The sequence below is a fragment of the Mustela putorius genome, unplaced genomic scaffold, assembly GCF_011764305.1.
Source record: "Mustela putorius furo isolate JIRA1106 unplaced genomic scaffold, ASM1176430v1.1 tig00537295_pilon_pilon_pilon, whole genome shotgun sequence".
Lineage (NCBI taxonomy): Eukaryota > Metazoa > Chordata > Mammalia > Carnivora > Mustelidae > Mustela > Mustela putorius.
Genome location: NW_025422433.1, coordinates 1,035,811 through 1,157,706, shown reverse-complemented (window position 1 = coordinate 1,157,706; position 121,896 = coordinate 1,035,811). Strand labels below are relative to the sequence as shown.

Here is a 121,896-nt window from a genome sequence, read left to right as displayed (position 1 = left end):
ACAAACGATGTATTTTATGATGAACAACATAACACAATAAAAATAAATAAATAAAACGGGCCAAAGACCTTAGCTCACTAAAGAATAAATACAGGAGTCAAATAAGCACATGTAAAGACAGGCCACATAATATGTTGCTATAGACTAAATGTTTTATCTCTCTCCCCTTCACCAAATTCATACATTAAAACCTAATTCCCAGTGAGATGGTGTTAGGAGGTGGGGGCCTTTGGGAGGCCTTACATCATGAAGGTGGGCCTTTTCATATGGGATTGGTGCTCTTAACAATAAAAGAGAACACCCAGACCCTACAGACCTCCCTTTTACCTTGGGTGGTTACAGCTAGAAGGTGCTACCTGTTAACCACAAAGTGGTTCCTTACCAGACACCACATCTGCCAGTGCCATGATCTCGGACTTCCCAGTCTTGGGCATTTTGGTTTCAGCCCAAGTGGGCTAAGACATACATCATCATGAAAATGCAAATTAGAACAACGATGAGATTCCACTTCCTGACCATTAGAATGACCAAAATTCAGAACAAGGACACCAAATGCTGGCAAGGATGTGCTGAGGTAGGACCTCCCACTCATTGCTGATGGGAACACAAAATTGTTCAGCCACCTTGGAAGGCAGTCTGGAAGTTTCTTACGAAACTAAACATACTCCTACCATAAGATCCAACAATTACCCTTCTTCCTTTAAAGACCTTATAAACTATTCATGGAAGCAAGATATTTCATAAGAGGAAATGTATATTAAAGAAAATTAGCATACCCACAATTCTCAAGACATAGCATATGTCCTTAATATTTAAAATCAGCATATTTTGGTTGATTCACTTACAGTCATTTATGCATTCGCTCAATAAATTAACGTAACTTTTATGCCTACTAAGCACAAGGCACAATATTAGGCACTGCAGGGCAGGAAAACTAACCAGATCCTCCATTCCAAGAAGATGATACACCGGTATCTCTCTACATGCACACAAATAACTAAGAATCACTAAAAATGTGCTAAGTGCCATCCTAGATGTACAGGTAAAGGGTGAAGAGAATTTGGAGGTGGAAGAAATCATCTGTAAGCAGAAGCAAGAAGGTGATGGTATCATGAAGGTGAGTGTTACTGAACTACGTCTCAAACATCAGATACGGATTTCAGGTTAAACATGATACATAAAACAAAGGCATTTGTCTACCACAATGGCAGTAAAAGAATTTTTCAAAGGTATAATCTCACAAAGGAAAAGAGGTTGGGAAGGAAAAATGACAACAGAAAAGCAATGTCAAGTATTTTGGAAGCTGGAAAGGAAACTGGAATTCAGAGGGAAATCACCCATCAGCAAGCTCCTCGTGTCCACAAAACCACCAACCAGCACTGCGGTATCTCACTGTGAAATGAGTGGACCAGAACAACCAAACACCTGAGGAAAGCTTTTAACTCTAAGAGACAGACAAAAGCAAATATGAATAACTCAAATATAAGAGGCAATGGAAGGAGAACACCTCAGGTAACATTAAAGAGATATTGTAACCTTGAAACACAAACAATTACTAGAAAATTGGGGGTATATTTAGAGAACATAAAATAGTAGTTGAAAATTATATGATATAAAGGAAAGATTAAATAAAAGTTTTGAAAGGTTGTGGGAAATTCTTAGAAAGTAGAACAAAAATATAGATATAGGAAAGGAATAAAATAGATTAAAAAAATTAACATATCAGATCAGGAGACCTGTCAGGTTTTAGAGGACTTGACTAATAACACTAGTGTTCTCTTCATGAATTCAAAACAAAATGAAAAATGGACATAGATGCCAGAGAGATTATCAAAATGTGTTTGCATTATTGTTGTTAGAGCTGCTTGAAGATCACCGTCTATGTCATGCAATCGAATCATCTTGCTTTTTCTTCACCCCTGAGAGCACTTACCCCATCAGTTACTGGCACAAATGGATGACCCGCCCACCCCCATCCCCGACACACACACACACACACACACAGAACCACATGATGACTCTGTGCCCACAGGTCAAGCATCTGGCGAGGCGGAGCAGGATGAATCCTGAAGACAGGTTACATTCAACCAGAGACAAAGTGGCTGAGTCCAGCATGCTCAGCTCCGTTTGCAGCTAACCAATCTTAATTTAACACTGTATGTGTTTTTAAAAGACTTTTTTATTTTTTAGAGATAAAGGCACCCCTAGTGCCATATATTAATTGTACTTCAATTAAAAAAATATAAAATGGGAGTGCCTGGGTGGCTCAGTCAGTAAAGCGGCTGATTTCAGCCCGGTCATGATCTCAGGGTCCTGGGTCGTGGGGCTCCCACTCAACAGGAGGCCTCCCTCTCAGCAGGAAGTCTACTTGTCTCCCTCTCCCTCTACCCCTCCCCCTGCTCCTTCTCTTAAATAAATAAATAAATCTTCTAAAAAATAAATTTAAAAAATTTAAAAAACAATATTATAGGTTATACTTCAATTTTTAAAAAAGATTTTATTTATTTATTTATTTGACAGACAGAGATCACAAGTAGGCAGAGAGGCCGACAGAGAGAGGGGGAAGCAGGCTCCCTGCTGAGCAGAGAGCCCAATTCGGGGCTCCATCCCAGGACCCTGAGATCATGACTCGAGCTGAAGGCAGAGGCTTAACCCACTAAGCCACCCAGGTGCCCCTACTTCAATTTTTTTAATTAAAAATTTCAAGTCTACCAATCTGATAAATTCCTTTTTCTTTCTCAAAACTATGAAGGAGAGAGTTGAGATAAACTGGAAACATTCCCACATACATTTCCTGCCTGGTGAATGCACTGGAACTTCTTCCACTGTATTAAAAGCAGAGCTTAGAAAATAAGTGTTCTTCCTCCCTCATCAACATTCAGATGTGAATGGTAGAGTTCTACCTAGAAGGAATGTGAAAATACAGAGGAAGAGATCAGCCAATGAACTTATCTTTAAAAATTCCCAAACTAAAAGATGTGAGTGTCTAGCTATCCAAGCATAGCGAAAGGAAAAAGACCCACATGTGGTTGCATTGTTCATGAAATTCAGATAAATCAGGACAAAATGATCCCAAAGACTTCCAGAGAGGGAAATGCGTATATGAAGTACAATTACAATAAGGAAGAAATGGTCCTGAACTTATTCACAGCAGCTGCGGAGGTAAGAAGGTGAGGAGGAATGGAAGGTGATCTTAGTGTCCCTAAGTGATGGCAAAGGGCATCCGAGAGGTACGTGCGTATTCTTTGACGGACGGATGCACGCAGTATCATCACTGCAGCAGAGGGTACATGCAGGGGGGTAGTGGAACTCCAGGATGTAAAGATAACCTGAGTAACATGGACGATCTCAAATACAAGGTTAAGAAGTCTGAGCAAATGAAGATGCTTTCAGAAGGGCTGTGAGGTGATGGAGGCAGGACTCAGAGCATTTACTGCAGCCACGGGATGAGGGATCAAAGAGCAGGAGACTGGAAGCTGGGGGTTGGCTGGAAATTTGCAGGAGTCCAGGGAGAAAGGCTGAGAACGTCAGCTGGGAAGTCAGGAGACAGGTGTGCGTGAGGTGCCGAGAGAATGGAAATTCAGTGAACCGAAGGGGCATGTATGTGCACATTGATAGGAATATGTGACTCAACCAAAAAAGGTCTCCTGAGAAAGGTAAATGTGAAGCTTGGCTTGTGGGTCCCTCCTCACCAGAGGATGGATTCCTGCTTCCCCAAGACACCTCTAGGTCTACTTGACCAACTTCCCCATCACAAAATGTCACGTAACTACCTGAATTCATTGTTAGGATGGTTTGTTGTTGCTGTTTAAGCACCAAGGACAGGGACAGAGACAGATACTGAGGCAGAGGCAGTGGCAAAGGAACACTTCTCCAAAAAGAGAGAACAGAATAAGCTACATTTGCCAGAAGGCTCATGTATCTGAGTTGAGATGGAGAAGAGTAAAACGAGACCCCACAGCACCTCCCCCCAATCCTCAGTGCTTCCGCTTCTTGGTCATTGTTCATAACGTTTGATCTTCCCATTTGTCTTCAGGGTATCGCCCTTTAGAGAACCGGTCTTTAGTGACTTGACCTATTCTCTCTCCTCTGTCTCCGAGGTAGCAGGAACTTTCGGACATAATTCTGAAATTAAAGTAAACAAATGACAGCTCTTGGTCCGGCACAATGAGAAGTCACTTAGTTCATGGAGTCATCTCACCCTGCCTGATCTTGTTCAGAATCCGGAAACTTCATTTTCTGTCTCGGAACCAAATAAAACTGAACCACCCCAGTGCCATCTAGGCTGGGGTGCATAGAAAGAGATACCAGCAGAACACACCTCTTCTCGTCTGAACTCGTATCAAGCAGGTGTCATTAGCTATAGACATTTAGTTGGGAGAAAGTTTGCAAAAGGGTTGGATTCCAAAAGTCTGAGAGGGGGAAGCAGGTACAATTTGGCTGGGGGTCCAGTAAGAGCCACTAAGGGTCTTGAGACAGCAGGTAGGATGAATGTACTTCTGTAGAAATAGGTTCCAAGTCTGTGTCAAAGGCAGACAAAACCAGTTCTCATCCACTATGCCAGTGGTCCCGGAGGGGCTGTCATTGGTAAATGAAACTCCCTGGAGAAACAGTGTCCATCTCTCACTTGAAGTTCCAGTTATGATGATAGATTACATCAGTCTTTCCACCCATTAAGCCCATCTTTTTTTTTTAACATTTTATTTATTTATTTGACAGAGAGAGATCGCAAGAAGGCAGAGAGGCAAGCAGAGAGAGGAGGAAGCAGAGAGAGGAGGAAGCAGAGAGAGGAGGAAGCAGAGAGAGGAGGAAGCAGGCTCCCCACTGAGCAGAGAACCCGATGTGGGGCTCGATCCCAGGACCCTGAGATCATGACCTGAGCCGAAGGCAGAGGCTTAACCCACTGAGCCACCCAGGCGCCCTTCATTAATCCCATCTTAACAGCAAGAGAGAGTAGGATTTACACCAACAGTTTTCAGAAACCAAACAAATACTCCATTGGTGATGATGATAGGTTAATACATGCAGATTTAAAATAATTTAAAAAGTGCTTTGAAAGTAGGTTCCTTGCTAGGCAGAAGCCTGTCTCTCCCTCTGCCCGCCGCTCCCCCGGCTTGTGCTGTCTCTGACAAATACATAAAATCTTAAAAAAAAAAAAAAAAAAAGCGCTTTAAAGTCCAAAGCCTTACTAACTCTGTGACAATGCTTTTATCTCAACACTTTCTGCACATCCACAAAGCTGCCTCTTCAGGTGGCACATAGCTAATTAGATGCTGTCCTGATGAAGCAGTCACTCAGAGCTGAGTCGTGCAATTCTCCCTCTCCTGCCTGTTACGGACTGAATTGTGTTCCCCCTTTCAACCCCTATGTTGAAGCCCTTTACCCTTAACGTGACTATATTTTGTGATAGGACTTTTAAGGAATTAAGGTTAAATGAGGTCCTAAGGTCAGTGCCCTTACTTAGTAAGACTGGTGAGCTTATAGGAAGAGAAAGAGATACCAGAGCTGTCTCACTGTCTCTCTCTCCTTGAAAGGCCACGTGTAGACACAGCAGGAAGGTGGAGGCCTACAAGGCAGAGGAAAGGCCTCACCAGGAAACCAGCTCTGAACGCACCTTTATCTTAGACCTCTGGCCTCCAGAACTGTAAGAAGATGATCTTGTTGTGTAAGCCACCTGGTTTGTGATATTCTGTTACAGCAGCCCTGGCTGACTGATACACTGTGTTTCTATCAAAAGTATCAGGGAATGAGGAGAGGATGTCCCAGGCAAAAGCAGAGAGAGCCCAGGAGAGAGAGAAGAACAATTCAGTTTGTTCATTTGGCCTGTTCATTCTTCATGGAGAACTTTTCCCATAGATTTCCAAAGATTCATTTTACATTTTCCTCTTCCAGGATTCAAACACGAGTCAGGTGTTCTCTGGGCAAGTACTTTCTCACGGAAAACAAAGTTATCTCAGGCCCCCAAACCCATAAGACTAAGGTTTGAGATCAGTCTAAGTTGCTTAATTTTGTTTGACTCTGTGGCCAAAGCCTTCATTCTTGACCCTAGTAAAAACAGAAGACAGGTATCATAAGAAAGGCATGGTTCTACAATCAGACAGACAGGCTTGGGTTTGACATTGAGCTCTGACCTTACTCTCTGTCTGATTACATTACTGAGCCTGTTTCCTCATCTTCAAAGAGCTGATTATTAGGCATATTTGACAGGGTTGATTAAGTGAGAGTGTATCTGCAAACACCTGGGATATCGTAGACTTCCAATAATTCTAATTTGATGATAGGAGGGTACGCAGATGTTTCTGAATCAGTACAAAAGTGCAAAGGGCATTTGTTGACCTCACTTTTCGTTCAGCTATGTCTGTAATGGGGAGTTCTGCAAAGGTAATTCACTTGCTTCAAAATCACTTAGAGTACTTGCTAAAAGTATGCATTTCTGGGTCCTTCAGCAAACCAGAATTAAAACTTCTGGGGATGAGTCCCAAGACACTGTATTTTAACAAGCTCCCTAGGTGATTTAAATGCACACCCAGCTTAGGAATCACTGCATTATAGGATCATTCTATGCTTTTAACTGCAGAATTAAAATTCAGTTTCCAGTGGGGCTAACTTATTTAGTTCCTTGGGGACTAAAACCCTTCTTTGAAGACTGAAGACCTATAAGAAACTATACACTACTATTTCATAATTTAGTAGTATTTGGAAAACCATATATAAATCATAACATGCTGGATTCTCTCAAATCACTAATTAATTATATGGGAATTCAGAAAAAGGCTTTCAGCGTTGGGAACATTTTTCTTGGTCTTCCTCTATCCCTCCTCCAAAAAGTGAGGACAGGGAGGAGCTTCAGCAAAGTTATCACAAAGGAAGTTACTGATTTCTGGATTTCTCAGCTCTGGATCCACAGGAAGTCCCTTTCCTTTCTGTTTCCCCCTCTGTCAGTTCTCATAAAGAAACACACCCCTTTTCCTTCAAAGTGAGAGTTTTGCAGTCACAACTGCTTCGGAGTGATTGGATCAGAATTTATATAAGGAGCAGAAGGGGTTAGTGGCGGGAAGCAGCTTTCGGAGAAGAGGAAAAGCCTAGGCCCCACTGGGAGTCGAACCCAGGATCTCCTGTTTACAAGACAGGCGCTTTAACCAGCTAAGCCATGGAGCCCACACACGCGCCTGCGGTAGTGCCAGGTCTGTCCTTGCTGTTCGATGAAGTACAGTCGCCGGAGCGCGCACAGAGCCGGTTCCTGCGAGAAAGCGCACGAACCCCCAAACGTCGTTTAGTTCCTTGAGCAGGAGCCCCATTGGCGCCACTTGCGTGTTGGGGCTCCCGGCACTTGACTCAGCCAAGAATAACCCTCGGGGACAGTCAAGGCCACGCACTTTCCGTCCCCGGCTGGGATGAAGTCCTCCCGGAGCTCGCCGCGCTGGGGTTGCGCCCGTCCCTCGGAACGCGGGCGCGGCTCTCCCATGTCCGAAGCTACGGGCTCTCAAAAGGGGGCTTCGGGCAAGACTCTGGGGCCGCGGGATTGGGGCGCACTTCCGCCCCACAAGCAGTGACTCGGCCGGGGGTCGGGGGCCGAGAAGAGGGTGCGGGGTGCGGACCTCCGCGGAGTCAGTCACGCCGCAGTGTCACACCCGCAGTGGAGGGCTGGGGGCCGGGGGCGGGAGGATGAGGCGGATGAGGGGGAGGGGGCCCGGCACGTCCACCCCAAGGGGTTTCCTGGGTCCAGATACGACCCTCTTAGGGAGGGGAGCTATGTCGTCCCTGCGGACCACTGCCCTGCCCACTCGGGCACCACCAAGGCTTCACATCGAGGGCAACGCGCCATCAGCTCCCGGAGGTGACGCCTCCTCCCCTCTAACACCATCCTCTGAGGTCGCTGCCCTCCTGGGTGGCCCGCACCCCTTCCCCGAGGCCGCACCCCACGCCGTGACCCGAATCACCTCCACCAGGTCGTACCCAAGGCGCAAAGAGCGGGGCTTGCGGGGGACACCCGATCGCGCCGTTCGCCGGCGGGAGGGGCCTGGGACTCGGGGGTCTGAGGGTCCACAGGTGGCCCCTTAATCCCAGCCACAGGTGGCGCGCGGAGGGGTCGGGGCCGCCGGGCGGGACTGGCGGCGGGAGGAGACCCCCGGGACCCGCCCAGACCGCGCTGTGGGCTTGGGGCTGCCGGGACCTGTCCTCTCCTCCCGGGAGGATGCGAAGACCCTCGCCAAATTCAAACGGATCCCCGCCCTAAGCTGTGGGACCGTGTCCCTCCGTCTCTCTCACACATACGTCCGCACGCACAACGGGGACTCCAGCGGCGCTCCAGCTCGGGTGGGGAGGACGCGGGGATGGGTGGGGGGATGGGTGGGGTCCCCTCTGACTTGCTCCTGCAGAGCCGGACACAGCTCCCGGCCCTCCACCAGCCCGCAGCCAACCGCACACCGGAGACTCGACAGAGTGCGACCGAACCGGAACGCAGCCATTCCGCGGACACTCACAGGCGGCTCCGTGCAGACACAGTGACTCTGAACGAACCGCACGAAACTGAGAAACAAAGTTGGAGGACGTCCCTACTCGACCGCAGATTTACCATAAAGCGCAGTAATAAAGGCAGTGAGGTGGTGGTTTAAAACAAACAAACAAACAAACAAACAAACAAACACCGCTCAGTGGAGCAGAATAGAGCGCCCAGAGAGAGACCCGCACAGTGAACTGGCCGCTGAGCAAAGGCGGGGCACGGAGCCGACTCTCGGACGCCCCGCGCCCAACCACTGCGTGTGCGCACGCGGAAACCAAAGCGCAAAGAACCTAGACACAGACCTGATACCGCTGCCTTAAAAAAAAAAAAAAATGATTTTATTTCTCTGACAAAAAGAGAGAGAGAAAGCACAAGCACACCGAGTGGGAGAGAGAGAAGCAGACTCCCAGATGAGCAGGAAGCCTGCGGGGCTCGATCCAGGGACCCCAGGTTCATGACCTGAATGAAGGAAGACACTTAACAACTGAGCCACCCAGGAGCGCCTACTCTTGCCTATTTAAAAAAAGATTTTGCTTTATTTGACCGCGCGCGCGAGAGAGCATTCCATTGCCAAGAATGCACAGCAGGGGGAGTAGCAGAGGCAGAAGCAGACTCCGGGCTGAGCTGAGAGCCCCATGTGGGACTGAATCCCAGGGCCCTAGGGTCATGACCTGAGCTGAAGGCAGATGCTTAACTGGCTGAACCACTCCGGCACCCTAGATCATACATACACCCTGTACAAAATTACACTCAAATGGATCCTAGATCTATATTAAAATGTAAAACCATAAAATCCTAGAAAGTAACGCAGAGGAAAACATAGGTGACTTTGGGTTTAGTGGTAACTTCTTAGACACAACACCAAAAACACGATTCATGGCAGGAAAACCTGATAAGCAAGAGTTCAGGAGAATTTAGAATTTCTGTCCTGCAAGACACGACTAAGAAAATGAGAAGACACGCCACAGACTGGGAGAACATATTTGCAAAAGACATATCTGAGAAAGGACGGCTGCCCAACATATGCAAAGAACTCTTAAAACTCAACAATGAGAAAGGAAACAGCTCAATTTATGTGTATTTTTTCCCATCATGAGAACTGTGCTCTTTAATCCCTACCACCGCTTTACCCCACACTCCTACCGCCCCTCTGGTAACCATCAGTTTGTTCCCTAAAGTTAATAGTTTGTTTCTGGGTTTCTCTGTCTCTCCGTTTTCTCTGTTTGTTTGTTTGTTTTTTTTTTTCCTCTACTCATTTGTTTTGTTTCCTAAATTCCAAATATGAGGAAAGTCTTACAGTACTCGCAGGTCTGTGGCTGACTGACTACTGTCGCTTGGCCTGGTGCCCTCTAGCTGCACCCCTGCTGCAGGCGGCAGTTCCTCCTCCTCTCACCGCTGGCTCACAGCCCCACTGTAGGCAGAGACCACACCTTCTTGCGCGCCTCACGGGTCAGTGCACACTGGGCTGCTCCCATGATTTGGCTCTGGTTGGTAATGCTGCAAGTGTTTTTGTATTTCTTAGGTAAATACCCAGTAGTGTGATTCCTGGATCATAGGATAGTTTTATTTTTAGATTTCTGAGGAACCTCCGCAGTGTTCCACAATGACCGCACCAATCTGCGTCCCCACCAGCAGTGCACGAGGGGTCCCCTTTCTGCACATCCTCGCCAGCACTTGTTCTTTCTCGAGCTGTTGACGTTATCTGTACTGATGGGGCTCGGTGACCTCTCATGGTAGTTTTGACTTACATTTCCCCAATGACGAGTGATGTTGCGCATCTTGTCATGTGTCTGTTGGCCACGTGTCTGTCACCTTCGGAGCAATGTCTGTTCGTGTCTTCTGCCCGTTTTTGACCTGGGTTGTCTGTCTCTGGGGTTCTGTTGTATCAGCTCTGTATATATCTTGGACACTAACCCTTTATCAGATGTGTCATTTGCAAATATCTTCTCCCATTCAGTTGGTTGGCTCTAGCCAGAGGGGACGATTGCCAGGCCTTGAAATTCGGCTAAAATGTTGTTGGCCTGCCAGAACTGTGAACTTCCAAAGGGGATGTGGAAAGTCCATTCTGCAATGACTTAGGACAGTGACTCCTTCTCCCCCTTCAAGTGCATCCCTCTGAAGGGGGAAAGTCTACAATGGTTATCCTGGACCTGGCCCCCCGTCGCATTCTGGGGAGCAGAGACCTTGCGACTTTCACAGATCTCTAAGTGGACAGGAATTGTGCCCAGAATGGCTTCTACACAGAGCCTAACTCATGCCTGCTTGGGGGAATGTAGAAGCAGAGTTGGGGCTGAACGGAGCTGAGATGTGGGGGGATTGGGGTGGCGTGAGCCTTGTTTCACGTGGGGGAGGCGTAGGTCTTTGGGAAGCAGGGGCAGATGAGGTTGGCGGTGATAGAGTCTCCCGCCCCTTCACCCCTCCCTGAGAGCTCCATTTCCGAGTCACCACAGCCTGGGAGTAGCTGTCTGGCACGGCAAAGGGGAGCTTGAGGATGTGGCTGAGGCAAGACCCCGGAGGCGGGAAGAGTGTCCCGGCTTCCCCAGGTGGGCTCAGAGTAATCACAGGGTCCCTGGAAGAAGGTGGGAGGAGGGTCCCCGTCAGAGAAGATGTGACAACAGGAGCAGAGGTGAGAGCGACAGGGTCCTGTCAGGAGCCAAGGACCATGGGCAGCCTCTAGAAGCTCCTGGAAAAGGCAAGAAGGAAGCCCCCCCCCCCGGGGGCCTTTGGAAGGCAAGCAGCTCTGTCACCTCTCGGTTTGAGCCCCAGAGGGCCCATGCCCGCCTTCTGACCTCCGGGTCTGTAAGGTCATACACTGATGCTCTTTTAAGGGAGGAAGGCTGTGGTGGGTTTGTAGGGCAGCGGAGAGGCAGTCAATCCAGACTTCGATGCCAGTGTGCACGGCGACCTCAGCACTGAAAACTGCTGTGGCTCGCTGCTCCCCCAGGAAAACCTTGAAAGCTCGGGGAGGACCCTGGGAGCTGGCCCCGGGGCTGCGCAGCTGTCCCTTTGGGGAACTAGATCCGCGGGCCATCGTCCCCTCGGACCCGCCGACACACTTCTGCCCCAGACCAGGTGTGCCTCCCCGACAAAAGCCTCGTGCCTTCTCTGAGGCTCGAACTCAGGACCTTCAGATTATGAGACTGACGCGCTGCCTACTGCGCTAAGAAGGCACTGGCTCCCGCCGCCCCCAGCAGAACCCTTCCCGCCAGCCCGCTCCCGCTGACGCGCCACCTCTGCAAGGTCCCGCTTTTGTCCCAAGCCGCGCCCCCGAAGGAAGCGTGGGTGCCGGGCCCCCTGGGTGTCTGCTACCCGAGCCCCGACCCCTGATGGGATCCGGAGCTTATCCTCCATGACACCAGCAGGGGAGGGGGGCGTCCCACGTCGCCGGCCACCCCGCTCGCCGCCGGCAGACCCCGCGCTCGGCTCGGGCGCCTTGCGCACCGCTCAGCGTCACACGCGCGCGGGGTCCCGGGCCTGAGCCGCCTGCGCGCCGACCTCCAGGCCGCGACAAGGACCGGCGCCGCCCGCACTGCCCCCGACCAGCCGCGTCCCCGGCCGCAGCACCCCGACTCCCGCAGCGCGCGCCACGGCGGGAACGGGGGGCGGGAACCGTGCGACCCCCGCGGAGCGGGAAGAACACACCCGGGCCGAGGGCACAGCGCCCGGTAAGGCGGACGACGTCGTCACCTCCAGGATCGCGGTGCGAATCTCCCACGGGCCGTTCATTACTCCGGGGAGGACGGCGGCTGCCGGCTCTCGCCAAGAGACGGGGCGTCCTTTGACGAGCTCAGTCCTCTGTAAAATGGGTTAGCAGCTCGCCCGGCACTTCAGAGCCTGAGCCCTTGACACCAACGGATGCACGAATTCTCCGGATTGATGGAACAATAATAGTAACAGATATAGAAAAGCAAATCCAAGTCTGTGGGGGGATAAATATATCCATGAGAATATGAAATGATAAATACATCCATGAGAAAGGCTGTCACTGAAGTAGACAAATGTCGATGGGGTGTTCAGATAATGGTGCTGAGTAGCTGTCTAGGAAAACCACGCCCTGCCTATCACCTGCAACAATAAAATACATTTGAAATAGATACAAATTTGTGCACGCTTCCGCAGCACATATACTGAAATAGATACAAAATTTAAAAGAAGGGATAAAACCACAAATTACTAACATCCCTGAGACAGATATTTTTATAACTTTGGTGTATAAAACTAATTTTTGAAAAAATTCAGAGACAATTAAAGTGACATAACCCACTACATTTAGACAATATTCTGCTTAGATATACCCTCATCCTCTAGAAAAATACATAAGCAAGGTGAAAAAGTCAAATGAAAAAATGGGGGAAATGTGTAAGTTGTGTTATGAAGAGTTAATTTTCTTAGTATAAGTAAAGAAACCTCAGCAAGAAAAATTCCAACTTGCGGGGAAAACTTAAGGATATAAATACTGAGTTCATGAAGAGGGAGAACCAGGGTTCCTGCCTGACTCAGTTGGTTAAGTTCTTAGCTCTTGGCCTTAGCCCAGGTATTGATCTCAGGGCTCTGAGTTCAAGCCCCCGTGTTGTAAAGAAGAAAGAGGAATATTTATGAGAGTACTATAAAGTGTGAAAAGATCATTAGCTTTACTCTCAAGAAAAATTCAAAAGTGAAACTACAGTAGGATCCTCCCTTTTCCCTATCAGACTGGCCAACAAACAAACAAAAACTACTGTTTGCAGGAATGTTGCATATTAGCAAACAAGGTTGAGTTCTTTCCTATGGCTCCTGTAGCAAATTACCACAAGCCCTGTGGCTCAAAGTGGCAGAATCCGTATTTCCTCCCTCATAGTTTGAGAGGCCAGAAGTCCAAAAGTCAGTATTACTGGGGAGAAATCAAGGTGTTGACAAGGTCATATTGGCTATTGAGCCTGTGGGGGAGAATGTGTCCTTGCTTTTTCCAGATTCTAGTGGCTGCCAGTGTCCCTGGCTTGTCTCTGCATCTGTATCAACATACCTTTCCCCTTCTCTCTTGGACAAAGGGCACAAGGACATTTGTGATGACATTTCAGGTCAGCCTGAATCATACAGGATAAATTCCCCATTCAAGATCCTTAACTGAATCTCTTCTGCCAAGACTCCTCCAGTATTTGGCCATATAAGGTAATAGTTACAGATTTCCGGAATTAGAACAGAGATATCTTGGGGGGGGGGTGGTTTCAGTCTATGGCAGGTATCAACAACCTGATTCCTACACCTACAGGCAATGGATTACTTGGTCCTAACCTTAGTCTCCTCTGTGAAACGGGAATAATAATATAAACTTCCTTATGTAATATTGAGAATATTCTATGACTTAATACATGTAAGGAACTTATGGCACTATCTGGAGCTTAGCTGGAGATAAATGGCAATTAATTGTCATTAGTACAATGTTGGTCAGGGTGTCAAGGAAACAGTTGCTTCCCTGGAGCTGCAGGAAGATAAATTAGTAATATTTAGGGAAGACTAAGCCAAGATACACCAAAATTACCATCACAAATATGATTTGACTGAGCAACTGTGCTTTTAGAAAGTTCTCTAATATTGCGCCTTTCTGAAATGCTGATATAACTTATTGCAACACCATTTATATAGTTAAATGTGGCTGGTGAAGCCCAAATGGGGTGTTGGTGTGGAACTAGTTACATTTATAGGTGTATGTGCTGTCACGTTTTTGTTAATTGCGAACTTTATGAAGGCTTTACTCATTTCTGTAAAACCTTTTGACTTTAGGTCTAACTCGCAACATAAAGGCTGGCAGCGGTGGGATTCGAACCCACGCCCCCGAAGAGACTGGAGCCTTAATCCAGCGCCTTAGACCGCTCGGCCACGCTACCACACACTTGCCCTCAAGACGTTCTTCTGGATACTTTAAGTCTACAGGAGAGCTCCCCTGACTCCCCAGTTCTTTCTCTCCTGTGTTTCTCTGGATTCACTGCGGTGAGACCCTCGCAAACGGCACGGGTGGGACTTTCTCCCCGGGGGGCCCGCAAAGCCCCGAATCGGGGCTCCAGGCCCGAGGGTACAAAACCGAGGGCGTGTCCAGCCCTGGAGGGCGTCCCTGCGCTCGCACCGGGCGAAGTCGCGGGGGAAGCAACCTGCAGACGTGTACTTTCCGGGTGGGCCGTGCGGTCCCGCTGGACGCAGGACAGGCCCCCCGGGGAGTGTCCCCAGCCCCACCCATCGCGTCCCAGCCGTCCCCCGCACGGTTGAGGACCTAGGCTAGTCACTGAGACTGGCTGGCTCTCGCTTTCCCCATCTACAAAGTGACATGAGAAAAAAACTTCCCTGAAGAAGAGTGGCAGATTGATTTCGTCCGTTCCTGTAAGGGGTTGAGAGCATTTCCCAGTAAAGCTTTTTATCAATGTTCGTATGGGAGAATTCGGGGAACCGTTGGTGTCAAGGGCTCAGGCTCTGAAGTGCCGGGCGAGCTGCTAACCCATTTTACAGAGGACTGAGCTCGTCAAAGGACGCCCCGTCTCTTGGCGAGAGCCGGCAGCCGCCGTCCTCCCCGGAGTAATGAACGGCCCGTGGGAGATTCGCACCGCGATCCTGGAGGTGACGACGTCGTCCGCCTTACCGGGCGCCGTGCCCTCGGCCCGGGTGTGTTCTTCCCGCTCCGCGGGGGTCGCACGGTTCCCGCCCCCCGTTCCCGCCGTGGCGCGCGCTGCGGGAGTCGGGGTGCTGCGGCCGGGGACGCGGCTGGTCGGGGGCAGTGCGGGCGGCGCCGGTCCTTGTCGCGGCCTGGAGGTCGGCGCGCAGGCGGCTCAGGCCCGGGACCCCGCGCGCGTGTGACGCTGAGCGGTGCGCAAGGCGCCCGAGCCGAGCGCGGGGTCTGCCGGCGGCGAGCGGGGTGGCCGGCGACGTGGGACGCCCCCCTCCCCTGCTGGTGTCATGGAGGATAAGCTCCGGATCCCATCAGGGGTCGGGGCTCGGGTAGCAGACACCCAGGGGGCCCGGCACCCACGCTTCCTTCGGGGGCGCGGCTTGGGACAAAAGCGGGACCTTGCAGAGGTGGCGCGTCAGCGGGAGCGGGCTGGCGGGAAGGGTTCTGCTGGGGGCGGCGGGAGCCAGTGCCTTCTTAGCGCAGTAGGCAGCGCGTCAGTCTCATAATCTGAAGGTCCTGAGTTCGAGCCTCAGAGAAGGCACGAGGCTTTTGTCGCGGAGGCACACCTGGTCTGGGGCAGAAGTGTGTCGGCGGGTCCGAGGGGACGATGGCCCGCGGATCTAGTTCCCCAAAGGGACAGCTGCGCAGCCCCGGGGCCAGCTCCCAGGGTCCTCCCCGAGCTTTCAAGGTTTTCCTGGGGGAGCAGCGAGCCACAGCAGTTTTCAGTGCTGAGGTCGCCGTGCACACTGGCATCGAAGTCTGGATTGACTGCCTCTCCGCTGCCCTACAAACCCACCACAGCCTTCCTCCCTTAAAAGAGCATCAGTGTATGACCTTACAGACCCGGAGGTCAGAAGGCGGGCATGGGCCCTCTGGGGCTCAAACCGAGAGGTGACAGAGCTGCTTGCCTTCCAAAGGCCCCCGGGGGGGGGGGGCTTCCTTCTTGCCTTTTCCAGGAGCTTCTAGAGGCTGCCCATGGTCCTTGGCTCCTGACAGGACCCTGTCGCTCTCACCTCTGCTCCTGTTGTCACATCTTCTCTGACGGGGACCCTCCTCCCACCTTCTTCCAGGGACCCTGTGATTACTCTGAGCCCACCTGGGGAAGCCGGGACACTCTTCCCGCCTCCGGGGTCTTGCCTCAGCCACATCCTCAAGCTCCCCTTTGCCGTGCCAGACAGCTACTCCCAGGCTGTGGTGACTCGGAAATGGAGCTCTCAGGGAGGGGTGAAGGGGCGGGAGACTCTATCACCGCCAACCTCATCTGCCCCTGCTTCCCAAAGACCTACGCCTCCCCCACGTGAAACAAGGCTCACGCCACCCCCAATCCCCCCACATCTCAGCTCCGTCCTCAGCCCCAACTCTGCTTCTACATTCCCCCAAGCAGGCATGAGTTAGGCTCTGTGTAGAAGCCATTCTGGGCACAATTCCTGTCCACTTAGAGATCTGTGAAAGTCGCAAGGTCTCTGCTCCCCAGAATGCGACGGGGGGCCAGGTCCAGGATAACCATTGTAGACTTTCCCCCTTCAGAGGGATGCACTTGAAGGGGGAGAAGGAGTCACTGTCCTAAGTCATTGCAGAATGGACTTTCCACATCCCCTTTGGAAGTTCACAGTTCTGGCAGGCCAACAACATTTTAGCCGAATTTCAAGGCCTGGCAATCGTCCCCTCTGGCTAGAGCCAACCAACTGAATGGGAGAAGATATTTGCAAATGACACATCTGATAAAGGGTTAGTGTCCAAGATATATACAGAGCTGATACAACAGAACTCCAGAGACAGACAACCCAGGTCAAAAACGGGCAGAAGACACGAACAGACATTGCTCCGAAGGTGACAGACACGTGGCCAACAGACACATGACAAGATGCGCAACATCACTCGTCATCGGGGAAATGTAAGTCAAAACTACCATGAGAGGTCACCGAGCCCCATCAGTACAGATAACGTCAACAGCTCGAGAAAGAACAAGTGCTGGCGAGGATGTGCAGAAAGGGGACCCCTCGTGCACTGCTGGTGGGGACGCAGATTGGTGCGGTCATTGTGGAACACTGCGGAGGTTCCTCAGAAATCTAAAAATAAAACTATCCTATGATCCAGGAATCACACTACTGGGTATTTACCTAAGAAATACAAAAACACTTGCAGCATTACCAACCAGAGCCAAATCATGGGAGCAGCCCAGTGTGCACTGACCCGTGAGGCGCGCAAGAAGGTGTGGTCTCTGCCTACAGTGGGGCTGTGAGCCAGCGGTGAGAGGAGGAGGAACTGCCGCCTGCAGCAGGGGTGCAGCTAGAGGGCACCAGGCCAAGCGACAGTAGTCAGTCAGCCACAGACCTGCGAGTACTGTAAGACTTTCCTCATATTTGGAATTTAGGAAACAAAACAAATGAGTAGAGGAAAAAAAAAAACAAACAAACAAACAGAGAAAACGGAGAGACAGAGAAACCCAGAAACAAACTATTAACTTTAGGGAACAAACTGATGGTTACCAGAGGGGCGGTAGGAGTGTGGGGTAAAGCGGTGGTAGGGATTAAAGAGCACAGTTCTCATGATGGGAAAAAATACACATAAATTGAGCTGTTTCCTTTCTCATTGTTGAGTTTTAAGAGTTCGTTGCATATGTTGGGCAGCCGTCCTTTCTCAGATATGTCTTTTGCAAATATGTTCTCCCAGTCTGTGGCGTGTCTTCTCATTTTCTTAGTCGTGTCTTGCAGAACAGAAATTCTAAATTCTCCTGAACTCTAGCTTATCAGGTTTTCCTGCCATGAATCGTGTTTTTGGTGTTGTGTCTAAGAAGTTACCAGTAAACCCAGAGTCACCTATGTTTTCCTCTGTGTTATTTTCCGGAATGTCATGGTTTTATATTTTAATATAGGTCTAGGATCCATTTTGAGTGTAGTTTTATACAGGGCTAAGGCCTGTGTCTAGATTCTTTGCCTGTCTGTTTTTTTCTTTTGCACGTGGACATCCATTGGTTCCAGGAACACTTGTTGAAGGACTGTGCCTGCTTCATGACCCGCCTTTGCTCAACAATCTGTTGAATGTGTGGGTCTCTCTCTGGGCTCTCTTCTGCTCCATTGATCTGTTTATCTATCTTTCTTTTTTTAAAACCAACACCACACTGTCTTTATTATTGTCACTTTAGCGTAAATCTGCGCTCAGATAGTGACAGTCCTCTGACTTTGTTCTTCAGTTTTGTGCTGTTTATTCTGAGTCTTTTGTGTCTACATATAAGCTTTAGAATCATTTTGTGAATATTTGTGAACAACTTTCTGTAATTCTGATTGGGTTGCACTGAATCTATAGATCAGGCTGGGAGGAACTGACATCTTGATAATATTGAGGCATTTTATCCATTTATATGAAATATCTATTTATTTAGATCTTTTCTTTCTTACATCAGAGTTTTATAATTTACCTCATCTATCCCGTACATATTTTGTTGGGTTTATACATAAGATTTCTCTCTTTTTTTCACTGGAGATATAAATGATATTGTGTTTTTAACTTCAAATTCCACTTGTTCATTGCTGGTATATAAGACACAATTGACTTTTGTATATTAACTTTGTATCCTTTATCCTTTCCATAGTTTGATTATTAGTTTCATGAGTTTTTCTTTTTGGCACTTTGGGATTTCTATGTAGATAATCATATCAGGTATGAACAAAGACAATTTTATTTCTTTGTATACCTTTTATTTCCTTTACTATCTTACGGCAGTAGCTAGGATTTCCAGGATGATGTTGAATAAGAACGGCGAGAGTTGGCATCCTTGCCTTGTTCCTGATATGAGCAGGAAAGCATCTTAGATCTTAGTTCCTCGTCAATAATGTTAGTAGTAGGTTTCTTGTAGATGCTCTTTATTAAGCTGAGGAATTCCCCTCTATTCCTAGTTTGCTAAGAGCTTTTTATTATGAATGGGTATTGGGTTTTGTCAAACGCTTTCTCTGCATCTATTAAGATGATCATGTGATTCTTGTCTTTAGCCTGTTGGTCTGATGGATTGCCTTAATTGATTTTTCAAAATTGAACCAGCCTTGCACACCAGGAATAAATCCCAATTGGTTAGGTGTATAATTCTTTTTACACATTGCTAGATTCAATTGGCTAATATCTTGTTGAGGATTTTTACATACATATTCATGAAAGATATTGTGTTTTTAAATTTTTTACTGGCTACAAATGACCTCACAAGAAATTTTTTTTTTGAGGAAGACCTTATTGCACCTTAACTTTTGAAGGATAACTTCACTGGGCACATGATTAGGGTAGTTCTTTTCTATTAACACTTTAAATATTTCGCTCCACTCATGCTGGGTGTTCTCTGAGCTTCCTGGAAATGTGCTTTGCTTCTATCATTAGTTTGGGAAATTCTCAATAACTATTGCTTCAAATATTTCCTCAGTTCCCTTTTCTCTTTCATCTCCTCATTTCCCATTAAGCATATGTTATACCCTTTGTGATTTCCCCATATTTCTTGGGTATTCTGTTCTTTTTCATTCACTTTTTTTCCTCTTTGAATTTCAGTTTTGGAAGCTTCTATTAATATTTTCTCAAGATTGTTGATTCCTTTCTCATTTGTAGACAGAATTATAATGATGCAACAATAAAGGTCAGTCAGCCACCAATTTTCTTAATACTCCTCCTGTTCTATGCCAAAACCTTGGCTTTTCAAAAGGTCTCATTATCAGGATCTGGTACACAATGTGAATGCCCTCCTCAGATCTAAAGCTTTGGGTTGAATTTTTCCATAGGACAACTTTGTTCAATTGATCAAATATGAAGGATTAGGAAAAAAAAAATTCCAGAGCAAGTTTCTTAGGTCCTTATATCATACTCTCAGACAGAGCTACAGGAGTATGTAACTTATGGGGGGAGTGATCCTCAGAAGGCGGGACAGGAAACAGCAACACAAAGATGTAGCCTTGGATAAAGTCTGCCTTAGCCTGACCCTTGGAAAAGGGGGGTCTTGAGTAGTCATAACAAAGCAGAGTGGTCACTGAGTTAAGGGGTTTGGAGTTTTCTGCCTGTCCCTCCCATTCCTTAGTTATTGGTGTAGCTGATCATCTATTCTATGAGATGTCTCTAAATAGTCAAGGTCAAGTCAATGGAAAAGGTCACATGGATAAACCAGTGGGAGGATGGGTGTGGAGTCCTGAAAAAAAAAAAACAAAACCCAGAAAGGGGGAAGAAACTGTATTACTGTAAGACAACTAGGTAAGTGGAAGATACTCTGAAAATTTAAAGTGAAGTGTGAATGTCCCATGGATTATCTATTAATTTAGGAGACATTAGAGATTTTATTTCTTTGCTAGTATAAACCATTCATTTTGTTTCAATGCTTTGTATCAGTTTCCTAGAGCTGTCATAACAAATTAGTACAAACTGGGTGACGTAAAACAACAGAAAATTATTCTCTCATCGTTCTGGAGGTCAGAGTTTAAAATCACGCTGTGGGCAGGGCCATGCTTGCTCTTAAGGTTCTAGGGAAAAACACTTCTGTGCCTCTTCCAGCTGCTGAGGGTTCTGACAATCCTTGGTGCTCCTTTGTGGTCAAATAACAGACAACTCTGCCTCTGTCTTCACACGGCCTTCTTCCCGGTGTGTCTGAGTCACTGAGTCCAAAACTCCTTTTCTGTCCTCTTCCAAAGACACCAGTCCCTGGATTATGGCCCACCCTAATCTGTTATGGCCTCATCATGACTTGAATACATCTGCAAAAGCCCTATCTTCAAATAAGGTCACATTCACAGGTACTAGTGGTTAGGACTTGAACCTATATTTTGGGGAACACAATTCAACCCACAACGTGCTTGGAACCTTGGTCTATAAATTTAGGACAATACCTCAGAGGGCTATGGCAGTGGATAAACACCTGACACCCAGTCAATTAACAACAACAACAACAGTAATAATAATAGGCAGCATGAGAGTAGATCTTACTGATTGCTCATTTATGTGCAGACACCCTTGTAAAATATGTTGTGCGCCCCTGTAAACTATCAGGCACACCTATTGCAATTTCTGTCTCTCGTTTGACGACAGTGATGCCCATTGAGCTGAAGCAATTTGCCAGAAGTCTCCTGGCTGTCCGGTGGAGCTGCTGAGGTTGAACACAGACCGTGACCCAGGTCAATGACGTCCTAATCAAAACGAACAGAGGTGAGGTCCGGGCATAGCTGGGGAACACTTTGCTGATTGTTTAGTCCTGCTGTGTATGGTCCTTAGAGTAATACAGTAGCCACTTCACGACTATGTCTTATTAAAATATTAAAAAAACAATTTTGAAACGTTTGCCCATGATATTCTCCAAGAGACAGGATAACGTTCTCTGATGACCCTGCCCCATCCTACATACTCCCTTTATTATCTTCTTGCTTAACTTTCTCCATAGACTTCATCAGTATCTCATATACTTATGATTTTGCATATTCATGTCTTTATTTTCTGTATCATGCTAGGGGAATGTACGATCCAGGACGGCAATGATTTCTGTTAGCTGGGTTCACTGCTGTATTTCCTGCTCTTGGAAATATGCCTGGGCGTTTACCAGAGCTACGGACAGGGGATGGGGCGAAGTGCGTAAAGGCGGACAAAAGGTATAAACTTCCAGTTATGAGATAAATGTGTCCTGGGGATGTCACATACACCATGGTGACCACACTTAACAGTACTGTTTTATATATTTGAGAGTAGCTAAGAGGGTAAATCTTAAAAGTTCTCATCACGAGCGGAAAAAACCTTGCAACTAAACAGAAAGGAGGGGACGGGGAAAAGGGAAGCAAGCAAGCAAGCCCGCCATATAAGAGATCAGCGGTGAGTGTTGCTGGATTAATGGATGGAAGGATGGGAGACAAGAAGGCACTGAGGTTCTATAAATCCCCAGGGCTGAAACTAAGCCACCCTGGTAACTGGCAGAATTCTCCAACCTAAAAGTGTGGAGGTTCCTCAAGACATTGAAAATAGAGCTACCCTATGACCCACCAATTGCACTACTGGGTATTTACCCCAAAGACACAAATATACTGGGTGCCTGGGTGGCTCAGTGGGTTAAGCCGCTGCCTTCGGCTCAGGTCATGATCTCAGGGTCCTGGGATTGAGTCCCGCATCGAGTCCCGCATTGGGTCCTGGGATCGAGTCCCTCATCGGGCTCTCTGCTTGGCAGAGAGCCTGCTTCCCTCTCTCTCTCTGCCTGCCTCTCTGTCTACTTGTGATCTCTCTCTGTCAAGTAAATAAATAAAATCTTCTGTAAAAAAAAAAAAAGATACAAATATACTGATCAGAAGGGGGTACCTGTACCCCAATATTCACAGCAGCAATGTCCACAAGAGCCATACTATGGAAGGAGACCAGATGTCCCTTAACAGACGAATGGATAAAGAAGGTGTGGGTCATACAATGGAACATTCCTCAACCATCAGAGAGGACGAATCCCCACCCTTTGCATTGACACAGATGGAACCGGAGAGGATTATGCTGAGTGAAATAAGTCAAGCAGAAAAAAACAATCATCACATGGTTTCACTCATACGTGGAACATAAGGAATAGGGGAAGGGAGGGGAAACTGAGTGGGAAGAAATCAGAGAGAGAAAGAGAGAGAAACCATAAGACTCTGGATTGCAGGGACCAAAGTGCGGGTTACAGAGGGGAGTGGGTTGGGGTGGGGGGTAACCAGGTGATGGGTATTCAGGAGGGCACGTGTGATGAACACCAGGTGTTATACGCAAATGGTGACTTGTTGAACACTACATCAAAAACTAAAGATGTACTATATGTTGGCTAACTCAACATAATGAAAAAAAAATTAAGTTAAAAAAAAAATAATTCTCCGACCTGCTCTTTTCCCACAGCAACTTTGTCATCTCACTGGGACTGTGTCCAGGACATACTACTTCCAGCTGATCATTATTCCTAAAGTTTCCTTTGGAGGACTAACAAGGGATCATAATTACTTTTCCTTTTCCTCAAAATGGGAAGCATGCCCCGGCAAATATCTTTCTTTTTTGTGGGGAATCGTGGCTTCAGCATTCATTAATTTCTCCTACTGTGTGAAATCATTCCAGAGCCGGAGACTGCTGGAACCTAGGGAGGTTACACATGCCCGCACGCCGCGTGCTTTACTCTGTAGCAGGCTGTGGGCGCTCGAAACCCGGTAACGTAGAACGTGTGCGCGAGGGGACGGCGGCTCAGGTCACAGGCCCGGTTCTTGGGCCGCGGTTTGCATCTGAATTGTTGAATTGTTGGCGCGTTAGAATCGACTTCTTTTCAGGAGGAAGGAACTAGAGAAGCGGCAGCCGAACGGCTCCTAAGACACGCGCCTGGGCGGCGCGGCGGTGCGTTTGGAGAGAATCGTTGCGGATCAGGGGGTCTGAGGCAAGGGATTGCGCCCACGTAAAATGGTTTCCGGGGCGAGAGCTCCCGAGAAAACGCCAGGCCCTACTGGGAGTCGAACCCAGGATCTCCTGTTTACGAGACAGGCGCTTTAACCAGCTAAGCCATAGAGCCACCTGCGAGGCGCGCGCGGCTGGAGCGGCCTCACTGCGCTTGGACTCGGTGGAAAAGGGAACCTACGCTCCGGAGGCTCCGGCGGTTCCCGAAACTCGCCGCCTGCCGGGAGCCGCTTCCTTTCCGAGGGGCGCGCCGGGCGCAGGACGGGCGGGAGGCGACGTCTGGGGCGCCGTCCGCGGCGGACAGCACTTTGCTCTCATCCGAGGAAAAGCGCAACGGGAAGTCGAGGCTGTGCCGCGGGTGGAAAAGGCCTAGAAGGAAAACCTGTGATTTAAAGAGCACGTCCGGGCTCGGCGTGAAGGGCCGGTCCCGCGCAGCCCCGTGAGGGGAAGAGGCGCCGAAAGCTCCAGGTCTGCGCGGCCCGAGGGCGCCGTCCGGGCGCGGAGCCCCCAGCGGGAGTCCGCCCGGCCCTCGCGGGAGCAGCTGCCCCGGGGGAGCCTCTCAGGACAAGCGCGGGGGTGGCCTGGGCGGCGGGGCACGCGGGAACCTTGGAAACATCCAGCGACGCCAAAGAGCCATTTGCGGCTGGTTTCCCGCCCCTCGCCCACGTCTGCTCCCCTCGGGCTCGGTTTTCAGACCCGGACGGTTCCGCACCCGAGCTCGCGAAGGATGGAAGGTCTCTCGCTCCACCCCCGGCCGCACACCCCCGGGGACCCGCGCGCCCGGGAGGTCGCACCCCTCCCGCGGTGACCGGCAAACCTTCCCCGAGGTCGCCTCCCCCGCGGTGACCCACACCCCCCCGAGGTCGTACCCCCTCCCGTGACCCGAACCCCCTCCCCGAGGTCTCACCCCCGTGGTGACTGCAGCCCCTCCCCGAGGTCGCACCCCCAGCAATGACCCTCACCGGGTCCCCGAGGCCGCAGACCCACACCCCCTTCCCGAGGTCGCACCGCGGGCGCTGCTTGCGTGGCGCAGCGAAGCCGGTCGCACGGCGCGCCGGCGGGAGGGGCGGTGTCTGGCCCGGGGTGGGAGGGGCCTGGACTCGGGGGTCTGCGGGCGGGACGCCTGGAGGCGCCGGGCGGCGGGGTGCGGGGCGTGAGCGGGCGACGGGGCGAGGCGGGTTGAGGCGGGGCGCCGGGAGCCCGGAGCTGGGCTGGAGCCGGGGACTCACCCAGCGCGCGGCCGACCGTACTCGCGGGCTCCCCCGCGCTGCCCACCGGTGTGCTCCGCGGCGCGGCCGGCAGGGGACCCTCGGGCTGCAGGACAGAGCTGTGGTCTCCGTCCGTGCGGGTCACTCCGCTCCGGGCGGGCGTCGGGTGGGACCGGCACGTGGTGTCCACTCGGTGGGGTCAAGCGCAGGTCCAAGCACACGAGTCTGACTCTCACGGCTGCCGCTGGGAGGCCCCGGGGAAAGGCGGTCTGGACGCGCGCAAACTCCTTCCGCGTTTGGCCTTTGTGTCTCCGCAACACTGCAAGAGCTCCGAAGGAATTTGCGGGGTTTTTTCTTTCTTTCTTCTTCTTCCTCCTCCTCCCTCTTCCTCTTCCTTCCCCCCCCCCCCCTTTTGAGCTCATGGGCGTTAGCGGCCCAGAGCGCTGGGTGAGGGCTCCAGTCTCCAGTCTCAGGCAGATTCGAATCCCACCCAACGCCGGTCACTTCGTGCAAAAGCCACAGAGCGGTCTAGGGACAGCCCTTCCGGTCTCCCGCCGCGGTCCTTTGCCTCCTGGGGAGCTGATGGCTTAGCGGAGGCCAAGATGTCTCTGTCACAATAAATTAGGGATAATGGAGACCTGGTTAAGAAAACAAACTCGAACCCAAGCTCTTCCCCTATATCCCCTTTGTGGTCCTATCTTTGGTCACGATTTGGAGTCCCAAAGGTTAGGATTTTACTTTTGTAGAGCGATTCTATTTATTTAGTTCGTTTTTAGAAAGAGAGAGACAATGCCTGTGCGTAAGCAGGCGGGGAGCGGAGAGAGAAGGAATGTCAAGCAGGCTGCGCACTGAGTGGGGTGCCCCATGGGGGGCACGGAAGCATGACCTGAACCCAGACCCAGAGTTCCGTGCTTAACCAATGGAGTCACCCAGGCGCCCCCACTCTTTTTTTTTTTTTTTTTTTAAGATTTTAAGTATTCTCTACACCCAAGGTAAGGCTGGAACTCCCAACCCCTAGACCAAGAGTAACGCTCCACTGACTGAGCCAGGCAGGCACCTAGAGAATCACCCTTTTACTTGATATTTTCTAGGTTCTATCTTTCATTGTCCTACCTTTGTCTGAGAGAATATTCCTGTGATTCCATAACCCACATCTTCAGACTATCCACCATAGGCTGATAACTTCTAAGTATCCTTCTCACACAGACCTCTTTAGCACTGCACAGGATTATACACAGCTGCTGATAAGACATTTCCACCTTGAACTCACCCAGTCCTTCCTCTTGTGGCTTTTCTCCTTGTTAGCACCACAGTCCGGAACCTGGGGACTCACTCTAGATGACTTTGCATCATTCGTTCCCTCCTCACACACGTATCCATCAAGTGTCTGCTGTTTAAGCTCAAGCAGGAGCCCTTTCCTATCTAATGGTGGCAGTCTCGGCATTCTAAGTGGAACATACTACTGAAAATCATAATTTGATGTGATTAAGAGTTTTTACTAGAAATTCCTTTAACCTATCGATAAGCTAGCTAGTCCAAAGATAAAACTCTAGTTGTAATCTGATATTTGTTTCTAGAGAAGCTTATAGTCTAAATAGATAGCAATCTGAGTTTTTGACTGGACAGAAAATTCTGGATCAAGCTTACCGTATAGGATAGTTGAATTTGACCAAAAAATTGAGAAAGACAATCTTAATTGGTGGCATATAGTGTTCCAAGTTTGTTCCTTTTTTGCATAGAGGGAGTTGTAGATATTGGGTGGCCTGATTGGTGGAGCTGTAAAGGGCAGAGTGAGCCACAGCCCCATGGGACCCAAAACTCCATGGTAAGACTTTCACCCTCACATTTGTGCTATTTCTGTCCCCGCCCTGAGGGAACCTCTTAAAACACAGGATGGGGGCACCTGGGTGGCTCAGTGGTGAAAGCCTCTGCCTTTGGCTGGGGTGGTGATCCCCCTGGGATCAAGCCTCACATCGGGCTCTCTGCTCAGCAGGGAGCCTGCCTCCTCCTCTCTCTCTCTCTGCCTGCTTCTCTGCCTACTTTGTGATCTGTCAAATAAATTTAAAAAAAAAATCTTTTAAAAAAAAATCCCATTAGGGAGCATCTGACACAGGCTTTTTTCCCTGGGCCGTCTACTCTGGGTAGCTAATGTCAGGTGCACATCAACTACCCATTCTCTCTTCCACTGAGAGAGGACAAGTAGAAATAGAGAGTTTAAAGTTAGTTCACATTTTGCCTAGGGTTTGGAGATACGGTTTGCCAAAATGTACCGGCATAAACAGCTAAGGTCAGGAGGACGTGGTGGCAGACAGAGGGCATGGATTCTCCCCGAACTGCAAATTAGGACTCGATGTTGAAGGCCAGAGACCCTTGGAACTCTTAGAACATAGTGACTGGTTAAAATGTATTTTATTTAATTTTATATTAGAATTTTAAGTAGACTATTAAAGTCATAAGTGATTTTCCCTTCTTTGGTGGGAAGTCACAGTTTGAAATTCAGTTTTCCCTAATAAGGGAACAGAAAAATTGCCCTGCTGAATGTCACTGACTTTGGATTACCACGCACCTTTCTAAGTAACACTCACCCGCTTGCTCGAGCATATAATGCTTGATTCCATCTGTCTTTAATGTATTTTCCAAGGTACTAATGTCCTTAGTATCTCTATTTAACACAATTTGTGTATTTTTCCCATCTCACCATCAATTTGCTCATTAATCATCTGTACTTTGCACGTCTTATGAATTCTTCCCTTTGTCTCATAAAGCTTACTATCCACCAGCTTACTATCTACTGGCTTACTATCTAAGGGGGCAGAATCTCTATCAGGAAAAGTCCCAGATCCAAAGAAAATAACGTTTCTGACCTGACACTTGAAAGGGCGAGAGAAAGCTCTGTAGTCAGATGGATGAGTGGACCGGAGGGGTGGTGAAGGGAGAAGAGAAAATCAGACTTCCCTTTGCCTCCAAACCACATTGTACGCCGGAGTCTTTGGGAAGACATGCTAAAGGGAGATTGTTTTGACTTGTTAAAACAGTAAAGAAGACTTTATTTAAGGTTATTGCAACAGAGACCAGGAATGGCAGCAGGGGAACCAGACTGATCTCATCTCTGAATACAGCAGGGACACGTGGGGACTTACAGCCACAGGCAGAGAGAGGGGAGTGGACAGAACACCATGAAGATGACATACCAAGGGCAGAAGGGTGCACTGGCTCAGGAGGAGTCTTGGTAAAGGCTGGCCGAGGTCCAGGCCTGGTTGAGAAGGGGGATCAGAGGAGCCTGACCAAATTCCGGTTGAGGAGAAAGTCTGCCAAATAAAACACCTTGAATTTGGACCCAGGTGGAAAACACAAAGGTCAGAGACTGAGGCCACTGAAAGCCAAGTGGATGGCCAAATTGTCCGTGCCAACCCTGGGTCCTAGGAACACCTGCTGGCCGAGAGGGGGGCGGAGTGAGGCCGAGGCTGGGCGGAGAAGCCAGTAACCGCAGAGAGCACAGGGAAATCTGCCCTCATTCACCCAGTGACAATGGCAATGACAATATTTTCTGCATACCTCCATTCCCCAGGGCACTGGTCTTCAGACGTTAGCATGTCCTAGGACCTCCTGGAAGGCTTTTTATTTTATTTTATTTTTTTAAAGATTTTATTTATTTATTTGACAGACAGAGATCACAAGTAGGCAGAGAGGCAGACAGAGAGAGAGGAGGAAGCAGGCTCCCCGCTGAGCAGAGAGCCCGATGCGGGGCTTGCTCCCAGGACCCTGAGATCATGACCTGAGCTGAAGGCAGCGGCTTAATCCACTGAGCCACCCAGGGGCCCCTGGAAGGCTTTTTAGAACCGAGATTGCTGTTCTTGCCCCCAGCATTGTTAGTTCAGTGGGTCTGGGAGGGACCTAAAACCTGTGCTTCTCATATGTTCTTGGGTGACTCTTGCTGGTGGTCAGGGGTCATCACCTTGAGAATTAATTCCCTATCGATAAAGGATGAGAAAGGGGGAACGTGAGCGAACGAGGGGACTTGCCTGAGTACTAAACTGTTTGTGGAGGGTAACAGGAGGGTACCAGGTAGCGTCCAGGGCCTCAGGCGGGTTTGGGAGGGCAAGAGGGTGCGTCCCCACCCCACACCTGTGCTGCTAGTGACTCACAGCTGCCCCTTCTCCGGAGATTTTCGTTCAGCCCACGGAGCCACCTCCTCGGGTACATTGTGTCCCTGGGGCCTGCCGGTGATCTCATAGCCAATAGGTGACTGACCTGAGTTACAAAAGGCCATCCCTCTTCCTTCAAGATGGAATGCGGTTAGTGGGATTTATTCCGAAGCTAATCTCTAGCAGAAATCTCTCATTGTCTACTTTCTTCTGCCCTATCCTGCCGCACTGATTCCCTCTTCGGAAACCACCCAGGAAACTGTGGGTGCCTGGATCCTAGTCCCTGCTTCTGTCTTCTGGGAACAGAAGCCAAGTCGAGGAGGATTTCTGAGACCACAAGATAACATCGGATGTTCTCTGAGATGGACTCAGGCCCCCTTTTTCAGATCTGGGGACTCCAGCTATCAGAACAAGCACGGACTCTCCTGAAGCCCAGAAACGTCCAGTATTCACGCGGTCCTCAGAGCAGCCATGACGTCTATGCACTAACAGCCACGAGGGAGACTGCGGGCTGTTTCACAGCTCTGGGAATAGGTTGTTGGCCAGGGGCTGAGTCCTGTTCTCTGGACTTTCGGAACCCTGTCCCACCCAGGGACTCTCCTTGAAGGCTTTGTGATTAGCGGAACATTTGTCATTGTAGACACCTGTTCAGCGGTTTATGGGGTCGATTTATGTGAAAACACTGGTTTTGGAATCCGCTAGCTCAGGTCTATCTAATTGGCATGATAGTTTGTGGGAACCTCTGGTCTGAAGAAACAATGTGGCAGCAGTAACAGTGCTGGTGAGGTAATGGTGATCACGGTGACAGTAACTAACTACTGTAACAGACCGGAGCTCCCAAGACAGCCCAGGCAGTCTGCCTGCTTCCAGAAGGTTCTGTGCGTGGCTCTCCCTGGGACCAAGATCTGTTGTAGGGGTTGGTGTGGAGGGCAGAAGTGGGCACCTTTACCTCCAGATGCTCCCTTTGTGGAGACTTCAACATTTTCCTTGTCATTGTCATCATCACGGGCAACGTTCTGATCAGGTCTGCAGCCCCCACACCTGTCCCCAGCTGCACTCACCTCCCTGTGCAAGGAAATTTGTTTCTCACTTCTCTGGCCCTTAGGCGGTCCCAGGAGTGACCTTGGGTTTCTGTTCAGGGTCAGGCCCTGCTGGGCATCAGGAGGAGGGAACCTGGATCTCTCAGAGCAGATATGGGATGGAGCCTCCCCAGATGCTGGGCAGAACGCCCTCCAAAGGAAGCCGAGCCCCCCTCCTTCACTGCTTCAGGACTTCTCCATGGGGCAGGGGACGCGCCTTCGGGAGGATTCGCTTCGGCACAGCAAGTGCAGGCCTGCGGGGAGGCGGAGTCTGCACACTGTGCGGCCCCATCCTTCTTGACCGCCTATCTGGACCCTGGCACTTCCCATCTGAAAACAGCAACGGATTTGACCCTTCTGAGGACAGCTACGGGCCCCAGGGTGGCTCAAGAACGTGAGACACCCAGAAGAGAGTCAACGACAAGACACACTTCTCACACCACGGCGAGCTGGTGCCCGCTGAGTCCCACGGAAGCCCACATCCTGTGGGTATGGCCACAGACTGCCAGATTTTTTCCCCTTGCTAGACTCTGCTTGCAAGAAAACATCCAGGTGTTTGGAAAATGTTTTCCATGTGTGTCTACCCCCTCTGAATTTTGGAAGCAGCCCACTCCTGGAGGGGAGGCCCCAGGTCTCCGCAGACGCCAGGTCTTCCCCGAGGCCCGCATCGACACAGGTGGTCCCAGGTTTCGGCAGTGCCGGTGTCTTTTTGGAAGCTGGAGTCGCTTTCCTTGTCAGCCCCGGCTTTGCCAGCTTTCCCGTTGCCGTAGGAAGGTTAGGTCAGGGATCATTTCTGTTTGGGAACAGGACAGCGTCTCCCATTGACGCTGATAATTAAAGTCCCTCTACTTTCCAAGTGCCAAATAAGATTTTAAAGGACAAAGAATTTAAACTGCAAAAGATGTTTGAAATATGTTCAAAGCAACTTTGGAAAGGGAAGAAACCAGCTCGTTCACCTCACTTCCTAGTACCAGTTTCTCTCCTGTCCTCTGTTCCCACAGGAAAGACCAAGCTGTGACGACGGCACGGCCTTTGAACAGGGCTTCCCGGCACCTTCTCTACTCCTTGGACTGGGAGGGAGCTTTGGTCTACTTTTCTCCTGTTTTTATGTGTTTTTAGATTCTTAACAGTGAGCAGGAATTTTATAGGCAGAACATCTGTGTCTTCGTTGTTTCGAGAAAGCAAGGCTACCTCCCACTTGGGTCCCCCAGAGACCGGCATGGGGGGGTGGCGGACTCTCAGAGGTCTGTGTCCACCCCTCACAGCAGCCCACAGCGGCCAGCCCCACGTGGTGTCCGGATGGGCCAAGGAAAGTCCCAGAGCGTGTTTGAGGAGCTGGGTGAGGTATCCGAGGAAGCTGGGACCGCGTGAGAGAGGTGGACGTCCCAGACGTAATACGGGGGTGGGAAAACACGGCGGGAAGCCCACTGCTGCAGAATCCACTTTATTTGAGACAGTGACGGGAAGGAGTTTGAAGGTGGGGGCAGCTCGGGGGAGGGGAAAGCGCATCCTTCAGAACGAAGGGACATCCCTGCCCAGGTGCCATGCCTGAATGCACTAAGGGACAGGCACCAAGGAAGGCTCTGGTCGGGTCCGACCCAGGCGGCTTCAGGACCCGCCGTCATGGAGATGCCCCTCCCTTCACGTGAGGCCTGCAGAGATCGGTGAGAAAGAGAACTCCAGGGCGTCAGGGCAGCGCAGGTCGCATGCGGGAGAGGAAGAGCCTTACAACCTGCTTTATCTGGGAAGAGAGAAAGGCTACAGAGGGGATCTTGAGAACCTTCTAGCTTCTGCTTCTTTAACCCTTCAGGCTGGAGAAAGGACAGAGGCCAGAACTTCCGGGCATCGCCTTTTTAGGGACACTGGGTAGTCTGGACCATCTACCCTGGCATATGCCTTTCCTTTGGGGTGGAGCGGTGAGAACTTGGTATTTCCGGAGCAGAGATTTGGGGACAAAGGTATTCTTTCCCTTGTTTTCGAACACACTCGTGAGCGCACGAGCGCCGGCGAACTCCTGCTTTGGGGAGGGTCTGGTCATGGGGCGCTGGGCGGGAAGGGACGCGGAGCAAAGATGGACCCAGTGTGGAGCACATCCCAGGTGGGAGGCAGGCGGCCGCTTCGGACGGTCTCCGGCCCTTTCTACTCGCTTCGGAACTGTTTCAGGTACTCCAGGATGTCTGCCTTGACCGCGCTGACGGGAGCCTTGTGGAACCAGCGCATGACCGGGACTCCGTCAGGCCCCACCAGGAACTTCTCGAAGTTCCAGCGGATGTCGTGGACCTTCATGGGCTCCCAGAAGAGCTGGTTTGATGAACCCAGAAGATCAGAGGTTGGAGGGCAGGAGTTCTGGAGCAGAGATAGGAAAAACAGAAGGTTTTCCCCCTGCTTCTGCGTGGCCCAGGTTTATCCCCAACCCTGGAGAGTCTCCTCACCATCCTGCATCTCCATATATTAACTACCTGACGTGCCCCCAGGAAGCACAGACATTTAGTGCAACATCACCCCCGCACCCCCCGCAACTGGCAATCGGCCGCGCGGGCTAGAGAGTGTGGCGGTAAACAGAAAATACTCCTCCTTCCCTGTCCACCCCTCCGAGGATGACATCATGGTGCTGCAGAAAAATACTATTTTCTGTCTTCTTGGATAAGTCATATCATTTCTAGAGCTTCAGTTTTCTTAGTTGGAAAAAAATGCTTTGGTTTAGAGTCGTGGTTTCCAGAGCTGGGGCTTCACAGTCTGGTAAAAGTTCAATAACTATTTCTTGGAGATTAGTATAGAATAACTAACATTTTATTAACATGTAGTTATATAGAATAACTAAATAGAATATTTAGAATAGAACAGAATAACTATATAGAATAACTAAAAATCACAAGTCAACTATAACTAAATTTAAAAATTAACAGATTTTTAAGTATTAGGTTGAAGGAAATAAAATTGGTCATATCACCATTTTGGGGCAACACAAATGGTAATCTGTATGATTTAATTCAACATTGATTTAGTATCAGAATAAATGATGGCCTTTTATATTCAATAAATTAGGCTTTGTGGAAAACTCCCCACACTGTGTTTTTTTTTTTCAGGTTGCCATGAATGGGTTAGAGTTTCAACAAGGACCAGACCTGTCTGGCAGGCCAGCAGAGGGAACCGGTGGCCTAAGAGAACATCAGATGGTTCTGTGGTCTTCGTGGTTCTAACACTCAGTAGCTCCCTGGTCAGTTAGTACACGGGACCCTCCATTCTGTGCTCCATGTCTGTCTCCCCGACTGCACAGGGGTCCGCCAGGGAGGGGCTGGGCCCTGTTAATAGGTTCAGGCTCCCTGTGTGGCACAGCTGCTCACACCTGGGACAGATGCCATGACTGTCGGTCACATGAGCAAATCATTGCCATCTGGGAGGGGGCGTTGGCCACGTCAGAGCTGCCTTGTTCCGTTTCCTGTACTTGAGCTCAGGGCTCAAAATGGATCTGGTCATGACTCCTGAACTTAGCTGAGCATTTCTTTCCAAGGAGTCCAACCTCAATCCTAGAAACGAGCCCCATGCTTTCGGGGTATCTCTGCCTACCTGACCAGTTCACGCAGGTGGGTGGTCACTCACCTTCAGGAAGGTAAAGACCTTCTGTTCTTTTTCTCCATTCACATCCCCTTTCTCAAAGAGCTGAAAATTGGGAACAAAACCACCACCGGGACGCACATACCTGCAATGAAGCAGAGTTTTCCCAAGAGGGTCCAAGTTAGAATAAGGAGGGGCTGTAACGGCCACAAGTCCATGAAAGGAAGTCAGAGACAAAGAGGAAGAGACGGTGGACAGGGAAGGTGAGGAAAGAGAGATGTCTGGGGGTCAGGACCTCGTGCTTTCTGGAGCCAGTAGACAATTCTAAGGAAACTGGAAGGGTGTGTTTGAAGGTCATGATTCCCAACTCATTTCTATTTCCCAAATTCCCTCCTCTGCCCTGCACTGCTTTTCCCATAGATATTCCCCTAGTGTCCACGTCAAGAGCCCGAGGCTAGTGAAAGGTTGGGCGTTGCCGGCCACGCCAGCTTGCGCGTGAAGCTTCACAATGATGTTCCTGAACCCTGTGATCCACCACCCGCCCCGGAAGCTTCCAGAGGAGGAGGCCTCCAGGCAGCAGGAGGAAGGGAAAGGCTGACAGGGCCTAGGCAGGGACCCGAGCCGGCACTCACTTGAGCCCAGAAAGGATCTCTGAGTTCTTCCCTGGTTCTTGTTTTCCAAACTGGTTGCAGGGAAAGCCCAGCACGACGACACCAAAAGGCTTCAGCTCCTCCTGTAGTGCATTCAGTTCTGTGGGGAGACAATGAGCAGCATGGGCAGCCCGGCAGGGAGCCCCGGAGGACACTGGGATGTGTCCAAGTACAGCGACAAGTGCAGGGAGAGGGTTCCAGGTTACAGAGTCCGGGGAGGCGGGGCACGAAGCTAGCACACAGGTTGACAGAAACACACCCAAACAGCTGCCATCTTTCTTGTGTGGTTCCCTACACGGATGCACAGCACCCTCCAGTGGGGGGGACCCCAGAGAGCACAGATGGGTTAGCCCGTGGGGTGGGCGGGGGCACCCACTGCATGCTGAAGGGAATTAAAATTTAAATGCCACGGCCAGTTTCCATAGTGGCGGATTGACTGAGGGACCAAACATCTTGAAGGAGAAGGCAAACAAAATGGACCTGCTCCCTCTGCCCTCATCATGCCCCACAGGGACACACCTGACACCCCAGTCCGCGCTCCCAAGAGCCCCCCCTTCGGCACTCTCACCTGGGAGCTGTGGAAGGAACCCAGATCTGAGCCCAGCTCCAGAACATGCTCTACCCTCTTGTCAACTCTGACCTAATGGGTGTCACTGCCCCGGGACAGTCACTGGGATTCCAGGCTACGAACTCCAAACCGCTCTTCAAGACTGCTGGGAGGGCTTCCAATGTGTCTGTGTGGACCCGCACCAGTCTTTCTGCCTCAGCCACTCTCGTCCCCACTGAGTCAGTCCCGGTGCCCCCCCCCCCACCCAGACTCAGCTCCATGTGCTGCTGTCTCCCCGAAAACCCTCGGCTTCAATGGCAGTGCCTTTCTGTCCCTGTAGGTTTCTTCATGACGATCCCTACTCGCCGCCTCCTTTTGCCATCAAGAATACATCCTTCCTATGGCAGAAACCGCAGCAGACCCTGCTGCTGGGCCACCGGCAAAGGCCTTCAACTCTCGCCGCTTCCCCGTCTGGAGTAAAATCTGAATGAGACACTTTTTAAAAATCTCGGGTATTTAGTAAAATTCTCATGGTTAGTAAGTCATGTCATGGCAACAGAGTGGAAAACTGTGGCTTCAAATACATGAGGAAGCTCATTGCGTGTTGATACAGAAGAACAACTGAGACATTGTATCATGTGAAAAAACAAGGTGTGGAACCAGTTGTGTGTGTCTGCGTATATGAGAGAGATTTGCTTGTCTACACATTAAAGATTTATGACAATATATACCATAAACTGATAACCTTGGTTACTCAAAAAGAAAAAAGGTGGATATTCTCACTCCTCCCCACCCCCACATGGAGCCCGACACAGGGCTTGAACTCACAATCCTGAGATCAAGACTTCAGCTGAAAGGAAGAATCAGACACTCAGCCAACCGAGCCACCCACCCAGGGGCCCCCTGGAAGCTTTCTCTTCTAAACCCTTTTGCATCTTTTAAATTTCCAATGTGAATATATTCCCTATTCAACACAAATTTAAATTAAAACTAAATTGAAACACATTTAAAAGCAGATTCACATTCCATGAAACTGCTGTTTATATACCATGACTTTTTAAACTTACTATATATTTTTTCTCAAATTTAACTTTTTGAAGGGAGGAAAACCCCTACTTGCTAAATGACACTAAACTGTTGCTAAATGATACTAGCCTTAGATTCTGAGATTTTACACAAATTAAATAAAGGTTTAGTCTGTAGCTTTACAAGTTCTCCCTAGGGTTGATTATACATAAAAAATAACTATAAAGTGAGCCCCAAATTCTTTGAAATGTCAGATCTTCCTGTAATCTGCACTTTTGAAAGTATCTTTTTATGCACAATTTCATCATTAAAAAGTCTTTAGGATCTCTTGGTGAATGTGAACCATTTGATTTTTGTTGTTCTTTGAAGGAGGGGCTATTTCAATACAATTTTTGCCTAAGTCAAGCAGCTCCTTCTGTATTAGTCCTTTTAGGATGCTTTAACAAATAACCATAGACCAGGGGGCTTGTGAACAATAAGAACTTATTTCTCAGAGTTCTGGAAATCCAAAGTCATGGTGCTAATGTGGTGGGGTTCTAGCAAAGGCCCTCTACCGGGTTGCAGACTGCAGGCTTCTCACTGTGTCCTCCCACGGTGCAGGGGCTGTGTGGGGGGGATCTCTATGCTGTTTCTTCTTATAAAAGCACTAATTCCATTCATGGAGGTTCACCGTCATGACCTCAACACCTCCTGAAGGCCCTGTTGCCATCGTATTGGGCACTGGGATTTCAACATACGAATTTCAGGGGGACACATTCAGGCCATAGCACCTGCTGACTGTTCTTCTATTTCTTTTTCTTCCTTTTAGAGAAACAGTGTGAGCAGGGTGGGGAAGGGCAGAGGGAGGGAGAGAGAGAATCTTAAGCAGGCTCCGTGCTGGCTTAGTCTCACGACTCTGAGATCACAGCCCGAGACAAAATCAGGAGTCAGACGCTTAACCAACTGAGTCAGCCAAGTGCCCCTGAATGTTAATTTTAAAATATCAAAATTTAGTGAGCTGTGTATCTTAGAGGTGAAATTACAATACACGTAAATTTAAGTGGTGTTAAAAAAGAGAAAATTCTTCAATATCTTGTTATTGAAGTCCCATTAAGACAAATTGATGGGGAAAAAAAAGGAGAGAAAGAAAAGACAAATTGATGGGACTTTATATTTTTGATCATTTGAATAGATACCAGTGTCAACATGTGGGAAATTTTTCTTAGAAACTGTTCACATATTATTTTGCATATATGCATATGCATATGTTCACATATTAATTATTGCAATTAATCTTAAAAATTTTTTTTGAAAAGCAGAAAAACCAAGTTATGGCATGTCAGAAACTGCATTTATTTCTATTACAATCCATCTGAAACTTCAAATAACCTTTTCTGGATCAACAGGGAAACCAAACTCTTCCCCATGAGCACAAAGAAAATCTACCTCAGTCACCGTGGAAGGTCGGGCCAGGTTGGGAGAGATGAAGAGTTTTTCCAAAGAGCTGTCCCACCAAAGATTACTGGTGAGAAAGCTATATTTCCCTCTTGGAGCTGCTGAAGAACCCAAGAGCACTTTCTAGAAGATCCTCTCTGCTGCTGTTCTCAGAAGTCACCAATGAGAAGGATAAAGGTGGCCCCTTGAAAGCTAGACTCCGGCCTGGGGTCGTAGCTAGGGTTTCCTATTCTCCTGTTAAGCAATTTCACAGGGGCGCCCGGGTGGCTCAGTGTTAAGCCTCTGCCTTCAGCTCAGGTTATGATCCCAGGGTCCTGGATGGAGCCTCTGCTCCGCAGGAAGCCTGCTTCTGCCTCCCCCTCTGCCAGCCTTTCTGCCTATCTGTGATCTCTCTCTCTCTCTCTCTGTCAAATAAATAAATAAAGTCTTTAAAACAACAACAATTTCACAGAACATCAGTATTACACAACATCACGGTCACAGTGGTCATGATAAATCAAGACCTCGGCCTTGCTTTATTCCCCTGACCTCGTAGATAAGAGTTATTAAGACATATCTGAGTCACAGTCACAGAATCCTCCCCACTCCCTCATTTCCTGACAGCATCCAATTCAGAGCAAAACTTCAAGTCCTTGAATCTTCCCCCAGAGCACCGAACACAAGCCTAGATTCTCAGATAAGTTCTTTCCAGCACTTTCTTCTCGAGAAGCCCCATGGTTCCCTACAATATATGTTCTCCCTCACGGCATCGAGCAGCAAACCCCACTTGTTTAGTGATAGGTACATTCCTGGTGGTTTTTGATTAAATCCTCGGGAGAATCTCAGTCCTCCAATCTGGAGATAATTCTCCTGGCCTCCTAAGGAGTAGAGCAGTGGCAGGATTTAGAGGGATGGACTCCCCTGATGACCTGTTTCCCCCTCACCCCCCTCCTCCCAACAACAAATTAGGAAAACCTCTGGAATTAGAATATGGGCATCTGACCAAGCTTATTCCGGAGGAATCGAAACCGGAGCTCTTACCAGGATACTGAGCTGTCAGGCCTCAGTACGTGGCCACGTTGACAAAGAGCACATGCTTGCCCGCATAGCGCTGGAACTGCACGTACTCCTCTTCATTGAGGGTGAGGGCTCCGTACTCGTAGATGGTGCCCGTCACCCCCTTGTAGCAATCCAGCTGGAATGGGACAAAAACCGCCATGCTGTGACAATAAGGCAGACAATAACCCTAACAGCCACGGACTTCTGCAGAGCGCTCAGAGCTCTTTCGTGGAACACCTCGAGATTCTAAGAACCAAAGAGAACTCTGTCTGGTAGTATTCTTAGTTATGGCGAGACCACCACCAGAATGTGTGTCTTGTAAGTTAAATTCCTTTCTGTGTGGGGGTCACCTGGCTGGCTCAGTCAGTGGAGCGTGTCACTCTTGATCTTGGGGTTCGAGGCCTAGGTTGGGTATAGAGATTACTCAAAAAATAATATCTTAAAAAAAAAAAAAGCCTGTGTGTGTGTGTGTGTGTGTGTGTGCGCGTGCACGTGTGCGGACAAGCACTTTGTGATGCTCCTAAGTTCTGTCTCTCACATAGGTATCGTCCTGTGAGCTGGGATGTAGAATCCCAAGAAAACCGTGGACTGGAAGGGCTGAAACTTTCCAACTCTGATGTTAGTTCTGCTCCAGTCTGAAGGGACCTGATACCCAAAAATGCAGCCTTTTATTCACAAGAGTGCTTTCTACAGCTGGAATTGTGCCCCAAGCAGGCAGTAGTTGCTGACATGAACCCAGATGCCCCCTCATAGGTTGCCTTTTTTAAATTTCAGAGAGGGGAGAGGGTCTTACGAATGCTGGTCTTAAAGCATCTTATGTACATCATCTTACATGTCACAGGGACCTGATAACAGAGCACTCAGAGTGGTTTGAGGACCTGAACAAGACCGAGGCATATTAGAAATGCAAGTACCTGAGACGCCTCTCCAAAGAAGATGGCCAACAGACCCATGAAAAGATGCCCCACATCATTTGGCACCATGGAAATATAAATCAAAACCACAGTGAGATACCACCTCACACCAGTCAGAATGACTAAAATTAACAAGTCAGGGAATGACAGATGCTGGTGAGGATGTGGAGAAAGGGGAACCCTCCTACACTGCTGGTGGGAACGCAAGCTGGGGCAGCCACTCTGAAAAACAGTGTGGTTCCTCAAGATGTTAAAAATAGAGCTACCCTATGACCCAGCGATTGTATTACTGGGTATTTACCCCAAATATACAGATTCAGAGGGGTACATCCCAATGTTTATAGCAGCATTATCAACAATAGTTCAACTATGAGGAGAGCCCAGATGTCCATCGACAGATGAGGGATAACGAAGATGTGGTATAGGGGCGCCAGGGTGGCTCAGTCATTAAGCATTTGCCTTTGGCTCACGTCTTGATCCCAGGGTGCTGGGATTGAGCCCCACATTGCGCTCCCTGCTAGGCAGGAAGCCTGCTTCTCCCTCTCCCACTCTCCCTGCTTGTGTCCCTGCTCTTACTGTGACTCTGTGTCAAATAAATAAATAAAATCTTAAAAAAAAAAAAGAAGAAAACGTGGCATGTATATATATATACACAATGGAATGTCACTCAGCCGTCAGAAAGAATGAAGTCTTTCCATTTGCAACAATGTGGATAGAACTAGAGATTACGCTAAGCAAAATAAGTCAGTCAAAGAAAGATACAAATGTGATTTCACTCATATGTGGAATTTAAGAAACAAAACAGATGAACATAGAGGAAGGGAAGGAAAAGATAAGATAAAAACAGAGAGGAGGGCAAACCGGAAGACTCTATAGTTAAGAGAACAAATTGTGGATTGCTGGAGGGGCAGGGGTGGGGCATGGGCTAGATGGGGGCCGGGCACTAGGGAGGGCACCTGCTGTGATGAGCACTGGGTGTTCTGTGCAGGTGATGAATCACCGAAGTTCACTCCTGAAACCAATACTTCACAATATATTAACAAACTTGAGTTTAAAAAAAAAAAAAAAAAAACAAGAAAAGAAAAGAAAAGAAATGCAAGTTCCTGGTTCTCCGGAGACCTGCTGAATCAGAAACTTCGGGGTGGTGGTTGGAGAAAAGGAGCGAAGGCGGGACTTTGCTTCATATCAGCTGGCCGTCTCCGGGCAGGGTTCCTGAGGCACACACCATAACACCTGTACAGCTCCCTCAAGGATTTCCTTAACATTTTACCCCTATAGCTTTGCTCTGGTTAACGTCACTTCACTTTGGTAACCATAAAACCAGCCATCCTCCAAGCACATGGCCCACCGATAGCCATCTTAGGGGTCTCATGACTACTGTTTCATTAGGCAGTAGTCAATAACTTTATCGCAACAGCAGCTAGCCGCTCAAGGCCCTGGAAGTCTTGCTTCCAAATTCCTTAGACATTTACGCTATCCCTAACCCCTACCAACTAGAAAGCTTAAAATCAGTCACTCCTCACAACCTCCGTGCAGCTCTTTCTGCCCATGGGTCCTGTTCCTGTGCTATAATAAAGCACTTTCCTACTGAAAATGTCTCAAGAACACTTTCTTGACTCTTCGCTCAGCCGCCCACATCAGGTGGGTCCCAGCACCTTGTGCTTTGACAAGTCCCCCCATGAATCTTGTCTGGGGATCACTGCCCTCAATCATGGGTATTCTCTTTCTTCTGGGGGTAGGGGAGCCAGTAAGAGAAATGTAATTGGTTTTGGGGTGCCTGGGTGGCTCAGTGGGTTAAAGCCTCTGCCTTCGGCTCAGGTCATGATCCCAGGGTCCTGAGGATCGGGCTCTCTGCTCAGAGGGGAGCCTGCTTCCCCCACTCTGCCTGCCTCTCTGCCTCCTTGTGATTTCTGTCAGTTGAGTAAATGAATAGAATCTTAAAAAAAAAAAAAAAAAAAGACAGAGAGAAAGAGAGAGAGATGTAATTGGTTTAAATCCACAAGTGAGACTGAGTTTTTTAATTAATTCATCTGGTTTTAAAGTTAAAACCTGGGCACCTGTGTGGCTCAATGGGTCGGGCCTCTGCCTTTGGCTCGGGTCATGGTCTGGGGTCCTGGGACTGTGGTCCTGGGATAGAGCTTCACATTGGGATCTCTGCTCAGCCGGGCGGCCGTTTCCCTCTCTCTCTCTGCCTGCTGTTCTGCCTACTTGTGATCTCTCTCTCTCTCTGTGTCAAATAAATAAAATCTTAAAAACAAAACAAAACAAAACCTGCTGGTACCACGTCACCCACTTGAAGCCCGACCCTGTGTCCTGAGACATATCCACACACCTCTGACGGGGCAGCTACTGACCTCCAGTGCAGAGATTTTTTTCCCAAGGGCATCAGGAGATCAGGGCTCCACCAAGACCCAAGAGCAAGTCCTCTTACTCTGGTCCACACTTTGTCCTCCCCCACTAGCTGCCGCTCACCACCCCACCTCCTCTAACATTAAAACTGGCCGACAGCTACCCTGGCCTTCTGTGTTTTATTGTCACCGGGGGGAAAAGCCACTCTTCGCTGACCCTGATATTCCCCAAGCACTGTCCTGGCATCAGCCAGCGGCTCTTCCCCTGCCCCTTCTCAGCTGCTCCGAACGCGGGCAGCCACCCTCCCTCCCACCTCGTGCTCCTACGCGTCCCGTTTCCCGGACCCTCAAGACTGCCCGGAGGTCAGAGCAGGGGCGGCGGCGGAGGGGCAGGCAGGACAGCAGCCTTGGCCTTCTGTCCACCTGCTCCACGAGCGCCTGGTGACGGACATGGTCCGCGGAGGGGAATCGGCTTGCGGAGCCCCAACCTCGGAGAGCGGCTGCCGCAGTCGGCCGAGCTCGGGAGGCGGGTCCCGGCCTCGGAGAGGACGAGGGAGGACTCCTCGCATCCCTGGACACCAGGCCAGTCGACGGGGGCTGCAGTCCGCTGGGTCCCCCACGGGACACTCACCTTCATCTTCTGGGTCGGCTGGGCGAGGCCCACCAGGAACAGCGGGAAAAGCCCCGCAGCCCAGAGGTGAGGCATCATGGCTCTGGCGTGCAGGGCCAGGCGGTCTGCGGTCCCCGGGGCACCTCGGTCCCTTTTGAGCCCCGGTGGGGATCGGAGCCAAGCGCTCCCTCCAATCGCAGAGCAGCGCGCGCGGGCACGCGCGCACACACACACACACACACACACACACACGCCCGCCCCTGACCCCCCCCCCCACTGTCCCTCCCCTCGCTTCCGTCCTGCCCACCTCCCCCGCCCCCAGGCACCTCGGCCTCCCCTGCGCCTGTTATGGCGGCGCACGTGTCCCGCCGGGCCGAGGAGGCCTGTCTCCTTGGAACCGGGAGTGCTGGGTCCGCCCTCCCCGAGGGCCGAGGGCCTCCTGGGGCCGCTGTCCGCGGAATCAGAATCTGCTTTTTAAAAACGAGACCGTCAGGTGATGCACATGCACAGTAAAGTTTGAGGCTCGTGGTCGCGGGTGACAGTCCTCCTCCGGCCTGTCGCAGCACACTGTCCTGGCGATGAAGCCGGGCCGCGGGGCCGCACCGTGTCAGACGCCCGTCCTGGCCAGCGGCTTGTGGACGCAGGCGGCCCCGCCGCGGGCACGGGCGCCCTGGGCAGCGGCGGGTCCAGAGCCCTGACCTGCGCGTCCGGGGGGCCCCGGGCTGCAGCTGCCTCCGCGCCCTCGTCTGCGCCCCCCACCGCCTCCCCGCAGTGGTGAGGCCCTCGTGGGAGCGCGCGGAAAGCGGTCGCAGACGGAATCGGCCAAGACACACTGAGCTGCTTCTCCCGCCCCCTCTGCCCGCAGCTCCCACGGTTCTCACGGCCGCTCCGCTGTGCCAAAGTCTCCTGTGACCCCGGGGGACAAGCCTTTCCTTCCTCCTCAGCGCTAAGCCCTTCCCAGCCCGCCGGGCCCGGGTCACACGCACCGCCCGCTGCGCTCCCGGAACTGCGGGCGCCCCGGGCTGAACTCCTGCGAGGCCTGGGAAGACGAGCTTCGCGCGGGCTCAGATTTCCGAGCGCTTCTCAAAGGCCTGGGAACCCGCCTGGTCGCTGGCGGCGATCCAGCCTCGCGGGTCCCCAGGGCGCCCTCCTCGGCACGACCTGGGCGCGCTGCGGGGCTCTTCAGCCTCTCCCCGGTGTCCGTTCACAGAAAGGGCTGAAGCTCACACTGTGAGGCCACAGAGACCGGTGCGCCCGGACGGCTCCTGGTCTCAGCACGACTTCCCTCCCGGCTCTGGGCCCATCTGCGCGGTCAGGGTGAGTCCTACAGTCGGCCTGCTAGGGCTGCTCCGAGCTGCGACCCTGACTCTGAAGGACTCAGCCCAGCACAGAGCACAGGTCGGCAACCGCTCCCACCGCCCGCTTCGAGCCTGGACAAATGAAAGCCAGCCCCGATTCCCGCCGTCCACCCTCGCTCTTCTCGGGTTAGGTCAAGTCTGCACAGAGACCAGCATGTTGGCTCCTCCTGCAGTCTCTGGACGCACCTCAGGACGAGCTCATCACTAGGTCCGATGGCTGAAACTCCCAACTCTCCAGTCCTGCTCCAACATTCCTGACAAACTTCTGGGCACCGTGGGTGCTGGCCTGCAGCAGCGAGAAGGAAGGTGTGGAGCCCGCCGGGCAGGAGGAACGTGTCTCTGGTCCACCGTCCCCTTCTGTCCTCCAGAGCCCACTTCCCTGACCTGCTCCCAGGAATCTTGCTTTTGCCCCTTCGCTTGTCTCCTTCCTTCCCCACAGTCGGCCTCTGTTGCATGACTTGTTTTAAAGATTTCATTTATTTATTAGGGAGAGAGAGAGAGCACGAGGGAAGCACAGACGAGGAGGGAGAAGCAGACTCCCCGCTGAGCAGGGAGCCACAGGCCTGGGGCTTGATCCCATGACCTGAGCGGGAGGCAGCCGCTTCCTTGACTGAGCCCCTCTGTTGTATGGTCTTCTAAAGATCAACTTCGATGACGTCCCTCATGTTAAAAATGCTTTGGTTCCTCCCTAATTCTTACACCATTCATTTGAAATCCTCCCAGGGAGCACTCTGGATGTGACAACGTATCCCCTCCCTCCATGAAAATGCCATGTTTCTGGTGGACTGAACCGGCCCCATCACCCCACCTCCACCCACTGAGCTGTCAATTCTAGACATTTTAGGAAAAATCTGAGCCAATACTTTGGGAGCCTTCCTGAAAGATTTCTTGACGTATTAATGACCTATTATTCAAAATTCAAAATGATGGAACACAGTTTTACCCAACGAGACTTCAGAGGTGACTGCTGAGGCCTGAGTCACAGATCAGATCCTAAACAGCCTGACCAGGGCTTGAATCGGACCCAAGCTCAGGCCCGCTGCCTTTCTCGAGGCGCCTAGGGCAGAAGAGGGTGAGACTCAGATCAGTTTGTCTCCGTCACCGTTTCTGTGGCCCAGTCAGGATGAAACAGTTTTTAAAGGGTGTGGGCAGGAGTCCAAAGGGAAGCAATGATCCGCACCATGCTGTAGGATGGTACGGGATGAATTATGTTCCCTCCACGAGGTGTACTGAAGTCCCCCTGAAGACGGGGACAGAGACTGAAGTTACTCTGCCACGAGCTAAAGATGGTTTGGGGCCACCAGACATGGGGAGAGGCAAGGAAGTGTCCTTCCGTCCAGGTTGCAGAGGGAGCAGGGCCAAGGTGACAGCTTGGTCTCAGACTTCTAGCTGCCAGGACTAGGAGACAATACACTGCCCCATTCTCAGCCACTCAGTTGGTGACCCTCTGCAGGGCCGCTCTCGCTCTCGGGAACACACAGCTTCCATTCAGAGACAGAGTTCTCTCCGACTGCTTTCCGGTTTCTTCTGATCCCTTCTGTCTGTGCCCATGCTTGCCAAAGCGTTCCTTCATTCTCAATCTCCTTGATCAAAAAGGAAACAAATCTCCCGATGGCTTCCATACGTGCTTTCATCCTGGTTCCAGAGCAAAACTACTTCCCTATTTACCTGAACGCCGACTTAGAGATTCAGGCTCCTGCTTAATGCTGCCTGGAAGATTGTTCGGGTTAAGTCCATCTACCCAGGTACACAGGGGCCGCCCTCGCAGGACACAGGGATCTCCTTCTCCGCCCCGCCAGGCAGAGACGCAGACGGCTGCTGTGGACCTGCGTGTCCGGAGCGCCGTCCTGCTGTATTGCAAACCGCACCTTCTTATTCACTGTCTCGTGTCGTCCTTCCCTCCGGAGGACAGATGCGGCGGGAGAAGCAGCTCTCCTTCGATGTACATACGTGAGAGTACAATGTACCAATATGACGTTACTCGACTTCAAATCTAAATTTCTGTTTTTTAGTCTCCTTTGACTTCTTTAAATCCATTAACCACATGGACTAGGAATTTGAGGAGAGTGATGATTTTGCTGTATTTTGTTGTTGTTGCTGTTACATTTTTCAGAAAAAAGGTTAATTTACTTTAGAGACAAAGAGTGCACGGGTGGGAGGAGGGGCAGAGGGAGAGACTCAGGCAGACTTTCTGCAGAGCACGGAGCACAGGGCCTGCCGCGGGGCTCGATCTCACGAGAGATCATGACCTGAGCCAAGATTGAGTCAAACGCTCTGTGTACTATTGCCTTATCCTTGAGGACCCCTCAGACCCAGGCTGGCTGTGGCCCTAATCCAGAGCCTTCGCGAAGGCAGCGGGTCCTGAAAGGACATCCCCCTGAGGCCTTGCCCCCGCTGGCCGCCCACGATCCCACCTCGTCCGCTGCACTGGGTAGCTCTAGTGTTTGGTGAGGCAAAGGGCATGTGCATGTGCAGAATGTGCTCTCCCCAGGGGGCGCCAGTGCCTGTCACCCCCACCTTTGCACTCCAGAGAGGAGTCCTGGGTCCACACACAGCCGTGGGTGTCTGGGATGCCATCGGCACCCACAGGAGCTGAGCCACTTCTCTGCCATGGGACCAGCTGCCCCAGAGCTTCTGTGACCTGGCCCTTTCTCCTCCCAGGAGGAAGGAATCTGTCAGCTCATCAACACTGCAAGCCAAAAATCCATCTACTACCTGCGGTGGGCTGGACTACAAGTGACCGCCTACACTTCACAGCTTTTCCTACTTCAGTTTCTTTCTTTCTTTTTTTTTTTTTTCACATGAGCGATTATGTTCCAAATGTGATGGGTTTATTTTATTTTACTCTGATGCAAAACCAAAGATTCCACTACAGCACAGAGACCAATATATTAAAAGGTCATGAAAAAGTGGCGTGGGACATGCAGGACGTGATGTACTGGAGGACCGGGTCATTTCCTTTGCAACATGACACTACACTGTCGCTGAGGAACACATTAAAAATAACACTGCGGAACTCAACTGAAATGTGGCACAAACATGACAACTTCCAGGCATGCCTTCAAGTACCTCCCTTTGGATGGACTTGCGATCTCTAGACTTCAGTGTGGGGAGGATTACAATTCTTTGGAAGAATAAAAAGTTCACACTTTTGAAATTTCACAGAAGAATTTTAAGGCCAAAACATAGTGGGTTCTCTTCACCTCCAGGGACAAATCGGATGCTTTACTCAAAACCACGTTAAGCTTCTAGTTCAAATCCCAACCCAACCTTGTGGCCTCCTGCATTGAAGTTCTTTCCATCGATTAAAGCTGACAGGGTCAGTTTGACGCCCAGTCAAAGGGTCTGAGTATAACCCAGTCCGATCAGGCTGGCATTATTTACTTTAGCAGACAGAGAAGTTCTATAGTCCAGCTTGTATTTAGCAGCGATGCCAAAACAGGTGTTGTTACTACCGGCCGTCCAAGCAAGGTTTATTGACGTTTCTATCTTCTCGTTAACCTTCTGGTAGATCGACCCTCCAAATTCAGTGCCATCATTCACATGAGTGTGCAACTGGAAGTCTGCAGCCTTGTAACCCAGGGCGAAATTATTCTGTGACAGTTTGGATTTGGCTGTGTCAAAACTCATCTGATAGCCAGCAAGCCAACCTTCAAAAGCTAACACAGCCCAGCCATAGATGGTTGGTCCAGAAAAATCAATATCAACGTTACTGCCAAGACTGAAACAATCCCGTTTATACGAGGCCTTCAATTTTCCACTCTTCTTTCCTGTGTTCGGTACAAAGATGGTATCAAGAGTCAGTTTCAACCCTTCAGCCAACTTATTCTCCAAAGAGATTTCTGTTCCAAGAGTATTCTCTGTATTCCATTTCTGAGTGAAGGTAAGTCCATAGTTACGGATCTTATATTTGGTCTCTAGATTGCCTGACGCTTTCCCTGTATCAGTGTAGGCATGACCAGAAGTAGGAAATTCCACTCCACTACAGGACTTGGTTTTCAGATCTATTTTGACCATGCCAAATCCATATCCTTTATTGAAGACATCCTTCGCGGCCTTTCCTAGGTCACAGTGAGTCGGCGTGTTACACATATCTCCAACTAGAGGGCCTGGCTCTGCTCTGCCAGGGCAATGCTGAAGGTCTTCCCCTACTTCTGTTTGTTTTAAGAGGTGCTGATCTCCTGGTGATTTAATCTGACCAACTTCCACCCTGAGAAGACTGGGAAGAGCAAGTATTGACTGCGGCAAACTCCACAGTTTTAATGCCCGAATGTTTTCGTTTCTTCAGTTCACATGTGGCCTTTCAGAGGCCCGGAAAGGGCAGTGAGGGGCCCGTCTGACCTCCGGTGGCCTTACCTAAAACACATGTGCTGCCCTCTGTCCCGCAGCCATCCAGTCGCGCAGGGGGCAACGACGTGCAGCCGGGAAGCGCCCCTTCCTCGCGTGGATTCTCACCCAGTGGCTCACACCGAGCTCGGGCCAGGAGGTCCCTGCCGCTCTCAGCCTGTCTTGGGGCAACTCTGCCTCTCCCTGGAGCAGACCCGCAGGAGCAGAGTCCGGAGGAACAAGGGATCCTGGAGGGACTGGGCGCCGGCGGAGATGCGGGGAGTTAGAGGAGAAATGGGAGTGATGAAGGGAGGGGGGATGAGGAGGGAAGAAGCGGGGGGGGGGGGGGGGGGGGGGGGGGGGGGGGACACAGTACGAAGGACAGAAACGGAGCGGGGGGGGGGGGGGACACAGTACGAAGGACAGAAACGGAGCGGGGGGGGGGGACACAGTACGAAGGACAGAAACGGAGCGGGGGGGGGGGACACAGTACGAAGGACAGAAACGGAGGAGAGTCGGTCTGTATCAACTCCAGTCTAGTGATTCCTAAATTTAGGAATATGTAGGTAGATTTTCTGAGTCCAGCATCACCAAAATAAGCATTAGGTTAATATTTTCCTCCATTTTAGGGACGCCTGGGTGGCTCAGTGGGTTAAGCCGCTGCCTTCGGCTCAGGTCATGATCTCGGGGTCCTGGGATCGAGCCCGCATCGGGCTCTCTGCTCAGCAGGGAGCCTGCTTCCCCCTCTCTCTCTCTGCCTGCCTCTCTGCCTGCTTGTGATCTCTCTCTGCCAAATAAATAAATAAATCTTTAAAAAAAAATATTTTCCTCCATTTTATAAGTAAGGATGTAAAGACAGAGTAAAAATAAATAGCTTCTCAGGTTATAGAGCCATAATATGCCAGGCCGGGGCTCACCCGCAAGTGTGTTCTGATCCCAAATCCAGACCCCCTGGTAGCCTGAACGCCGGCCCCCGAAGGTATCAGGCGTTAATCCCTGGAACCCAGAGATTAGCATCGTGTATGGCCAAGATTTTGCAGATGTGATTAAGTTGTGGATCTTCGGATAAAGGGATTATCTCGGATTATCTGGGTGGGCACTAAACACAATCACACGTATTCTTCAGAGACGGAGCCAGGGGAGATTTTACTAAGAAGACAGGAGAGACGTGAGAGGGGCAGCGGAAGCCAGCCGCTGGAGCCGTGCCGGAAAGGGTCCCGGGTCCTTTCAGTTTCCCACATGCTCCTCCTGGCCTGCACAGCCCTTCCCAGAAGGGTCCTTTAACACCCGTATTTCTGCAACAGTTAGCTCAAGGCATGCTAGGCTTTTTCTATCATGCACCTCAAGATTCTTCAAGTCTGTACACATTACCCATTTTCTTATTTTTTTTTTAAGATTTTATTTATTTATTTGACAGAGAGAAATCACAAGTAGGCAGAGAGGCAGACAGAGAGAGAGAGAGGGAAGCAGGCTCCCTGCTGAGCAGAGAGCCCGATGCGGGACTCGATCCCAGGACCCCGAGATCATGACCCGAGCCGAAGGCAGCAGCTTAACCCACTGAGCCAGCCAGGCGCCCCACATTACCCATTTTCAAAGGCACTTTGAGATATATATTAAACAGATTGACATATAGCTATCTGTATCTATTTATTTATATCTGTATTTATTTCCTGTTAAGGATACAGATAACTCTATCAATATATCTGTATTTATGTGTATATATAGAGAGAGACAGAAACAGACACAGACACAGAGAGGTGTATTATAAGGAATTGGCTCACCAGATTATGGAGGCTGAGAAGTTCCAAGATCTGCTACCAGCAAGCTGGGAACGCAGGAGAGCTGAGGTACTTCCTGTCTGAGTCCGAAGGCTTGAGAACCTGGGGAGCTGATGTTGTAAGTTCCACTCTGAGTCTGAAGGCAAAGGACTAATATTCCAGCTCAAAGACACAATTCTTTCTCTTTATGTATTTAGGTAGGTAATATGCATTACGCACCAGTAATACACCATATAATTATACAATTCAAGAGCATGGTTTTCGTGTCATAAAATTCTAAGTTCTTCACATCACCTAGAAAGAGGGGGAAAAGAGGCAAAATAGCTATTTATGACTAGAATCTGATATAACCCTTGTGCATTTTGTAATCTCAAAGAATGATCAAACTGTATATAACCACCAACTTTATGAGGGTGGGGGAGGGGGAGTAAACATATACCAAACAAGAAAGAAGGATATAGAACAGAAAGGACAAAATATACACCTAACACAGAGACATATATAATGCTTGAAAGTAAAAAGATGGGAGTTACTAAGCATAAATAAACCAAAATAAAATTAGCCATGTTGTTTTGAGACAAGGTAGATTTTAAGACAAAATGGATAACCAAGGATTTACAGAAAGTTTTTGTAATGATTAAGCATAGAATTCACCAGGAAGATAACAGGTACTCTAAATTTGTAAGCACCTAATAACATAACTGATAATATATAAGTTAAAAATTGGCAGAAATCTACAGAGAAATATGTTAAATTTGCACAACACAGTGGCAGACTTTGACATACGTCTTTTAGTAATCGATAGAAAAAGCAGGAGTGAGTAGTGATGGCTGAGATTTAATCAGCATGTCTATCAAATTAGACCTGGCAGACAGTTATAGAACATCCAACAACTGCAGGATACAGAATATTTTAAGGCAAACATGGAATGTTTATAAAAACCCGCCATGTGCTGGGCTATCAGCCAACTACCCGCACATTTCAAGGTCTGAAATGATACAGACCATATTCTCTGACCACATGTAATTAAGCCATTATTCACCTAACAAATGACTAGGCTATTCCTACATACTTGGAAACTGAAGACTATTATACCATAAAATAATGTATGTTTATAAGATGATATCAGAATGGAAACTACAAAATAATTTTTCCTGGGGAAAAAAGTTTTATGCTTTGAAAATACATTTCACATTGATTGGGTCATTCACTCTCTGCTTCAGAGTAGAGGCCTCCAATGCTAATAGCTTTCCAACGTGTCCTTGATTTCCTTCAAATAATGTGTTTTTTTCTTCTTCCCACGTTTTTATGTCCTCCATGGCCTGCTTCTGGACTCTAGGAAGTATTCTGAGCTGAATAAAATAGTGACGGCAGACACTCTGGGCTGCACGCATGGGGCGCACGGAGGAGATTATAGAAAAGGGAAGGAAGGAATGGTAAGGGTAGAAGCGAGAACTAATGAGACAGAAATCCGAGATAAAAAGAGGCTGACGGAACCAAAAGCTTTAAAAAGATTACTGTTACTGATAACTCCGTGGCAAAAGTGATCAAGAAAAATGGAGAGAAAGCACAAATAGCTCATATTAGAAGTAGAAAAGGAAAGGGCTTGGCTGGCTCAGTTGGTAGAACATGCAACTCTTGATCTTGAAGTTGTAAGTTCCAGCCGCACGTGGGGAGTGAAGTTTCCTTAATAATGATAAAAAAGAAATGGACAAGGAGACATCACTTCATATCACTTGATATCCTGCAGGGGTTAAGAACACATATATCACAAACAACTTAATGCTGATGAATATACGAGCCTAAGGATATAACTATATCTTTTCTATATTTATTTCTGTAATAAGTACAACATATGAAAAATAATTCAGTGCTTAAAGATATTTGATCTATTTTTAAAAATCTTTCACAAATAATTTTCCAAGTATAGATGACTCTACTAGTAAATTCTACCAAACATTTAAAGAACTGATCATGAGCTCACAGAAAATCTTCTGGAGGATAGCAAAAGAAGAATCCTGAATCATGTTATGAGGATAGTGCAGCCATACTTCCAAAATGTGACAAGGACAAAAAAAAAAAAAAATATATATATATATATATATATATATATATATATATATATGACAAGGAACACCTCGGTGGTCTGCCTTTGGCTCAGCTCATAATCCCAGGGTCCTGGGATCAAGTCCCACATCAAGTCCCCTGCTCAGTCGGGAGCCTGCTTCTCCCTCTGCCTGCTCTGCCTGCTGCTCCCCCTGCTTGTGCTCTCTCTCTCTGAGAAATAAATAAATAAAGTATTTTAAAAAATATATGACAAGGACATTATGAAAAAGAAAAGCCATAGGCACAATCTTTTTCATGAACATAGTTGCAAAAATCCTATACAAAATCTTAGTAAACCAAATTAAGCAACATAAAGTTGGATTTCCACCCCCAGGAAAGCAAAAATGGTTTAACATTCAAAGTCAAGCAATGAATACACCAATTTAACAAAATAATGTCACAGGGTCATCTCAATATGTGCTTCAAAAAGCATGTGATAAAATTCGGCATTGATTCATATTTTAAACTTACAGCAAGCTGAGGAAAGAAGAAACCTTTCCTACTGGATGGAGGATCTAACACATGTCTGCCAGAAGTCTCATACTTCTTCCTGAAATTTCATCATTACCCTCTGAAATAATAATCAAGGAAAAGAGGTCTCTGTTACTACCTCAATTCAGTATTGCATTGGCAGATAAGACAGTGAATTTAAGGCAAAAGGGAAATTTAATGTACAAAGATTAGAAAGAAATGAAACTGTCATGAGTATATCCTGTAAACCTATAATTTAAAAAGAAACTAGCAACAAATTATTATAATTTTGTGACCTTCGTGAAGTTGTTAGATAAAAATTAACACAAAATTCACTATATTTTTGTATAGTTTTCATAAACCACAAATTTAAGCTTAATTTTTAAAAATAACATATCCAAATACTCAGCAGTGAAGTTAGCAAAAGATGTCCTACATTGCTTTGATGAGAAATGTTAGTCTCAACTGGTACGTGTTTGAAAAGTCCTAAATTAATCGTTAGTATACACGTTAATGAGTTAGAAGAGTCAATGATGTAAGAATGTTATTTATTTTTCTTAATAATTAAAATAAGAATTATTTTAATACAATAGCTTCTCAAAGTCAAAATTAATGCAAAAAAATCCATGATGAACATTATTAAAGTTTTAAATAAGTACCAGTGTTCAGCTGAGCCATACTGGAGCCTAAGGTAAAAAGAAAAATGTGGAGCGGTTCGGAAGGGGCTTCCGGGAACGGACAGAGCTGTGTGGCGGAGAGGTGTTTGCAATGGCTGCCTCTGTGAGCTTGGAACTTGACCCCATTTTTTTTTTTTTTTTTTTTAAGCACTAGGCTTCCTACATTCAAAGAGTAAGGATTCTGCAGAAAAGCTAAAGGCACTACTTGATGAATCTTTGGCTCGGGGCATTGATGCAAGTTACCGTCCATCTCAGAAGGATGTAGAGCCACCCAAAATTTCAAGCGCAAAACCTGTTTCTGTTAAACAAGAGCCCCAAACATCATGCAGTCTTCTTTCTGGCAATAGCAATGGCGAGGCCCTCACAACTGAAAAAGTACAGACAGAAGCGGAAAAGAGACCAGCGGATAAAATGGAACCAGACCTCACAGAAGGAGGTGATGCTCCAAAGAAACCTAGATTGGAGAAACCAGAGACACGGTCCTCTCCCGTTACCGTCCAAACTAGCAAGGATTTAGCCATGACTGACCTTTCCAGTTTTGAGGAGACTAGTGCCGACGGTTATACCATGGAGATGGGATTGGCCTGTGTTGTTTGTAGGCTAATGACACTGGCGTCCTGTGATCAGTTAGAAGAACGTCAGGAGTGCCCTGATCTCCAGTACCAAGATGGCCGCGAGCCCCAGGCGACAGACAAGGAAGTGAATGACCCTCGTCCTGTGTGGAACTGTGCTCCATGAACCGGACAGATGAAAAGAATGGATCAAAAAACTCAGAAACCACCACAGAAACCAGCCCCCACAGTCGCTCCTGTCGCTCCGGCTGTCAAAGAGCCATTGGTTAAGAAACTAGAAACTAAACTCAGAGACAACTTTTCTAGCATTTAAGAGAACAGAGGTCAAGACATCCACGGCTATGTCAGGAAATTCTTCTAGTCCCAGTGTTTCCTCTTCAGGACCTAGTGGCCTAACTGGATGGGCAGCTTTTGCAGCTAAAACTTCCTTCTCTGCTCCATCCACAGCGAAACTGAATTCAACAACCCAAAATAATAGTGGGAAGCCTGCGACCTCATCAGTTAACCAGAAGCCTGTGGGTTTAACTGGTCTGGCGACATCATCTAAATGTGGAATAGGTTCCAAAACAGGTTCCACCTTCTGTTCCACTGCACCTTCCATTCCACTGAAACCACCTCCACCTCTAACTTTGGGCAAAACTGCCCTTAGCCGCTCCATTAGCTGTGACAATGTTAGCAAAGTGGATCTTCTAGTCCAAGTAGTTTAGTTCCAGGAAGCACCAGCCAGCTCAGTGGGAACGGAAATAGTGGGACATCAGGGCCCAGGGGAAGTACCACTAGCAAAACCACTTCAGAATCAAGCAGCTCTCCCTCAGCATCCCTTAACGGTCTGACTTCACAAGAATCACAGCTCAATGCCATGAAGAGATTACAGATGGTCAAGAAGAAAGCTGTGCAGAAGAAACTCAAGAAGTAATGTGGCAAAGTAGGTTTTTATGTCACATTACCCTAAAATCTTATTATTAGAACATAAACTGTAATATACTATAATTTAATAAAAATCTTCAGAATAAAAGAAAAATGTGTATCACTAAAGATATGTTCTTGTGGATTTTGAATAGTTAATTTTTTTCCAGAACATTTAAACGTTGAAAAAATATTGACAAATCAAAATCTCAATATCGAACAATCAAAAAGTATTAAAACTCACCATGAGCTTGAATATTTTGTTGATAACACAGAACACATTATAATTTTACTTCCCTGGCTATAATGGAACAAACCCAACGACATTTTCGAAATCTTCTTTGCTTATCTCATTTCCAACTGTGAGGAACTTGAGGATTTCTCTTGACAAAGTAACAATATTTTAGATATCTTTTCAAGGCCACTAGTTCACAAAGATCGTTCCAATCTAACCTTAACATTATAAAATGGATTCTACCCTGGTTTTAATTTTTAAAAAGCTCTCTCTGTGTCATGCTTCAAAGCAACTAATAGGCAAAGGCAGGACACCACACTAGGAAAGGGACAAGAACACAGAGAAACAGTCTTTGGGGTGCGCTGGCATGCAAGGTGTGCTGAAAGCCGCCAGGCAAGCAGGACACAGAGCTTTCTGGCACTACGGTATCTACAGTAGACACTCAGGAGCGGCAGCCCAATAGGAGAATCTGAAATTAACCTCAAAATGAAGCGAGGACCTAAATGTGAATTAGCTACAGAACTTCCAGAAGAAAACATAGAAGATTTTTGTGATCTTGGGCTAGGCAGAGAGTTCTTATGACAGGACACCAAAAGCACAATGCACAGTAGAAAAACTTATAAACTGAACTCTATAAAAATTAGGAACTTTTACTCTTTTACTCTTTGAAGGTCACAATTAAGGGGCTGAAAAGACAAGGCAGAGACATGGAGAAAATATTTCCAAGTCACATACATACCTGATAAAGCACTTAAATCTGGACTATATAAAGAACTTCCAAAATTCAATATTAAGAAACCAACTCAATTAAAAAAAATGGCCCCGATTCAAACATACAGACTGCCAAAGACACACGGAACACAAATAGCACATGAAAGATGTTCGGGATCGTTACTCATGAGAGAAACGCAAACTAAAGCCACAGTAAGATACCACTACTCCTGAAATGCAAAGACTGATCACAGCAAGTGTCAGTGAGCATGTACAGTACCTACAACTCTCACACTGCCGGCGACAATGTCGACCGTCACGAGAAGCACCCCGGCCAGTAAACACGGAACTTGATGTGATTCAGCCATTCCATTCTCAAGAGACAGGAAAGCACGTGCGCGCGTGAAGACTTGGACACAAGTGCTTACAGTAGCTTTGCTTACACTCCGATACAAGGAGCAACCCAGATGCCCACCAACAACTGACGGGATAGACAGACTATGGTGCAGCCACACAGTGCAGTGCTGTGCTATTCAGAAGGGAACTGTGAATATAGGCCCCAACACAGAATCTCAGAATAATTATATTGAGTAAAAGAAGCCAAACAAAGAAGAGTATATACTACATGATTCTATTTCTATAACACTCTAGAAAATCAAACTAATCTAAATGACAAAAAGCAGATGTCATTTCTACCCAAATCATTCTATAAATTCAATGCAAATCCTAATCAAAGTCCCAGATTTCCCAAATTCCTAAATTTCCGTGGACTGAAAAAATGATTAAGAAATTTAAATGTGGCTAAAATAAAAAACACAGTAAACAACAAGTGTTGGAGAGGATGTGGAGAAAGCAGAGCCCTCTTACACTGTTGGTGGGAATTCAAGCTGGTGCAGCCATTTTGGAAAACAGTGTGGAGATTCCTCAAAAGGTTAAAAATGGTGGGGCGCCTGGGTGGCTTAGTTGTTAGATATCTGCCTTCAGCTCAGGTTATGATCCCAGGGTCCTAGGATCGAGTCCCACGTGGGGTTCCCTGCTCAGTGGGGAGCCTGCTTCTCCCTCTCCCACTCCCCCTGCTTGTGTTCCCTCTCTCACTGTCTCTCTCTCTCTGTCAAATAAATAAATACAATCTTAAAGAAAAAAAAGTTCAAAATGAGATTACCTTATGATCCAGTAATCGCACTACTGGGTATCTGCCCCCCAAATACAGAAACACTAAATCAGAGGGATACGTACATGTCGATGTTTGCAGAAGCTTTATTTATAGTTGACAGACTATGGAGACAGCCCAAGCGTCCATGAAGAGATGAATGGATATAGAAGATGCGGTGCTGGGGCGCCTGGGTGGCTCAGTGGGTTAAGCCTCTGCCTTCAGCTCGGGTCATGATCTCAGGGTCCTGTGACTGAGTCCCACATCAGGCTCTCTGCTCAGCGGGGAGCCTGCTTCCCCCCCGCACCTGCTTGTCATCTGTGATCTCTCTGTGTCAAATAAATAGATAAAATCTTAAAAAAAAAAAAAAAGAAGATGTGGTGTCTCTCACTCTCTCTCTACACACACACACACACACACACACACACACAGAGGAATATTACTCAGCCATTAAAAAGAATGCAGTCTTGCCATTTGGAACACCATGGATGGAGCTAGAGAGTATTATGCTAAGTGAAAACGTCAGTCAGAGAAAGGTAAATACCATATGATCGCATTCATATGGGGAATTCAGAAACAAAACAAATAAAGGAGAAAAAAAGAGACACACCAAGAAACAGACCCTTAACTCTAGGGAACAAACCGATGGTCACCAGAGGGGAGGTTGGTGGGGGTTGGGGGAAATAGGTCATGGGGATTAAAAGACACTTACCACGACGAACACGGAGTAAGGTACAGAATTGCTGATTCACTAGATTGTTCTCCTGAGACTAATATAACACTGTGTTCACAATACTGGAATTAAAACTTAAAAACTTAAATATAAAAAAACCTGGAAAAAAATTTAAATATAAGTGCAAATGGTCAAAATCGTCCAGACTTTTGAGGGGTATAGGAGAACTTGCTTATAAAATATAATTGCTCATTAAAAGCTACATTAAACATTGCTATCTTAAGGATGAACAGAGCAATGGAAAGAAATAGAAACAGACATGTGCATATCACAACACTTGATTTACGATGAAGAACACTGCAAATAGAAAAAGAAAGGATTTTAAAAAAAATAAATAGTGACGATTCAATTGGATATCCAACAGGAAAAAAATTAAAATGTTACCTCCACCTTCTGTCATATACAAAATCTCTGTCCATTCAAGTCTTTGGCCTCACTTCCACCAAAACAAGAAATACAGAGGGAGAGAACCAGAGGAATATCACTGACTGAGGAACCAATGAGGCAAACAGGACAACTGGACTTGTGTCTTCAAAGATGCCCTTAAAAAGCACTTTAGTGGGATTGTTCCAGATTTAAAGTAAAAGATGTGAAAAACACATTAGCAATCAATAACAAAACGTGAACCTTGGGAGGTGCCTGGGTGGCTCAGTCGGTTGTACCTGCCTTCAGCTCAGGTCATGATCTCAGGGTCTTGGGATCGAGTCTCGCATCGGGCTCTCTGCTCAGCGGCGAGCCTGCTGCTCTTGTGCATGCTCTCTCTCCCCCACCTGCCCCTCTATCCAACTCATGCTCTCTCTTATTCTCTCTCAAATTAATAAATAAAATACTAAAAAAGAACCTTGGATGAATCCCAGTTTGAACAAAAATTATAGTCAGTTTAGGAACTGCTGGATGATTTTGATTATGGAATGAATGTTAGAATTTGGGGGGTTTTTAATTGGCATCTGAGGAAGGATCAGATATCTTTAGGTAGAATATGTTGTTCTTAGGATCTAAGTTACTGATGTATCATCGACAGATCTGTATCTGTATGTCTGCAACATACTTTCAAATAATCCAACAAAACAAACAAGCAAAGGCACGTAAGTGCATATAAGTGAACAACATCAATACTGCTGAAAGCACGAGGTGCCTAAACCAGGGATCACATTTCTTTTTTTAAAGCAGGCTCCGTGCCCAGCAGCGGGGCTTGAACTCATGACCTGAGGTTGAGAGTCGCATGCTCCCACGACTCAGCCAGCCAGGGCCCCCCCACACACTTGTATTTTTCCAGTGATCATGTTTCCGTTTTATAAGTGTATATTTTTTCATTTCCAGAATAAAAGCTTGTGAATAAATGAAATCTAGGAGTATTATAGATATAAATGTGAAAGCCTAAACAATGCAGTTTGTAGATGACAAGTACCTCTGTGACCTGGGGATTAAGAAAAATGTCTTGAATAACACACAAGAAACACTGGTTATGAAGGGAAAATTTTTTTAAATGACTGAAGAAACGTGTGAAATTCTGCTTACCCGGTACATCAGAGCGCAGGTGCCTTCAGTACGCTCACAGTATTTTGTTTGACTAGCTACCGGGCAGAGAGGTTTTTCAAGATCATGAGTACGTAGATGTGTCAAAGGAGGAGGTAACACACTTAAAATGTGTGTATACTCTTCATGTAGTGGGAGAAAAAAATTCTGCTGATTTTTTTTTTCCTTTCCTTTTTTTCGGGGAAGAGTGAGCATTCCCATGAAGCTGGAGCACAATTTAGCCAAGACAAGAGGAACAGGATCAGCGAAGAAGCCACCTGTGCTTTCCACTGACCGACCCCACAGTTGCTCGAGTTTGCTGGGAAGGTGATTGTGCTCCCGGGATCTGGAGCAAGGACGGGCCGGGCACTCTGGCAGTGCTGTCTGCTGGCTTCAGCCCGCCGCCTTGTTCAGGCTATGTCAAGGAAGCCGGAGCGCACGCCGAGATGAGCTTCTGTGTTATACTTGTGATGCGTGTACAAGGTCGTCGATCACAGAACCTTTCCACCTGCCACGCTTCAGTGCACAGACGCAGAGTAGCACGGAGTGTTATTTAAGTGCTCTGATCCCGAGTTCAGGGGACAGATGGGGGTGCTGTCCCTTCAGTGGTACGCACAGGGCCTGGACCCGCACAGCAGCGGCCCTACTCAAGGGCTGGGGTTTCTCAGAGCCCAAACCAGGAAAACCAATGGCCGGTGATGAGAGAGAAGCTTGGAGCTCCCAGGATATCTGTCTTTGTTTCAAAGGCTCTGAATACCGGCCAAGGCTCTGGGGAAAGAAGCAAAGTCAATGTGAAGTAACATTGCTTCCTTGTCGTGAATGATTAACCTAGCATTTTCTTCAAGTTCTGCATTTATTTATTCCTTGTTTCCTTTCTGCTATAATTTAGCATGCAAACACACACCCACACACACTCATAAGAAGTTAGTGGCCGGGCCAGTCACGAATGTCCGGCAGGTCCTGGGTGCAGGTAGCAGGGGACAGGGACTGCAGAATTTGTGTTCCCTCCACAGCAAGGTCCATACATGGCACACCAGGTTTAAATCATTCCTCACAAGAGTCAAGGCTGAGCAGGGCCACCCCCTATCGCCTCAGATCTGGGAGTGGCTCTGGAAGGCCGCCTTATCAACCCAGTCCCTGATGCTGAATGCACTGATCCTCATTCTTTCTCCTATTTCCCCCCCCATTTCTACACTTTATACACTTCAGCAATTGTGTCTACAATTGCTCTCTCTTTTCCTCCCTCTCTGTTGTGCAGAGGGTAAAAAGTTTGGCTTTAGGATTTAAACAGACCTGGCTTTGAGTTCTTTCTAGCTATGCAATTTTGAGCAAGTTATGTAATTTTTTTAAAAAGATTTTATTTATTTATTTGACAGAGAGGGAGAGAGAGATCACAAGTAGGCAGAGAGGCAGGCAGAGGGGGAGGGGGAAGCAGGCTCCCTGCTGAGCAGAGAGCCCTATGCGGGGCTCCATCCCAGGACCCTGAGATCACGACCTGAGCTGAAGGCAGAGGCTTACCCCACTGAGCTACCCAGGTGCCCCAAGTTATGTAATTTTTACGTATTAGCTTTTTCTTTGTATAAGAACACAATGATACTGACTTTTAAAATAAAGTTTAATAAATTATACCTGAAAATGTGTGGCATGGAGTAAGGACTTAGTGAATGCTCGGTAAGTCCTGTTGTTTCTTTGTTTTCTTCCTTCTGACGAGGCTGCAGAAGGCAAGCCGAGGGCGAAGCAGAAGCTGACACTCCACACCCCATGGATGTGTGTCAGGGACAGTCCTTGGGCCCTTGGGCGGCCCTCAAGGAAGAACCAATAGTTAACTTGTAGAGATCATCATCCTGCAAGACCGGAGTCTCCCTCCGCTTACAGAAGTCCTAGTGGTTTACAAGGAAGGGGCTTTCTTACCAACAGCCTACCTTCCAGAGACCCAGAACTCCGTTCCTGAAGCGCTAACATCACTCTCCCCTCCATACAACGGAGGGAGGCTAGGCAGAGGGAAATGTAAATAAAACTGAATTTCTTTTAAACCTGCAGCCCATTGACAAGGACGTGGGCTGGGAGGAATGTAACGTTCCAGGAAGCTCCCAACTGTTTTCTTCTTCTTCCTTTTTTTTTTTTTCCCCCAACTGTTTTCCTGTTAGTGCCTCATTAGAGGGAAAACGGCCTGGGCTTGTGGAGCCAGGCCTCCCGTTTCCTGAGCATCCTCATCAGCATATGAAAGTGCTCTCGGAACCTCCCTTTCCTCACCTCCCCAAGCCCCTAGTATATAACCAGCACTCACAACCCTGGGGCAGCAGCTCTTCCTGTCCACAGGTCCTGTCTCCGCACTTTAATAAAATCACAGTTTTGCACCAAAGAGGTCTTCAGACTCCTCCTGGTTGTGGCTCTGAACCTCACTTACATTCTAAACCTTCATCACCTGCCTCCTTCCCCCTCTCTCCCGCTTATCTCCTTCACCCTCTGACCTGCTCTATTCCTTCTCTATCCATGACTTTTACGAATTCCCCCACCCCGGGTGTCTTCATCGTGTTCCTTTTAGTTAAAAGTTTATTACGGAACATCTCAACCATTACGAGGGGTAGAGAGGAAGGCACGGCTCCCCTCACGTAGCTATGACGTAGCTATGACGTCAGCAGACGACAGCGGCGGCTCAGCCTCTGTCTAGATCCACATGCGCTCTCCCCACAGCCCCGGCCCTGCCCCAGACGCGTTCTCACAGAATCATTTTGAGACAAATCCCAACCATCATACCACTTCCTCTGTGAGTATTTCCTGCCCCTGGTGATCTTAGCTGCAAAGAGCGCCCATCTCGTCTCTGGGCTTCCCTGGAACACTGCACAGAGGTTCGAGGTCAACTCCTGCCCTTTCGCTGCCCGGACACCCTTCCTCCGGTGCCACAGGCCGGCAGGCTGTAGGATGGGGAGGAGAAGCCAAGTGGCCTTGGTCTCGACTTTGTTGTTCCAAATCTCAACTGACTGCCACAGAGAGGATGCGTAGAGGGTCTGGGTTTGTCTGGCCCTGGCAGGGCAGAACCTAGACAGGGCAAACTTTCCACCTTCCTGAGCATCCGGTTCTCATGTATACAGTTGTGGCCTGGAAACCCAGATGACTGTATGACACAGCAGAGCTCGAAATTCCCAAGATTTCTTAATTCTTACTCTTGTTTCTCCATCACCTACAGGTAAAAAAACTGATCAAATCAGGTTCAGAGGTGATCAGAATTTCTCAAAACCTGGGAAAATGAACTGAGGATGTCAGCCTTAGAAGGGACTTTGGTGATTCTGATTTATAGGTGGGTCAACTGAGGCCTAGGGAGGTGTTTTCCCAATGCCCCATGGTGGAGTCGCTGGTGATGGCTGCAGGGTGTGCTTGTAGATATGGGCATGTTTATTCCTGCGGGAGCAGCCTGGAGACTTTGCTGTCGGGGGCGGGGGTGGGGGGGGTGGAGAGGGGGGCGCTCGGGTTTTGAACAACATGGGCTCCTCAGCTTCCAGCGGTTGTGCATGGACAGGGAGCTCTCTCCCACGCCCTCCCCCAACGCATTGGGACAGGAGTAACAGACAGAACACTGCTAGGGGAGCACACAGCCTTCCCCTCACTGCCTCCTAGCCTAACCCCCAGGAAGCAGAGCTCTTCCAGCCTCCCTGCTCCCTGGAGGCCCGGGAGGAAGGCAGGAAGGCGGGCCTCAGGGACACACCCTTCGGAAAGTCTGAGTGAATCCCCAGGGCCACCGCCAGCCTTGCCCAGAGGAGAGCCCCGGACATCAGCATGTTCGGGGGAGGAAGTCATAAGGTTAAGGAAACACGTGGATGAAAAGGAAATGGGAAGGGACAGTGGTCTCTCCAGGACTTTCCTTCGTGTCCAAACATATTTTATGGGGAAAAGAGCCAAGAGTGGAGAGACAGATGGATCTGAACTAAAAACCAAGTTTATGATCTAGGTCTGCACTATCCTGAGACTTGGCCCAAGTCATGTCCCCCTTCTGAACGTCACTTTCCCTTGCAAATTCGAACAAGGAATGCGTGTCCACCCTACCCAGGGGCCCAGTGGGAGGGCTAAGTGGGGTCACTGATGTGAAGGCCATTTGTGAGCTACAAATCTTATAGAAACGTACGCACTATTATTTCAGAGTTGGGGATTTAGGAATAGGTCTCGTGCCGCACACTTGCTCCTGGAGTAAGGAAAATCCTGGAAGTCTGTGTGGGGGTCCCAGGTGCCCACAGAGATGATCAATTCACGGAAAACATTTACGGAAAACTGTCCCCAAGTAAATGGGGACAAAAATCTCTAGGTCAGGTTTGGGTTGGGAGCCTGGGTTTGAATCTGGGTGGAAGAGGAAAACAGCATCTTAGCAGAAGTTGAACCTGCTTCCTTTATGATCAGAGGAACCAAACTTCTGTTACTTTTAGTAAAACCCAAGAAACTTGTTATGGATTTTCAGGTAGGATGAAGTGGTTTTTAGGCTAGGAGGGAGTGTGAGGGCTTTATTTGAGTCTAAGCGGCCACTCACTAGCTGCGTGACCTCGGGTGAGAAAGTTCTCCTTATCAACGTCCTAGCGCAAGGAGTCTGAGTGGGAAAAAGCAGGCAGTGGTTAAGATGTAGGGACTTTTGCCCCCCTGCCTAGCAAAGATTATGGACTACTTGCAATCGTAGGACTTTTACAGTCAGAAAGTGACAAGTACGGCAGTTTAGATCCGGACAGGCTTTCCGCCTTAAAACTGTGGCTGGGGTCACAAACACTTCCACTTGGGAATCTTGTTTGATAAAACTGCATTCCGGGGGCGCCTGGGTGGCTCAGTGGGTTAAAGCCTCTGCCTTCAGCTGACGTCAGGATCCCAGGGTCGAGCCTTGCATCGGGCTCTCTGCTCAGCAGGGGGCCCTGCTTCCCCCCCACCCCCCTGCCTGCCTCTGCCTCCTCCGGAGAGCCCCAGGACCTGCGTGTCCAGCTCCGATGCCCTCTCACCTGGTCAGCCTGACCTTGCCAGTGGTGCGGGGTCAGCAGTCAGGTGTCCAGAGGCTCCAGCGGCTGCAGGAAGGGAAGAGCCTGAAAGAGAGAACAAGAGCCGGAGATGGTTTCCACTCTCCAGGAAGGAAACGGTGGGGTTTGATTGCAGCGGCCCCTGCTAGGGGCAGGTGGACCCAGACAGGAAGTGCCCCTTGGGCCTCCTGGGGAGATTTCCGGAGACTTCTCCCAGAGAGGCTACGGCAGTGGGACACAGGGACTGGGGGAGATTTTAGCCCCTCGATCTGACCCATGATGCAGAGTTTATGATGCAAGTTTCTCTTCCCCTCTGGGAGTTCCTGTGCACTGAGTAGAGATAAAATGGCAAAAAGGGAAGGAATTTAAAACAGTGTGTGGGAGCAGGGTGTGCGCTCACAGGACTTTGGGGAAACGGGTGTTTCTGTTTGCACGCTGGTTTCTTCGCCTGTTGAGTACATGCGGCGTGCTTACCTTGGGCCACGTCCAGGGCTTGGCGCTGAAACGAATTATCTTCGTTTTTTTCTACTTACCCCTGTTGAGTTCATGTTATTCTCCCAAGTTTACAAGTAAAAGCCAGAGATGCAGAGGGTAAGTTGCCCCAAGTCCTGCAGCTTGGGCAGGAACAATTAAAACCGTGATTAGGGAAGCTGCAGCTTCCAACTCCAGCATTCTTGCATGCTTTGAGCAGAGAGAGGGGACAGGTGGGGTAGTCAGCAGGGGTGGCAGACACACCCCGCAGAAGCCGGCTCAGCTGCCTGGGCTCAGGGAGCTTTGGGGCCGGGTCAGAGGTCATTGTTTTGGGCTCCCTTTCTCCCCTTCCTACCACTAGACTGGAGGCCTCTGAGAAGAGATGACAATCTGGGAGAACAAAAAGCTTCTGTTTTCCAAGAGAGCTCAGGAATGTGCAACTCACAGGCCGGAGCTGGAGCCGATGGGACATGAGTTTTTGGGAGGAGGAGGAGGCAGCGGTGGGTGGCAGCTCTGTGTGTGGCCCTGGGGCCACTGAGGGGAGATGAACTTACAGCAGGGCAGGGGGAGTGACCTGAGCACCCCGGCTTGAAGACCCTCTGCGGGGGAGGGTGTGGGAAGGCGGGGACAAGACGGGAGGCTGTGAGACGACCTCCTCAAGGAGCCCAGAGTTCCCAGCATCTCCTTGTCACTCACCTTGGCCTGAGGAGCCCCGGGTGGGATTCCAGACTCGGGACAGCCAGCCCACGAACTTTCCCCCTTGTTTTACTCATTCGCCTCTTGTCATCAGGGCCCTCGGCCTTCCAGGATGCAGAGCTCTTTCCTCACCAAGTCCCCCAACAGCTTGGGAAAGTGGGAGTGGACTGGGGACAAAAAACAATTAAAAAAAAATTAATATAATAAGGGATGCCTGAGTGGTTCAGTGGTTCAATGTCCGAGTCTTGATCTCAGCTCAGGTCTTGATGTCACAGTCATGAGTTCGAGCTTGGTGTGGCGACTACTTAAGAAATATATGTATATAATAAGACACTCATTGCACAGCCTAATGATGATAAAGTGCCACCAATTTAAGAGTTTGGTTAGCTCAACCCTTTGAATCTGACGTCCAAATGGGGGCGAACCTAAATGATGTTTTAAGCATCAAGGGACTAATAACTTGATGAGGGACGCCCGCGTATTTCAAGAACACAAACAATAGGAGAACGAGACATACTTTACCCATGGGGGGGGGAGAGAATGGGAGTGGGCGCTGACGTCTGGGAACAATACGCAAAACTAGAGGGGGGCCTTGCAAGGACAAGTGGTCACGAATTCAGGAGTGTGATGAACTCTGACCCCACACGTGGGGACCAAAAGTAGACTCCCTGGGAGGCGGGAGTTCAATACATCAGGTAAGCGGGAAATCCCCCAATTCCTAGGCTCCAGTCTGTGTCCCCCATCCAGTCCCCGCGTGAGCAGAACTGCAGCCCCAACACGGCAGCATTTTTCTTCTGGAGGCATTTGTGTCTCCTGCCCTTGTCCTTTTCTGGCCCTGGGGCGTCCCTAGATGAAGAGCACTTTCCAAAGAACCACCTACGCACTCCGAACGGTGGGCTATCCCCCAGAAGATTGGTGGCGGCCGGTCCCCCTCCCCGGTCTGGTACCCAAGGGCCGCCTAGACTGGACCCACGCCCCCCATGCCGGGGTGCCTCCAAGCCTTTCAACGCTGGCCAATCTGATAAACACGGAATGCATCTTTGATCATGGGTGAGGAGAACACCGTCTCCCAGCTCAGACCCTGAGGGGGCCTGCTGCCGCGTCTGCAGGGCTGGCTGCTCTCCTGATGACTTGTCAGCCCTAAGGCAGTTGGTCACAAACGTAGAAAGGGGCTTCCTTCGCCCAGGTTGAGAGTATCTCTCCCTCCTCGGGCCCAGTTTCTTTCCAGCTCCCTTAGAGAGGTCCTAGGTGGTCCACCCATCGAGCCATTAGGAACGGGATCTGGGCCGTCTCTGTCAGCTGTCTGCAGGGACCCCACTGCAAAGCTGGGGATGCCTTGTCTGCGTCCACCCTACTCCCCATGCAGGTAAAACACGTAGTAATCTGCAAGGACCGTGGGTGCATGCCCTCGCCTTTTCATGATTCTGCCAGAATTTATATGTCCCAGGTCCGTGCTGCACCGGTGAGCACCAAGTGCCCATGGGAAGTGTGTGGGTGAGGGTGTGGTTTAAATTCTAGGTCCCCACTCACGGCCCAGAAGTCCTTACGCATTGCGATTGGCCTACGCAGTCTTGGATGGTGTATCCGAAGGCCACGGAGGCGAGCTAGATCTTGGCCTGGAAGACGAGAGCCACAGACACGCAGCCATGACCGCGCAGCTGAGAGCCTCCCTCCTCGCACTGGTTCTGCTGATCGGCTTTCTGCAGACCCGTGCCAGGCCTGATAGGACGAGGGTGAGTGACCTCCAGACAGGCCAAGCGACTGCTCTGTCCTGCTCCAGTCCTTCTTGTAAGACTCTGACTTCTGCTTTCTCTCTTCTTGTGGTTTTCCATTAGCCTTTCTTCTCTTCTGGCCTCTTCTTGGGCCCTAGAGACCGGTGCTCCTTGAGCTGCACACTGGGAGGGAAGTCTCCTTACTGTGGTCCTCGCTCTCCTGCATCTCTTGTCAGGGTGGCCACACCGGTACCTGTGTCAGCGCTGGGCCGAAGGTGCAGGAAGACAGCAGGCGTCACGGTGGGGGCAGGGTTTGGAGGAGAGGGTGGGCTATGTCATCTGGGCTGCAGCTCAGCGGGACAGCTAGGACGAGGAGGAAGAAAACCAGTGTGGAAGTTTTACGGGTGGATAAAGTCAGAGAGTTAATCAGAGAAACATAAAATGCAGGCAAAATAACTGGAGGTCTGGGGCACATGGGTGGCTCAGTTGGTCAAACATCTGCCTCCTGATCAGGTCATGGTCTCAGGGTCCTGGGACTGAGCCCGGCGGGGAGTCTGCATCTCTCTGCCCCTCCCCCCTCCCACGCGCATGTTCTCTCTCTCTCGCTCTCGCTCTCCCTCTCAAACACATAAATTAATCAATCATTGGAGGCCCTCAAGCAACTGGATTTAGAATCGGGAGTCTTGGATTCTGGCCCCAGTCTAGTCCCAGTTCACAGCTCAGTCGCCTTACTGGCGAACCGTGGGTGCAACTGCGGGGCGGGGGGGCAGCCATCGCGTGTGTAGCTGCGGGATGGGGGTGGGTGCAGCCGTGGGAAGGGACGCAATGATCTGGGTGACCTGAAAGCAAAATGGAACCATGAAGGGAGAGGCCGGCAACCTTTCATCTGGGTAGTGCAGCTGTCACTTCTGGTCTTGGACAAGTCCCTTTGCCTTGGTAGCCTCTGCTTGCTTTCTCATCTGAAATCTGTGGGCAACAGTATGTACCTCGTGAGCGGGTGAGCAGTCATCCTGACATGTAGAATGTGTCCGTAAAGGGCAGCGCCGGTAAGACCTTCTTACCTCTCTGAAATTGACGGGAGGACCTCCTGGCTGATGCTCCACTTTTGAGAATTTTTGTGGCTTTTCTGTTACTCAGGGCTGCCTAACTGGGTATTAGACCCTGGGCCCTGGGCTGTAACATTTGCTTCATAAAAAAGCTGAGTCTGGAGGCGTTGGAGATGTATCAGACAGGCTTAAATAGGCTTGAAGCAGCGATGAGTGTCGGAGCCAGCTGGCTTGAGAAGGGCTCCCCAGGTCCCGAGTCTCTCTGAATCGCCACACCCTAGTTACCCAACGTGATTTTCAGTAAATGCCACTGCAGTAGCAAAGGAAAAAAATAAGAGAAAAATTCTTTAAAATATTTAGGTTGGAATCAGCACCACGGAACGGATGGATGCTTTGACACAGTGTTCTCTCCGTGCCTGTCTCAGTTCTGCTCCAGGGAACATGCAAAAGAATGCGTAGAGAAGGCACCTTTCTGCCCAGGAGCAGGGAGCGTGTTCGAGAGCCTGGTGAGCTAGTAAAGAAGCAGTTGGCTTAGAAGGCTGGAGAAAGTCTGGTTTTGCTTGTGTTGCATCTGGACAGGTGGTGGTTGGCTAAAATCCTTTCCAGTCCATTGGATTTCCAGGGAGCCTGGCTTCCTCCTAGTTTACCCTGGACCTTCCTTAACAGATTATGACCTTCTTTCCTTTCTCAGATCAGTTCCTCGGCCTTTTTCTCACCATGTAGATTGGTGGTTTCCTTCTCACACTTTCTGTTTCATACTCCCTGTGCCCCATGAGCAACTGGCAGCAGCTTTCCCAATGTCGGAAAAGGGGTCCTTCTTGGACCCTATGTGGCTAGCGTGGAGGAAGAATCGGGTGGAATCTGCCTTGGAGAGAGATTTAACCAAAGAACAGGCAGCGAGGACGTCCTGGACAATTCATTTCTGTATTATGGGATTTATTCGTGTTGGTGGAATTCAGCCCAGATGAGTTGAGGACACTTGGGGAGGAACAGGCCAGGTGGAGCTGTGCTGAAGGCGAGCTAGGACGGGCAGGCTGAGGGGTTCACACTGCGGCAGCTGGGTGCAGCCGCACAGGTTTCAGTGGCTTTAACAGGTGGACCTGTGCCCTCCATGTCCACCGGGGGGGGGGGGCTACAGTCGGTTTCAGAGCAGTGTCTTGGAAGACCATCACACCAGCAAGAGAGGGACAGGATGGAGAACACTATTCAAGGCACGGCTAAGATCAGGTTCTAGAATGTTCAATGGGGAAGGCACCCTGAGGACCTGATTGGAATCTAGATAATGTCTTCATTTTACCGGTGGGGAAACTGAGGACCGAGCATGACTGCCCAGGTTCACAAGAGACCTCGACAGCAGAGCTGGCTTCTGACTCGCAGCCCAGAGTTCTCTCCACCACAAACACAATCCTTCACTGGGGCATCCAGGCAGGACACCTTCCACCCAGAATCAACGAGACGCCTCATTTGCACAGAGGCATGAAAGGCAGCGCGCCTTCCTCTCTGGCCTCACGTCCTTCTAGGGCTCCCATCTCAGCTCACGGGTCTCTGCTCCGTTCCTCTCACTCAGCACATCCCCTGCTCTCCTGCCTCTCCCAGGGTAACAGGACAGGGAGATGGACTGTTGCTCAAAAACCAGTGGCTTCCAAGTCACGACACTAAGCCTCAATCCTGTCATACACCCGCAGACAACTCCTGTTTGTTTCCTGGTTCGTTTTCAGGTAACACAGGCACCAGTCTGAGTGCTTTGACAGCACACACAGATGTTAGGAACTGTTGTTATTAATATCATCCTTTTTTTAACCCTTCAGATGAATTGCTACAAAGACGTGAAAGGCACCATCTACGACTATGAAGCCCTCACGCTGAACGGAAACGAGCTCATCCAGTTCAAGCAGTACGCGGGCAAGCTCATTCTTCTTGTCAATGTGGCCACCTATTGCGGCCTGACGGCTCAGTATCCGGGTAAGACTTCAGAGCCACATCTCCTTGGGACTGAATGTTCTAGCTCATTATATTCTAAATCATAATTAGAACAACAGTCTCGTTATACATCAAAATCAATCCTCGTGATCAAGTGACTTCCTTCCCTGATGTCAGGAGCCCGCCGGCAAAGGCCCGTAGGCCTGGTCTGGCGGGCCTGCCTTTGGAAACATAGTTTTATGGGAACACAGCCCTGCCCCTGCACTTACACACACATTTCACGTCTCCGGGCAAGGGGAGCAGTTGAGGTAGTGATGATGGAGGCCGCCTGCCCGGCCACGTCTAAGGTGTTCACTCTTTGGACCTTTACAGAAAGTTTGCTGACTTCTTCCCTATGTCCTGCCTCTGCTTTGCTCCTGAGCGTTCCAAGAGAATTGACAAATCTCGGAGGGCTAGGAGCCCCTCCACAGATTCCAGAAGCCTCCTTGGTAAATATCAGAGGCAGGATCCTTGTTGGTGAGACTCTCCCAGGGTTTTACAGGTCACCTACAAAGCAGGGGTGGCGCTGGGGCTTCATACATGCTGCTGCGTTTGCTGAGAGCGGCTACAGCAGGTGGGGAAGGAGGCGGGTCTTCCTGCCCCAGCTCAGTGTCTTCTGGACAGAGACGCCCCCTGTCTGCCTTACCCACGGAGGGACGTTATCTTTCTCCTACCTCAGACCACGTCGTTTGACAACAACAAGCAGGATGAAGGGTGCCTGTTGATCTCAGTGCAGGTCTTGATCTTGGGGTTGTGAGTTCAAGCCCTGCTACAGGCTTGGTGCTGGATGTGGAACCTACTTTAAAAAAAAAATAATGAGGGTGCCTGAGTGGCTCAGTGGGTTAAGCCACTGCCTTCAGCTCCGGTCATGAAGTCAGGGTCCTGGGATCGAGTCCCGCATTGGGCTCTCTGCTCAGCGGGGAGCCTGCTTTCCTCTCTCTCTCTGCCTGCCTCTCTGCCTACTTGTGATCTCTGTCTGTCAAATAAATAAATAAAAATCTTAAAAAAAAATAATGAATAGGATGAATTTTACCAGAAATAGAGGGACTTATATTTAAACTAACAAGAACTTCATTTTTTGTTGTTTTTTATTATGTTTTTAATAGGTAATATGTTCACAAGTCTCACAAGTTATAGGAATCAAAAATCTAGAGTGAGAAGTCTTTCTGCCTCTTTCTTCCTCCCTTTAGAGGACTGGTGTTATCATGTGTACAAAATACACAGACAGAGTGTTTTTTCCTGCACCCCCCAGCGGCAGAATAATATAAATACTACTTGCACTTTGCTTTTGGTTTTAATAAAAGTATTTTAGAGTTAAGACCATCTCCTCATTCTTTTTTAAGATTGAATAACATTGTGTTGGACCATAACGCATTTTACCAGTTTATAGTGACTTCAAAAGTCAATGTACTCAGTTCCCACTCGTGCATAACAGACCAGGACACCAAAGAGTGGTTGCTTAAGGACCGGAAGGCAGGATCCCCAGTTTATTGTCTTTTGCCCGGAAGGAAGTGATCATGTGCAGTGACTAAAGATGGGCAAGGATGCAGGGAGAGGTACTGGGGAACCATATGGAATCAGGAAGGCGATCTCTAGCTTGTGAAAAAGCAGGAAAGAAAGCAAGGGAAGGGAGAGGAGAAAGAGAAGGAGCAGAACAGGACCCAGGAAGTACCAGTTGACCAGGTGGCCGTGCAGAACCTGAGTGGCACTGGCTGGTGTTTGCCAGGGGACTGAAGTCATCCAGCCCAGAAAGTGCTGGCGATAAAAATCTGAGCAATCAAATTGGCAAACAGTGAGAGAAGGCAGGTGCAATCTTGTGTTTTGCCATGTCGGTGAGGACCATTAGGTAGAACGTATCTTTCACATCCTTGTGGATTGTTGAAGACCACCAGGAAGCTGGGCCTGGGATTTCTCTGGTTCTCTTTGCACCTGTCAGGTTTATCTGTTCCACCCAGGACACCCAGTCTGTACGGAGAAAAGCAGCCCATTCTCATCGGTGTCTTTTCCTTTAAAAAGGAAATCTTCAGTCCAGCAATTAACTCACTAGGGAAGGCAAGACCTTGTGTGTGTGTGTGGTTAACAAAAGATACAACACAAAATTGACAATTTTAGCCATTCCTGTTACTGGTCAGTAGTGTTAAGTGTTTTCACATTCTTAAGAAACGGATCTGCAGAACACTTCCATCTTGTCGAGCTGAAGCTGTACCTGTTAACGACACCTCCGTTCACTTTCCACGAGCACTTGCACCTCTTACGTCAACAGGAACCTGGGGAGGTTCCGAATAGTAACGATGACTGGGGGTGCCGCCTCAGAAGGGACTCACAGAATTTTCTGGGACAGCACCTGGTCATCCCTAGTTTTCAGGAAGGGCCCTCAGCCGGTTCTGATGTGCCAGACACTTGGGAAATATAATAGGGCCCTTATGATAAAGGGCTTTTGAAGGCGTGTCGGGAGCTCTAGCATCTAATTCCCGCCCGGCCACTAGGAGCCTTTCCAATCAGACTTTCCCTTCCTGAGGCCTCTCTTTCCCTGAAAAAGGGCCAGATCATTCTCTCCGCAAGGCAGAGTCTCCAGCCCGGCCTCCTACTGCCCCTTCTCTACCCCACAGAACTGAATGCACTTCAGGAGGAGCTGATGCCCGTGGGCCTGGTTGTGCTGGGCTTTCCCTGCAACCAGTTCGGAAAGCAGGAACCGGGAGACAACTCGGAGATCCTTCCGGGGCTGAAGTGAGTGCTTGTTTGCGATCCCAGAGGAGCCTCCGGCGAGCTTTCTTCTGTCTCCAGCCTCCAGCGCCTCTCTGAGTGGGGATTCCCGGGAGGGTGGGCATTAGGCGTACCTGCAAACGGACATCAGCTTTGTCCAACCCTGATGTGAGTCCAGCGGCATCCAGAGACCTCCTTCTCCCTGGGACCGAGATCTGGGGGACCAGAGAGGTGCAGGAACATGGACACAGCAGAACAGAAGCAGCGCGGGGGGGCCAGCAGAACAGAGAAAAATTATGGGAACCAGGGGGCCCAAAGTCCCAAATCGCCTTATTTTCCCTTCCCAGCCCTGTTTTCCACATCCGCCCTTCTCCCTGTCCCTCCCGTGGCCCCACAGTGCCCGCCTTCGCTTGCTCGCATATGTGCTGGAGCTTCCTGGGAATGTTGTACCTCGTTGCAGGCACGTCCGTCCAGGGAGAGGTTACGTACCTAATTTCCAGCTTTTTGAGAAGGGGGATGTGAATGGCGAGAAAGAACAGAAGGTCTTCACCTTCTTGAAGGTGAGTGAATCACTGTCCCAAACCTCTTCTTCCCTCGCATTCCTAGCACAGAGCTGGTGCGGTGGAAATGGACCCAAGGCTCATGCCTGGAAGTGGCCTTGGGTTCTTGGCAAGAGGGCTCCACGTTCGCATAGAGATTGCGGTTTAATTTGTCAGTATGTCTGGGATTCCGGCTTTCGTGATGGAGGGGGCTGTGGAGAGTGGTCGTGTTTCCGAGGACCACCCTTGTTTGCTTACTGACATTCCTTCACTCAAGGTACATTTGCTGAGTATGAGGCAGTTTGCTATGGATATAAAGAAGGGGGTGCGCCTGGGTGGCCCAGTCATTGAGTGCCTGCCTTCGGCTCGGGTCATGATCCCAGGGTTCTGGGATTGAGCCCCCGCATTGGGCTCCCTGCTCAGTGGGAAGCCTGCTTCTCCCTCTCCCCCTGCGTGAGTGAGTTTCCTCTCTCACTTTCTCTCTGTCAAATAAATTAATTCTAAAGAAGAAGAAGAAGAAGAAGAGATAGGCTTTGGTCCTTGACGGGTTCCTGCTGGAGAGGGGGAAGTAGAAATCAACAGGTTAACACCATGTCATAAGCGCCTTTTATGAATCACTGACTTTTAGATCCGGAGAGCGGAGGGCTGAGAGGGTCCCTAACTACCAGCTGTTAATTGTTCCTAAATGCTGGATGGCGAGCCAGCGCTGGCCCAGATAGGGATGTTTACACACCCTCAGCAAACTGAAGAAAACAGCACTGTGTAAGGAGGTTTCATGAACTCAACTGACTCATCGGGCTTCCCGTTACTCTAAGATTCGGACCTATATGCAATTTATTCTTACAATCTTCTTTTTAAAAAATTAAACGATGAAGTGATGCTGTTTCTCTAAAGTTTTGTTATTTGACAAAACAAAATGCTGGAACTCCATGTCGGTCCCAGAGATATTTTTCGAATGCTACTGGCCCAGGAGCCCTAAGAGCTGGGAAACTGCATTCTAACCTAAACCACTGGCTTCACAGAAAAGGAAATGGACAGTCACAGAGGTGATGTGTTTTACGGTGGTGTGGCTTTGTGATCACAGGGGTCACAGGGGTACAGAGGAGGGGACAGACTTTTGCTGTTACATCTACAGCCATCTGGATAGCTGGCACGGTGGCAGTCGGAGGATTTGTGAAGCATCGCGGGAAATCAGAATGTCTAGGCTTGGGAGGGAGCGGATTCCCTCTGGGTGAAAATACCAGAAATGATGCTGTTTGTCCGTTGCAGCTCTCCTGCCCTCACCCCTCGGAGGTTCTGGGATCTTCGAGACACATATCCTGGGATCCCGTAAAGGTCCACGACATCCGCTGGAACTTCGAGAAGTTCCTGGTGGGGCCTGACGGAGTCCCGGTCATGCGCTGGTCCCACCGGACTCCCGTCGGCGCCGTCAGGGCAGACATCCTGGAGTACCTGAAACAGCCCAACAGTAAATAGGGCGGCGGACGGGGGAGGAGCCGCCCTGCTTCTTCCCGGGAGACCTTCTAAAAAAGGCCGCGTCCCTCTACCCTCTTCCTACACGGGGCCCCCCCTTGCCCAGATCACTCCATCCCAGCGTCCCCACTCTCCACCGAGCAGTCATGCAGGAGGCGACCGCTATTCCTCCCTGGGAGAGTACCATGTGGGAGAAGAAGGAATCCCCAGATCCTCAGAGCTCTGTTACACATCCAGTCACGCCTCCCCATCCAAGGAAAACCAGTCTTCCGGAGGATGGCTCAGTCTGCCGGCACGGCCTGAAGGAGAACGTTCCTAGACGGAATGTTCCCCCTGCTCAGTCCACCCTGAAGGTGCAGAAGCGACAGAGGGCAGGCGGCTAGGCAGCCTCAGCCCCACCTCGCAGCACTTGCCCTCCCCGAGACCAGACACGTACTGTCAGTTTCCAAGTCCCTTCAGATCAGTGCGCGACACACCCCCTCGCACACGCACGCAGGCTGACTGGTCATTCTGGTGGAGGAGTGGGAGCAGGAGACAGCCTTGCATGGAGAGAAGGGCATCTCCATGGCAGTGGGACCCAGAGCCTCTCTCTACTTTAGATCCTACAGAAACTTCCCTATTGTCTGACCTTCCAGCGCACTCAGGTTAAGACACCTGGGCAAGGCATCCTTGGAAGGATGGGCTCCCCCCGCCCCCCGCGGATTCCTCAGCCCTGCACTGTCCCTAATAAAATGTCTTCGGCAGCATCTGGCATGACTGTGATGGTTTTTGTACCCTAGCCTGTGCTCAGACTTGTCTCATGTCTCTCGTCCTCCTCGCTGTGACCATGACAGACGGCGTGTTTCCCAGACTACCTGAAGCCCTCGGACAGAAGGAATTACCCGCCCAGGTCTGTGCAAGGTTGTCACCTGGGGGCTCTTGACTGTTCGCCCTTGTCAGGAATGACAGGTTGGGTCGAGGTCACGTCCCCTCGAGATGACTGAAGGCCGAGGGCGCTCTCTGACCAGTTAAAGGCTAACTGTGGAAGCCAGAGTGCCCCGGAGGGAGGAGCTAAAGATCCTCTCATCTCCTGCAACCCAAGGGCATAAGAGGCTATGGTTGAGGTCCAAGACTTAATCATAGGAAGAGCAGATCTCTAAAGAAGGTTAAATTCACCAACTAAACTGTGCCTAGGTCATGGGCTTGATTGGGAAAGAAGAGAACTTGAGACCCTGGGTGGAGACATCTGGTTGGTTGCATTAGAACACCTAAACCCCAGACTTTCCAAGACCCCCAGTTCTCCTTATTAAGGGTAAGCCTGTCCTTCTTGCTTGACGACAACCCAGATGCTTCTGTTCTGCTAAATGTTACGGGCTCTGCCCCCAACCCAACTAGAACTAGATTCTAAGAGTTCTGGATCAAGGGGCATGAGACACAAAGTCAGCCACAGGAGGGTTCACTGGTATTAGAGGATTTTCCCAAAGCACAGAAATTTCTCACATTGGCAAGAAACCAACACACTGTTTGGATTCTCCAGACTGGAAAAAGAAACAGCTCTCACTAAATGCAGCAGAAATGCCAGGACTGTCGTGGCTGACAGCAGAAAGAAGGGGTCAAGAGCTGAGAGGCAGGTCTGCACTAGAGCGGGTTTACGGCATGATGCTGGAAACCCACTGATGACGATGTTGCAGGAGTTTGAGAAAATAAAAAGAAAAGTGTAGGATCATGGAGAAGTTATGTGGCAAGTGTCCTTGAAAGGCCTGGGCTTAAAGGAGATTCTGCTGAAGTAATCTCGCTGTTAGCAATGTGGATTATCCCAAAACGATCCGGGCCAGAGACGGCAGCACTCATGCATCAGAGTGTGAGAGTGTGTGTGTGGGGGGGGGGGGCAGTCACTCTCTAGAGTGCTGGAGATGACGCATAGAACACAGCTTCCCTAGAGCAAGGTAGATAACAGCCAGCACAGGTTACCGTTGTCCAGTCAGCAGACACCAAGAATGGATCACCGGAGCCTGAGGGCAGCAGCCCCAGCCACACATAAAATCACAAAACCTTGTTCAGCTTCCGATCCTGAACCGGTTTTCAGACCCAGCATCTCTGAGCAAAGGAGAGGTGCAGGTCCTGAGAAGGTACGACCTGCACCACCACCACAAACACGTAGAGTAACTTCCCCATTCCTTTTCTAAAGGGACTTCTGACCATTCATTCCGCATCGCTAAAACCGAGAAAGGGAAATACCGTTATAGCTCAAGCACTGCTGGACATAATAAGATCCAGGCGGCCGTTGATACCGGAGCACCCGACGTGTTGCCACGGCCCCCGTGAGAATGGAGGCTGTGGGGACCAAGCAGCCGGAGTCCGGGCCCAGGTCCAGTTCACGGTGCAGCCACTGAGGCCAAGGATGCATCTGGTAGGAATTTCTCCTGTCCCCACCGTACAGGTAGAATAACACACGTGGCAGTGGGCAAACCTGCTGCACCAGCGTCTTCGCACGTGGCGTACGAGCTGTCACAGCAGAGAAGGCCAAGTGGAAGGCCTGACGCTGACGCCCAGACCCGCCGCTGGGGCGGCAGACGCAGCTGTCCTCCTAGGCAGAGTGACAGAAGAGCCAAAAGGACCAACAGGACACACGACCGTCTCTCCGTGTAACACACCAGTTTGTTCCTACAAAGAGGAAAGGGAAGGTCCTGGGAAATGACAGCAACCACCTGCCTCAGACTAAACCAGGGAACAGCCCGGATTGACACTGCTGCCCCTGCTATGGGATCTTTGTCAGAAAAGATGAACTTACATCCTTGGAGTCTTTAAAGAAATATGTGGAAAATAAGGTTACGTGTAACACTTTTGGGGCCATTAGTTCAAAAAAAAAATCACCTGAACACCATCATAAAGTCTTCCCCTGACTCATCATACTCTCTAGACACCCCGACATTGCCACCTCAGACCCTTACCTCCGGCTCACAGAGCACCTGCGTCTGCTCAGAAAGTGTGGAGGACACTGACCCCCTGGGAATGTCGTCCTGTCAGAGACTGACTTCTCAGCTAGGAAGGCCACATTCCTACTCAGAAGACAATATTAGTGGCTTTGGGATCAGAGATGAGACAGGACCGATGGGCTGGTCAGACCTCTGGCTCTTCCCCGGGACCAAGAACTGAGCTCACTCGTTAGCTCGGGCTGGGAAATTCCTGGGAAGAGAAGAGACAGGATCAGAAAGACAGCCCTGCTCTGGGGCATGGGTCCTCAACCTCAACCTCCATACTGAATGTCTTCTCTATCAGAAGACAGGTCAAAGGCATCCAGTTAAATTGGGACAGATCAGTGGGTGGCTTGAACACAGTCTCTTACGAATAATGTAAGGATGTGGAATAATGAGTCGTTACGTGTTCAGTCCTCAGAACAGGTGCAAAGGGCTATCTAAGTGTTTCCTCTAGCTTGACCATCATGGGACATAGTTTATGTTACAGGGTTCAATAAAAATAAAAGAATACACGGGGTCAAGAGCTGCCCCTGCAGCCACCAACATGGAGACACTGAACTGAGTCCTGTTCTCAGCGCTCAAGTGTCCCAACCTGAAGCTAAAGGACCCATCCTGGGTGCACCTGTGGCCGTGAATGTGTCTGCGCCGCTGGTGTCATTCTCTCCTCCTCATCACCAGAAGAGTCACTGACGATGTTACTGTTGGCACCTCCAAGTGCAGGCTCTATGGCCGAAGAACATGGGCACCAGAGATAGCAGCTCGCTTGGACGCTATCTTATGGAAGGACTCACACCCAGCGTCCTGTTTACAGCTTAGGGCTCGCAATCCCTGGTGGGTTGAATGCACCAAACATTCCAAAACTCAGTAGATTTCTTCTTCTGTTTGTTGGATTTGCCTGTGTCCTATTGAGTTTTGTCATGGCTAGAGTATTCAGGAGAGTGGAACGGCCAGGCTATCTGAGGAGTTAAAAAGCCTTTTGAGAAGAAATCGGTGGATATTGAATTTGCTCCTCTTAGTGAAGTTTTAAAGGCTGTACCAATCCTCTATGTAAAATATGGAAAAGAATGAAAAGCAGCAGAAGATGAGTACTTCATCTAGTGAAAACACAGGAAGGCACTAAAGCTTGAACAAGAACGTCTTCTGGGTATCAGAGAGGCAGGTCATCACAGTATTTTCCCTGCCGGCCTATACTGATGTGCCAACAACGGTAAGTGGGATTTACCACTAACTTCCTGGTTTTTCATTTCTCAAAGAAACTACACTCCAGGAACACCTGGGTGGTGCAGTCGGTTAAGCCAGGACTCTGGTCTGTAATCTGGGGGAACTGGGATCAAGTCCCGTGTGGGGACTCAGTACGGAGTCTGCTTCTCTGCCTCTGCCGATGACTCTGCCACCTCCTCTCTCTCTCTAAAATAAATAAATACGTATTTTCTTTTTTAAAAGGAAAGACATGAAGAAATATTGGGGCACACCAATAAAAATTAAAACCTTAAAAAAATATATACTCCATTTCTACAACTATAATGTTTAATAAAGCGATCATTTTCTACAGCCCCTTTAACAATTCTTGCACATGACATTTCTAACTTTCAAGTATTAATGTAGAAGTCAGGAAGGGAGACCCCTAAGCTGCGGACTCTGGACAGACGGGCCACTGCGCCTGCGGTGACTGGCCTTACACACAGTGTGTGACCACACGTCATCTCAGATATGTGTGTGAGACTGTCTCCTGCACAATAAGATATAGTAAAGGAGTAGAAATTAAAATTTTTTCTAATTAAAAATAATACATAAACGCACACGTGTTACATAGAGCGTGTGTGAATGTGCAGTTAGACATGCCCGCTCCAATATTACTCCTGTGAAAACCTTTATCGAACGGTGTGAAATGACCCACAGCACAAGTAAAGAGAAGATCTGAGCCCGAGACCTTAGAAAATGTTCAAGTAATTTTCATGTCGTTTCCTGCATTTCCTTGGCCCGTTTTGCAGCTCTGTATTTGCAAAACAGTGCTGCTTCCTTAGGCAATACCCGCCCTCAAAAGGCTTCAGGGCAGTACCGGATTTTGCCATTCTGAGGCTAGAAGCCAGCTGCGAAGGGTCGGGCGGCAGGTGGCCCGCGCGGGAGGAAGGCCCGCGGGGACCCCGGCTGGGAACACACTGCGCCCGGCAGGTGGCATCCATCCCTCGGGTGGGACCCTCCTGGGTAGGACCCTCTCCTCCCCGGCCCTCCCCTGCCCTCCCCTACCCTCCCCTCCCCTGCCCTCCCCCGCCCTCCCCTCCCCTGCCCTCCCCTCCCGCCAGGGCACCCACAGGCCCGGCTGTTCGCACGGAGCCGTTTGGACCCGTGTGACCTTCCTTCCTCCCAATTCCAGTCTGAGGGAGGAGAGGCGCGGGGGTCGGAGCGCACCTGCGACCCTGCGCCTCCAGCGGCCCCGGAGGCGGGGGAGAGCGCGCGGGAGCCGCGGACGCAGGGGCTCGTGGAAGGCTGGGTCCGAGGCACCGACCGCCCGGCGCGGCGTCCGCCCGGGATCACACACGCCTCCGCGGCCCACACTCGCGCGGCTCCAGTGGCGCAATCGGTTAGCGCGCGGTACTTATAAGACAGTAGCTGCTGGGCGATGCCGAGGTTGTGAGTTCGAGCCTCACCTGGAGCAGCTTTTACACCCGCCCGCCGGCCCCCGCCGGCCGAGTCGGCACCGGCTGCCACGACGACTGCTCACCGCAGCGAGCTCGGCGAGGACCGGACCGTCAGACAAAGACTCGGGCCCAGAGTCACTAAAAATCATAAAAACGGCCGAAAAATACTCCTCCGCCTGATTTGTTCACTCCACGACATCTGGGCAGTCTTGGTTTTTGCTAAGTCTTTCCGTGGACGGTCTCCTGTCCGCACCTGCCTTCCCTGCCTCGGGTTCTCGGCGCCTCCGGGCCGCACCGGCCCCGGCCCCGGCCCCGGCCCCGGCCCCCCGCCCGGCTCCGCGAGGCCTGCAGTGACTGACGGCGGAGACGCGGGTGTCAGACGCACAAAACCCGCTGACCCTTACCACCTCCGACTGGAGCGGGGAGACTTGCGTCTGGACCGACGGTTGCGGGAGGCCTCCCGCAGACCCCGACGGAGGCGGGAATTCGTCCGCGGGCTCCGCGCCCTCAGGCCTGCTCCAGATGCGGCTCCCCGCCCCGAGCCGCCCACCAGGCCCTGCAGGCTCCAAACAGGGCGCAGGGACCGGCCAGGGGAACGCTTGGTAAAGAAGGGACAGGGAACACTTGACTCCCCCAGATGTACAGCGGACGTATGCGCAGAGGTTATTCACGGAGTGAATTATCTCACTTACAAAGGAGATAATACATGATCAGTTAATTAACAGCCACAAATTCCTCCCATCTCTCCGCGCGTCCCCTTGCAAGGGGATTTGGCAGGATCTTCCATCAAGAGTTGGGGTCTACTTCTCCGCCTCTTGGACGTGACCTGATCTTGTGATTGACGCAGTACAATGTGGTGGGTGTGATTTTGCAGGAGATCCAAGATGAGGCCTGGAGAGCCCTTCCAACTGCCCCTCTTGCTCTCTTGGGCCCCTGAGACCCTCCACATGAAGAAACACCGTCTAACTTCCTAGAGAACGGAGGAAGAGATGCCGCCATCCTGGCCATCCCAGGCTTGTGGGCTGACACCCCAGACATCAGACTGACGGGTGACTGCAATCACGTGAATGACCACAAGCAAAACCAGTGAAAGAACTGCCCTGCTGAGTGAAGCTCGAATTGTTAAACTGCAGAATTGTAAACAAAAGAAACAGTGTTGAACAGCTCAGTTCGGGTGAGGTTTGTTACAAAGACACACATGATTGCTAAATGCATTTAGCACGGAATAAGAGGAGGCAAATTAGCAGAGTACTACTTTGGGGGATCTTCTCATGGTCCTACACATTGGGTCCTCTTTGTTCTTGCCATAGCATAGAGACTCCAAATCAAGGGGACCTTGGGATATTTAAATTTATTCCGGGAGTAAACTGTCTCCTCCGGCCCTTGCACCAAGCCTAGAGCTGAAAGGCCCAGAATTTGCAAATCTCTATAGTGGTAGAGGTGTGAATGAGGAGGCAGTGTCTACATTCCTTGCCGGCTTTTCCAAACAGACCAGGCTGTAGGATCCTTACTCCCCTCTAGCTGCATCTTGCCACTGCTGGCTGTCTGATTATCGAAGGTCCTGGTTTGCCTTGTCACCCATGACAAGGAGACCAGGGCTGAATTCACATGGAGAAACATTTGCATATTGAAGTAATTTAGAGATACCACGCACTCACATCTGGTAGCTTGTCGCCTAATATTTTTTCAAGGAAATCCTATAACGGAAATTCGCACTTGCAGTCATGGTGGCTGGAAGTTACATGTACAGTTCTTTTTTCAATTAGGTCTCCGGGACCTTCCTGCAGCGTTATCCACAAGATACTACATGTAGGCCAGACTTGTTTGCTTATACAAAAAAAGCAATGATAGAAAAGAATATATGCATAATGTATTGGTGGACCCATAATAGAGAAATGTAATATATTTGCCAATAAAACACAGAGAAAACAGAAAGTAAAATAGCAGATATAAATACCACTATATCAAAAATAACCTAAGTTGTGAATGAATCAAACCAGCAATCAAATAGCAGAGACTGTCATTCTGGATTCAAACAAAAAGATGCAACTGTATGTGGTCTACAGGAGATACACTTTAGATTCAAAGATAGGATAGTTGAAAATAAAAGAATCATAAAAAGATACATCATGTGCACAGCAACCACAAGAATGCTGAAATGTCTATGTCCAACATTACACAAAATAGACTAAAACAAACAAAAAGGTTCTAGAGATAAAGAACAACATTTCCCAATGATGAAAGGATCAAACCATCAGAAATATATAACAATTGTCAATACATATGCACCCAATGAAAGAGCACCAAAATTCACGAAGCAAAAACTTTAAGAAATAAAGACTATTCAACAATAATGGTTGGAGATTTCAGAATTTTACTTTTTTTTTTTTTTTTAAGATTTTGTTTACTTATTTGACAGAGAAAGACACAGCGAGAGAGGAAACATGAGCATGAGCAGGAGGAGTGGGAGAGGGAGCAACAGACTCTGCACTGAGCAGGGAGCCGGACACTGGTCTCGATCCCACGACCCCAGGACCCCGGGATGACCTAAGCTGAAGGCAGACACTTAACTGAACCACCCAGGCACCCCAAAATCTTACTTTCAATAATAGATGGAACTAGACAAAAGATCAACAACAACAAAAAAAAATAAAGATTTGAATCCTATTATAAACCAGACCTAACAGACATCTATAGAACATTCCACCAACAACAAATAAACATTCATCTCAAGTGCACATGGTACATTCTCAAGGATAAACCATATACTCAGCCACAAAACAAACCTTGATACATCTAAAAGGATCAAAATAATACAAAATATATTCACCAATCACAATGTATGAAATTAGAAATTAATAACCAAAAACTTGATAGAACTTACAATTATGTGAAAATCAAGCAATATACTCTTAAATAACAAATGGATTAATGAAAAAAACCAAAAGAACAGGAAATACTTTAAGATAAATTAAAAGGAAAGCTTAATATATGAAATCTTATATGATGCAGCTAACACTGGGCTTAGAAAAACACACACAGCTATAAATTCTTATGTTAAAAAGGAAAACAAATCTCCAATTAATAATGTAACCTTAAGGCACCAAAAAAAAACAGCAAACTAAATCTAAGCAAGCAGAAGTAAGGAAATAAATATTAGAGTGGAAATTAGTGAAACAGAGAACAGAAAACAATAGAGAAAATCATTGAAACTGAAAGCTGGCCTTTTGAAAAGATCAACAAGACTGACAAACCTTCAGCTGATTGACTAAGGATAAAAGAGGGTGGACTGAAACTCCTAGAACTAGAAGTGAAGGAAGGGAGCATCACTACTGACCTTACAGATATAAAAAGGCTTATCAAGGGATACTGTGAATAACAGTACACCAACACATTAGATTACTCAGATGAAGTGGACACAGTTTCGGAAAAGTACAAACTACTGAAACAACTCAAGAAGATTAGACAATACAAACGGATCTATAATATACAAAGAGATCGAATTAGTAACCAAAAGACTACCCACAGAGAAAAGATCATCCCCAGGCATCTTGACTGCTGAATTCTACCAAACGTTCAAAGAAGAATCAATATCAATTCTTTACAAACTCTTTTATTTTTTTGAAAGATTTTATTTATTTTTTACAAGATTTTATTTATTTGCTAGAGAGAGAGCATAAGGAGGGGGAATGATGGGCAGAGGGAGCCCAACATGGGGCTCAATCCCAGGACCCTGGGATCATGACATGAGCCAAAGGCTGATGCTTAACTGACTGAGCCACCCAGGTGCTCCCACAAATTCTTTTATCAGCACCACACTCTAACCAGCTGAGCTAACTGGCCCATACAAATTCTTTTAAAAAATAGAAGAGAACGAAAGACTTCCTAACTGATTTTATGAGGCCATTACTACCCTGATGCCAAAAACAGACAAAAATATCACAAGAGAACTACAGGACCAATGTTTCTTATGAACATGGACACAAATCCTCAGCAAAATACTAACAAACTCCAGCAACACGTAAAAGGAATTATATACCATGACCAAGTGGGATTTATCCCAGGAAAGCAAAGTGAGTTTAACATGTAAAAACCAGCTATTATAGTATACCACATCAATAGAATAAAAAACAAAAACCACGTGATCACTTCAATAGATGCAGAAAAACACTTGACAAAATCCAATACCCTTTCCTGATGAAAAGTCTCAACAAACCAAGAACAGAAAGACACCTCTCCAGCCCGACAAAGGACATCAGTGGAAAAAACCCCACAAACTATAAATGCCATTTTTCTTTCATTATGGTGTCGGTGGGTGAACTAACTTAAAATGTTCTAATGCTGTCAAATTGGTCAATCTTTTTCCTTACTGCTGTCATGTTGTTCATGTTTATGAAATTCTTCCTTATCCCAAGCTTACAAATACACTCTTCTTTATAATTTTCTAAAATTTGTATACATTTGTCTTTTACATGTAAGTCTTTAACTCAAGCAGATATTTTTTCTCTATGATGAAGTACTGGTCAATACACTTATGCTCATTTTTTTCTAGAACTATTTACCTAAAAATTCGCTCCCTCCCCCACCTGTAGTGCATCCTCTCTTCTCTGTCAGGCGTCCACACTAGCATAAACTCTCTGTTATGTTTGATGTCTCTGTTTACCTATCCTGGCCAATGCCATGCTTATTTTAATTACTTTGAGACTTTGAGTCTCTTTTTAAAATTTTTTCAAAGATTTTTATTTATTTATTTGACAGAGAGAGATCACAAGTAGGCAGAGAGGCAGGCAGAGAGAGAGAGAGGAGTAAGCAGGTTCCCCGCTGAGCAGAGAGCCCGATGCAGGACTCGATCCCAGGACCCCGAGATCATGACCTGAGCCAAAGGCAGCGGCTTAACCCACTGAGCCACCCAGGTGCCCAGGCATAAAGATTATTTTAAATTTTTAAAAATTGTGTGATGATGAAATGAGTTAATGTTTTTAAGGGATAAATATTATTTTTCCTTGTTGGAAAAGACAGAAGCAAATGGGTGTTAAATGGCATCGCTTTCTTCTGCCAAAGGTAATACTGCACCGGTTTCCTGCTGTGGTGGCTTTATCTCTTCCTCATCCCTTTCTGCTATAAGCTTTTTAAAAGCATGTGGGGCACCTGGGTGGCTCAGACAGTTAAGTGGCTGCCTTTGGCTCTGGTTGTGATCTCGGTGTCCTGGGATCAGGCCCTTTGTCAGCTTCCCTACCCCCTCCTCATGCTCATGCTCTCTCACTCTCAAATAGATAAGTAAACCCTTAAAAGAAAAACGCATCTGCACACCAAATAGCATGGAGAGTGTGGGGGACAGTCAGGGGAATCGTAGATGCACAGACAGGAGTTCTGTTTATTGACATGATTGAAATTAAGCCTCTCAAGGCAGAGACCATTGAAGTTGTTCATTTTTGTCCCAAGTAACAGGAGGTGTGTATGGACTTTAAAATACATCAATATTTGTTTAATTAACAAGTGATTTATTCCTAGAAGAGGCTGAGGTCTACATGAGATTAGCCTTCACTCAGCAGCCGTTTCATCATGAATTCATGTCGTGATGGCTTCTAAACATCTCGTGACTTCCCGGCGCTTTGCTCCTGAATTCCCTGAATTGCCTTTCTCCTGAACATCACCGGTACGTTCTTCTCTCCCTCATTACTCTTCCTGTCTTCCGTAAGTTTTTATCATTGAATAGTGAAAATAAATTGTGTTTTGGAGCTCTTGGGATTATTAGGAAAACAAAGAGCGTATTGTTTATTTTCTCTCTGTGTTGACTTCCGTATTGACATCACGGGCGCACTAACAGCCACCTGCTTGTTCGTGAGAACCGGATGTGATGGGTTCGAAGATGGCTGTCCGTGGAAGGCAGCTTGTGAATGTCAGTATTCTCTTCTCTTCCTGCTTGCTTCTTTCTTACCTTCTTCCCCCTCCCCACCACCTTCCTTTTCCTCTTATTCCCCGGCTTCTTTGCCTTTTCCGCTTCTCATCTTCCAGCCCTAGACTCCCAAAACACCTTTGGTCCCCATTGGCTCTGTCTTGACCAGGATGTGAGCCAGAGAACTATGCAATCTCACATGTCACTATCAGTCTTGACGTCTTCCAGTGGTAGCTTTCCAGTGGTAGCCCAGGGAAGGTAAGGACCCCAGGGGTAGCAAAGCTCTTCTGGCCTCTAGTTTTCACTTTTACCCTGGTTGCAGGATGGATGTGTCAGGCTTTCAGGAGGGAGTTCTGAAATAAGCCTGCCATGTTTTCTTTTGGGTCTAGATCGTTTGTTCTTCTCATGCTGGAGGGGTGTTCCAAAGCTACTCCAGAGTTTATCAGAACCTCCTGAAGCTCAGACATCTGGGAAAACAGAGTCTGAGTCTAAGGCTACTTGGATCTGATCTGTGAGATGGGACCATAAAGAAAAAGTCTCCTTACCACACAAGAGCCCGTTCCTGCAGGTGAGCAAAGGTTGACAGTCACAGATGGTTAGGAATTAGTGACACCATGTGAGGGGTGGAATGGTGTAACAGACTGAGCCCTAACTGGTAGGAATATCGGAATCGGATTCCTTCCAGCTCTATTAACCACATGATATGGTATATCACTCCCCCTCCATGAGCTACAAATATGTGATGTAAATGACAAATACAATTTATTATGTGCAGGCCAAATGTCATGCCTCGTACGCAGTGCTTTTTGGGTGTATTTTAATCACATTTTTTATTTTCTGTATTTCCTGATGCTTTGACATCTTGGGGCCTTGTCAACCCTAGAGAAAGACTGTCCCTGTCTCCGAGGGCTAATCAGTTCCCAGAGGCAGTAAACAACCCCTGTGACTGTGCCTTTTCCATGCAAACCAGCCAGTCCAGAGTTCCTGCTCCAGAGGGTTTCCTCATCAAGTTCCTGTGCTCTAGGCCACTATTCTCCTGCCCTAGTCATCCCAGGGCCAGGCACCAGATCACTGCGGACAGCCGTGAACTCTTTAAACCTCCCAGTCCTAAGCCTGTTTGCCCTGCCTCACTCATTCCTCCCACAAAAACCACACGGAAGGCTCTTGCCCAGGCCCTCCCCCCACCCCCTGCCTGGTACTTCCTCATATGCCAGGGCTTTTGTTTCTGGGGATCTGTGAGTACAAAAACTTCTTTCATGACAGTCAAATCCTGTGTGTTTTACCACATCCGATTAAAACAAACCAAGGGCATATTCCAAAACAATATGTTAACCTTTAATCTCATGAGGCGGGTACCCAGTAGTGTGGGACTGAATGCTGTAATGTCTATAGTGACGGCAGCAGAAGAGTTGTGCATGACTGCCCTAAAGGGCTTTGGGGTTTTGAGGCAAAATTCAGTGTCCTTGTGCTACTATTCTCATTTAGAAGCCCCAAGAAGTACTTAGAGGTCTAGAGAAAGAAATGATTTCTATCTTAGAAAAAGGCTTTCAAAGTCTCATAATCCACCAGCTCTGGCTCAGGCCAGAAACCAACTCTACCTGGAGTTCAGTTCCAGAAAGGACCTGGAGGAGGCAGGGGGATGGAGGGGGCAGGGTCAGGCAGGCAGGCAGAGCAGGAGAATTTCAGCCAAGTAGAGCCCCTTTTGGTTTGGACTGTATGACATGCTCTCAGAGCTCCTCAGTGAAGACCATTGATGGCCGATTAAAATAAGAAATGAAAACTGTGTCGTAAATAAAGTTTTTCTATCAGATTCTTGGGCTTCTGTGGAGTAAAAAAGAAAGGGGCTCCTTGGAGGAAGCTTAGCAGAGGTGCACCCCCCAGGCCTCTCATTTTCCTGCTGCGGGTAACACATCCTCCACAGCTCGTATTTTCATTCTCCCAGGCCGTTATTATATGTTACCATCTATTAGCTCTTATAAGCTATTACATTGTAATACATCTATATAATCTAATAACTTACCTTTGTAGGTAATATCCTCTGAGAATAAGGACAGGCTTCTTTCTTCCTCTCTAGTCATGGGGCCTTGTGCTCCCTTTTTTGCTCACGACTGAGAAAGGCAAGGAATGCCGCACACAGAAGTCCATAAAACAGAGTTACTGTCCCTGATTTGTCACCAATCTCAAACAGAATGTTTTCATTATTCTGCATACATTCAATATTTCACAATAAAGATTGATGTTGGTGACAGTTTTTCAAAGATGCCAGGTTAAAGAAATTACCTTCTACTGTTAGGTTGCTTGGAGTTTTGATGGTGACGGAATGCTGAGTTTTAGCAAGACCTTTTTCTGACTCTACTGAGGTGATCATGTGGTTTATTTCCTTCTTAATGTGCAAAGTGGAATGATTTATTTTCTAATGGTAAACCAGCCTTGCAATCCTGCTATAAACTCAAGACCCAAATGACTTACAATTCATTTTACATGTGACTGCGTTCATTTTCTTAAATTTCAAGATAATTCATGTCCATGTTCCAGAGTGAGACTGACCTGTGATCTTCTCTCTCATAATGTCCCTATACGGTTAGGTATGCAGGTAATACTAGCCTCAGTTTGGTAGTTTCTTCTTAAAAAGTTGAATATAAACCCACCATATGGCCCAGCCATTCCAGTGGTACATATTTACCTAAGAGAAATGAAAGAATATATCCCCACAGGACTATACACAAACGTTCACGGCAACTTTATTTATAGCTGGAGGTAAAACAAATATTCATCGATGAGCAAATGGGTAAACAAGCTGTGGAATACCCATACAACAGAATACTATCTAGCAGTAAAAATAAACGAATTGCTGATTCAAGCATCATGGGTGAATCTCAAAATAATAATGTGGGTGAACGTATAAAGAGAGCCTGTATTGTAGGATTTCATAAAAGGACAAACATAATGACAAGAGGCAGTGGTTGCCGGAGGGGGGTGGTCTGCGTTCATTATTTCTATTGTAGTGACGGCCTGATGAGTTTATACCTGTGTCAAACTCATATATATGTTTAGATATATGTCATTTATTCTAAGAAAACTGCCTCAACAAATTCATTTAAAAGGTACATTAACTGGTAAACAAACAAACAAACAAACAACTCACGATGCACTCTGCAAAACCTGATTGGGTGTCTTGTCTTTCTCCCTCTTAACTTTCCCACGCTGTGGAAGTGTGACCTCCCTGGGCCCGGGCTGGCCGCCCTGGAAACGCCGCGAGGCCTGCGGGGCGATTCAGAAAAGCCTTCCCCGGGGCTCCTGCCCCCGCACAAGCGCGGCGCGGACGGGAGAGAACCCCGGGGGCTCCCCGGGGCAGGTCAGGGGGCGTCTTCTCCAGAGCTTAGGTGGGACGGGGCTCGGGTGGCAGCAGGGGCGGCGCGGCGGCGGCACCCGCGCACCGCAGGGTCGCGCAGCTTCCGGGCCGCACGTCCCCCACCGCGCTCCACCCCCGCCCGGGGCCACCGTCCCTGCAAGCGGAGCGGGAGCCCGTTGGTGCAGACTGGTTTGGTCCGGCGCGCGCCAGACGGGGCTCCCCCCCTCCCCCCTGCCCAACCCCCCTTCACCCCCGCATCCCTGCGCCGCGCTGCTCCGGGGGCGCAGCCTTCTGCTTGGTTCCGGCGGGGACAGCCACCGAGCGCGGGGTTCCGTGGCCGGGCGGGGGCCCCGAGGCGGTCCCCGCTCTGAGTTACCTCCGACCAGACCATTGCTTTGAAAGTTTTAGAGAAGCCTCCGGTAAGCAACGGATTTTCGCCGCGGGAAGACCTCGAGAACGAACTGAAAATATGTCCCAGTTTAAGACCGTGAATCTCACTTGCCGCGCCGTCTTGCTCTGTCCACTCCGTGTCCATCTCCGCGTGCGCGGCGCGGGCTCTTCTCTCGCCTCCCCTGGGGGCGGCAGGCTCGGGGCGGGGTCTCAGGCCCGCGGGCAGGGGCGGCGGCGGGGCCGAGGTGCGGGGCGGCAGGTGGTCCCGCCGCCTTGGGGAAGGGGTCGTGAGCCCGAGTCAGCGGGGGTCACGCCTCTGCTCTGGCTACCGGCGTGCGGGAGCGGACTCCCCTCGGGAGCGGCGGCGTCCACACAGGCTCAAAACAGCAGGTTTTCGATGTGGCGGCTGTGAAGTCCTCGCGCGCGATCGCGGGGCGCCGGGAGCGGGAGGAGGTCATCGCTGGCCCAAGTGACCGAGAGGGACCCGTGCTGCAGGGGCCGAGAGGGCAGAGCCTTCCCGCTGCCGGCCGCTGTGCGTGCACCTGCCCCGCCGCGCGTTTCCTGCAAAGGGCGGGTGCGAGCGCCTCCTGCACGGGTCCCAGCGGGTCCTGAGGGTCGAGGCACACAGGCCTGGGGGAGAGCAGCGTGAAAAAGGGAGCTGCAACCACGAAGGGATTCGAACCCTCAATCTTCTGATCCGAAGTCAGACGCCTTATCCATTAGGCCACGTGGTCCAACGACTCTTTTGTTGCAAAAAATACGTCAAGTGTTGAGCATCTGGGCTCTCCGGATTATTTGCGGATTGCCCGCGGACTGCCCTTTTGCAGCCCAACAAAGTCACGTTATTTCTCCGTAAATCCCACTTCAGAGAACGTGGCTGCCGCTCGCCAAAGCCAACACTTCACGCGGTGACAGGCGGAAGCACAGCGGGACTCTGGCTTCCTCCACCCCCCCTTTAACCGACTGCACGTGTCCTTTGTGAACGGAAGTGCGAACTGGTGCGGCGCCGGCTCTGCCCGCCTCGTCCACGTGCAAAGACAGGAGGAAAGGGCCAGCCATCCTGGGCCAGACTCCCAGGTCACCTTTAAGAGGACAAAGTCAGAACAGAGACCCCTGGAGGAGGACAAAGTCAGAACAGAACCCTAGGAGTAAAGGAAAATCACAGTAAGTTTGGCGCAATGCTGCTGGGACAGTGTCAGGTTGGGCGGGATCCAGGGCACCTCCGAGGCCTAGGCCCTCCTGCACAGAATGGAGCCGCCAGTGCCTTCCAGGGACCTTTGTAAGAAGGCGCAGAAGGTCCAGAAAGGGCAATCCTCTTGGGCAGCCGCACATATCAATAGCCCCAAATCATTCAATAAATTGAATAAATAGTCAACTTTTTTCCCACAGAGAGGATGCCAAGCCCCGATATTGTAATCTGGAAGATCTGCAAAATATTCCAAGGAGAAAAATTTCAAGTGGACAAAAACGCCTCCAAATATAGTGACAGAGGGAAGTCTTACCATCTCATTTTATAAGCCTGACTTTGTCCTAAGGTCAAAGCCAGACAAAGACAAGGTGAGAAAGGAAGATCACAGACAAGGAAATTTTTTTAACCGGATTTTTAAAATACAAAAACAATATGCAGAAAACAGCGCTTAAAGGTAAAAAATTCAAAACATTCTGTTTGAGACGGGGGACACCTGGAGTAGACCAGGAATGCCATTTCTATTCCCTACCAGACAAAAGGAAAAATTTTTAAAAAAAAAAGGTATAATGACTAGAAAGGAAGAAACAGAGCTGTCTTTAAAAAACAAACAAACAAACAAACAAATAAAAAACCAGACTGTATGCTTGTGTACAAAGATCAACTAAGTAAAAAAAAAAACTATTATAATTAGTAGAAGAGTTTTAACACATTTTCCTGACAGCTGTAACAATTTACAAAAGCAATTACATGCAATAAAGAAAAATCTAGAAACCACACAAAATAAGATAGTAACATGATATGTCAATAACAAGAAAATCTCTCAAAACAAAGATAGCATGGTTTCATTTATAGAAACTACAAATTAAGTATGCTAAGTAATCTATTTTTTTTATGGATACAGCATAATATTTAAAAGAAAGAGAATGATCACCATAAGTATTGTTATACTGGTTATCTCAGAGTGAGAGAGACATGTAACAGGGAAATGTTCTCTTTCTTAACCGATGGCTTTTTCTTTTTTATAATTGAAATGTAACAAACATCCAGGAAAGTACTGAAACATACATATATACACATGACTATTTGCAAAGAGAACGTATCTGTGAACTTTCACCCATACCTTTTGTTCCACTTTATTGCCACTGTTTCCATCAAATGAGACCCAGAACTAAGTTTGTCACTTGAGCTATGTCAGGAAATAGAATATCACTGGCTAGTCTCACAGCAGGTGTCCTCCCGCACCCTGCAATCACTTTCTTCATAAGGTAACCACTCTCTTGATTTCTGACAGCACTTACTGATTTTGTCTTACTGAGTTAGACAAAATGTACTTCTATGCCCAGCTTCTCTCGAGTAGCACCAGGTGGGAGTCACCCATGCTGCATTTAACAATGCTCTTTTTTGTTGGATTGTATGAATATGTCTCAACGTACCTATCCATTCTGCTCATGATGGACATTTGGGCTGTTTCCAGTTTGGGGAAATCAAGAATTCGGCTATTAAGAACGCCTGTGCAGGGTGACTGGGTAGCCTGGTAGTAGTCTGACTGGTAGTAGCCTGGTAGTAGCCTGACTGGTAGTCAGTTAAGCACCTGATTTTTGATTTTGGCTCAGGTCATGATTCAGGTTTGTGAGATCAAACCCTGTGTCACCTGCTCAAGATTCTCTCTCCCCCTCTCCTCCTTCCCCTCCCCTGTGCGCGCTCTCTCCATCTCTAAAAACAAACAAACAAACATACAAAACCCACCACTCTTGTAAATCTCTTTTGTGTGTGTGGACTTGCGCACAAATTTTTTGGGTATAGTGATTAAGAAGTTGACTACTACTGATATTTGCTGATAGCTTTCAAGACAACCCTCTTCACATGGCTCAGCCAGCTCCTGAGAAAGAGCACAAGCTCCCTGTCTTGGCACCAGTGGGAAGGTCAAACTGCACAATCCTGGTTCAGACTCAGGAACCTTCACCCAGCCCCACCCTCCAGCTACAGTAATAGCCAAAGCTACTCACCCATCCTTGCTCTCTCGAACCATTTTTGGACCTCCTTGGGAGCCTTGTCTGCTCTCCCCAAAAAAGCCTCATTATGTAAGAAATGTTTTCATATCCTCCTGGTGCGCATGTAGCATTATCAGTTCTGTGATTTAAACCAAATGGGGGTGGGGCACTTACTTTCAGCCAAATGATTACAGGACAGATGTGTACTTAGGACTGGAATTCTGAGTCATGGCAAGAATGTTTAACTCTCCACAAACACAGTTGCAAGCGGCGTATGTGATCTCCATACATCTGTAATTACACAGAAAGGAAATGGACAAGCTGAAAACACCCAAGGATGAAATATAACAAACTAGAGGGGCATCTAGCTTAGCTCAGTCGTTAAGCATCTGCCTTTAGCTCAGGTCATGATCCTCTGGTCGTGGGATGGAGCCCCACATCTGGCTCCCTGCTGTTCGGGAAGCCTGCTTCTCCCTCTCCCAGTTCCCCTTTGTGTTCCCTTTCTAGCTGTCTCTCTCTCTCTCTCTGTCAAATAAATAAATAAAATCTTTTTAAAAAAATATGACAAACTAGATAAAAGGTAGATGAGAAACAACTTCCCAACAAACTCCGCTGTTAAACACAAGACCTTATTTCAATGCCAGTGCCACAGAAGCCAGTGGATTCCTACTCACTTGCTCAAGGACTGATTTTCTTGTAATAGGATGATTGTTCCTTTGTAAGTCCAGTTCTTTCCACTGTGGTGTCTGAACACAGGCAACACGGGTGACAAAGCTCACAGCAACAATCTGAAGCAGAAGCCAGGCCCATAATCAGTTGAGAGATCTCTTTCTGTGGTAGCTGATTTAGAAGGATGGGAAAGTGATCTTTCATAGGTAGGAATTATGTAGACAGTCCAAATGCATATTCCAATTAATTGTCCCAGTTTGGAAGAACTGAAGCCTCTGGCCAGTGTCTATCTTAGAGAAGGGGGGAAAAAAGTATGGGCTGTCAACTCTGCATTCATACAAAATACATCCTTGGGATGCCTGGGTGGCTCAGTTGGTTAAGCAGCTGCCTTCGGCTCAGGTCATGATCCCAGGGTCCTGGAATCGAGTCCCACATCGGGCTCCTTGCTCAGCAGGGAGCCTGCTTCTCCCTCTGCCTCTGCCTGCCTCTTTGTCTGCCTGTGCTCGCGCTCTCTCTCCCTCTGTCTCTGGCAAATAAATAAATAAAGTCTTTAAAAAAAAAACACACACACACACATCCTTGCATCTTTTAAAAGGTAAAACTACTTGCATACATTTCTCCAACATGGTAAAAAGCCAAAAGATCCACATCTCTGAATTACACTCTAGTCTCTCTAAGGACATTGGTTTCCATCCTACTGCTGCCAAGACTCCTGGGCATTTTGTGCAATTAAAGCAATTACTTTCTCAGATAAAAATTGATCTTTCAGGGTGCCTGGATGGCTCAATGGGTTAAGCCGCTGCCTTCGGCTCAGGTCATGATCTCAGGGTTCTGGGATCGAGTCCTGCATTGGGCTCTCTGCTCAGCAGGGAGCCTGCTTCCTCCTCTCTCTCTGTCTGCCTCTCTGCCTACTTGTGATCTCTCCCTGTCAAATAAATAAATAAATAATCTTTTTAAAAAAGTTGATCTTTCAAAAAGACAGAAGGGAATTCAATTTGAAGTAATTGGTTTGGTGGTAGAGTGTTCTTAAGTAATGTAGTTAAGTAGATGAGCATTTAAAAAATGATTTTACTTATTTATTTGTCAGAGGGAGGGAGAGAAAGCAAGCACACGAACAAAGGCAGCCAGCCACAGAGGGAGAGAGAGAAGCAGGTTTCCTGCTTAGCAAGAGCCCAGTGGGGGACTCGATCCCGGGACACTGAGATCATGACCTGAGCTGAAGTCAGATGTTTAACCAACTGAGCTACCCAGGTGCCCCTCAAAATATGTTTCTGATAAAGAACCAATATCCAAAATATACAAAGAACTCTTAAAATTGAAAAACCAAAAAAACCCCAAACCCTCAATTTAAAATATGTTAAAGATCTTAAAAGACATGTCACTAAAGAGATATACAGATGGCAAACAAGCATATGAAAAGATGCTTCACATCATATGTCACCGGGTAAATGCAGATGAAAGCAACAATGAGATACTACTGCATACCAATTAGCGTGGCCGAAATCCAGAACACTGGCAAGGATGTGGAGCAACAGGAACTCTCCTCCATTCCCGGTGGGAGTGCAAAATGGTGCAGCCACTTTCGAAGACAAAACTAAACATACTCTTACCATGTGATCTAGCAATCACATTCATTGTTATTTACCCAAAGGAGTTGAAAACTTATGTCCATCCAAAAGGTACACACGGGTATTGATGGCAGCTTTACTCACAATTTGCCAAACTTGGAAGCAATCAAGATGTCCTTCAGTAAGTGATGGGGTAAAAAATCTGTGCTACATCCAGACAATGTTATCCAGAGATAAAAGGAAATGAGCTATCAAGTCAGGAAAAGATATTGAGGAACCTTAAATGCATATTAGCAAGCAAAAGAAGCCTGTCTTAAAGTCTGCACACTCTAATTTCAACTATATGTCAGTCTGGAAAAGGCGAAACTATGGGGACAGTAAAGAGTTCAACGGCTGCCAGGCTTTCTCGGTAGAGTGGCGGGTGAACAGATGGGTCAGTGCCCCAGAGCGCGCTTGTCCGGAGATGAAATGATTACACGGAGCCCAGTAACCTGGAGCAAAGACAGGCAGGAGCACCGCGCCCAGGCCCAGCAAGAGGAGCAGGCGGGACCCCGAGCCCCCAGTCTGGGTGGATTCTCAGTTTTGTTATTGTGGGAGGTAACGTATGTGGACGTAAGGAGCGACAAGGAACTCAAGAAAGCCAAAGCGTGAGGGGCAGCCGGGACCCGTGTGGCTGTTAGCAAGATCCCAGTGAGGCGTTAACCAGGGGGCTCAGGGGTGGGAGGACTGACCTCAGCAGGCCTCGCTCTCGTACCCACCATCATCACGGGATTCCGCACCGAATGACAGGGAGTAACAGGCTTTCCCACAGGCGTAGAGCTGTTGCCCTTTGTGTGGGTTCCTGAGGTCCTGTTCTCCCACAGAGCACCAGGAATTTTTAGGGCAGTGAAAGTACTCTGTATGATACCGTAATGATGAGTACTTGTTACAGTTGTCCAAACCCATAGAATGGACAGAAAGAGTGAATGCAATTCATTCTATGTAAACTATGTCACTCATGTAAACTATGAACTTTGGGTAATAACGTGTGGAGGCAGGTTAATTCAAACAAATGTCTCACCCACGTTCAGGATGTTCACCGCTGGGGAGCCTATGCATGGCTGGGGGCAGGAACTTCATGGGAAATCTCTGTATCTTCCCCCTCCATTTCCTGCGAACCTAAAACTCTTCCCCCACCAAAAAACTCTTAATCGTAGAAAGAGTACTTTTTCACATTTTTTTTCTGATGCATTTTTGTCTATATGCAATGCAAGTTCTTCATGAAGTGTTTTCAGAGTGCTCTGACAACTAACCGCCCAGGAATCACAGTGACTTAAAAAAGCCAAGATGCATTTCCAGCTCAAGCTATTTGTCCACCGTGATCCGGCCCAGGGCGGTGGGGCCCTCGCCACCCGGAACATGGATGGTCCTTTGACAGAGGACAGAAAAAGAGATGGGGGACGCTTGGGTAGCTCAGTGGCTTAAAGCCTCTGCCTTCGGCTCCGGTTATGATCCCAGGATCCTGGGATGGAGCCCCGCATCAGGCTCTCTGCTTAGCGGGGAGCCTGCTTCCTCCTCTCCCTCTGCCTGCCTCTCTGCCTGCTTGTGATCTCTGTCTGTCAGATAAATAAGTAAAATATTAAAAAAAAAAAAAAAAAAAGAGAGACGGCAAATCAAGGACTGCAACATGTCAATTCTGCTTACATTTCACTATCCAGGGTGAAGTGAACAAGGCAAATCTGACCCCAGGAAATAAAAATCTTATCCCTGGGAGTAATAATCTGGCACCAGGAAGTGGCAGCAAATACTTGTGAATAATAATCATCTACCATGGGCACCTGGGTGGCTCAGTGGGTTAAAGCCTCTACCTTCGGCTCAGGACATGATCTCAGGGTCCTGGGATCGAGCATCCGACTCTCTGCTCAGCAGGGGGTCTGCTTCCTCCTCTCTCTCTGCCTGCCTCTCTGCCTGCTTGTGATCTCTGTCTGTCAAATAAATAAATAAATAAATAAATAAATAAAATCTTTTAAAAAAATAATGATCATCTACCACAACCGCCATACAGTATTGTCTCTCATTTGTAAAACCCTGGGTTTTTGTTTTTGTTTTAATTTTCTTTATTTGCTCATCTCCTCCTTATCTGTGTTGAAAATGTTCTGTTTTGAGGCTTTTAAGCTTTATTCTCTTTTACTGAATAATAGTTATCTTTATATAAAAGAGAAACTCTGAAGTTTTTTGGGGGGGGCGCTTAAACCAACAGCCAGGATGTGTTCTACTCCCCTTCAGTGAAGATCTGTGTAAGGTAATTTTGTGACAAGTTGTGGCTTTTTAGCTGAAGGGGAGATCACTGGAGGCTTTTGGGAAAGACTTTTCCTTACTGATGAAAGAGAGTTTTGAGAAAAGTTTCTTTCCTACTTAGCTGCTATTCTGTGAATGACACTGGGAAAGCCAGCTGTGACCTCTGATGTCATACCTCAGAACAAAGACCAACAGAGCAACGGTTAGAACACGAAAAACCTGGGTCCCTAACAACGTTTCTGGACTACTCTTTAAAAAAAGATTCATTTATTTTAGAGAGAGAAAGACAATGGCAGGGAAGGGGCAGAGAGGGAATCTCAAGCAGACTCGCCAAGGATCAGAGCCCAATGCGGGGCTTGATCATGACCTCAAGATCACCACCTGAGCTGAAACCAAGAGTCAGTTGCATAACTGACTGGCACTCAGGCAGCTATCTGGGCTGTTGAAATAATCTTGAGACCACTTTATCTTGCACTATAAAAAAAATGCGTTTATGATTTTAAAGACTTTTAGTTGAATATTCTGGGCTTTTTGTTTATGTTTTTTGCCTTTGCTGTCTTCCCTAAAGCTGAGATAGACTTTCCGAATCCACTGACACTGGGTTTAGCAACAGGGCTTGATCGGACCAGCAGTATGTGGGCGAGCGTGGGGCTGTGAGCTGAGCTGAAGTTCTCCAGGCCCCCTGCACCTGCCCCCTGCACGGGCCACCCGCCCACCCGCACGGGCCAAAAGAGGAGCATGCCAGGTGGCTGCTGGTCAGGAATGAGAAGACATATGGAAACACATAGAGAACGTAACAAAAGCCTGGCCAGTCCCCGCTGAGCCCAGCAGAAGCTAGCTAGACAAGAGACCTGTGAGAAGTAGATGTCACCTGAGGCCCTAGAATCCCGGACCCATCTCTTTCCTTTTATGCCGTTCAATGCTTTTATTTATTGGAAAGATCAGCATCAAACATACAAATATAACAGACCAAAGGTATTCTAAACGCTTTCCCAGTTACCAATTTTATTTTTATATATACTAATAGCTTGTTTCAATATAGAATTGTAAATTTTCAACGGGATTAAATCCAATACTTGCTTCTTTATGGTAGCTTTCCTGGGAATAATTCTTTGATGACTTTCCCTCCCACTATTTATATAATTATCATCTAAATTTACCCTAAGAGTTGAAAAATACATTTAAACAATAATATATCTAGGATTTATTTTGGTGAAAGTAGTGAAATAAAGACCTTAATTTGTTCCAAAGAGTTAGCTTCCTGTCCAAAGAGGAAATTTCTACTCCCTCTTCTGAAATATCATTTTATGATACAATCTTCCCTTGACTTATGAAGGCAATTTGTGCATGAAAAATATACGGCAAATTATAAGTGGAATTAATATCACCATTTGTTACAATGGAAAATATTAATATAATCCTGAGTCTCCAGATTGACATGTTTGTCCATTTATTCTCCAAATATATATTGAACATTACCATATGCTAGGTGTTTTTCTAAAAGGTCATAGGGATACAGCAATAATAAACAAAACAGATTAAAAACCCATCCTCTCGGAAGGGAATGCCAGAAGGCATTCCATATTCTAGGGGTGAAACAAAAATTTGTAAGGTAGGTCGATGGGGAAAATAAAATAAAATAGGGAAGAGGAATAAGAAACCAGGGCAGAGAGGGATGGATAGGATAAGGCATTCTGAGCTACTCTAAGGTTTGCAATTTACTTGGAAAGAGAGAGGAAGCTGCTGGAGGCTTTTGAGCAGTATCATAGTTTATTCTGCATTTTAAGAGCACCCTCCTGGCTTTTGAGAACAGACTGAAGGGGAGCGAGTGCACAGTCAGGGAGGTCAGTAGGAGTTTTTATAATGACACAGAAATCGTAAGAAGAAAAGATGAGGGGTATTTGGGGTCTTCTCCAGAACCATACACATTTTAGGATTATTTGTTCTAGCTCTGTGAAAAATGTCAATGGTATTTTGATAGGGATTGCACTGAAGGTGTAGATTGCTCTGGATAGCATAGACACTTTAATAATATCTGTTCTTCCAATCCATGAGTATGGAATGTTTTTCCATTTCTTTTGTGTCTGCCTCAGTTTCTTTCATAAATGTTCTATAGTTTTCTGAGTACAGACCCTTTGCCTCTTTGGTTAGCTTTATTCCTAGGTATCTTGTGGTTTTGGCTGAATAGCCAAAGGAATGTTGAAAAAGAAAACCCAAACTGATAGCATCACAATTCCAGACATCAAGCTGTATTACAAAGCTGTCGTCATCAAGACAGTATGGTACTGGCACAAAAACAGACACATAGATCAATGGAACAGAACAGAGAGCCCAGAAATAGACCCTTAGCTCTATGGTCAACTAATCTTCGATAAAGCAGGAAAGAATGTCCAATGGGAAAGGGACAGGCTCTTCAACAAATGGTGTGGGGAAAATCGGACAGCCACATGCAGAAGAATGAAACTGGACCATTTCCTTACACCACACACACAAAAAGACTCAAAATGGATGAAAGACCTCAATTTGAGACTAGAATCCATCAAACTCCTAGAGAAGAACATAAGCAGCAACCTCTTCAACCTCAGCCGCAGCAACTTCTTGCTAGACACAAGACACATCTCCAAAGACAAGGGAAGCAAAGGCAAAATGAACTACTGGGACTTCATCAAGGTAAGCAGCTTTTGCACAGTGAAGGAGCAGTTGACAAAACCAAAAGACAACTGACAAAATGGGAGAAGATATTTGCAAATGACATGTCAGATAAAGGGCTAGTATACAAAATCTATAAAGAACTTCTCAAACTCAACACCCAAAGAATAAATAATCCAATCAAGAAATGGCAGAAGACATGAACAGACACTTCTCCGAAGAAGACAACCAAATGGCCAGCAGACAACATGAAAAAATGCTCAACATCACTCGGCATCAGGAAAATACAAATCAAAACCACAATGAGATCCCACCTCACACCAGTAAGAATGGCTCAAATTAACAAATTGCCACAGACATTGGTGAGGATGCAGAGAAAGGGGAACCCCCCTACACTGTTGGTGGGAATGCAAGCTGGTGCAGCCACTCTGGAAAACAGTATGTAGGTTCCTGAAGACATTAAAAAATAGAGCTACCCTACAACCCAGCAATTGTACTACTATGGGTTTACCCCAAAGATACAAATGTAGTGATCTGAAGGGACATGCGCACCCAAATGTTTAGAGCAGCAATGTCCACAATAGCCAAACTATGGAAAGAACCTAGATCTCCATCAACAGATGAATGGATAAAGCAGGTGTGATATATATATATACACACACATACATATATACACACATACATACACACAATGGAACACTATGCAGCCATCAAAAAATACAATGATGTGGATGGAACTAGAGGGTGTTATGCTAAGTGAAATAAGTCAATCAGAGAAAGACAATTACCATATGATCTCACTCATACGTGGAATTTAAGAAACAAAACAGAGGATCATAGGGGAAGGGAGGAAAAAATAAAACAAGATAAAACCAGAGAGGGAGATAAACCGTAAGAGACTCTTAATCATAGGAAACAAACTGAGGGTTGCTGGCAGGGGGGAGTACAGGGATGGAGTCCCTGGGTGATGGACAGAGGGAGAGCATGTGATGTAATGAGCACTGGGTATTGTATAAGATGGATGAATCAGGGGCACCTGGGTGGCTCAGTGGGTTAAGCTGCTGCCTTCGGCTCAGGTCATGATCTCAGGGTCTTGGGATCAAGTCCTGCATTGGGCTCTCTGCTCTGCAGGGAGCCTGCTTCCTCCTCTCTCTCTCTGCCTGCCTGTCTGCCTGCTTGTGATTTCTGTCTGTCAAATAAATAAATAAATCTTTAAAAAAAAAAAAAGATTGATGAATCATAGACCTGTACCTCTGAAACCAATAATAAGTTATATATATATATATACACACCACATCTTCTTTTTTTTTTTTTCCATTTTCCTGCAGAGTAAACAGTAGACTTTTCATTTATTTGAACTACAAAAATAAACACAAACTAGAAAAACATTGTCCAATCAACCAGGCTAATTTTCCTTAGCAGGTAGCATAAATTCACACCACATCTTCTTGATCCATTCATCTGTTGATGGACATCTAGGTTCTTTCCATAGTTTGGCTATTGTGGACATTGCTGCTATAAACATTCGGGTGCATGTGCCCCTTTGGATCACTATGTTTATATCTTTAGGGTAAATACCCAGCAGTAAGATTGCTGGGTCGTAGGGTAGCTCTATTTTCAACTTTTTGAGGAACCTCCATGCTGTTTTCCAGAGTGGCTGCACCAGCTTGCGTTCCCACCAACAGGGTAGGAGGGTTCCCCTTTCTCCGCATTCTCACCAGCATCTGTCGTTTCCTGACTTTTTTTTTTAAGATTTTATTTAATTATTTGTCAGAGAGAGCGCGAGCGAGCGAGAGCGAGCACAGGCAGACAAGAGTGGCAGCAGAGGTAGAGGTAGAAGCAGGCTCCCTGCCGAGCAAGGAGCCCAATGTGGGACTCAACCCGATGTGGGATCATGACCCGAGCCGAAGGCAGCCACCCAACCAACTGAGCCACCCAGGTGTCCCCATGTTTCCTGACTTGTTAATTTTAGCCATTCTGACTGGTGTGAGGTAGTATCTCATCGTGCTTTTGATTTGTATTTCCCTGATGCCGAGTGATATGGAGCACTTTTTCATGTGTCTGTTGGCCATCTGGATGTCTCCTTTGGGGAAATGTCTGTTCACATCCTCTGCCCATTTCTTGATTGGATTATTTGTTCTTTGGGTGTTGAGTTTGCTAAGTTCTTTATAGATTTTGGATACTAGCCTTTTATCTGATATGTCGTTTGCAAATATCTTCTCCCATTCTGTCAGTTGTCTTTTGGTTTTGTTGACTGTTTCCTTTGCTGTGCAGAAGCTTTTGATCTTGATGAAATCCCAATAGTTCATTTTTGCCCTTGCTTCCCTTGCCTTTGGCGATGTTTTCAGGAAGGAATTGCTGTGGCTGAGGTCGAAGAGGTTGCTGCCTGTGTTCAGCATCACTTTTGTCAGATTTATATTCTATTAACTAATTGTTTTGTACTTTGACCTTTGAAAAGTTATCAAAGAATATTTATAACGTGCATACAAGGCATTAAAACAAAAATCCCCCGTAAGTTGAACAGTAGTGTCCTCACCACGTGTGTTCAGAACCAACTCTGACCAGAGTGCCCTCCCACAGTCACGCCCTCCGTCCCTCCCTGGCCCGATGCAGGGACCTCTATCTGGAGTTGTTTCCACATCCTGTGGTGTTCTTCTTCTTCGTGTTTGTACCACATCGTATCTCTCACTTGTCCTGTTTAGGTTTTCAGACTTTCAAAACTCTTCCTGAAGCTTCTTCTGATATGGACTGAGCAAGACTTCAGTCCTGCCGGGCAACATTGCTTTCTCCTTCGATACTGTACCCTGGAATTAAGCCCATGTTGACGTAACTACAGGTCACCTGTGTTTAAAGCAAACTTTATTGAGGTGCAGTGTACATACAACGAAACGCACTCATCTTAATCACATAATTTGATGAGCTTTGACAAATACATATATATTCCATCAACCCCCCAATTCTCAACAGTGACTCAATGTTGCCACTGTATCTCGTTGTTGAGTAGGTACGCTTTACTCTGTGGATGGCCATCTGGGCTCTTGTTAGCACTGCTGTCATGAGTGCTGGAGGCCCGGCTCCTGCAGCTGCCGGACACGTAGCCAACAGTGGGCCATCTTCAACTTCACTGGGTCATAGCTTACAAAAAAGTTCTATAGCTTTGCATTATACATTCACATCTTTAATATATTTAGAATTGAGGGATCCAACTTCATTTTCTCCCAAATGGATAATCTATTTTTTATTTTCTCTGTTGAGCAGGAATAGCCTGGTCATATCACACTTCCACAGATCAGTGGGACTGCTTCTGGGATCCCTCTTCTCCCCGGTGGTTTATTTGTCTCTCTGTTCTCACACCACCCTGTCCTACACATTATGGCTTCAAGATAAGTTTGAGGTGAGAATAAGCAAGTTTTCTTATCTTTTTTTTAATGTTCCTGGCAAGTCTGACCCTCTGCATATATACGTGTATATATGGGTGTATGTATATGTATAAGTGAGTATATATATGTATAGATCATTGTTCTTAGGCATGAAACCTCTATTGGGAAATTCAGTAGGATTGGAAACTGGCACCCTTACAATACTGAGACTCTCAAATATGTCCCTTTTCTTTCATCCTGACAGCCGTGCCCCAACCACACCACGACCACCAATCTAGCCCGTGACAGGACATGGCTTTCTTGCCTCTAGCATACCAGGTCACCAGCCAGGCTGCAGGCAGAGAAATCCTGCTAACACATAACTCCAGTCACCTTCTATCATCCATTTAGTGCTTCCCCGGGTCTTCAGGATGAAGGCTACACTCCTTACCTGGGTCTGTCCTCGTGAACCATCTCCGGCCATGTTTCCCACCTACAGCGCCCTGTGTTCCTTCATACTCCAGTCACTCTGAGTTCACTTTTGGTTCCTTACATTAACTATGAGAGAAGATTTTTCAGACTGGAAAATGGCAATTTGGAAAATTTGCCCTCCTAGAGATGCAAAAGAGATTTCAGTCAAAAATAGTGTTTACTAAGGTAAAGCACATTGTAATTATAATCCCACTCTTAAAAATCATGCAGTCCGGGGTACCGGGTGGCTCAGAGGGTTGAGCCTCTGCCTTCGGCTTGGGTCGTGATCTCAGGGTCCTGGGATTGAGCCCCGCATCGGGCTCTCTGCTCTCTGCCCACTGGGGAGCCTGCTTCCCTGTCGCTCTGCTTACTTGTGATCTCTCTGTGTGTCAAATAAATAAAATCTTAGAAAAAAAAAATACAAAAATACAGTCCATAATGGCCTGAGGCTCTTTCCCTTTTATATTTTTTAGTGAACCCAAGGCTTAATTAACTAAAATCATAATTGTATCAATAATAACCAACAATAATATAAACTGGTAGTAAATTCAACTTAAGTATATGAGAACACAAAGCACATAGTATGTTCTTTGAACCAGCAAATAGGTTTTTATTTCATCGTCATAATTTCTAATGCAGGGGTGTCTGGGTGGCTCAGTCGGTTGAGCGTCTGACTCTTGGTTCTGGCTCAGGTCATGACCTTGGGGTTGTGAGGTTGAGCCCTGCATCAGGCTCTGCGCTTGGCTGACTCTGCTTAGGACTCTCCCTCCCCACCCTGCCTGGCCCCGCTGCTGATCCCTCTCAAGCAAATAAACAAAAAACAAAGCTCTTATTTATAGTAAGGCCTATAATTAAAAATATGTATTACCGAACTCCATAGTTTCTGAGCGTTCAGAATACTCTATCTTGGTAAACACCAGGAAAGCCCTCCTGCAAGCTATTACTCAGGACCTGATGCTGAGCTGTCACTGCACATCCCTCTTGTAACCTGCTTTCCCCAAACTCAGCCCTGCTCATGACAAAGCCCGCGACGAGGCCGGGGTTCGGCTGAAGGTGTCAGTGTGAACACGCGCGCGCGCACGAAGTGTAAATAAGATCAAACCCTGGAATTCTAGCTTTTTTATGGGGAACATGAGAGACTTTCTCAGGCGTCCGTGGGGGCTTTGCCCACAAGTGTGTCTAGAGGATCATTTACCTTCAGCTTCCCCTCCTTCACGTCCCGGCAGCTATAAAGTCAGCAGCCTTTGCGGGCGAGCTCTCCTGGCCGGAGGACCGTCTTCCCGGCTGGAACACTAGCAGAGGACTCAGACCTATCTTCCTTGATGTCACCTGACCCATCTTTGTGCCAAACTGTGGGACCGTGAGCCAATCTCCTGCAGGTCGAAACACCTCTCTCCAGCTTCTTCCTCCTGCTCGCGTGGTCACAGAGCCGGTGAGCACATCCCCTGGCTAGACTAGCACCCAGTCTGGAAGTGGAATGCAAGTGCCCTCTTCCTGAAGGCGTCACTTACAAGTGGTTTCTGACACTGGGAGGTGTGTCTGTGCGCTCTGCTTGCGAGAGAGGCAGGAGGCTTCTGGGTCGAAGCGTGCCAACCATTCTTTGGAATAGGGGGTACTCGACACGACATCCTGCTACACATCAATGACTATAAATACAATTTTAGAGCAACGCGCCCGTCCTGATAAATGGGACAAACACCGAAGTCACACATGCGCATGGGAATACGCACACACGTGTCCACGGACACGGGAACTCACTGCCGAACCAGCAGACACCGGGCAGAAAAACGTCTTACCTCTGACTTACGGCATCACCAGTCGTCAAGTTCACGTCTTCATGTAAACTATAGCTCAGAAGACGTTGAAGAAAAAAATGTGCAGTAAGACAATTAGACGCGTGGAGGAAGAAACGGAGGAAAGACAAATATTCCTAAAAAAGAAACGTAGAGGGAAAGCAATTCTGCTTTCCGAGCGAGTGCAGGTGTGTGGCATATCCAGGACCGTCTCCGCGCGGCGGAGGTCATTACAGCAGAGCCAGTACCTGGCTTTGTCCCACAAAACCTCACAGCGATCGGCTCAAGCCAAGTCTAGAGATCCTTACCCGACCTCAGCTCCTCACTGTGGCCCGCTCCCCAACTGTGACGAAATCGGAACGAACCAACGCTGAGTCCAAAGCCATGACACCGTGACGAGGAAGTGCTTCCCCACCTCAGCCACACTAAGTGCACACCTATGGAGGAACCTTCACGTCAGCTTCCCCCAGGACCAGCTGCACAAGCCCGCCCACCCCCCTGGCCCCGACCCTGGCATTCCAAGTCTGATTCCAGCCCCGAGTTCCCTTCCCATCAGTAGGCTGAGACACCATCTCCAAGAAATCACTGCCAGCCTGAAGCTGTCCTACAATCTGAATACCCCGAGGAAACACAACAGTGACAAAGGCGTACGAAAGACAGGACCAAATTTTTTAATAGGAGAAGCAAGAGATTTAAAGTTACATTTTAATAAATATAACAAATGTAAGAAAGAATAAAAAATTATAAAAACTATACATTTAACTGAAAGTGTACATATAGACAATTTATACAGAGAACTGTTATTTTAATCGTAGCTTTTCCTGTTCTGTGATGTGTAGGTGCGTGATCTTCCTGGACACCTTCAAGTTCTTAATGGGATAAGTGAGCTTGCTTCTTGCTTGCTAATTTGTCTAACCTCGGCTGGATTGATGACAACGCTACTCTCAGAGGGTAATGGATATTTAAACTGTTCCTGTGTTTTGTTTTAATGACGCTTAGAGTAGAGAACCCAGTCTCGCAGAGGGATGTTGAGGGGAACAGAAGGAGGCGTTTTAAAGCAACCTCAGCAAGTTCAGGATACTCATTTTTAACTTTTATCCAAAATGAAGCAAGCGATGCTGTATTTTCAAAATTTGTTTTCAATCCTTCATCAGTAGCCAGCTTCAACAAGTTATCCTGGAGGGTTACAGTTAAATTTAAATTATCTTTTGGTGGAAGAAATGGATTTTGGATCCACGAGTTTCCCACACGCGGATCTTCTTTTGAAGGAAAATACAATTCCAAACAATCCAACAGATTCGTAAGATGTTCACTGATCACTTTCCGCAGACGGACAACATCAAGGTCATTACCTACTTCCTGGATTACTGTTGTTAAATTATGGAACATGTCATAACAACCTGCAGAAACTCTGTGTTTCCAGGCTTCTAACTTCTGTTTTTGCCCTTCAATTTTGTCAGCCATTGAAAAACAGGTTGCATTCTTCCCTTGCATGGAAACATTAAGATCATTAAAAATACTGAATATATCAGATAAATAAGCAAGTCTGGCTGTCCAATTCACATCTCTAAAAAGCTGGGACCAAACTGGCTTCTTGCTTTGCAGAAACACTAAGAGTTCATTTCGTATTTCAAACATTCTCGACAGAACCTTTCCCCGAGACAACCACCGCATCTCGGCGTGCAGCAACAGCTGCTTGTGGTCAGCTTCCATGTTGTCGCACAACAGAGAGAACAGTCTGGAATTGAACGCGTTAGACTTGACATAATTCACGATTTTTACCGTGTCAGTGAGCACACTGTTTAGCTCCGCTGACACCTTTCTCATGGCCAGACTTTCTCGATGAATGAAGCAATGTGTTATTTTGCACTCTGGGGCCAGCTCCTTGATCTGGGTCACCACCTCAGAGCACGGCCCTGTCATGGAGGCTGTGCCATCAGAACACACCCCCACACAAAACCTGAACTCCAGACCACACTTGTTGACAACGTAATTCTTCACAGCTTCATACAGCTCCGTGCTAGTCGTGTTTGTCGGTAAAGAGGCTGAAAAGAAGAATTCTTCCTTTATATCATCATCATGTTCGAACCGCACATACACCAGAAGAATGACCGTGTTAGCAGCGTCTCTGCATTCATCGAGCTGCAACGAAAAGTACTTTGCTTCTTTTATTTGCTCTACAAGCTGGTCCTCCATGTCGCTCGCCAGCTCCTGAATGCGCCGGGCTATGGTGTCGTTGGAAAGCGGCACCTGGGCCACCTTCTGGGCTGCGGACTCACCCAGCATCTCCAGGCAGACCTCTCTGATGCAGTCTTTCACCAGCGTCTCCGCGATTGTGTACGGCGTCTTAGACTTGGCCACTGGGAGCGCCACCTTGTAGGACGCCCGCAGAGCACTGATGTTTATGTGAGAAACATTCAGCACCGGCTTCGGCTGGCTCTTTAATTCACTACTCTTTCTCTCAAAGAATTCTTTCGGTTGTGAACTTATCTCTTTATGTTTTGAATACAAGTGCCGCTTCAGCTTTGATGGTTTCATGGCTTCATTGGCAAGGATATCTCCACAAATAATACACTGTGGCTTCAGCACTGCACCATCGATTACAGCTACAAACCCGAACTCAATATACGAGGGGTCATACTTCCGAGTGAAACTTGTGTGAACTCTTCTGGATTTCCCCTGCTCTGGGCGACTTCCATTGTTACCATTTCTCTTACTACGGCTGCTATATTCAGAAAAGGTGTGTTTTTTCTTGACAAAAAAGTCCAGTGAGGCTTGTTTCGCCATCTGGAAATTAGGATTAAAAATAAATAATACAGATTTTACTTTCCTCCTTTTTCTGGTAACAAACTACAGATTAAAAACTAGGCTTGATTAAAAACTTAAAAATGGTTTTAAAATTAAGTTACGAAGGTAAATAAAGGTTTACATGATTCCAAGTTATGGCAGACAGACTGGCCATCAGACATCACATGCTGTCACGGTGCCTGACCTTGTGCATCTCCCAGCATGAGGACTGGCCCCAAGAGGTCAGTGACCCCCAAACCCACCCGTGTTCTATTCAAAATCACGAGTTCAGGAATCACCTGCCTGGGTGCTACAGCAACGTCGAATTGTTCTAACTCCTCCTTAATGTACTCACCACTCTGAACTAGGAGAAACCGTCTGCAGACCAGAGCTGGTCTGAAGATCACACTCCAGGCACCACGGGCCCAAATCATGGCCAGCCTCCATATCTGGAAACTCTAAACTCCACACACAGTAACTCTACTTTATAAAACCTGCTGATTTCACACACATCTCTTTGGTCTTATCTCACACTCTCCGTTTAAATCTGTAAACAGCGTTTCTCAACACAGACATCTCACAATCTCCTGTCTCATATGATTCCTCACTATCAAACGGATCACCCCTCCCCCTAAATACTTCTTCACTTGCCCTGAGAAGCCCTTTCCTAGCCTCCCTCCCCACCCAAACTCACATACAACTACAACAAAGTCAAGTCCAGTCCCGCTCTTCCCACATTCATCCTCCTGGGGAAACGCACCCTTAGCTTTCCTACCCGCCCCCCAGGAAATGCCCGATACCAGAAAGAGTAGAGAGATACTATTATAACCCCAGACAACATACAGCGCAGGATTCAAGGTCATAACTTCCAACCTGCAAAAAGGCATTGAGGGGCTGGCGCACTAACAGTAATGGGGTTTCTCTCTCTGGAGAAAACAAAATCAAGTCGGCCACATGGGCTTCAGCGTCTCCAGTGTGCCCAAACACCCTCCCCTGCGAGCACAGGGGCGGTAATGAAGCTCTTCCCTGCCCTGATCTGCTGCAGGTGCTCGGACTCTTACCCAATCTCCGACGTCGTCTGAGGGAAATGGTGTCTCTGATGGCTTCCGCATCTTGAAAGGCTGACCGGTCAAACTTCTCTGGGTCTCGTCATGCTTCCTTTTCATTGTCGTGGTCTCGCAGCAGAGGCTGCACGCCATTCTGTGATGACAGCCCTCGGGGTCCTGCTGGCGGGGCGCTCCGCAGACCGCATGGACGCTTTCATCACACGATACGCAATGATGAGCCCCCGAGCACTCCTTCTCACACACCACACAGGGTACGAATCTTAGTCTGTTTTCGGGAGGCTTCCTCATGGCCCTGGTGGGAGGAGCAGAAAGATGTTCTTCAAGGTCACTGCTGTCCGTGCCAGTCTCCATGTTCTCTTCATGCTGTGCTCCTGCCGCACTTTGTTCGGATCCGTTTTCTGGACTCAGGCTAGCAGGAAGGTCTTCGGGTAACTGGGAATGACACAGGCCTAGTTTAGTTTCAGAGCTCCAGCTGCCTTCACGTGGAGTCTGCTGCATGCCTCGGTGATAGGGCTGATTCTGGGTCATCTGAATGAACCACAAAAATTCAGCCCAGTGTGATGACTGGTGAGTTTGCATCCGGGAGAGAATCCTAGTTTGGATATCCTCGTTAGTTTGATTCACAGAACTTTGGCTTTGACAGGGTAGAGGCTTCCCATGGACAATTTTTAATTCCGGCCAAATATTACTGAGTTCACTGACAACCTGGCTTGAAAATTCCCTCCCATTGTCAGACTGTAGGACACTGGGTGCTCCAATAATTGTAAAAATATCTAAAAGAGCATGTGCAACTTCCTTAGGCTTTTTAGATTTTAGTGGCCGCAAGAAACTCAACTTTGTACAAAGGTCTTGATAATGCATAATAAATTTATACTCCCCATCGGGATTCAACTGCATGTCTATAAGATCCACTTGGCATCTCGAATTCACTTCCTTCATTGGCTTAGATGTGAGAACTTTCTTGAGTTTCGCGTTCTTCTGCCGGCACGCTCCGCAGAGTGTCAGGTATAGCATTATGACTTCCTTTGTGACGTTCCCGTATTTCGCTTGTAACTCTTTCTCCATGCGGGTGCGCCCGCCGTGTCCAGTGCGGAGATGGGTATCGTGCAGAATGTCAAATAACTCCTCGCTGTGTAAGTAATACCGCACCTTGTCTGTTTCCCCATTTGCGGCCTCAATCAGCTTCTCATTTCCTTGTACGAGGACCACATCAAATCTAGCTAAGCGGCGGTAGTCTACAGATTCCTTTCTGGACTTCACTTTTGCCTCTTTCACTTCCCTTATTAACTGACAGTACTTTGCTTTAGAAAATATCTTGGTATTATTACTTTTGTTTTCCAGTAACACTGCTAAGCTTCTGAAGAACTTCTCTCTCATGTTTTCTGGTTCGATTTCTGGTTCATTAGTGTCTAAACGACTGGAGTTATCATCACCCATGCTTTGAGACATCATGGAAAGCCACAAGAATGACCCTACAATATAAAGAAAAAACCTGTTAGAATACTTGGGAATATAATTTGAAATATATATACTGCCCAAGTAGCCACTAGAGTCTGGGGTAGAGAGAGAGGCTACGAGCACAAAAGTAGGGGGAATGCGGTTTTGGTTAGAGTCCAGCCTTGGAGGAACAGAAGGTAAATGAGGAACCCCTGCCAGGAACAGACAGTTGTGACAGAGTCAAGAGCAGAAAGCCACGATGTGATTTTCCAGAGCAGTACCTGGGATTAGCCTGAAGTAAAGCACTGTTTTATGTAAAATAAGAAGTAAATTGATGTTATTTATTTACTAACAAAAAAAGACTTTTTTTTTTTTTTTTTGGGCTAGAAAAGCCTCAGCAATACAGCAATGGATTTTTAAAAGATTTATTTATTTGAATGGGAGAAAAAGAGAGAGCGAGCGAGCCCGCAAGAGCCGGGGGAGGGGCAGAGAGAGAAGCAGACTCCCCGCTGAGTAGGGAGCTCCTCACCACTGTCCTGCGGTGACTGGTGTGGCTCTGGAGAGTCACATTCCATTCTGTCTTCAACGCGCTGGAGCTGGGCACCAAAGGACTCCTTCGCAGTCTCCGTAGGAGTCATTTCCTGCACAGGAATTTCTGGCCCATCTGTGCTCTGTGGGGCCTGAGGACAAACAGGTACATCTGGAAATTAATATATGTGATCACTGCACAAACCTCGGAACATTCTTCTACTGAAATAGAACATAAGAAGAAAAAAGTCTTCACTGGATTCTTAAGAGGAATCAAAGAAGGAACAAGAAGAGAGAAAAATCCTGGGACTGACAAAGCCAGAGCTATACAACAGCAACCGTCCCCACTGGACAGAAGTTGCTACTCATCCCGGTGGTTTCTGTTGGGGGATGACAACAGAAACTCATGAAAGGAATCCTCCCCAAATCGTGATAATTAAAAGCAAGCTGTAAATGGATTTCAGTGTGCGCAATTAAAAATAAATATTTGAGGTGAGGCTATGCAAGTTACCTACGAGTTACTGATGAGCTTCAACCCAAAAAGGAATCTGCCAGTTGTTTTAGAATAAATGTGGAAAACACTACCCCAGCGTATGGATGGGGAAAGAAGCCAATCATTTTGGATCACTGGGTTGGGTGAAAAAGAAAACATTATCTTCTCCTTACACTAATCATCTCATATATGGTTTGTAAATAAATTTCCCTACCTGTCCCCAAAATACATTTTATGGTTTTTTTTTTAACTCTGTGAAGCAATATTTATATATTGGTTTTGGTTATTGTATCTTTTGGTTCTTTTAATCTAAAATAGTTTCCTGCCTTTTTATGACATTCAATTTTTGAAAAGTCAGAGCCAGTTATGTCACAGAATCTCCACATTAGGGATCTGTCTTACTCTTCCTTCGCACGTGGACTCTGGTGGGCGATTTCCGGAAGAATACTAGGTAAGTGCTGTGTGCTGCTGCAGCGTGTCATGTGTGCACACCGTCGAGTTACTGCATTATGGATAATGGGGACCTTGGTCACTTAGCTCAGGTAGTGGCCTCCAGCTCTATCCATTCACGTCTCCCACTGTAATCAGTAAGTCAGCTGTGGGGTCATAGTGTAGAACTATGTAAATAGCTATTCCCCAACGGTTTTAGCATTCTCTGGTAATTCTGGTCCATTTTTATACTGGGGGTTGCAAAATGGTGACTGCTGCCTTTACAATTCCTTCTACATTTACTAGCTAGCAAACTTCTATAAAGAGGTTTCTGTCTGTCTGTCTTTCTCTGTCAGGGAGGGAGAGCAGGCGTGCGCACTGCATGGGGCAGGGGAGAGGGAGGGAGAACCTTCGGCAGGCTCCATGCTCAGAGCAGAGCCTGTGGGGGGTAGGGGGGAGGCCTTCGTCTCATGACCCTAAGGTCAGTCATGATCTGAGCCAAAAGCACGAGTTGGACGCTTACCCAACGGAGCCGCCCAGGTGCCCCGTCTCTCATCTTAAACATCCGTGCAGACTTACTTTGTGGCCCACTGCATCCTCACTCGCGTTGACCTTAAATTGTCTCCCACTCAGCTCCCCATGTCCCGCTCATCAGGGTCCTGCATCCTTGGCACATGACCCCACTCCTGTTTCCAGCACATCTGTGCTTTCCAGAACAACACACATACAGGCCACACGGCATTTCCCCGGTCCTGGATCTAGTTTCAACTGTCTCCCCAAGGAGGCTCGATTCATTTCTGAGCAACAGTGCTGGTAACAGGCTGAGCAGCAGCAGGGCTCACTGTTCCGGTGCACCACCCCCTCCCGGCCCTGCAGCGGACAGAGCGGTTAAGGGCATATGTAGGTTATCATGAATTCAATTCCATTTCAACACCACACTTCAGCTTTCCATATTCCATTTTAACATATTCTTCTCCCACAGTGAAACAAAAACCACCCAGTTCAATCCACTGCTTGCATCTACTTATTTACTGTGACCTACAATAAGCACAGAAGTTTCAGAATTACAGTGCTTTGTGTTGTAGAAGACTCCCAACGACACCCCTACAAAATCACTCTGGGGCTTTCTGTGCCCACACACAGTACTGCACTAAGAGCACATAGTCAGAACACAGTGCCCAAGTCCCCTGAGTTACTGTTTTGCTGTTAGTTATTAATTTGATACACAGTTGAGTGTATCTGTTTCTGTGTTTGTTTAATCATTTTGAATGTAACATTGCTTATTAAATATTTAAAACACATGCTATGGGAAAAATCAAAATATATATTCAGAGAAGTCTTGCTCCTATACTACTCCACCCCCACTCCCATAAGAAGCCATTTTTGGGGATACCTTGCAGGCTCAGTCAGTTAAGCATCTGCCTTCAGCTCAGGTCATGATCCCAGGGGCCTGGGATCGAGTCCCACATAGGTTCCCTGCTCAACGTGCAGCCTGCTTCTCCCTCTGCCTGCTGTTCCCCCTGCTTGTGCATGTGTGTGCTCATTCGCTCACTCTCTCTCTCTCACAAATAAATAAAAGTCTTTAAAAAAAATAAAACAGAGCAAGAATGAAAGTTACTTTAAAAAAAAAAAAAAAAAGGCAAGCTGTCATCTCCCTAAGCAGAGAAACTCTCGTTTGTATCTACCTAATAGACCTCACAGCGACAAGAACACAGAACAGGCCGCTCGGCCTCTCGGGGGGCGCTCCTTTCAGCGGCGGCGGCCTGAACGTGCACCGCATGTTCCTGCCAAGCCTGCTTTCTCACACAACAGCCTTGCGGAAGCCCCAGTGCGATCGACGCAAGCATCCACAGGCTGCCTCACCAAATGTTCTTGAGGCCAAAACAAAGACAACATCCGCTCTATCGGAACGGAGCCCTGTGTGGGGACCTCACCAATCCGCGCTCTGCCGTGCACCGGTGTGTTACCCACGCTCTGCACCTCACCTGCAAAACCGAAGGAAAAGCCAGCTCCTCCTTTGGGGGGGCATCTGCAAACTCGGTTAATTCTGAACATTTCCCTCCCCAGGTCTTCCCTTTACAAAAAGAATTCCTCAGTCTCATGACCCATGAAACTAAAAGTGTGCATTTAGTCAAATACCCTAGACCATCGTACAGGAGACATCACGATGGGATAAAAATCTTTAAATTAATACAATTTTTAAAGATTTATTTCAGAGAAAGAGCGCACGCACGTGATGGGGGAGGGGCAGAGGGAGAGAGACTCTCCAGCAGCCTGTACACTCCGCGCGGGCCCACATGGCGCTTGACCTCAGCATCCAGAGGTCAAGGGTCAGCTGTTCAGCCACCTCGTAATTAATACAGTTTTTAGTTGGAGTATTACATGCTTAGGAAAACAGAGAGCTCATAAGCGTAGAGCTGGATGATCTACCACAAAGTAAACCACCTAGAACACAATCAGCCTCTCAGAAGGCTACCTGTGCCACACCCTCTCCCCCCAAAGTAAGTCCTACTCTGACACGGATCCCCACAGACGCATTTTGCTTTCTGCACTTTATATCAACAAAATCATACAACGTGCATTTATTTTTGTTGGCTTCTTTGTTCAACATCATGTTTGTGAAACGTATCCACACTGTCGAACGTAGTCGTCCATTTATTTTCACAGTTGTATAGTATCCGACGGTACAAACACACTGTAACTACGTTCCCCCGCCCCATTTCTAGTAATCATTTCAGTTGTTCAGAGTCTCTGGCAATTATAATGATGCTGCTACGACCATTATTTTACATGTCTTCGAAAGTGTCTCTTGTAGACACATACCTGGGACTAGGTTTGTTAGGTCAGAACATGGTTACACGCAGTAGGTATTTCCAAAGTGATCAAAACAACTTATCCTACCAGGACATAAGCATTCGGAAAGTGGCTCAACGTCCTTACCAAAATTTGGTCACATCAGCACTTTTAATCCAAGCTAGTTGGAATAAAGTGGTACCACACGTTGTTTTAATTTGCATTTTTCTGATTGGTAAGATTGAATCATTGCTTTACACTTTTACTGGCTAGTTATCCTTTTTTTGTGCAATGCATGTTCGAGTATTTTGTTGATTTTTTAATTGGGGCACGTGTCCTTTTGCTTACTGATTTGCAGTACATTATACACTCAGATACGAGGTTTCTACATGCAGTCCGTCTGGATCTGGCAGACGGAAAACGTAAGGCTGGAGGATCTTACTGTTTGGAATTGATGCTTTCATGGACGTCTGACCTTGTGCTGAGATTTTCAATGCTACAGTGTAAAGATACATATAAAATTTTTATATAACATTACATTCACTTTACTAGGTATTAGTGGTATCTCATCATTTCCTATGCTAACATAGGAACAACGTTAGGAACTATGCTAACATAGTCCATACCAACATTCAGACATCAGCTAGTGAGATGTTGTGCTTTAAAATGTACAGATTACAACTTTATATTCATCAGCAATCACCATGAATAGAAACACTTTTGTTTCTAATATTGTCATCCTAGTCTCTCAAAATTCATCAACTGAAGAAGTTTCTGAGATGGCTCCAGATGCCCCATTTATGTTTAAAACAGAAGTGGGAAAATACAGAACTGAACACATCTGCCACATTTTATAAGAAAAGTAAAAGACTTCCCAGAAACTCCCAGAATGCATGCTTATTCCCCGCCGCCCCCCCGCAACCCCGGCCAGAGCTAAGCAGCACAGCCAACTCAAGTACAAGGAAATCCAGAAAAGCATTTAGGAAGGGACACTGCTGCCATGGGCAGAATCACTGTGTCTTAAGGAGGGCAGACACAGGGGCCTCCGTCCGAGAGCAGAGCGCTCCTATGGAAGTACCGTAAGCAAAATGGCACACAACAGTCCCTCCGCTTTGTCAGCTCGCCCAGGGCCGCTTCGCCTCTGAAAGGACTGCATTCGCTCCTGTTTTCTCACCAGAAGAAATCCAAAGAGGATTTTCATTTTTGTGAAAAGGAGCCATTCCTGTACTAATGCAAGTTTTGTAAAATCAAGTGGCGTCAAGGGGGCAGAGAGAAACCTTCTGAAGCAGGGACACCTGTGTCCAGCGGGCAGCCAAACATGCCTGCAACGGTGACATTTCCCCCTCCTCCAGAAATCACACAGGAACAAGAAAAATGAAAAACATGTATGCAAATGCAATATTCTGTAAGAGTAGGGAGATACCTATAATCCTGAATAGTATGAAAAGTTACCAAATGTGAACATTTCCCAGAACTGACCGAGCACCAAGGCCTACCACGGCTACATTTTTCAACAAAGCGAAAAGAGGAAAATTCTACAGTAACAGGCCATCTTACAGGAAAAACTAATATGGCTTATTTGAAACAAAGGGAGAAGATATGCAGGCTACAGGTAAGAGACTGCTTAGACAGGCATCTACCGCAGAATATGTGAACGCATGAGAAAACATGCATTCTGCAAAGCTGCACAGAAAATAACAAGGTTTATGGAGAAAATAAAGTTGCCGGACAGACCACTGAACATCTAGACAACTTTGTCACCAGAGCACCTGTACAACGATAGTAATCCTAGTAAAAATAAAAGCATTAAAAACATAGTCGAAAAGACATTGTAAAGAATGGCTACATTTCCTGCAGGACTTTGCCTGACGAAGGGGAAGCTACCGTGTCGGAAAGAGGTGTGGGGACAGCGTGCAGCGGGGGCAGAGACACGGCTTTCGGAAGTCCAACTGGGGAAGCCTTTGCTCGTTTGCCAAATGTGCTGATTTCAGAAGATACACAGAAACAGTCCTGGCTCGTTGCCTTGTTTTCACGTCTCGGGCACTGACTGACAAGCAGATACCCAGTCTGTGCTGCTTAAACATTTTCTGTCGTTCATAAACCACAGCTCCTATGGCTCCAAATCGGAGCTTGCACAGAAGTGCGAAGCCCGTGTGATCCGCATTGTCCTTGGCCAGCTGCCACGCCCGCTCCATCGCCGGAAGCAGAAAGTGATGGAGCCACGAACGACTTCCACACCTCCCTTTTGTGGCCCGTGACCAAGCGCGGCAGCCCCCACAGAACAAGGGCTTCCACATGGGACCGCCGCAGCACCCCGTACCTTCACTCATCAGATGAGCAGCCTCCGCCAGAGCGACACAGCTGTGCTTTGCTTTGGGAAAGCTCTTGGGAAGCTCACAGCTCTTGAGAAGGCTCACGGCCTCTGGAATCACGAACTGAATCAGGGAGAACTTCATGCTACCCTGCAAGCAAGCAGGCTTTTGTGATGTCATTCCAAACCTCTCCAATAATCTCAAGGGCAAGTTTAATGTTGAACTGATTCCAGAATGAAAAAACTGTGTATGCATTTCACCCCCTTATAGGTGCAAGAAACATCTTGAATATTCTCTTTAAGCAAAAAGCCTTAAAGGCTGAGCTCACACCCTGATCAAGGGGCTAGAGTACCAAAGTTGTATTAGGAAGGGAAAAGAGAATTTTAATATTTGAAGAAAGCTCAGGATTTGTTGGAGGATGGCTTGGATGGCTTATAATTTCCTGAATCAAAAGAATTTTGAAACATAATTTTTTTTTCCTCTTGTAGTTACTTTTTTAAACCATCTACAAAACATCACCTGGAAGACCATAAGTATCTACACTGTCAGGCAGCCTCTCTTGCTACGGCTACAGGAGGCTCGTCTTCGCGACTCCTTTCAAAGCTCGTGCGCGGGCAGTGTGCTCACGGCAAGCTTCAGCTTTACAACCCCACCGGCATTTGAACCCAACATCACACCAGCTGATCTCTGTGGCCTTCAGCCCTCAACAGTGCGTTTCTTCCTTCGGGACACAGGCTCTCGAGGGAATCCACTTCCAATAGAGACTGGTTTCCTTAAAGTTAAAAATCTCATCTTGGGTACAGCCTTCTTCATCAGTCAACTTTCTTAATACCGGGGAACCGTCTACACTTCTCCCACATGCACTCACAGCCGCACCGAGAGCTTAACGTGGCGGAAGGCATGGCGGTTCCTGAAGTCACAGAACAGACACTGCTTCTTCCAGATGAAGGCACTTCTGCAGGAGTTCCAGCTTTTTTAAAGGTCTTTTCTTAAGGTCTTCATCAACCGCTAAGGCCTTCTTTGTTCTGAGAAAGGCTGCCTCTGACTGCCGCTGTGTCTGGTACTCAATCCACATACCTGACAGGGCTCCTGTCTTCCATTTCCTCACGGTCGTTCTAGCAAACTCTGTAGCACTGGCCGGTTCCAGCGAGGTGACTGCCCTTTTCTTCCCAGCACTGCCTCTGACTCCTTTATGCCACCTGCATGCACGATCAATGTCACGGGTTTTTCCCTTTTCTTTTCAAAGCGCTTTGTAATTCTGAGCTTTCCTGCGGTTAAGCTTTTCTTCTGTTACGCTCACTAGCAGAAATTTTATCACCAACACCCTCCTGAGGCACCTGTAAACCCCCGTGCCTGCTCATTTTCTGGAACACAAAAAAGTTTAACAAAAAATGCAGGAAGACGGGAGGGAACCATGCAAATAAGCATTTCCGAAACCGAGAGTACAGCTGTGAGAGCCTAGAGGAAGGGTGTGGAGGACAGTGGGCCCTTGGCATGGTGCTGTTGGCCTTCACAATGGGCTGCATTCCACTATCTTCAGGTGCTCTTACCCAGCGGCCCAAAACATGCACTTGCTGGTAAAATTCGTGTACTAGTCAGCACGACGTCTTCATCACATGGACTCACGTTCCCATGTGTTGGTCTCGTATGAAAGCTTTGCATTTCCGAGAAGCGAACTGTAGCGCTTCCGACTGTGCACATGAAATGTTCACCTTCCAAGGGCTCAGATCAGTGCATGGACAGTATCACTAGAGACACGTCCGAGGGTCTGGCAATACCCATAATGGTCTACAATTACGGTCCTAAAAGGAAGGCATATTCTCTTAGAAATAACCTCTAGTGTGATGGGGAAAGACCAAACGCTGAGTTCAACACACTTCGTATGCCAACTACTCCACGTACTGGGAAGTATCTAGAAAATGATGCCATGAGTCTCTCTGTTGTACTGATGAACACACTGAAGCCCAGAGAAGGTGTGACAGGTCCAAGGTGACACCGCTCGTTATATGGAACCTATTATGGAACCCAAATCTCCTCATTCACCGTTTCTGGACAATTCTATTACATTTGGCTGCTTCTCTACTTGTCTCTCCTAGAGGGTATTCCTCACATTCTTTTACTGCTTCGTTTTCATATACAGCTAGGGTGTGGGCACCATAAGAGCTCACTATAAGAGATTAAAGCTCACAGTCACTAAAAATACACTGCCTACTGGTAAGCAGTAGATCAGGGTTCGGGTCTGGTTACATATCTGGATCAGCTATCACTTACATCTACACTGTTATCCACGAGGGCCAATGTATTCCTCGGCACCAGTGACCAGGATAATGCACCCATCTGAGTGAAGCTGACCACGCGACTCCCCCTTGGACCCGCACACTCCAACTCTCCGGGGAAGCTGGGGCCCGGCCATCTCTCACCTGATGTCGAGGCTCGTCCAGCTCCCTCTCCAGGTCCTCCAGCGCGGCCACCGCCTGCTCCCCGCTCTCCGGCTGCTGCTCCCGCACCCAGGCCTGCAGCTCCTCGGGCAGGATGGTCAGGAACTGCTCCAGCACCAGCAGCTCCACGATCTGCTCCTTGCTGTGCGTCTCGGGCCGCAGCCAGCGTCGGCAGAGCTCCCGCAGCCGGCTCAGCGCCTCGCGGGGCCCCGGGGTCTCCTGGTAGCAGAACTGCCGGAAGCGCAGGCGGCAGAGCTCCCGGGTGAGAGTCACATTCTCGTGCAGGCAGGACTCCTGATCCCAAACGTGGTCCTCCTCTTTAACCTTCACTCTGATAATCTCCCCACGCTCCGCCGCAGCCCGGCCAGCCAGGCCCGGGAGAACCCCGGAGGCCGTGGCCATCCCGAGACCTCGCAGCACAGCGGGCAGCTCACCGCCCCGGAGTCTCACCGCACGCGGGGTCTCACCGCCCCGGGGTCCCACGGGTGCGCACCCGGGGTCTTACCGCCCCGGGGTCTCACCGCACGCGGGGTCTCACCGCACCGGGTCTCACCGCACGCGGGTCTCACCGCACGCGGGGTCTCACCGCCCCGGGGTCTCACCGCACCCGGGTCTCACCGCACCGGGTCTCACCGCCCCGGGGTCTCACCGCACCCGGGTCTCACCGCACCCGGGTCTCACCGCACCGGGTCTCACCGCACGCGGGATCTCACCGCCCCGGGGTCCGACGGGTGCGCACGCGGGGTCTCACCGCCCCGGGGTCTCACCGCACCGGGTCCCACCGCACGCGGGGTCCCGGCAGGCGCGCGCCGCCCCCGCGCCCGTCCGGCACGTTTCCGTGAGCACAGGCCGACGGCGGCCGCGGAGCGCGAGGACTCGAGTCCGTGACAGCGCTGGGCAGTCACCGGAGCGAGTCCCTGCAGCGGGAATTCCAGCCCCGCGCGGACCGGAAGCGGCGAGCACCCGACGGCGAGCTGCGGGCCCCGGGGCCGGCCACGCCGCAACCCGACGGGCCCGCGGCCGCTGCGGGCCTCATGACGCCTGCGCCCCGGAGCCGGGCGGCCACCGCGCGGACAAGGCGCTCCGGAGCCGACCCCGGCGGCCGCTCGCACAGCCGCGCTCTCCCCGCAGCCGCGGCTCCCGCCTCGGAGGAGCGCGGGCCCAGGGCCAGCCTCCCCGCCCGCGGGCTCCCGGACGCGCCCGCCGCCGCCCGCACGACCCCGCCGGCCGGCGCGCACTTCCGGTCCGCTCTAGGACTCCGGGCGGTGCGAGCTCTCGGTGGTCGTCGCCGCGGGCCGCCGCGCCCCGGAGCGAGCGCTGGGGCGAGCCGGCGCCCCGCCCTCCGCCGCGCCACCCGCGCGCTCCAGGCGGCTCTGGGCTTCCCGGGCAGCGCTGCGGCGCACGCCACGGCCGCGACCTGCGGGCTGCGCCCCGCCCCCCTCCGCAGGCGCCGCCCGCGGGGCTGGAGAAGGAGCTGGGACGCGGGCGGTCGTCGCTCCGTCTCCCCGCGGGGCGGCGGCCGACCCGCAGCGGGGCGCTTCCCCCGGCGACGGCGAGTCCCCGCCCGGGAGCGCGGAGACCTCCCGCCCGCCGCGTGCTCCCTGGGCCCGCGCGCTCCGCAGCCACGGCAGGTGCGCGCCACGGCGCGGCTGGAGAAGGGCTGGGCGGGCGCCGGGCGCGGGAGGCCTGGGAGCCCCCGCAGCTCCGCGGTGCGGGTCCTGGTTCCTCTCCCCCCTCCCCACCCAGCCGGCCCCGGCCTGGTTATCAGCCTCAGTGAACCACACAGCCCCAGGAGGCTTTGCTGAATGGCTGGATGGCTCCCCCTCTCCATTCTTTCCTTCTGCTTGGTCCCCTCCGATGACACATGTTGGCATTTCTGATTCAAGAGGCTTTGAAGAGTCAGGACATTTCTTTTGGAAATCTCTAAATTAAAAATTCTTGCCCTTGGATTCTGTAAATGGTCTTGAGTGAGTCCCTAAACCCAGTGAAACTGTATATAAGATTTTTGCTTCTGTGCCCTAGAAGCATCATCGGACTTCAAAGGAGCCTCCCCAGTTTCCTAGCCACTGTTAACGTGTTGCATTTGTCTTTCGTGGTTTCCCCCTAGCCAACTGCTCATCTTTGCAGTAATGGGTTCCATCTTCTGTCCCTTTCATTTTCTGTATCCTGATGATCACACCCGCGCTGAGCGCAGTAGGCGGTCAA

The 121,896-nt window shown here is 48.5% G+C and overlaps 4 protein-coding genes, 7 non-coding genes and 2 pseudogenes across 12 annotated transcripts; 5 read left to right on the top strand and 8 right to left on the bottom strand.

The window, feature by feature from the left end:
- Positions 1 to 7,084: 7,084 nt before the first annotated feature.
- Positions 7,085 to 7,158, bottom strand: TRNAT-UGU. Its single transcript has one exon. It is a non-coding gene; the product is annotated as a tRNA-Thr (tRNA).
- Positions 7,159 to 11,600: 4,442 nt separating this feature from the next.
- On the bottom strand, positions 11,601 to 11,673 carry TRNAM-CAU. The gene has a single exon. It is a non-coding gene; the product is annotated as a tRNA-Met (tRNA).
- Positions 11,674 to 14,285: 2,612 nt separating this feature from the next.
- On the bottom strand, positions 14,286 to 14,367 carry TRNAL-AAG. The gene has a single exon. It is a non-coding gene; the product is annotated as a tRNA-Leu (tRNA).
- Positions 14,368 to 15,605: 1,238 nt separating this feature from the next.
- Positions 15,606 to 15,678, top strand: TRNAM-CAU. The gene has a single exon. It is a non-coding gene; the product is annotated as a tRNA-Met (tRNA).
- Positions 15,679 to 23,572: 7,894 nt separating this feature from the next.
- TRNAT-CGU lies at positions 23,573 to 23,646 on the bottom strand. Its single transcript has one exon. It is a non-coding gene; the product is annotated as a tRNA-Thr (tRNA).
- Positions 23,647 to 31,391: 7,745 nt separating this feature from the next.
- Positions 31,392 to 42,286, bottom strand: GPX6 (glutathione peroxidase 6). Its single transcript, XM_004779972.2, has 5 exons — positions 42,107 to 42,286; positions 38,196 to 38,349; positions 34,151 to 34,268; positions 33,564 to 33,663; positions 31,392 to 32,309 (listed from the first exon to the last, which is right to left on the bottom strand). The coding sequence occupies exons 1-5, from the start codon at positions 42,182 to 42,184 to the stop codon at positions 32,103 to 32,105; spliced, it is 657 nt and encodes a 218-aa protein (XP_004780029.2). The 5' UTR covers positions 42,185 to 42,286; the 3' UTR covers positions 31,392 to 32,102.
- Positions 42,287 to 46,252: 3,966 nt separating this feature from the next.
- On the bottom strand, positions 46,253 to 47,589 carry LOC101688769 (voltage-dependent anion-selective channel protein 3-like). Its single transcript, XM_045073977.1, has one exon. It carries the CDS (start codon positions 47,533 to 47,535, stop codon positions 46,780 to 46,782), a length of 756 nt encoding a protein of 251 aa, XP_044929912.1. The 5' UTR covers positions 47,536 to 47,589; the 3' UTR covers positions 46,253 to 46,779.
- Positions 47,590 to 52,892: 5,303 nt separating this feature from the next.
- On the top strand, positions 52,893 to 54,289 carry LOC101688482 (annotated as a pseudogene).
- A 12,055-nt stretch (positions 54,290 to 66,344) lies between these two features.
- Positions 66,345 to 74,953, top strand: GPX5 (glutathione peroxidase 5). Of its 2 annotated transcripts, XM_004779971.3 has the most exons (5): positions 66,345 to 66,508; positions 69,342 to 69,495; positions 72,102 to 72,219; positions 72,656 to 72,755; positions 74,004 to 74,953. In XM_004779971.3, the coding sequence occupies exons 1-5, from the start codon at positions 66,422 to 66,424 to the stop codon at positions 74,208 to 74,210; spliced, it is 666 nt and encodes a 221-aa protein (XP_004780028.2). In that variant the 5' UTR covers positions 66,345 to 66,421; the 3' UTR covers positions 74,211 to 74,953. The 2 variants fall into 2 exon arrangements, with proteins under 2 accessions (XP_004780028.2, XP_044929913.1); XM_045073978.1 differs by lacking the exons at positions 72,102 to 72,219; positions 74,004 to 74,953 and having other exon boundaries at positions 72,656 to 72,717.
- A 2,755-nt stretch (positions 74,954 to 77,708) lies between these two features.
- Positions 77,709 to 78,132, top strand: LOC123390253 (annotated as a pseudogene).
- Positions 78,133 to 79,727: 1,595 nt separating this feature from the next.
- On the top strand, positions 79,728 to 79,820 carry TRNAI-UAU. Its single transcript is given in 2 exon segments — positions 79,728 to 79,765; positions 79,785 to 79,820. It is a non-coding gene; the product is annotated as a tRNA-Ile (tRNA).
- Positions 79,821 to 90,102: 10,282 nt separating this feature from the next.
- Positions 90,103 to 90,175, bottom strand: TRNAR-UCG. The gene has a single exon. It is a non-coding gene; the product is annotated as a tRNA-Arg (tRNA).
- A 15,868-nt stretch (positions 90,176 to 106,043) lies between these two features.
- On the bottom strand, positions 106,044 to 120,910 carry ZBED9 (zinc finger BED-type containing 9). Its single transcript, XM_045073953.1, has 4 exons — positions 119,674 to 120,910; positions 111,228 to 111,378; positions 109,256 to 110,733; positions 106,044 to 108,194 (listed from the first exon to the last, which is right to left on the bottom strand). The coding sequence occupies exons 1-4, from the start codon at positions 120,091 to 120,093 to the stop codon at positions 106,278 to 106,280; spliced, it is 3,966 nt and encodes a 1,321-aa protein (XP_044929888.1). The 5' UTR covers positions 120,094 to 120,910; the 3' UTR covers positions 106,044 to 106,277.
- Positions 120,911 to 121,896: the final 986 nt, after the last annotated feature.

Excerpts from the sequence above, each read along its gene's own strand:
- ZBED9 (XM_045073953.1), bottom strand. The coding sequence starts at position 120,093 with ATGGCCACGGCCTCCGGGGTTCTCCCGGGCCTGGCTGGCCGGGCTGCG. Across the intron at positions 110,734-111,227 it reads CCAGTCACCGCAGGACAGTG|GGTCATTCTTGTGGCTTTCC; the intron begins GTGAGGAGCTCC and ends TTTATATTGTAG. Across the intron at positions 108,195-109,255 it reads CAGACGACGTCGGAGATTGG|ATGGCGAAACAAGCCTCACT; the intron begins GTAAGAGTCCGA and ends CCTAATTTCCAG.
- GPX5 (XM_004779971.3), top strand. The coding sequence starts at position 66,422 with ATGACCGCGCAGCTGAGAGCCTCCCTCCTCGCACTGGTTCTGCTGATC. Across the intron at positions 69,496-72,101 it reads CCTGACGGCTCAGTATCCGG|AACTGAATGCACTTCAGGAG; the intron begins GTAAGACTTCAG and ends TCTACCCCACAG. Across the intron at positions 72,220-72,655 it reads GAGATCCTTCCGGGGCTGAA|GCACGTCCGTCCAGGGAGAG; the intron begins GTGAGTGCTTGT and ends ACCTCGTTGCAG.
- LOC101688769 (XM_045073977.1), bottom strand. The coding sequence starts at position 47,535 with ATGTGTAACACGCCGACTCACTGTGACCTAGGAAAGGCCGCGAAGGAT.